At 39.7% G+C, this 108075-nt stretch overlaps 4 protein-coding genes across 4 annotated transcripts; 3 read left to right on the top strand and 1 right to left on the bottom strand.

Moving 5' to 3' along the window:
• Nucleotides 1-1458: 1458 nt before the first annotated feature.
• On the bottom strand, nt 1459-14275 carry rdh12l (retinol dehydrogenase 12, like). The gene is made up of 7 exons (XM_080418111.1): nt 14118-14275; nt 12671-12786; nt 7438-7593; nt 5918-6022; nt 5128-5337; nt 3496-3688; nt 1459-1717 (listed from the first exon to the last, which is right to left on the bottom strand). The coding sequence occupies exons 1-7, from the start codon at nt 14129-14131 to the stop codon at nt 1597-1599; spliced, it is 915 nt and encodes a 304-aa protein (XP_080274237.1). The 5' UTR covers nt 14132-14275; the 3' UTR covers nt 1459-1596.
• A 7458-nt stretch (nt 14276-21733) lies between these two features.
• Nucleotides 21734-48536, top strand: LOC308077586 (patched domain-containing protein 3-like; the record flags this gene model as incomplete). The annotated part of the gene is made up of 6 exons (XM_080418331.1): nt 21734-22420; nt 22960-23087; nt 25636-25781; nt 28192-29816; nt 47082-47619; nt 47746-48536. 6 exons carry the CDS (start codon nt 21734-21736, stop codon nt 48534-48536), a joined length of 3915 nt encoding a protein of 1304 aa, XP_080274457.1.
• A 4703-nt stretch (nt 48537-53239) lies between these two features.
• On the top strand, nt 53240-61991 carry LOC308077585 (patched domain-containing protein 3-like; the record flags this gene model as incomplete). The annotated part of the gene is made up of 5 exons (XM_080418330.1): nt 53240-53581; nt 54049-54176; nt 56096-56241; nt 58714-60209; nt 61905-61991. The coding sequence occupies 5 exons, from the start codon at nt 53240-53242 to the stop codon at nt 61989-61991; spliced, it is 2199 nt and encodes a 732-aa protein (XP_080274456.1).
• Nucleotides 61992-70380: 8389 nt separating this feature from the next.
• On the top strand, nt 70381-81952 carry LOC308077584 (phthioceranic/hydroxyphthioceranic acid synthase-like; the record flags this gene model as incomplete). Its single annotated transcript, XM_080418329.1, has 6 exons — nt 70381-70438; nt 72164-72317; nt 73448-73608; nt 74652-74858; nt 75495-75676; nt 76391-81952. The coding sequence occupies 6 exons, from the start codon at nt 70381-70383 to the stop codon at nt 81950-81952; spliced, it is 6324 nt and encodes a 2107-aa protein (XP_080274455.1).
• Between the last annotated feature and the right edge of the window lie 26123 nt (nt 81953-108075).

The raw sequence follows: 108075 nt of genomic DNA, 5'->3' as shown, positions 1-108075 counted from the left end.
GTGAGCTTGTAGATCTGCTATTTTCAAAAGGTTTTTATACATTTGAAAACTTTTACTTTTAGTACTTCAAGTACATTTTGATGCCAATACTTTTGTACTTTTACAAAAGCACATTTTGAATGCCGGACTTTTACTTGTAACAGACTAGAGTATTTCTATATTGCAGTATTGATACTTTTACTTAAAACATGTGAGTACTTTTTTCCACCACTGAATAATAGACAGTACAGGGATTGTCCAGTCATGTTTTAAACAGTAAAAATATATATTGTGCTTTAATTCATTTGAAAAGACATTAAAAAAAAAAAAACATAGCTATTGTTAGGGTTAGTTGATATCACTTTCAAATCATGTGAAAACGTATTCTATGATAGAAAATATTCTAAAAAATGTGTTACACAACGTTATGAGGTGTTACAGTGGAATTTGACATGGGACAAACCAGGGTTAAATATACTATAAATGTGCTATATAACAAATAAGATATGAAAAGTGCATGATACATGTATAGTTGTAAACCACAGCATACATCAAAAATATTGTTGGAACACATAAAACCACGTACTGGCAGGCTGTGTCTCTGAGATAGATAAATGATGAAATGAAGATACCACAGTAGAACTTGGTCAAGAAGCACTTGTGTTCGGCTGGTAAGAGGTTAACAGGAAGAGTGGGCACTGAGAAAGAGTGGGCACCTCCATGTAGAATTGGCAAAATGTTAAACAATACAATATTTGGGAAATAGTCTTAAGTAATGTAAAGTAAGCATGATTAGAACACAATTTAACATGCGACAATTAAGGCCTAATATTTCTACAATTGCAACAAATTGTTACAACAACCTGTACATCCAATTATTTTGGGGCATATAAAAAAATAAATAAAAAAAAAATATCGTATTAATTTTTTTAATTTAAAAAAATATATATTAAAAATAAATGAAAAAAGTAATCGAAAAAACAGGGCCCCCTCGCGTATTAGGAGGGCAGGGTGAGTCACCAGAACCAACGACGGGTGTTTTTGATTAATCTAACATGTTAAAAATGGAGTTTGAAGTTATAATGGGTTTGCATAGGAAGGGGGCGTGTCTGATAAAATGAATATCAAATATCTAAATAATGAATCAAGCAACTTAAAAACTGTCTGGAGGGCTCACAAACGCCTGAGTAGAAGATAAAATGACCCAACGTTTTTTTTAAAGTGAAATATCCCTTTAAGTCTGATAATCATGCACTGTGCATGTTCAAATCAGGTATACTTTACATTGCTTAAAGGGATAGTTCAGCCCCAACATGACTTTTTTTCTATGGATTAGTCACCCCATGGAGACTTGAATTCATGGATATGTTTTAGTTTTTGTCACATTCCTAAGACAATAATTTGATGACCGGCAGTTCCGGTAGGAGACACGTGGGGTGACTAACGAAAAAAAGGACTACACTTGGGTGAACTATGCCTTTATAAGACCATTTTTCAAATACAGTTTTCGGACAAAATAGCCAATTTTACAACGAGGTGCCCACTCCTCCTTAGTGCCCACTCTTCCTGTATCTGTTAAGAGACTGTGTGAATGTAACCATTCTGCAGTCAGTCTGTTCACTCCTGAGACGGTGTTTCATCCCAGGATATGGAGAGCATCTGACAGCTGAGGTCCCACAGCTTCTGGGCCACGTCATCGTCCATGGCAGCATTGGAGCAGGTGGCCGGGGCACAGTCGCTGTGGGCAAAGAGATATTTATTTATTTATGGTGCTTTGTCCAGCCCGTAGGTTTGATTACATGCAGTGACTGTTATCACCCTCCCCTTGAACACAGGCCAATTGTGTTCGTGTAGACGCTGGATGCACCACGGTGGATTAGAACCCACAACCTCTGTGGTGGTGGCAGTTTTGATTTCGTCGACTAAAACTATGACGAGAAATGTTGGTCGACTACCTTTTTTCACTGACGAAAACTAGATAAAAACTATGCTATGATGACTAAAACTGAGACTAAATATATTGGCAATTTCGTCAACAAATAAAAACTAGACTAACAGGTCAGGGTGGGACTAGTGGAGGAGAGATCCAGTAGAACTAAAAGACAAGTCATTTTATGTATGTTTGTGCTCGGGTGTTGCACTCTGAAAACAGCCGATCTACAAGCTCACAACGTGTCACGCTGCGACGCGTTGTGAGCTTGTAGATCGGCTATTTTCAGCATGCCACCAAGTGTAAAATCTGCCATTACGACACCATCAAAGGCACCGCCAAAATACATTTTAGTAGACTAAATCAACTGTAGATTTAGTCGACTATAATCTTATGATATTTAGTCGACTAAAACTAGACAAAAAATAAAACATTTCAGGTGACTAAAATATGACTAGAACTAAATGGAATTTTATTCAAAAGACTTTGACTAAAACTACATCAAAATGTGCTGTCAAAATCAACACTGGGTGGTGGGCAGGCACTTTAGCACTGCGTCACCCGAGCGCCCCGTGGGCAAAGAGGTATGACCACCATAGTCCTTGTAAACCTGGTGCGCGTAATGATTGAGATTTGCAGATAGTGGTGGATAGACTTCCCGTCTTTGTGTCTGCGCTTGCTTTTCTTAGACTAAAACTACGACGCTGGGAGCGTTGTTTACGTGACCTCCTAAGTCAGGGGTCTTCAACAGGGGGTCCGGGTCCTCAGAGTTACTACAGGGGGTCCGCCAAATCTTTGTGTGATATGATTTCTTTTTTTTACCTTAACCACTTGAACCCTAGCATCCCTTTTTCTGAGGAGAACTTTCATCAAAAATAGCAGATCTACAAGCTCACAACGCCTCGCGTGTGAGCTTGTAGATCGGCTATTTTTGGCAGAGGTTTAGGTGTAGAGGGAAAAAAGAGCAGACCAAGTAAACAAAAAAAGTTGAATCTGAAACACTATTTTATACAATATAGAGGGGGTCCCTGCTTCATCTCTCTCTCAGCTAGGGGGTCCTTGGCCTGAAAATATTGAAGACCCCTGTCCTAAGTTACATCAGTCATAGTTTCATATGATATAAATTTAGATATACCTTATTGTCCCCTTGTCCCTAAGGCTTAGGGACATTAAAGGCATTTTTTCTTGGGCGCAGTGTCGCTACATGAGATGGGACTCAAAGAGTGACCTTACTGAGCAGCCACCCAGTCATCAAATTATTGGCTCAGGAATGAGACAAAAACCCACACTGAGCAAGACCTGGGCTGTTGGTTGTCTAGGACAGTGGTTTTCAACCTTTTTCATGCCGCGGACCTCCATTTGAAAATGTTTTGTGCCAGGGACCCCCAGAAGCAAAGATATCAGTTAATCTTCGCTTTAAAAAATATAGATATTCAAAGATATGCACACTATTTCAGTGCCGCGCTATGAGCTTGTAGATCTGCTATTTTTGAATAGCCAAAGCTAAGTGGTTAAAAATGATGGTGACGCTACGTTAACTAATTTCGCTTAAAATAAATAAGCTTTTGTTACGGTGCCTTGATCACCTGTAGTATCCACCGCTCTCCTTCTCCAGCGTTGGCTCCACGGCGCAGTAGATGTTGGTCTGGGCTCCCTGGACGGGGGTCTTAGTGAAGGGGCTGACCATCCTCATCATGAACTGCTGGGGCCCGTTCAGGTGACGCCACAGTTCGGTCTGAACCACCCCGGGGTGGAGAGAGTACACCGTCACACCGGTGCCTGACAGAGGGATGTAATGTACAGTACAATGAGTACATTATTATAGAGGTGCTTCAATCGATCGGCCACCGATTTAAATCGTCCCGATTTTCACTCCAAATGACTCGATCGGTGATCGGCAATTTTACCCCAACCGGAGAAACGGATCTTTTATGACCAAGTTGCACCATTTAACCCATTTAGACCTGGAAATAATCGGTGTCATTTTTTGATTTCTTTGGCTATTAAATTCCATTTTAATCAAAAATCTTTAAATATATAATATATTTTTTAAGCAAACGTTTGTAAAATATTTTGTTCCAGGGACCCCCAGAGGCAAAGATTTGAGTTACAAATATTCGCTTTAAAAAATATATATATTCAAAGATTTGCACACATTTTCACAATGTTTCAAAAATAGCAGTTATACAAGCTCATAGCGCGGCACTCTGTGCCGTGCTATGAGCTTGTAGATCTGCTATTTTTGAATAGCCAAAGAAATCTAAAATTTCAGAGATGTGTCCCCGGATTGAGTGGGTTAAGTGGTATAAAAGTTAATCAGATATATAGTAAAATATCGCTTTGCATCTTTGTGACAGGCCTAGACATGTCTAAATAATTTGATTAAATATGAGAATGTTCCCCTTACGCACAAGATCTGTATCGGTATCGGCCGATCGTGAGAGATAAAAAAAATCTGTGATCAGGATCGGTCCCAAAAAACCTGATCGGAGCATCTCTAGTATACATTACAGGTAAACATACTCCTTTAGCATGACTGTTTCACTGCAATACAGGACTTCTTTTAAAGCTGTGATTTGAATAATGAACTTACAAGAGGGTTTAATCTGTAGCTATAGCTCTCATGTTATTATTGTATTTTTGATGGCTCTTGGCTCTTAAGGTCCTTACACACCGGGGCGATTTTTTTCATGCGAATAATACGTTTTTTTTTAAAACCTTATAAAGTCAATGCAAGCTTCCACACCAGTTTCGCGGAGCGAAAAAAGCGTCTTTTAATTATTCGGAACGAGTCCGAATTTTGCGTATATTCGCATATTCGCCGGTGTGTAACCGCCTTTACTCTTCATCCTTGACTTTGGGTGAAGCACTTTGTAATTATTGTAAGGTTTTGTTTAGTATGCAAAGAAAGCACTTTTTAATTTCTGAACAAAGGGATTCTACTGTTGCGCCTCAGCCTTAAACGGCCAGTCCGGTGCGTCACAAGGGTAGGGACAATAGATGCGAGTCATCAACTGACTCTGAGGAAGGTCGAAAGACCGAAACGTCAGTCAACTATTACTTGCACTTGAAAAATAAAAGGCTTACATTGTCCGTGTTGCTCCAGCGTTCATCTCTTCATACTTTTTAATTTCTGTTTGTAAAACTGCTTTATAAATCAAGTGTATTATTATAAAAGAGACTTTTTTGAGTTAGGAGGGGGGGATAACGATACAGACCTTGCAGTCTCTTGGCCAGCGAGCGGGTAAACAGGATGTTTGCCAGCTTGCTCTGGCTGTAGGCTGCCTTCTTGTCGTAGGCCTTCTCGCTGTTGATGTCGTCCAGCTTGATGGTCCCCCAGCTGTGGGCCATGGACGACACGTTGACGATCCGGGCCGGAGCTGACCGCTTAATGAGGTCCATCAGCAAATGGGTCAACAGGAAGTGACCTAGGAAATAAGATGGGTGTCATAAGTGTGTTGCTGTAAGGCAGAAACATTGTATCTACATATTTCATCTCTTAGTTGTTTTCATACACCGTGCCCTATTTTATAATTCATTGTAATACAGTATCAAGCAAAAGCTATTTTTGAAAACGTTTGAAGATTTTTCAACTCCTAATTTCCGATACCGATATGAACCGATACCGATATATGGGGTCTTTTTCACCAAAAGTCAACTAATTGTACTGTAACAACATCACATATCAAATACAATAAAATAGCTGTAATATCAATATAATATCTAATAAATCTAATATAATACAATACAATACAGTGATGTTGTTGAAGTGAGTCCTGGGACTCACTGGTGGTCATTTGAATGAGTAATCTTAGATTAGATGTTGGCCTATTTGACAGTGCAGAAGCAGATTATTATTATTTTTTAAACCGATACCGATATTTTCCGATATTACATTTTTATGCTAATATCGGCCGATAAAATCGGACATCCCTTGCAAGGACCATTTCTCTAAAGAAATAGTACATACTTTTTAATGTCACTGTTCCACTACATGTTTTTACTTACCCATGTGATTTACCCCAATCTGCATTTCAAAGCCATCTGCTGTCTTCCCATATGGACAAACCATGACCCCAGCATTGTTGAGGAGGATGTTGAGTTTGGGCTCATCTACGCAAAAGAACATTTGGAAATAAAATTATAATTGTGGCCGACAACACCCATCGAATTCTACGAAGATCAAATGTATTGTGCTTAAGGCATGATCTGTTATTAGTGATTACTCATATATAATGGTAAATGGTGCATTTATATAGCGCTTTTATCCAAAGCGCTTTACATTGATTGTGCCATTCACCCATTTACACACACCGATGGCGGAGGAAACCATCCAAGGCACCAACCTGCTCATCGGGAGCAATTAGGGGTTCAGTGTCTTGCTCAAGGACACTTCGACACTAACTCTGGGGGAGCGCCCCAGCCCGGGATCGAACTGGGAACCTTACGGTTTCCAGTTCACTCTACCCGGCCACTCTACCCCTGAGCCACTGCCACTGCCACCCCTATATAATATCAGTAATATATATATATAATATGCTTATATGCACAAGCTAACATGATTGTTCGTAAGTTCAGCTTCAGTATGTGTTCAGCTTCTGTGAAGTCCACCCTGTTCAGAGCTTTTTGTACACCTACAGTATGTATACTGCCCACTTGTGGCGGCTCTACAGAAAGAGCAGTATGCAGAAACTCGATGCAGCTTATTATGATGGCATGAGACTGCTGCTTAAAGTACCAGTTTGTTAGTATTGATGTACCCACCTGCTCCGCTGTGCTGCGGAACCTCATGTACAAATGTATGTGTAGGGTGTCTATTCTAAAGAACATGTGCTAATGTATGTGTAGGGTGTCTATTCTAAAGAACCTCATGTACACATGTACTGTCTATTCTAAAGAACCTCATGTGCTAATGTATGTGTAGGCTGTCTATTCTAAAGAACCTCATGTGCTAACGTATGTGTAGGCTGTCTGTCCTATAGAACCTCATGTACTGATGTATGTGTAGGCTGTCTATTCTAAAGAACCTCATGTACTGATGTATGTGTAGGCTGTCTATTCTAAAGAACCTCATGTACAAATGTATGTGTAGGCTGTCTGATTCTGCCAACAGCATCATTTTACTTCTGAATAACCCTTTATTGAGTTCAGTCAGGTGTGTCTCTAAACTGTGGAACCATTGGCGTGTAAAGCCTGTATATGAACGTATGATTTTATGTGGACTATGTCCGCCTTTTTGTGTCTGTATTTGTGTGTATTTGTTTTTATGTTGCTATGGACCATGTGTCCTTCATAAAGTTTGATTGATTGATTGATTGATATTTATGTGAAGCAATGGAATGATAATATTGTACAAATAAACAGGCTCATTGTTCAAGCATGGCACATAAACTGGTATGTGACTATTATGTTCTGTATATCTGTGGTTCATACTAGAGGAGTACAGCAATGATACAAACTGACACACGGTCAATGGTAGATTGCTGCTACAATGTGGTATCAGCAGATTGTTCTTGTGAATTCCTCACCCTTGTTGATGGCCTCGGCGAACTCCCTTATTGACTTAGTGTTTGACAAGTCAAGTTTCATGGTGACAACGTTTTGGTTTCCAGAGCCGTCGATCACTTCTTTCAGGGCCGCCTCTGCTCTCTCCATGTCTCTGCAGGCCATGATGATCCTGGCACCTTTAGATCAGAGAAAAGAGAATTAGATCTCATTCCCCCTTTTAACCCATTAAGACCAGGAGAAGCATCTGTGTAATTTTTTGATTTGAGCTAAAAAGCATTATTTTACACTTTTGGCTGTTCAAAAATAGCAGATATACAAGCTTGTAGCGCGGCACCGAGTGCCGCGCTACGAGCTTGTAGATCTGCTATTTTTGAAAAAGTCGAGAAAATGTGTGCAAATCTTTGAATATATATAGTTTTTATAGCGAACGTTTGTAACTCAAATCTTTGCTTCTGGGGAAGATATTTTCAGATGGGGGTCCGCGGCCAAATACATATAATTTTGGGGGTCCTTGACATGAAAAAGTTTGAGCACCACTGATATAGAAACATATGTTTTTTTTGGGATTTAGAAGACATTATTTTGTAGAATCGGCTTCAGGTCTTAAAGGGTTAATTCAATTTAATTAAATTCAAAGGAACTTTATTGGCATGAGAAAACATACGTTTACATTGACAAAGCAAGCTAAGAAATGTATCTACAATTGAAGGGAATACAGTAATGTTTAAACAGAACTGTGTCAAACCACATGTAGGCATGGGCAGCTTTGTGTAAAGCTTTTTTGAAACAAATAGCAGAAATTGTTCAGGATTTTGCAGTCACTTGGAATAAAGAAACCTTTTTGGGACAAATAGCAGCAATTCTTTCCCCCTATCTCTACAGTCCCTCAACCTCACACACAAACACACACCAACTCTATGACACACGCACACTCATGCGCGCCCACACACACACAGAGAGAGAGAGAGAGAGAGAGCGAGACTGCTCCCTGCTGGCAAATAAGGATATAGCCTGCCAAGTCATCATGATGCGTTCAATTATTGTTTTCATCTTTTATCAGCTGATCCTGTTCTCTGTCTGGCAGAATGAGGAATCATGTTTGTTCTCTCTCTCTCCAGTCATTCTCATTCATCATTGTGAAACAGGTCCGAAAATCACACGTTTAGCACATATTCCAAACATTAAAGTGAACTCTGCCAGTATATGTAGTCCTGTTGATTTGGGGAAAGTGAAATGGTTCTATTCATGTTATGTTAATCCTAATCGATTCCCTCTTAACGTCACAGAATGCCAACAGGTCACAGATTCATGGAATAAGGTGAAATAAAAACCTCACGACTGAAACATGTTGTCAGGCAAAATCCTAATATGTGATTTGTGAAGCAGAAAGACAGGATATTGTTCTATAATATTGTTCTAAACCAGGGGTGCCCATTACGTCGATCGCGATCGACCAGTAGACCGCAGAGGCTGCGCAGGTAGACCACCTGCAATGCCCCTGCAATGCCCCTTTTGCAGGCTCTAGGTGGCGCTGTTGCAGAAAACGGTGGCGCGGCGCTAAATGGGGGGGGGCGCCAGGAAAAATATTGAAACAGTCCTAATGCCTTAATGTTGTTATTTAGCCCCCATAGGTAAATGTTTAAGTATTTTCATTAATGGGATAATAATTATTTGTTGGTTGGTAAATAAAATGAATGAATTACATTTTTTTTAATAATAAATCGGTAAAATCAGGCAAAAATAAGAATTAAATAACCTAATCCTGACCCTAACCCTAAAACCGAAATAAAGTAACCAAAAAACGGAAAAGAAACTAACAAAAACCACCATGCCTACCACTCATGCACGCGCGAGTGGTAGATCACCTTGAGCTGGCAATTTCAATAGTAGAACTCAAGTTAAAAAAGTGTGGGCACCCCTGTTCTAAACCCATCTTCCTGCTGTTCTACATAAGAAAACCAGTTGGAAGAAATCACAGATTGAGGCTTTAACCTTCAACATATGAAATATCCGAGGCCATTAGGGTTTAGAGAATCAGTCATGGCGACTGAGAACTTTAATCCATGCAGATTTCGGCAGCTCTTTCAAATTCAAAGGGTCATGTGACAAAGTGGGTGAGAAGTCACCATTTGTTCTTCTTTTTCATGCTCAAAACATATGGTGCAACATCACACCAATGTTTCTGTAAGTAACAGTAACAACTTCACTGACAATTACAAGTTTGTTTGTATTAACTAAGCATTACCGTTTTGACACAGTGTGCATTGTTTAATTTAAAATGCACTATTAACACATTGAATGCCAAAAACGGTCCGGACCGTTTTTGAGGGTCCAAACGAGAAGTGCCGAAAACGGTCCGGACCGTTTTTGACCCAATTCTATTTTTATACATGTGGGCCACGTGGGGCGCTAAAACGAAACTTTGACATCACCCAAGCAGTTTCTGAGAAGAAGAGGCTGGATGAGGCTCCATGTCAAAAATCCTTCCGGTCGGCGTTTTCAATGTTATCTCCTTGATTAAAAGCTTAATATCTCCATTTCTTTTTAATGTGGTGGAAACGAGCCGTTTTCGATCGGCGATCACGCTGCAATGGAGGGTCGCGTTGGAAATATTATTGTTCCAGGCGTTAGTCGGGACCCTCCGCCGTCTCGCACGCACGCTTTGTTTACATGCATTTCCGCGTCGGGGCTTCTCACAGCACGAAATGTATAACGCAAGTGGATGGAAGAAATGCTGGCACTCAACGTATAATATTTTAATAAACCTCTGGCACCCAATGTGTTAAAGTGAAAACACGTAAGCATGTTACATTTACATAATCTTTATTGGTATTCATTCTATTACGTACTGTAATCTCCCAAGATAGAGATGTTTTGTTCTGTTTTTAATCCAAATATGTTATGGGCTGGCTGTTTTCTCCCTTTTTTCCCTATGTGTCTGGTGTGTGCTGTGTGGGCGTGGGGATGGTCTGCCTGGGCGTCACCTTCCAATTCCCTCATCGGGCTGTGGAGCTGCCTGCTCACCTGGGGGTGATCTTCTCATCAAGGCCAGCATATAAAAGCCCTGGCTCTAAACTCCAGTTCCTTGCCAGATTATTCAGTTGTCGACAGGTAAAGACCTGTGCCTCAGCTCCTCAGTTATTCCCTGTTATCGGCATTCTCTAACTCCTTGTCTCCCTGCGTCTCAGATCGCCCAGTACCTCCACGCCTGCCGCCTGCCTGCCTGCCTGCCAGCCTGCCTTACAAACAGCCACGCCATACCTAAGTTTAATATTTTATGATTTTTGAATTCAACGTTGAATAAAGGGACGTTTGCTTGTAAACCTGGTTCTGCTGTTCTGCTTTTGGGTCCTAATTATAACACACCCTAACAAAATAGGTTCCCAGAATGCATACTAATACATTGTCCATACTCACTATGAGGGCAAATGTTTGAGTTCCTCAGGTAAGGCTCTCCTGGTAGTTCCCAAGACTCACCTCATCACCATGGGTGATCACTCAGGCTTTTTCAGCCCGGGCACCCAGGCTCTGGAATGCCCTGCCTGAGGATTTAAGGCTAGCCAAGTCAGTGTCATCTTTTAAATCACTTTTGAAAACGTATTTGTATACCAAGGCCTTTCCTTAGATTTCAGTAGCCTGGCATTGGCCAGACTGATAACGTGGATTCACTCTCCCGTTCCTCACCGGTATCAGTCTGGACTTCAGCCCATATAGGGAGCAAGTATGAGAAATCAGAAAATGATCGGGCCAATCAGTGACTGCGTTTCAACTGCTGTCCGTACAACAGTGAAAAGCATCATAATCTTTTTCTGATTTCTCATACTCGCTCCCTATGGGCCCAAGTCCAGACTGATACCGGGGAGGAACGTGAGAGTGAATCCACGTTATCAGTCTGGCTCAATGCCAGGCTAAGATTTCAGTGCCCTTGCCTTGCACATGTGGTTGTCTCAATTGTGTTACTTTCAATATATGTACACGTGTATGTACGTTTATGTATATGTTTTAGTTTTATGTTGGTTTTATTTTATACGTAAATATACGTGAACCATCCCTATGGATGGTCTTGGCATTGTAAAGTACTTTGTAACACCGTTTTCGAAAAGTGCTTCATAAATAAAGTGTATTATGTTAAATGTACCTGCATATTGTCATGGTATAATCATGGCCTGTAGCACCGAAGTCAAAATGTTAATTCATTCCTATTTGAGGCCCTGTTAACTAATTACAGTTGATTCTCATCAGGTGATATCTGTGCAGTATGCTTTCATTATTAATTAATTTGAATTCATAATTCATTCATTCACCTTTGGGAACTGAAAATGCATTCTGAGTCTTCCAACCTACTATACAGTACCATCTTCCTAATCTACAGGTAATTTGAAATTATTAGAGCCATTTCACTTTACCAAATTACACACAGACATCTATTATTTAGTTTTAGTTATATATTAAAATAATCGACTTGGTTCATGTTTGTTTATGTGCTAAACGTGTGAATTGAAACGTGTGAATGAATGGGCCTACAGTAGCATGTGGTTATGAGATATGACCACAGTTATGCTAGTCATGTACCCGGACCAGAAATACCACATTAGGCATTAGCAACATGAATGGAGGCTGAAAGATTTACGACTGACATACACTTGTTAAAATGAAGTGCCTTAAACTGCCTTTGCATCCAAGCCTACAACACCCGTGTAGGCTGGATTACAATTGTGACTGGACGAGGCAGATGTGGTGCGGGCCACATGCGTGTGCAGAGCAACAACACACTCTCCCAGCCTTTACTATGGCACCATAATACTGTGTTGATAATCGGCATGGTTCCGTGTCAACTTGTGACTTTGTCGCGCACACACGCGCTTTTGTAGCTTAGTAAAAGGTGCGAATGGGGCGGCCAATGTATCTATTGCTGTCAGAGGAGCAGATTTTTTTTCGCCTTCGTCTTTCAGCAGCTAGACTGGGCCAGAGCTCCATTGCCTGGGCCGAGTGGCCCAACAGACGGCTACCTATAAACCAACCAGTGTTGCCAGCAGGTCCGCTCATTATAAGCGACTTTGGGCTTGTTTTTCTGTAAAGTTTCTTGTAAATATTGGTAGTTGTAGGGCTTTTTGTGTTATCCTTTTTAACAATCATTGTAAAAATCGTACCACTGTACTGTTTACAAAGTGTTAATAAAGTATTCAATCAATCAAGCAAACCCATGGTTGCTTATTTCTCTCGCAAACACACTGGTAACGGTGTGAAACCAACCTCTCTTTGCCAGATCCAGTGCCGTCTCTTTGCCAATGCCAGAGTTGGCCCCCGTGATGAGAACTGTCTGGTCATCTAGTCTGGCAGCAGAGGACCAGGGCGCCTTGAAGAGGTTTCTACAGAGACATCAGCAGTGGTGATGAAAAAGTACTCATGTAGTATATTTTAAAATGAGCAGATCTACAAGCTCACAATGCATTGTGAACTTGTAGATCGGCTATTTTCAAAAAGGCCTGAAATGTACATAGGGCTGAAGTGTTTAATGAATGTTTTGTAATAATAAGTAGCTAAAGTTTTCAAATCATTGTAGTGGAGTAAAACGTACAATACTTGCCTCTGAGATGTAGTGGAGTAGAAGTAAAAGGACAGAAATTTGGAAATACTCCAGTATAAGTAAAAAATACCTCAAAACTGTACTTAAGTACAGCACTTGAGTACATGTACTTAGTTACTTAACACCACTGGAAATCAGTTGAACTTGTGCAATCAACATGCAGGCAGGGTGTGGGGAGGAACTCTCAAGATATTGTCCTTTTAAGCAACAGCAATATTTTAAAGTATACTTGTTTAACACGGCCATACAACCAAGTCAATGGTAGCTATTATTATTAGTGTATTTACAGTTAGTTTTAAAACACAAGTAGCCTACTACTGTACAAAGCAGGCGTTTCCCCAGCCATGGATCACAAGACGGTCGTCTGTCACGAGAGTCATGGATGAACTTCAACCTAGTGTGTTTGCACTTTCTCTATTTACAGCCCGTACGTCTACATAAAGGTTCAAATGTCAAATATAAAGTGCTTACCCCATGGCCACGGATGTTACAATTATGTACGGGATCTCAAAAGTACCCGTGTATTACGTATTGTTCAATAAAAATAATTTGAATCCGATCGTTGGCCAATTTCTCATAGAGTTATAGTGTGTCAGGGTGCAGTACATCTCCCAACCGATAGGGTTGCGCGGTTCAAAGCATATGGAGAAAATACAGAGAAAATGTCCACCGATCGGATTAAAATGCTTTTTTATTGAACAATACGGAAGATACGGGTACTTCTGATGGTCCGAACATAATTGTAACATCCATGGCCATGAGGTAAACACTTTATATTTGGAATTTGAACGTTTAAGTAGATGTACGGACCGTAAATGGAGAAAATGCAAACACCAGGTTAAGTTCATCCATGACCAAAGCCCTGAAACATGTCATGTTTCAGGGCTAATTCTAAGTATGCTTGTTTAATGAACATAGCCATACAACTAAGTTAATGATAGCTGATCTAAAGTTCAATTCACCTCAATTAACCAACATAAAACACAATAGGTGCCTATACTGCACAAAGGCAGGCGTTGCCCAAGTTATAACGCAACAATACAAATGTCACCTCCCACATCCCAACATTATTATGTTTTAAACATACATTAAATACATGGATAAATGTCTCACCTTAGACCCTGCATCTCAAGCTAGAATATCAGGAAACTAAATAGACCTTCTCAAATGTCAGGAAATGATGTCTGTGAAGGAAATATGACGCATACCAGAGATTTCTACAAGAAGTGTCAACATTGAGACACTCATGGATTACAGAATAATGGGCTTCTTGCTTCTCCTTCATTGGCTGGACTTTTTACTCAATCGGCTTTTCCTTCAGTGTTGCCAGATCTTGCGAAAGAAATAAGCAACCAGGTCTATGAAAACAAGCCCAAAAGAGGCGACTATTAGGCCACATGAGCACTTTAAACCTATATACGTCGGATATTTGAAAATAAGCAGAAAATAGCAGATCTAAGAGATCACAACGCGTCGCGAGCTTGTAGATCTGCTATTTTCCTAGCCATTGATCCAAGACGGTCATCTGTCATCATAACAGTCATGGATAAACTTCAACATAGTGTTTGCATGTTTTCCCTTTTTGACCCGTACATCTACATTAACATTAATATTTCAAATATAAAGTGTTGACCTTATGGCCATGGATGTTTCAATTATGTACGGGTCCTCAAAAGTACCCGTATCTTCCGTATTGTTCAATAAAAAGCATTTTAAAACGATTTGTGGCCGTTTTCTCATAGAGTTATAATGTATCAGAGTGCAGTACACCTCCCCAACCAATAGGGTCATGTAGTTGAAAGCACATGGAGAAAATACGAAGGACATGGCCACCGATCGGATTAACATGTTTTTTTATTGAACATTACGGAACATACAGGTATTTTTGAGAGCCCATAAATAATTGCAACATCCGTGACCATGAGGTCAGTATTTTATATTTGGCATTTGAACGTTTATGTGGATGTACGGGCCAAAAGGGGAGAAAGTGAAAACACTATGTCGAAGTTCATCCATAACGGTCATATAATATATGACAGTCATGTATCAGGGCTACTATTTTCCAAAAACATATTGAGAAAAAAAGTGAAATATTTTTGAATACAAATCTTGTATTGGGGGTCCCTGCCACAACACATTTTCGCCAGGGGGGGGGGGAGTCGGGGGACCCTTCAGAGGTGCTCTCCCCCACTTCCAAAATTAGCACTACATCACTGCTGATAATAAGTAGACATGGCAACACTACACTGAGCTCAAGTTTCACGCAACCTTGCGTCACACTTTTCCAACCGCGGTCGTTTCTGTTTTACTGCGCAGTGCTCAGATCCGGTTTAGAGCCCGCCTACTGCATTCGGTAATTTTGTATGCAATGTTACATACCATTTCCGTATCCGTTCTAGACCGGATCAGTAAATTGCAAAGTGAATTGACCCCTGAGTGTCTCTGTGGTTATTATGGGTGCGTTCGGTTCCACATGCAGGCGACAGCCGCAACACCGACCGGATTCACATTTTAAGTGTGTAATAAACACAAACGCACATGAACACACACACAACAGAAATACGTTGTAATAAATAAAGTTTATTAAGCAAAGACTTTTTATACTACTATACTATCATATTTATTTAGCTATTTTCAGTGACAATATTCTAACAATAATAACGAAGAAAGAGGTGGTATCAAATGTAGTTAGTCTAACTAGCGAAGTTAGATTTTCTCTAAGTTAAATACTGAATCATAAACACATGTTTAAATTAACGAATTAATAAATAAATAAATAAATAATATTTATAATAATATGATATTATTATTGTTATTCATAATGATTAATAAATGTGTTAACAAGATTAACACATTTAAATTAACATGGTGGTTTATTGGGTTCTTTGTCTTCAAACTTCTCATTCGTTTTCTACTGCCACTTCTGTTCTTACGTCATCCACGCTTTATCACCTGAATAGTTAAATAATAGACCTATCAGATTCTCCAAATGCAGGGCTACCATGTTTGTTTTAGTTCAGAATAGCTAATAAACAAACAAACAAACAAACAAACACACACATACATGAATCCAACTGTGTTGGTTTTGTAGCCCCTAGAGGGAGACAGAGATACAGGGATGTCATGAGTGACACAGGTATTTAAGGCCTTTCTAAACAGGCAGGAAGCAGTTTGCCAATGGACCCTTCGCTAAACCCCACCCCAAAAGCGATTGTCCAATGCCAGCTTAGCAACCGTTGTTAGCCTGGCATAGGTCTGGCAAGCTTTCGTCACCTGCCATAGCTGTCAATGTTATTTCGCCCGCACAGGCGCACACAGACAATCATTTGCAACATAATAGCAAGAATAGGAATATACCACGATAATGCAATGGTGACTATGAACCACCTACCCAAACCCGTTGGAGGCTGCTTTTCCCAAGCTGAAATCTGCACTTAGACCGGGTCCGGCGGGTGTGTTGAACACATACACAGCTTAACGTCAGGAAAGTTACACGACACGACTCACTCGCCCAGGTGGTGTCAATAATAGGCTACTAATCACCGCAATCGTAACAAAATTCATAATCACAGCGCTGCCTGTTTCGGATTCCGCACGTTAAAGTATATGAATTCATTTGTTCGTCTATTTATTAACTACTGCTGCAGTCTTACCCTGTGGTACATGAAAACTCCTGTTACAGTCATGGATAAACTTTAACCTGGTGTTTGCACTTTCTCCATTTACGGTCCGTACATGATACATCTATATAAACGTTCAGATTTCAAATATAAAGTGCTTACCCCATGGCCACGGATGCTAAAATTATGCACGGGACTCTCAAAAGTACCCGTATATTCTGTATTGTTCAATAAAAAGCATTTTAATCCGATCAGCGATCAGTGGCCATTTTCTCACAATGTATCAGAGTGCAATACACCTACAAACCGATAGGGTCGCTCAGTTGAAAGTGCATGGAGAAAATAGCCACCGATCAGATTAAAATGCTTTTTATTGAACAATACGGATGATACGGGTACTTCTGAGAGCCCGTACATAAATGTAACATCCGTGGCCATGGGATAAGCACTTTATATTTGAAATATGAACGTTTATGTAGATGTACGGGCCATAAATGGAGAAAGTGCAAACACCAGGTTGAAGTTCATCCATGACGGTCGTGACAGTCGACCGTCGTGTATCCATGGCTATTACTCCCTCTAACATTTCCCATGTTTTTAGTTTATTGAAATAATGTCATGCATATTTGTCCAGTGCATAGCCTACTGCAGGCCTTGTTGACTAGATTTAGAAGAGATTTTGAAGCTCTTGCTCCTGAAATGATCGATTATTTTTAAGGGGAAAAGCCATCATTTAACATGCAAGTCAATGGGTGAGAAGCGAAGTTTGCCAGGCGCTGCCAGGCGTGGGTGTGACTAACTTCGCACCACCAGTCACAGAGTGGAGTGGGTGGGGCTTAGCGAAGGGTCCATTTGTAGGTCATCACAGCACCATACTGGGTGTGTAGTGAGAGGTTTGAGTAACAACTTGATGAATGGTAAGCATGGTTTTGATTCATTGATTGAATACTTTATTAGAAGTTTGCAGAAAAAAGCACATGAAAGTATACAGTTCAATACAAGGTCAGCTAATAGGAATTAAAAAAAAACAACAAGAAAGACATTGGCTTGTTTCCATTGGGGTCCTTTGTACTCAATTCATAGTGAGTGGTTGGCAGTCATTATTGCTTTAATCTTTGGTGTAAATGATTATACAGTGAAAAATAAATGTTTGTTGTTGTTGTCAGGTGTGTACCGGTGGGTGTTGTCTCTCCAGGGCGTGTGTGTATGTGAACTGCAGAAGGTATGTGACAATTTTTTATTTATATGTGAATGTTAATGAAAAGAGGTTTTTACATGTCTGCAAATGATTTTGTGTGACATTGTGTGTATACCTGTGCATGTTATGTGGTGACATTCATTGTACAGCTGCCTGCAGTTGATGATGGGCGTTGCCATTGTGAGCAGAGTGGTGATCATTGTGTGGTTCCACAGATAGAAAGCCCTTTATTTCCCCCCGTAGAGATTTCTCGCTGTAGCTCGCTCAGTGGTGCCTCTCGTGGCTCCAGTGCGAACAGTCCAAAACTATAATTTATACAAACACCTGCGTCGGTAGGTCAGTATCTCTTGACTAGACCCAATCAATAGTCTGATTAAACGTATAGGTCAGTATCTCACCTACTTAGACCATTCAATCGTCTGACAAAATTTGATAATGTCCCATGCTGTGCATTGACAGCATCCGAAATGGGTGGCACATCTGCACCATCTTCTCAGGAACACCATAGGCCCGGAGACTGTCCGTGAGTTTCCCCCGGTGTATGGTGTCAAATGCGGTTTTGGAAGTCAATGAAGGTGATCACCGCTGAGAGGTTCTGCAGGCTGACACCTTCCAGATCCTCCTCAGAGAGCTGACAGGTTCCGCTTATAGAGTTAAAAATAATAGAGAGGGCAGCGGAAATCCCCGCCCATCCACTTGTATGTGAGTTGCTCACCCAGCGCATAGGCTACTCCCTGTTCACCCCCCGCGTTTTGCGTCACCTCCATGCATTTCAAATTCTGGGACCCCAATTTATATTGTAAAATCAATGTCGATTTAACTCTTGAGAGTGTACAAATGGAACCAAATGGACCCGTTATCCATTTGTACAATCTCTGAGTTACAGACCTGTAAGGGTCCATTTGGTTCCTAACTATCTATCATTTAGCTGGGGACCCCCTGGAACTCCCTCAAGGACCCCTGGGGGTCCCCGGACCCCACTTTGAGAACAACTGCCGTAGGGGATGATCCGGTTATAGATGTCTTGGCGACCAGTGAGCTCAAGCTGATGCCTATAGGTTGTTGTCCGTCTCGGTGAGTTCACTTGACGTTGGTGCCAAAAACAATGTGCTATGGACCATGTGTCCTTAATAAAGTTTGATTGATTGATTGAATGATCATTGTAGTTGTATGCTACGCCACAGCTAGGGTGGGGTAGCTCACCAGACGTGTTTATGCTTGGTTGATAAAGTCCAGCATTTCCGCCATCTATGATCACATGCTTAACAACCTCAGGTGTCACTCCATCCTCCACAGTGCCCACTAGTGTGCCAATTTTAAGTGTGTTATGAACACACACGCACATGAACACACACACACACACACACACACACACACACACACACACACACACACACACACACACACACACACACACACACACACACACACACACACACACACACACACACACACAACAGTAATACGTTATAAATAAAGTTTATTAAGAAAATAACTTTAGCTATTTTCAGTGACAATATTCTAACAATAATGAAGAAAGAGGTGCTATCAAATGTAGTTAGACATATTCTAGATAAATATATATGTTTAAATTTACGTGGTTAACAAGATGATTAACACATTTAAATTAACATGGTAGTTTATTGGGTTCTTTGTCTTCTCATTCGTTTTCTACAGCCACTAGGGGGCGCCATTGTAATTCTGTTCTTTCTGCTATTTTTGAATAGCCAAAGACATCTAAAATGACACAGATGAGTTTCCGGATTGAATGGTTTAAAGTAGGCTACAGTTAACGTCTGACCACATGACTGGTACTCTTACTCAGTGGTTCCCAAACTGGGGGTCGTACTCGGGACCCCAAAATGATTTTGGGGGGGGGGGACAGTACAGGGATTGTCCTCAGATGATTTGCTTAATGTGAAACATTGTTTTCCCACTCAACAGTAAACAAACAACATACTGTACAGTGTAAGTGTATACAGGGTATCTGCACATTTATAGTTACACAATACAATATATAGTTACAATGCCTTCCTAATACGTGAGGGGGCCGTGTTTTTTCGATTACTTTTTTCATTAACTTTATTAATTATTGTTATTGTATTTAAAGGTAGGGTAAGTGATTTACTTTGGTTAAAATAAGTGTTAAATAGCTCTATATTCTGGTAGTACTCATTGATATAGAGCGTTTGTTCAGTAAAAGGAGTCTCCATGTCTCTCCAGCTCTTTATTAAACAGAAAATGCATTTTCAGTAATTGAAAAAACACGGTCTCCTCACGTATTAGAAGGACAATATCAGTCACCAGAACCAAGGACGGGTTTTTCCAAAGTTATAATGGGTTTGTATAGGAAGGGGGAGTGTCTGATAAAATGAATATCAAATATCTAAATACTGAATCAAGCAACTTAAACACTGTCCGGGGTGCTCCCGGGGTGCTCCCAAAAGCCTGAGTAGATAAAATGACCCAATTAAAAAAAAAGTGAAATATCCCTTTAAATTATCAAACTGGAAAGGTGCAGTTCCTTGGAGAAACTGCGTGGGTTCGCTGCTCCAGAGTGTGCCTCCAGGGCCAGGCCCACGACGCTAACATTTCAGAACTGATTCATGTTGAATGAACTAATTTGGTTGCCTGGGAAATAGTATCATTAAACAAATGAACCATCACATGGCCTTTATGTGACATCATAGAGACCATTGATTATGATCATAGTAAAACAAACACATTTTATAACCAAATTATAAGGAAGTACATATAACCCCTGGCATGATAACTTACAATTTATGCATTTAGCAAGGTAATATATCAAATGCATAGAGACAGTGTAGTGCCTCAGTAATGTAGGATCATAGGTCTAAATATTATAATACTAAAAAATATATATATTTGGCTACATTGAAACTATACAAAATAGGGTGCCAGGTCAACACATGAACTGACGAAAACTAAATAAAAATGTAATAAAAAAACTAGGCTATGATGACTAAAACTAAGACTAAATATATTGACAATTTTGTCAACAAATAAAAACTAGACTAAAATGTTAGTGAAGGATCTAGTGGAGAAGAGATCCAGTAGAACTAAAAGACAAGTCATTTTATGTTTGGTTGCGCACAGGTGTTGCACTCTGAAAATAGCAGATCTACAAGCTCACAACGCCGCTTCTGACAAGTTGTGAGCTTGTAGATCGTCTATTTTCAGCATGCAAAAGTGTAAAATCAGCCATTACGACGCCATCAAGGCACCGCCAAAATAAATTTTAGTCGACTAAATCAATTGTAGAGTTAGTCGACTATAATCTTATACAGTCGACTAAAACTAGACAAAAACAAACATTTCAGATGAATAAAATATGACTGAAACTTTATTCAAAAGTGTTATGACTAAAACTAAATAAAAATTAGCTGTCAAAATCAACACGGGTTCAGACAATATTTTTGATGTATGCTGTGGTTTACAACTATACACATGTATCATGCATCTATTTGTTACTGTATATAACACATTTATAGTATATTTAACCCTGGTTGTCCCATGTCAAATTCCATTGTAACACCTCATAACGTACACATTTAAGTTTTGTTTAAAAAAATGTCTTTTCAAATGAATTAAAGCACAATATATATTAATATTTGACTGTATAAAACATGACTGGACAATCCCTGTACTGTCTATTATTAGACTTACATAAATTTATCTTGTTCCTACTTGCCACTGTGCCATAATGAATGACGTTTATTAGTTAATGGTTAACGAGGATTGCACTTAGGGGAAGTCTTTACGTGGATATGTGGATATGTGTGGTGAGAGGGTTGTTATTACCTACTCTGTGACTGTAGCCGGTGCTCATCGGGGGAAACGAGGGATAACACAACTATATTAATGTCCTGCGGAAATAGTTGGATTAGAAAATGGCGGGATGTCAGTGCCACACAGATTGCATTGAAAAACCCTTAACCAGGGCCTTTGAAATTTTCGGAAGATTCGTCGGGAGTCATCCTTGGTGGTTTTTAATCATTCCTTTGGTTATATCCGCGGGGCTCGGCGGGGGTTTTTACTTTCTCAGCGACATGAAGAACCAGGCCAAAGGCATCGAAAACCAGTTTACGCCCGTGAACGGACCGGCCAAAGACGAGAGGCTGGTCGTCAAGACCAACTTTCCGCACGACGAGCTCGAATTCTCCCGTCAGAGGCTGTACACGGAAGGAACCTACGGGTCCCTGATTTTTACGTCTGCTGCGAATATCCTGGCGGTCGAACCTTTTAGCAAGATAATTGACATTAATGACCAGATTTTAGGAATAGAAGTAGATAAGCAGACGTTTAAAAGCCTCTGTGCTGTGGCTGGAGGAAAATGCGTGTCAAATTCCATCTTCGGTGCTGTGAGCAGTTCCAACGGCACGATTAATTGCCCCATGAATAACAATACTTTCCTTGGTTCTGAGATCGGCGGCGTGGAACTTATTGACGGAAAAACACAAATAAAGAGTGCACATGCAATTAGGCTTTTTTATTTTCTAAAGGAGGACAACGTAACAGTGAATAACCTATGGTTGAAGAAATTCATCAGCACAGCATCAGAAATACATGGGAAACAGGTAAGTCAAATCAATGTGACCTATACGTGAATTTAACCCATTCAATCCGCGAACGCATACTGTGTCTTTTTCTATTTTTAGCTATAACCATTATTTATAAAAAATAGCAGATATACAAGCTCATAGCGTGGCACATAGAGTGCCGCACTATGAGCTTGTAGATCTGCTATTTTGTTTTTGAAAAGTTGTGCAAATCTTTGAATATGTTTTTTTTAAAGCCAACATTTTTAATTCAAATCTTTGCTTCTGGGGGATTCTACAAATGTCTTCTAAATCTTAACTTTTTTCATGTCAAGACCCCCAAAATTATAGGTATTTGTCCACGGACAAATACACAAATACACAAATACACTCTGTGCCGCGCTATGAGCTTGTAGATCTGCTTTTTTTTAATAGCCAAAGAAATCTAAAGTGACACAGATGCGTTCCCGGATTGAATGGGTTAATTTCCCTTGAGTTGCATTGAGTTCATTTATTATTGAGAAATTAATTTGAGATTTTTACAAACCTAAGCATAACTAATTGTGTGATGTCTTCAGGTTAATGTGTCCTATTTCACTTCCCTGTCGAGAGAAGAGGAGTTCGAGAGCAATTCTGACTCCATCATTCCACTGTTTTCAATATCTTATGCCCTGGCTATTATTTTCTCAATATTTTCTTGCATGAGGTAAGACAAAGAACTCTTTGTATTAGTCTATTTTGATATGTTTGTCTTTCTTATATTATTTACAATTTGGCCAATGTTTGACCCGTTTTAATTTTTATAGTATAGTTTGTTGATTACTTTTAATGCGGTAATGTTTTATTTTTTGGTATTAAAAAGGTCTTAAAAGTCCTTAAATTGTCACTTTACTATCTGGGGACCCCCCAAAATCATGTGGGGACCCCCCTGACCCACAGGTTGAGAACCACTGTTCTATCATATTTGAATTTTGTTCCACAATCAAACATCCACATGAGCAATGTCTAAAATACAGTATACTAATATATCGTCGCTGTCGGGCAGAAACCAATTATCTCAGTTTTTCAACTTTTTTTATTTTCTTTAATAAATCAGTGCTATTGAACACCCTTTACATCTGTATGTGGGTTATACTATATTGAATGAAAAGTATTAAAAAGCGTTTCTGACTAAACCTCCTAACCCCATTGGATCCTCAAACTGTCGGTCAAACCTCCCAACTCCAACTTAGGTTTTTTTCCCGTCTGACTTGGTCATTCTAATCAATGATGGACAAAACAACTATCGCCTCATCACTGGTCAAAAACCTCCTAACTCCACTTGAGCTGTATTTGGGTAAAGTGATTATAATATAAGGACACATACAAGTATCTGACAATATATAAAGTCACTATACCAACTTTGATGAGGCAGTACTGGGTTGTTCTAAAGCATGTATTTTTTTCAACTATATACATATACAGTGGTGGAAAAAGTACTAAAATTCTTTACTTAAGTAAAAGTACCAATACTGCAATATAGAAATACTCTGTTACAAGTAAAAGTCCAGAATTCAAAATTTACTTGAGTAAAAGTATGAAAGTATTGGCATCAAAATGTACTTAAAGGGTAAGACCACTTTAGTAGAGGTTTGGGTTGTGTAGTTACCTTGCCATGATGTAACTCCAAAGGTGGGCAAGAAATCAAAAATAATTGCTCCATTGATTAGAAATTGATAATTCAAAATATGCTCCTCATTGACTTACATTGTACGGTAAAACTGCTCTCAAAGTCACTCTTTTAGCACAAAAACGAACGCAAACAAAGTTGATTCAGACAATATAGAACATCACCAAACCCAGTACTGTTTCTTTTTTAAATAAAAATGTCAACTTCCTGTTGATTTTGCCATTTTTAATAAGTAGAAAACCCGGACTGGATCGGCGGATCCGGATCCAGATCTTCAAATAGTAAAATCAACAGGAAGTTGACATTTTTATTAAAAAAACAAACAGTACTGGGTTTGGTGATGCTCTATATTGTCTGAATCAGCTATGTTTGGGTTCATTTATGTGCTAAAAGAGTGACTTTGAGAGCTGTTTTACCGCACAATGTAAGTCAATGAGGAGCATATTTTGAATTATCAATTTCTAATCAATGGAGCAATTATTTTTTATTTCTTGCCCACCTTTGGAGTTACATCATGGCAAGGTAACTACACAACCCAAACCTCTACCAAAGTGGTCTTACCCTTTAAAGTACCAAAAGTACAAGTATTAAAATATTTGAAAATAGCAGATCTACAAGCTCACAACGCGTCACATCGCGACGCGTTGTGAGCTTGTAGATCGGCTATTTTCAAATAGCCTATGTATAAAATAGGGCTAAAGTGGTTAATGTATGTTATAAAAAATTATAGCTGAAATGTAATTAGTAACTAAAGTTTTCAAATAATTGTAGTGGAGTAAAAGTACAATATTTGCCTCTGAGATGTAGTGGAGTAGAAGTAAAAGTACTGATAATTGGAAATACTCCAGTAAAGTAAAAGTACCTCAAAATTGTACTTGAGTACAGTACTTGAGTAAATATACTTAGTTATGTGTGTGTGTGTGTGTGTGTGTGTGTGTGTGTGTGTGTGTGTGTGTGTGTGTGTGTGTGTGTGTGTGTGTGTGTGTGTGTGTGTGTGTGTGTGTGTGTGTGTGTGTGTGTATAGTTGATAATTAGTGGTGTAAAGCAAATAAGTACTCAAGTAATCTACTTAAGTGCATTCTTGAGGTGTTTTTTATTTACTGGAGTGTTTCCAATATTCAATACTTTTTACTTCTACTCCACTACATTTCAGAGGCTTTTTACTCCACTTCAATTATTTGAAAACTTTAGTTACTTTGTAGATTATGATTATTATTACAAAACATACATTAACCACTTCAGCCCTATGTATACCTCCTATATTTGAAAATAGCCAATCTACAAACTCAAAACGCGCCGCGTAAGCTTGTAGATCTGCTATTTTCAAAGCATTTTTAAACATTTGGAAACTAGTGAAATGGGACATAATGCATAATGAGTACTTTTACTTTCAGTACTTAAGTATATTTTAAAGTGAATACTTTTGTACTTGTACTAAAGTGAAATTTTAATACTGGACTTGTATTTGTAACAGAGTACTTCTACATTGTGGTATTAGTACTTTTACTTTCGTACAAAATGTGAGTGCTTCTCCCACCACTGTTGGTAATGAGCAAACACGCCATTTCTGTCTCCTTGTCTCTAGGTTTGACTGTGTGAGGAACAAGGTGTGGGTCGTTATGTTTGGTGTCCTGTCCACTGGCCTGGCAGTTTTGTCCAGTTTTGGATTGTTGCTGTGCTGTGAAACGCCTTTCTCCATGACCGTAGCAACGGCTCCTTTCCTGATTCTCGGTACTGAGAACGCTTTTAGATAACTCACTCAGTTATTTTCCAATTCCATCTCATTTACATTCAATAACATCAATACATAGGATGCAAGAAGAGTGCACTAAGGAAGAGTGGACACACACCTCGATGTAAAACTGGCTATTTTGTCCAAAATGTTAAAAAAAAAAAATATTGGAAAAATGTTCTTAAGTAATGTAAAGTATACATGATGTGAACATGCACGGTACATCATTATCAGACCTAAATTTACCCTTCAACTTGTCTATGCCCAAAATGATTGGATAGGCCTATACATGTTTTGTAGCAATTTGTTGCAATTTTAGAAAATATTAGACCTTAATTGTAAAATATTCAAGCATGTTCTACTTTACTTTACTTAAAGGGATACTTCACTTTCACATAAAATAAACATTTAAAAAATATATTAAAAATAAATGAAAAAAGTAATGGAAAAATCACGGCCCCCTCACGCATTAGAGTGTCCTACTAATGTGTGAGGGGGCCTTTATTTTGCCATAACTTCTTTCATTTTTTTTTTATATTTTTTTTTAATGTTTATTTTATGTGAAAGTGAAGTATCCCTTTAAGACCTTTTTCTAAATATTAAATTGAATATTTTGGACAAAATAGCCAATTTAATCAAGGTGCCCACTCTTCCTTTTTGCCCACACAGTTACCAATGCATCAATGTCAATGAGGCATTGTGACTCTAATATCAAAGTTAGCCTATGTCAGAGCTCCATTGTAGCTACAATATGTTTGATAGTCACAAGGTCCATACATATGGTCTGTTGTATAGAGAAGACAGTAGGTTCAGTAGGCAATGCAGTTTTGTCTGACTTAAAGCAGCACTATGTAACTTTCCTCTTCTACCTCGGATTTGAACCCGGTTTCCTGCACAAGTGCTGACATTTGTACCAATGAACTAATGCCCGTGTCTTCTGCTTCCACGCTCCATTCAGGTCAGTAGAATGCTAATAAATTAACGCTCTACCTCACAACCACACGCTTCTCCGTTTAGTGTTTCATTAGCGCGAGTGTGGAAAAAAACAACAGCGCGTAGTGGTGACGCATCTGTACAGCCACGTTCATAGGCTAGGATCATGATACCAAGGATTTGACAGTGATGTCACCATTATGCAACCCGGAAGTAAAGATACCAAGGATTCGTCAGTGATGTCAGTCGGGATGCCAGGTTCGAGTCAGGTTTGCGAAAAACAAGCGGCAGACACAAGCAAGGAGGTTCATCAAAAAACAAAAGCCACAGGGAGCAAGACGTGGATCTATATGGGGTCTGAAGGGGTACTGTTTCGCGCGCCTCACAACACTCCCAGGGGTTCCGCGAGGGGGTCCGCGGACCCCCATGTATTATTTCCCCCCCCCTCTTTTTTTTTAAAATTACTTAATACATACAGACAGAGGGACACGGAGGGACCAACAAACGCAAAGCCCCGCGCAGCGGATGGGGTCGAGGGGGGCGTAGCCCCCCTAGACTCTAGTATAATATATTGAGATAATGATTATTCTGGAATTGGTCGCTTTCATTGCGGTTTCCTCAGCAGAAAACCATCCGTTCCTTTTCTTTATTTCAATGGATTAATTAACAGCCATCTGCCAGCCTGCAGATGGATGGATCATGGATGCTAATATTGATAATTCTTATCACCAAATACCTAGTCTCAGTAGTCTGTACTGTCATATATCTCACGAGAGTAGCAAGTACTGTACTCGACTATTTGCCTAAAATGAAAAAGGTACATACCGCAAACTGTACAGGAAAATAGGGCATGTGAGAACGCCTCTCCTATTGCACAAATGCACAAAAGCTGTCTTTTATATTGTGTTTTTTTATTAACAGTGTCCTGTCACTAACTGCGTGGCATAACATACAGCAAGGCCCACCTATGTACCTTTAACTGTGTGTCATAACATACAGCAAGGCCCCTACGTACCTTTCAAGCAGGCGTGATTCAGCCAGTGGAGACAGTCGGGGGCGGGGTTTGCCAACCGGTCCTGTACGTTCCCAAATCACGCGTCCTTGACATGAAAAAGTTTGATATAGCAATTTTTTTTTCAAAAAACTGTTACGATTTAGAAGACATTTTTTAGACTCAGCCTCAGGTATTATTATTTTGATTTATTTTTGCCTCAGGTCTTAACAAGGTTAAAACAAAAGGTTTCTTTTTAAAAACGTAAAGCTCTATATGCTGATCATTTCTAAGTGTTGTTCAGTAAGAAGAAACAAATCCTGCTCATTTATTTTCATTTCATCACTTCAAATGTCACTTGTTCATAGTGTATGAGTTTCTCTCTCCTGGTTGAATGAAAGACAACCCAACAGGCACAGAATTCAGAATGTGCATATCATTTATATCTCACATTCTACCTCCTCGGCTAATATTTGTCTCAACAGGACTTGGAGTGGATGACATGTTCATCATGATAAACGCCTGGCAGCAGACCCAAGTCAGGGTAAAAAAACCAAAATACAAACCGGTTTGGTATTCAACCTCCGTCGTGCCGACCGTAGAGTGGGAGTCAACCTACAAAGAAGCAGCCGTAGAAGATCGCATGGCAGCCACCTACAAAGAAGCAGCCGTCTCCATCACCATCACCACTCTGACGGATCTCCTCGCCTTCTACATCGGCCTCCTAACTCCGTTCCGTTCTGTGCAGTCGTTCTGCATGTACACCGGCACCGCCGTGATATTCTGCTACCTGTACAACCTCACCTTCTTCGGCGCCTTCTTAGCCCTGAACGGAAGACGAGAAAAGAGCAATAGGCACTGGTTTACTTGTTTGAAAGTTCCAAAGCCAAAACCTCCAGATTTTGAAGTTGATAAAGCTGACATGTGTTGTGTTGGTGGAGCGTATGATCCGGTCACTAATATGGAGAAACGAATGCCGGTCGCAATCTTTCTTGAGAAGTATTACGGGCCATTCCTGACTAACAAGTGGACCAAGATGATTGTGATTTTATTATATGTCGGATATTTGGCCTCAAGTATTTACGGTGGCTTAAACATAAAAGAGGGCATAGAGCTTAAGAATTTTGCCTCTGATGAATCCTACGTGGGTAAATATTACGATAATGAAGATTATTTTTCCGACTTTGGTCCTAGTGTTATGGTTGTAGTGACAGACAGAAAATTCATGTATTGGGATCCGTGTAGCCGTGATCAACTAGACACCTGTCTGCAAACATTTGGAAATTTGACTTTTCAGAATGAATCACGAGTCGATCCAGAACTGACCGTATCCTGGCTTCAGGGATACCTGCGATACTTACAGAACGCAGGCTTAAATCAAAATGACAAAAGCACATTTATTTCAAATTTACCAAAATTTTTCAACGCAGCACCCAGTACATCTCTATTCAGACAAGACGTTAACTTTTCAGTTGCCGAGAACACCGTCTACGCCTCACGAATGTTCATCCAGACGATAAATATCAGAACGCCCCTCGATGAGAAGAACCTGCTAAATAAACTCAGGGAGACAGCTAAGTCTGACGTTTGTCCAGGCTCTCTCGTAGTGTACCACCCGGCTTTCATTTTCTTTGACCAGTATGCCGTTATCGTCACCAATACCATCCAGAATGTTCTCGTGGCCACTATCGCCATGCTGGTGGTCTTGCTGTGTCTAATTCCTAACCCTATTTGTTCTCTGTGGGTAACCTTTGCCGTCGCGTCTATCATAGTGGGCGTGGCCGGCTTCATGGCACTATGGGGCATCAGTTTGGACCCTGTGTCCATGATCGATCTCGTCATATGCATTGGTTCCTCGGTGGCTTTCACTGCTGACATGTCGTACGCTTTTGTCTCGAGCAAAAAGTCCTCGGCGAACGAAAGGGCCACAGAGGCCGTAGTGAGTCTGGGTTATCCTATCATACAAGGCGCCGTGTCTACCATTCTCGGAGTAGTGGTGCTTTCTGCTGCCAAGAGCTACATTTTCAGAACGTTCTTCAAGATCATGTTCCTGGTCATAGTTTTCGGGGCGGTCCACGGCATCGTTTTCTTACCGGTTTTTCTGACCTTAGTTGGAATGTGTTATGAAAAAATTGATACTTTTTTTATACAGTATATCAAAGGATTGGACAAGAAACCCATCTCAAATCAACCATCTAAAACGACACAGATACTTTCCCTGTTTTAATGGGTTATAGTTGGAAGCTAATCTTGGAAAGTCCTACAGTGAGTTTATTGCTCACCTCAGTGTCAGCCTTTGTGTTTCTTGTCAGTCACTTACATTTCATTGATAGTTATTTTTTGAATAGTGCTGTCACATTTCCCAGTGGTTCCCAAACGTTTGAGCTCAAGACCCAAAAGAGAAATTGGATGTTTGCCCGTTACCCAAACTAGTGCAAATAGCAGATTTACAAGCTCACAACGCCTTGCTTTGCCCCGTGTTGTGAGCTTGCAGATCTGCTATTTTCACTACTTCATTAACGTTTTTCTTTTTTTTAATGGAAATTATTTGATTTTTTTCATTTTATTTATGAAATACTTTTGAAAAATATTGGAATTGTTTTTAATTGATGTGATTTATTTCGTTTAAACTTCTTTAAACATTTTTTAAATAATATATATATATATTTGTATTGTGTAGGAAACAAAGGAAAGAATATAATTTACTTATAAAAATTGGTCCGCGACACAAAGATGCGTCCCGACCCACTGTTTGGGAAACAGTGATATAGCCTACTGATCAGAATAAATGGCTTGATGAGCACATGACATTTAAACAAGCTGTTCTAGAAGAAGATGAAAATGAGGACGCCAAGTTGAAAGTTGTTAAAAGTCTGGACATCAGCTCCAGATACGGGTTATCCTTCTAATAAAGGTACTCTACCTGTCTGCAATGTGCAACTGGACATAGACAAGTCTTTCCAAAAGAATTCCCCCCCCACTGTTTTTCTGTAAATATATTTGTACTGCTCCTAGTATTGATGATTTATTGTATAGTATTGTATGTCTTGATTCATTGAATATATAGAAACAAACTCTCAGGGCTTTTTGTTTTATCCTTTTAGCATTATTGTACCTCTGTAGTTATTTTTTACCTCTGTTTATGCAAACTGTTAATAAAGTATTCAATCAATCAATGATCTACTGCTTGCCTTTGATTCTGGTGACCGCTCAATTTGAAACCTCCTCTGTTCTGCTTTTTGACACAGCTGACCTCACTATTTTAATATATCGCCTCCTTGTATTCAGGGCTCAGTTATATCCCCATCTCCAATTGGTGCAAACCTAAGCTGTTGTGTTGATCAGTTCTAAGAAACGTGTCCATATGATATGGCACCCATCCTTGATTCTCTTCACTTGTTTTGCCTGTGAATTTCAGAATTTAATTGAATATTTTACTGATGACTTTTAAAGCCTCCTATTTGAGCTCCTCAGGTACAGAAGGGTCATCTTAGTTGGTCCTTAAACTTGCCTCATTGGGCGATCAGGCTTTTGCATTCCAGCCAACAAGGCTTTAGAAAGGCCTGCAAGGCGAGCTAATCATGTTAAATCACTTCTGAAAATGTACCTTTTAGAATAGTGTTTACTGTTTACTAATATATATATATATATATATATATATATATATAAAAATGTTAAAAAACATTTAACAAATGTTAAAAAAAAGATAAAGGGAAATAAAACAAGAAATGACAAAGTCATAATATACCAGCTTGCGGCAGGCTTTTTTTTGCCCCAATCTGCAGCACAAAATGTAAAAGTGATCTTTAAAATGAAATCTCAGCCATTCCAACGCAACCAAAATGACTCCACAGAGAGGTGTGTGTGTGTGTGTGTGTGTGTGTGTGTGTGTGTGTGTGTGTGTGTGTGTGTGTGTGTGTGTGTGTGTGTGTGTGTGTGTGTGTGTGTGTGTGTGTGTGTGTGTGTGTGTGTGTGTGTGTGTGTGTGTGTGTGTGTGTGTGTGTGTGTGTGTGTGTGTGGGTGGGTGGGTGGGGTGTCTGTCTGGTTGTAAAGTACTCAAATGTTTTATTTAAGTAAACTGCAATGTAGAAGTACTCTGTTACAAGTAAATGTCCGGAATTCAAAATGTACTTGAGTAAAAGTACAAAAGTATTGGTATCAAAATGTACATAAAGTTCCAAAAGTAAGTAGTAAAAATGTTTGAAAATAGCAGATCTACAAGTAAGTATCATACTTGTAGGTATAAAATAGGTAAAGTGGTAAATGTATGTTTTATAATGTAATGTATATCTGCAAAGTAACAAGTAACTAAAGTTTTCAAATAATTGTAGTGGAGTAAAAGTACAATATTTGCCTCTGAGATGTAGTTGAGTACAGTGTTTCACTTAGATCATTTGTATCAACAACAAACATAGTTAGCTTAGCCTACTTATGCTTAGGCTATGAAAGTTAAGTGCAACCCTAATCCTAAGTGAAACCACCTTTCAGGGTGAAAGTCTTTGAAAACGCGCAGCCTCGCTTCTCCATCTAAACGTGCAATACAGTGGAATCCGCAAAAGTGTGATGTTATGTTTCATGTAGGCTGACTAGGCTCTCTTGCATTGGAGAAATAAGCAGTCAGTTCTATGAAAACAAGCCCAAAAGAAGCGACTAGGCTACATGAGCAGTAGCACAGACTAGTACATTGGCTATTTGAAAATAGCAGATCTACATGTTGCATTCGCGACGCTTTGTGAGCTTGTAGATCGACTATTTTCAAAAAGATCTTGAAAATAAAAAGTTAAATAATATTTGGAATATATATATATATATATATATATATACTGTCATTCATTATACTTATATTATAATGAATTGATTACTGCAACAAATGAATTAAACAGCACTATTATTACAACTTGTGCAACTATTATTTCTTAACCACAACAACAATTTAATTATGTGCATGCAAATATGCACTGAAAGGGCAGAGCAGATCACTCACCCCAGACGTTCTTTGCGATCCGGGGCGACCGTGTTTAGGGGCGAGGCAGAACGGCGCTGATCGCTCACCCAAGACCGTTGTGATCAGGAGCGACCGTGTTTAGGGGCGAGGCAGAACGGCGCTGATCGCTCACCCCAGACCGTTGCGATCAGGGGCGAGATAGTGGAACGGCCGCAGAGTTGTAGCTCGTACAGATTTTCGGAGCCTCAAAAAGTACATTTACTCAAGTACTGTACAATGATTGTGAGCGTGTAGAGTGGCTATTTTCAGAGTATTTCAGTATGCTCGTCTGTTAGAGGTGTAAAGTAACTAAGTACATTTACTCAAGTACTGTACAATGATTGTGAGCTTGTAGATCGGCTGTTTTCAGAGTTTTTCAGTATGTGCGTGTGTGAGTAGGTTACTCTGTGTCACGGTGATTGAAACAGACGGCATAGCCGTTTCAGTCATTCAGTCCAACTTGACTGTAGCCTGTAGTAGCCTTTTCATATGTTTCCTTTGTCCTCATCTTGCGCTAATGCACGCAACTGTTGCGCCAGCCGCCAGGTTGTATTTTTGTTGTTTTACATAAGCGTGCATCTGTTCAATCAGAAACACTCTCATCTTAGTAGATAAAGAACCATTTATTGCCACAAATGGAATACAGTTAAGCTTGGCGTTAAAGCTCCGCTCTTGGGAGAATATTCACTGAATTTTGTCGAAGCAGCCTGCTAAGCATATATTCAGAGAATGCTTAAGCAAATCCCCCAAACTAACAAATGCATACTCTCTGGTTTCAGCCAAGCGGCAGCTAGGATACTCAGAGAGTGCATAGCAGAAATCCCCCCAACACACGGAAGCCTAAAAAACGCCTTTATCAGTCATACTATATTATGTGAAGTAGCAAGCCTGCTACAGACTTAAAATAGAATGCGCACACATCCTGAAGTCATTCTACAATTATGTGATAAGAGACTATGTGTCACAGCAAGCTTGCTGTGGACCTCAGCATTTGATTATTAAGCTATACTAAAAGAAGCAAGCATGCATCTTAAAACGAGGTCATCCTACAATTAATGGGATACGTAATATGTGTGTTCAACAGCCATGTTGATCCTGTACTGCAGGAGTGCCTCAAATGCAGCATGCATTTATGTGTTCAACAGCCATGTTGATCCTGTACTTCAGGAGTTCCTCAGCATTTGATTGTTAAGCTAAACTAAACAAATGCAAGCATGCATCTATGTGTTCAACAGGCCTGATGAATGCAGAAACCTGTTGATTCCTGAACTTCAGGAGTCCTAGACGGTGTCCTAAAGCGATGTCCACTGCTGTGCCGCATCACGAGTAGGAGCATATATATATATATGTCACAGGGAAATTGGCATTCCAGGGAAATTGAAAGAGGAGCGCTCGCTTTTAGGCGCGGGGCTTCGGCACGAGGCGGGACTTTTCGAGACAGGGTTTTTTACGCAAGGCTCGCGAGGAGGAGGAGGAGGCGCGAGGCGGGGCTTTGATACGAGGCGGCGCGAGGAGGAGGAGGAGGAGGTGCGAAGCGGGGCTTTGATACGAGGCGGCGCGAGGCGGGGCTTTGATGCGAAGCCGACCTGGCTTTTGTTGTTCCCCCCACATAACAACCAGGAAGCTACGCTAGGGGAACGCTGAACACGCGTTCACACGCACACGTGATAATAGTTATTGTCCATGACGGAGGCGCGCCGACTCAGCAGAGCTTGAGGCCGAGGAGGCGCGAGGGCACTAGTCGAATCAGCGCCGTCCGAGTTGTGAATCGATAGGGACAGAATAGTTATTTTCATGGGTTACAGTCTATGGTTACGATCCAGTGTCCACGACGACACACATGTGTGCGTGTGCATGTGTGCGCATGCACACACACGCGTGCATGCGCACACATGCACACGCACACACGCTTGCATTCATTACCCTCTAGCGTTGGTTATACAGAATTGCCTGGGTGGGTGGTAAAAACAAGCGCTCCTTTTCCAATTTTCCTGGAATGCCAATTTCCCTGTAACATATATATGAGGTCATACTATATTATTCTATAATTATGTGACAAGAGACTATGTGTCACAGCAAGCTTGCTGTGGACCTCAGCATTTAATTATTAAGCTATACTAAAATAATGCAGCATGCATCTTAAAACGAGGTCATCCTACAATTAATGAGATACATACTATGTGTGTGTTCAACAGACATGTTGATCCTGTACTTCAGGAGTGCCTCAAATGTAAGCATGCATTTATGTGTTCAACAGCCATGTTGATCCTGAGCTTCAGGAGTTCCTCAGCATTAGATTGTTAGACCTTTCCTATCCGCACAGATAAGAGGGATGCAAGCATGCATCCGTAAAAGGTCAACTATCTACATCAGAATGAACCCATGCCATTGCCAACCACTTTTGAATGCAGACTCTTATTTAACCGTCTCCTCATACAGTACATGCCACTCATTGCTTTTTGAGCAACTTTCAAAGTTTAAGCCGGGACCATAGCCCCGCCAATGCGGAATGAGTGAGTTATACAGATGCGCAGCAGTCCACATCTTTTGCAGAGGAGACGGAGCCGGGCCGTAAACCATGACTTTGGCTTTCCCTTGTCGGTCAGGAACAACATCCGTCTTGCCTCGCCAGAGGACGTCTTTGCAAGTACTGGATCATGGAGAACAGAGACAAAATATGGTTTCAGTTAGGGTTAGGGTTAGGGTTAGAAATAATGACGTTTGCACCTTTTCCCTCCCCGTCTGATTTACAGTGTTTAAGATGTATAAAGTTCATCCAACAATAGTGTGAAACTATGTGTAGCAGCAGCATGCTGCAGACCGCAGAAATTATTTTATTAAACTAAATTAATGAGTGTAAAATGTAATAACTATATGCAGCAGTAAGCATACTGCGGACCTTACCCATCACGCACAGATAAAGAAATGCAATACAAAAACAGAATCATACTACCCAAATCAGTGCGGTGGAACCCAGCCAACACTTTCAGCAGCATACTTATGCCTGATGTCAATCTCAGATACGTAGATAGCAATCCACGAAAGCTTCAAGTTCCACAAGCATGCAAAACACCACCTAGATGAACTTTTGGAAAGACACACACACAAGAGCAAGCATGCAAGCCTTCTCATCTGGACGCTGTGGAGATCTGCAAGCATACAGCTTGCAGATCTCAATAACTGTTGTAACCCGCAGTATGGGCTAAGTATGACTAAGTCATCTGCATGCATGAAGTGATTAATGATTATCACCAACAATACAACCTTTTTTGCATGAATTTAGCTGTCTTGAGAGGTCATCCATGTATACATTAAATAAAAAAGGGTAAAATTCCACCTTGACGGACCCCAATGCCCACATGAAATGGGGCATTATCCCATTTGATCTGAAAGGTTTGCTGGACTTACCAATATATGAGAATTCTAAATATAATTGTATTTTGTGACACTTCTCGCAAGCAGTTTCATGAATACTTTTTCATGATTGATTCTGTCTGCCTTGGATAAATCATGTTAAATCACTTCTGAAAACGTACCTTTATGTCAAGGCCTTTTAATAATGTTTATAGTTTGTTTTTCTTGCTTCTCTTTTATCCATGCTCATCTCCTTGTATGTGTTTTTAAACATTCTATTTGTTTTATTTATGTTTTACTTATTTCTCTTCCATGTCATATTCCTGTAATTCGTTTGTGAAGCACAATGTAGAGATACATGTATGAAGATACAACTTTTCTGTTGCTCCGACCTTCATCAGGCCTGATGAAGGGATGAGGCGAAGAGTTGGATCTATTTTTAATGTAAGTCAGGGGTCTGCAATGTTTTTCAGGCCAAGGACCCCTTAGCTGAGAGAGAGACAGAGATGAAGCAGGGACCCCCACTCAATATTGTATAAAATTGTGTTGCAGATTAAACTTTTTCATAGATAGCTTCATAGACTTGTTTGACAGCACTATCATCAGTGTTGTGTAAATTCATATTTTTGATTGTTTAATTACACGTTATCTTTTCTATTAATAATGTATTTTCAGACGCTTAACCACTTTGGCTCTGTGCTGCTCTTTTTTCCACTCAACACCAAACGTCTTTGCCCCTTTGTCGAAAATAGCCGATCTGCAAGCTCTGCTAATTTTGGCTAATGATCCCCTCAGAATAGGGATGCTAGGGTTGAAGTTCCTATCACACAAAGATTTAGCGGCCCCCCTTGTAGTAACTCTGACCCCCTAGGGGTCCCGAACCCCCTGTTATATGTGAAGACAGCCTTTTTTTTGCTCTTCTCAAGTTCATTACTCCTACGCAATACGCACCTGTCCATTTCACTAGGTGTGCAAAAAGACTTTTTCTGCTAAGTGAAGCAGAATGTAACCTTATTTCACAAAGCACTATATCAATAAAGTTTATACCATCTACGTTTTTGATCTATAAAATATCATGGCTATGATAGACAACTTACCGGAAGGAACAAGGAAACAACAATCATTAACTACTGGAACAACTGAAAGCAGAATGTAACCTTAAGTAGGTGAGATACTGACCTACCGACGGGAGGTGTTTTGTCGTTATTCTGTGGGTTAATGAAAGTTGGGGCAAACGCTCACCCCAAAACATGATTTACCATTCTGTGCCCATCGGTATATAACACGGACGGTGCTGAGTTGGGTCAGGCGAACTTCGCTCGGTGGTGGCTCAAGTTCGCTTGAGACGCCTCCATCGCGGTCCAAAACTATACTTTATACAAACGACCTACTGAGCCCCGTCGGTAGGTCAGTATCTCACCTACTTAGACCCATAAATAGTCTGATTAAATGTGATAATGTCCCATTCAGTGCATTGACAGCATCCGAAATGGGTGATTAGTCTCCTCTAGTAACAGATTACATGTAGGCCAGAAGCTGTGTAAGGAAGAACATCTTCTTTATACATTTGGGTTCTTAGCATTGTAGAACATAAGGAAGAAATCAAAAACACAAACAATGTCTCTTTATCAAAACTGTAATTTTGTCCAATCTGTATGGTAGAATATGTTAATACAATATAATGTATACAAATGGGGTGGTTGTATTTTATCTCTCTGCTTGAGACATTTAGATCCTGTGTCTTAGGTGAGACATGACATTTAGTCCAGTGGCCAAGCTAGATTTTGGTTCCACCTAAGGTGACCGTAATTGTTTTGTATGTTTGCCTTCCTACATGTCTCTAATTTATATTTTGGTATGATAACCTTGACAATCTAGTGGCTTAATGGCAGTTATAACTCTCTAAACAAATCTACCCACATACGAAACCGTGATGTGTGTGAATCATTTATGACTTCTAGACAATACCTTTTGCACTATATCAAAGCACTATATCAATAAAGCACTATATCAAGCACTATATCAATAAAGTTCACTATCTATCCTAACTGTTTCAACTTAATTAGGGAACATAAACCTGTAAGATTTGTGCAACAACATAGCTATGATATTCTAGACAACTTAAAAGGAACAAGGAAACAACAATCATTAACTATGAACAAAAGAGGATTTCTAAAGAAGTACTGCTTGCCAAAAAAGGTGAGAAATGCAGACTTGCAAAGAAAATAATTCCAAGGCCCTCCGTCTCAAGTGAAAAAAAAATATTTATTTAGAGCAAGAAAAATGAGTATGACCAACGCGTTTCGACCAAGAAGGTCTTCATCAGAAGAATCATTAACTAGTAACAATGAACACATTCAGTCATTTTTGTAATATTATAGACAACTTACAAGGAACAAGGAAACAAGAATCATGAACTAGTATTTAACGACATTCAGTCATTGTTGTAATGATTTTATCTACACAGCCTGACCTTGACCTTTCCTGGCCAAGTGAGAGAAGGATGAAAGTGCGTTCCGTGCAAAGAGCTGGCCTACTTATCAAACTCGTGAGGTAATTCAAAGTCCTATAAAAAGTGGGCATCTTTATCTCTCCATGACTACGATTAAAAACATAGTGGGCCATAAGTATCACCAGTAAGCCAGGTAAGCCATTTATATGACTTCTAGATAATACTTTTTGGAAACCAATGGTCTTATAAACAGTTGAAATTGTGATTTCACCAGTAGAATCCATTTATGCTGAAAACATGTTGGTATTGTGCATATTTAATGAGATCATTTGCATATTTGAACGCATACAATTACAGTTAGATATTTCAAAAAGTGTAAAACATATGTGGGAAAAAAATTATGGAGATACATCTGTGACCTACTGGCACAGATGTATGTCCTGAAAGAACTTCTTAGTTCTTTCAGGACTTTTTTGTGTTATCCTTTTAGCCTTAATGTCTGACTGTACGACGTGCTGTTTACATTTCTGACTAATAAAGTATTCAATCAATCAATTTAGTCATTGTATGGCGATTCTTGGTCTCAGAATCGCCATACAAAATCTAATTTTTATCACAGCAATACAAACAAAGCCAGCTTTAGGATGTAGAGCGCTTTTATGCTTGAATATTCTTCACAATATTGCACCTTTTAAATTACATGAAAACTGTATGCCCTACCTGGCTAAATCACCACACAATTATACATTATACTACATTGTTATTATGGTTGTTTATTATATCTAACTGATTGATCCAGAATTGTACGACAGTTCAGACAAAAGACAGTCCAGTTATGCTTTCCTCAAACAACCGAAAAAGGTCACTACTTGCCTATTGCTTGCTTCTGTCATTTGATGTTGAGATTTGGTATTGTAGATATTGTCTCTGTTGGGTGGAAACCTCATATGTCCAAAACTGTTACTTTTCAGGATTCAAATTAAAAAATATTTGTTTTATTTATATTTTTATTTTCTCTTCCAGGTTATGTTCCTGTAATTCTTATTTTTGTGAAGCACAATGTAACCTTATTTCACAAAGCACTATATTAATAAAGTTCACTATCTATACTAACTGTTTCAACTTAATTATGGAACATAAAACTGTAACATTTGTGCAACAACATGGCTATGATATTATAGACAACTTACAAGGAACAAGGAAACAAGAATCCTTAACTAGTAACAATAAACACATTCAGTCATTTTTGTCTACACAGCCTGACCTTGACCTTTTCTGGCCAAGTGAGAGATGGATGAAAGTGCGTTCCGTGCAAAGAGGTGGACTATTTACCAAACTCGTGAGGTAATTCAAAGTCCTATAAAAAGTGGGCATCTCCATCTCCATGGCTATGATTAAAAACAAAGTGGGCTATAAAGCAGTAAGCCAGGTACACATACAGGTGTAAATGGTAAATGGTGCATTTATATAGCACTTTTATCCAAAGCGCTTTACATTGATTGTGCCATTAACCCATTCACACACACATTCATACACCGATGGCGGAGGAAACCATGCAAGGCACCAACCTGCTCATCGGGAGCAATTATGGGTTCAGCGTCTTGCTCAAGGACACTTCGACACTAACTCTAGGGGAGCGCCCCAGCCCGGAATCGAACTGGGAACCTTGCGGTTTTCCAGTTCACTCTAACCCTGAGCCACTGCCGCCCCACAGGTGTAAATGGTACAGTATGTATCGTACAGTACTGTATGTTTTGAGAGGCATACTCGACTGTAGGCGAATCATATAACACTACATTGATTTTAATTGTTGCTCATGCAGTTTGTCAGATTGGCTGAAGTTATTCAGCATTCAAATACAACAGCATAGCAGAAGCAGCCAGGAGCCCTCTTCTCCACGCAGCCCTTCGGCTGGTGTAGTGCGACCATCCTGAGTTAGATTTTAGTTCCCCTTTTAAACCTTGTCGCTCACATTATAATACAGACGGTTCATGTGGGGTGGGGGTCAGTGATAGCCTCCACCTGTTGACCAAGCTCTTTGATCAGTGCCTCTATCTGATTAGCAGCTGAATGCCAGGAACCCAGACCTGGTGTCTCCAGGTTAAACAATGGAGATGTAGATTGCATTTCACACCAGGGCAGAGTTCTTGAGTAGCAGATGCCAGCCAGGCTGGCTCTGAGTCACATTCATGATTCTTATCACTTTAGTAAAATAACTTAGTATCATTTCTTTATACGTTTTGGCTTGCATACTGTTCAATAACTATAAGCCATAAGGGCTAATATACCACACTATTCCCCCACGAAAGACTTTAACGTCTTTCGCAACCAGTGTATTGAATAAAACGGTATGAAAGAAAAACATAAAAAGATAACATTCTTCAACTCTTACTTACGACCCCCCTAGACCAATGGCCGGAACTCAAGCAGAACAAAAGACATTCAGTAAGAGTAAACACAAACAACATCACATCAGACATAACAACTGTAGATACAGGCATCGAAATTACACAGTAGTCACAAGGTAATTTACATCAAATTTCAGAATAAAAATAGACAGACTGTTTCACAAAATAAGAAAGAATATCGGTATTTAGAAACGTGTCGGCTTAAATCACTGCGTAGTCATGGATCACATGACGCTCGTCTGACGATAACGGCAATACTGGAACTTATTTCCCAATAAAACAAGCTTAAAAATATAAAACAACCTAGAAAATCGTATTCAGAGAAAATACATCAATATGCTCACGTCGCATCAAAATGCATTCCTCTTCCAAATCAGTGTGCAGGCCTCTCTGTTAACCTTAAACTCTAGGATAAAATGTACACAGCAAACCATAAATATTTTGGTATGAACGAATCTCTCCTTTACCTAGAAAGGGATCATAACAAGCGTCCACCCTAATACGATAGAAGCTGAAAGAATACAGTTGAATTTATACACTCACTAAACAATAACACTTCCCCCCACCAATGTCCCCCCACGCCGAGCCACCAAACTTGTATGATAACTACCAACGGAGGTGCCTACATTGATAACAGAAGGAACAGTGTACCCTCAATGAAATAATAAATCACAAAGTAAACTCACAGAGACCAGAAAGTGAAACAACAAAATCCTCACTTAACACTGTACCCACAGCAACAAAAACAACGCTCCGTAGTTTAAATCACTTTATCACCAAAAGTACAACCTCTCGTCCTGCATGTTCAGTGTTCCATCCGACAATGTTGCTTTCGTCGCCTCTATCTCAATGTCCACGCACCTCAGCAGAAAAGCTGAGCGCAGTTCCACGTGATATCTTCATTCCAGCCAAAAAGATAGCCGCTGTTCACACACCACCTCCCCCCACGGATAACTTCGACCAGCAAGTTCTCCGAAGCGCTCCGCTAGCCACCATGAGAAGAGTAGATGCGACGTGTAGCCATCTGAGATCAGGTCACAAGGCGGTCGTGCAGTCAGTCATCACAGCGTCACCGCCGCAAGGTTCCTCATCGTAGGTCGCGCTGACGTCTCCATGGCTTGCTTCGAGGTGGTCCCCCTCGCCGTAGGAAGACAACCACGGATCCGATTCTCCTCACAGGCCCGCACCCACGGCCACCTCAAAATACACGGGTTCTTTAATCGAAGCGCACACCCGGAAAAGTGAGCACAACAATGGAGCTGGCTCGCCATTTATGTCGTGTATTTGAGGCATTAAACTGCGTGTTAGCAAGCTGGTTGTAATGAAGTAGAGAAAGAGAAGAGACGTCAGGTTTCCAGGTTCTGATCATGATTCGATTTATTCAGCGTTCAATAGTTCAATAACTATAAGCCATAAGGGCCAATATACCACACTACACAAATAAAAGACTATCCTTGAGGTTTAGATTATACCAGCGCTGTGATTTGATCATACAATAGGCTCTATGCACAGCAGCCATATTGGCAGAACATTGGGACACTTCTTAGTTCTTTCACAGGTGTAATGATACTAATTAAAGGTGCACTAACTTTGTAACTTTCCTCTTCTATCCCGGATTTGAACCCGGTTTCCTGCAAAAGTGTCCCAATTAAACTGTAGGGCCTAAAATTTGTATACATAAAATTGACTGGCTTCATTGGGAATTGTTGCATGCCTATGTTTTAACTGATATTAATTCATTAGTGTGTTAAATGTTACAATGTGTGTATCAGGCAAAGCTGACAGTTTGTTACCGAAGATATATTTCAATACAATTCAAGATTCCTCACTATATTTCTAAATTGTTCTTACGGCCAAAATGTATGCACAATGTGAGCTGCAGATACATGAGCACATTTTTCTTCATTAAATTAATCCAACTGACAATTAATTTACATGAGCAGTAAATATGTAATGAATGGATAAGATCAGTGGTGGAAAGTACATTGGTACTGTAAGTACTGTAGGTATATTTTGATGCCAATACTTTGATGAACATTTACTCTTTTACTTCTAGGCTACTTGTAACAGAGTATTTTTACATTGTGGTATTGATACTTTTACTGAAGTGGAAAAAAATAAGTACTTTTTCCACCTAAGATGTCCCGTTTACTCCACATGATAAAGACTTTCTGACATGCACAACTCAACAGCTCAACACTTTTAACAGAATATAATAATCCAGCTGTTGAAATATTCATGTTCACATCATGACAGGAATGTATTTATTTATATACTTACCGGTGACCAGGGACAGTGCACATTAATCAACATGGCAGTTTTCACATCCATGTAAATGAGCCAGAGTTAGCCAGAAGCTCATTTTCATCTGTAGTCCCTGAGTTAGCTGTTATAAAGTGGTGATAAAACTATCCATACAAAAACAGACATACAGTATCAATACTGTACAAGACAAGTAAACATAATACAGGAGACAGATGACAATTACAGTAAAATATGAGAAATGACACCAGTGACAAAAAGAGCTGATCATTACCCATTACCCATGATTACACATTTGGTTTGCTTTAAGCCATCTTTTGGCTTAAAGGTTGAATTTGAAGGTCAAATAGTGGGTGGTCTCTCTTACTTCGGTAGGGAGACTCCAGTGATGGGAGTCTAACAGAGACGACTGTTTTACCAAACACACTCCGTCTGAATGGTACATCACAGTCCCCTCTGGTAGTTGCCCTTGTTGCTCTATCACCACAAAACATAAAAAATGAGACAAGCATCTGCAAAATGTTTAAAGCTATCAAAATTAAATAAACTGTACTTTTGAACTATGGCAATGGTGGTCACAATTGGCCTTTCGGCCGAGTGTTTTTAAAGTCTGTTTGTAAAGTGACTCTATAGGTTTCAAAGTTGTCATATTTGTCTGTGACCTGAGGTTGTGAAGCAGTATGTTATGTGTGAGAAGATCATAGCATAATGAAGAGTTTAGCTGTGTCTGTTAGATATGGTCTTATGTGCCTGCAATTAGACAGATTGAATTTGATTGTGTTGGCTATAATCATTATTGTACACAGGAGAGGGGCTTGAACATTTCTGGAATGTTCTTGTGAATGGGAAGAACTGTGTTGCAGCCAATTTGATGTATTTTAATATTTGTATATGAAGGTGCTGTGATATTGTGATGGTGCTGTGGTATACTGAATTGACCTGGGCATAGGCAGCCAATTTCAGGGTACAGCCTATTATTTGGGGATGTCACAGGTGCACAGCATGAGGGATCTGGAATCGCCAGAGGAAAGCCATACAGTTTTTCAACCGTGCGTGCTTTCGTTTATTTTCTGTTTGTTTTGAGTAATTTCGGTTTATTTCTTTATCACAGTTAGTTGTTTAGTTACAGTTAAACACCCGGCTTTTGTTTTGCTGTCATCATATCCTGCAATCCAAATAAACATCTTAAATGCACTCAAGAGAAGACCTGATTTACTGTCAACACCACGCGTCTGGAAAAGCTTCACACCATCCCTCACTGGCAATTATTTGTTGTTCGGTTGCCTCTACATTAAAGTTGAAAAACTTGCTTCGAAAGACGGATGGACACAGGAGGACAGCGCTGTATTCATTGACTTTTCCCGATTTAAATCCACGTTACGCACCCGCAAGAGGAACGGCAACGGACGGACCAAACATCAAAGTCACGGTAGGAGTGGTTATGAATGCATAAAAAGTTGCGGAGGAGAGTGGCCTTCACGCAAAGGGATACAGGCAAATCCCATAAAGTAATTCTAAATAAAGCCTCCGTGGATTGTTAAATAATGGCCATGAGTAACGAGGAAAATCAGGAAATGAACGCAGAAATTAATGCTGCTGTCAATCAAACTGAAACGGAGGAGGGGCTTGTTAAAAGGAAAGCTAAACTCACATATAAAGCAGCGGAAGCAAAAATATTATCAATGCAAAAAGACAGGAATTCTGGGATAAAGCAATTGTGTAAAATGGCAAAGGAATTGGAACAAATGATGATTTCAAATGCAAATGTTTCTGACCTGCAAATCAAACATGAAATGTTGTGGAAACTGTCTGGGGAAATTAAAAGGTTGCATGAGTCATTAAAACCTTTGTTGCCTGAGGATGAAATGTTTAAACAAACGGAATGGTTTTCAAAATCAAATGCACAATGTTAAAGGAGTAATGGAAAAATGGGTCCATGCAAACAGGGAGAAATGTATACAGGTTGTGGATGATGAAATCGATGATGTGTCAATTAATGCAAATGAGGTTGTGGATAACACTGGATCAAATGAAAATTATGTGTCACATGCAAATGAGGAGCTGGATGATATTGGACCGAATGACAGTATTTCCAACATGGGTGACAAAACAACTGTCAGGTGGAAGCTCTGGCCATTCAAGGTCCTCAAGGTCAACAACTTCCTCTGCACGTATCAAGGCAGAGGCTGAAAGGGCTGCACTCCTGGCTTTGGAGGCTGCCCTCAAGGAAAAGCATGAGCTGGAAGCTCAAGCGGCTCAAATTAGGAAAAAAAAGGAATTGCTTGAAGTGCAAAGTCAGATTGCTGCACAGACAGCAAAAGTCACAGTACAGAAACAGAGGGTCTGACATAGGCACAAATGGAATGAATTCATATGTGTCAAAACCCAAGTCTGCTCTCAAACCATCTGCTGTGCCATTTGTTCCACAAACTTCAAGTTGTACCGTCAATCATCCACCAACAGGAGGCAGTAAAACTGCTATGTCAATGAAAGCACAATTATTGGATCCAAACTGTCAATACAATCATCCACCAACAGGAGGCAGTAAAACTGCAAAACCCACTCAATCACATCAAAATCCACTCAATCAGTACAATCTACCAACAGGAGCTGCTAAATCTGCAATGCCATTACAGTCTCAGCAGCTACAGGATCCATATAACCAGTTCAATACTGCAGCTACAATGCCAAGTGGAACAGGGGCACGGCGCAAAGAAACCATTTCACAAGGAACCAGATCAAAAACGTACGCTTCAAATCACAACCCAAGCATGCCTCAAAGGTCTTTGCAGTCATATCCCAGTGCATATACACAACAGCAATGTATCCAAGTTGATGAGGACCAAGGCAGCATGCCTCAAAGATCTCGTCAGTCATATCAACCTACACAGCCATCACAGCAATCAAACCAAAACAGTGAGGAACCGGACCAAGGCAATATTTTCACCATCATGCAAAAGCAAAACGACATCACAGCATTACTAGTGCAACAGCAGTCTTCATTATTATTACCCCCAAGGGACATACCAGTGTTTGATGGAAACCCTCTTGAATACAACTTATTTGTCAGAGCCTTTGAAAATGGAGTGGAAGGAAAAGCTACTAGCAGTGTAGACTGCTTATACTACCTGGAGCAGTACACTCGAGGGCACCCAAGAGAGCTGGTTAAGAGCTGTCAACACATGCCATCTGACAGGGGGTATCAAAGAGCAAGAATGCTTTTAGAAGAACGCTTTGGAAATGAGCAAAAAATAGCTACTGCATATATGGAAAAAGCACTTGGATGGGCACCACTGAAGTCTGACATCAAAGCCTTACAAGCATTTGCATCTGCTGTAATGCTATGGAGGACATAAGCTACATGTCAGAGATGAATATGCCATCAAATATACATGCTATAATCATGAAGTTACCATACAAACTGAGGGAAAAAAGGAGAAACATTGCTTTTGAACATCAGGAGAGACGCCATCGTCAAGCAGGTTTCAGTGACTTGGTCAATTTTATTGAGAGACAAGTGTCTATTGCATCTGACCCACTGTATGGAGACATTCAAGACACAGTTGTCTCATTCTCCAAATTCAAAGTTGGAAATAAAGTGTCACAGGGACGCATAAAGGAGAAAGGAAGCAGTTTAGCTACATCTGTGGCAGCTGTTAACTTTGAAACTCAAACGGAGAAATACTTACCTGATAAGTCAACAAAGGGAACTTGTCTGCTGTGTGAAGAGGGCCACAGATTGGAAGTGTGCCCCAAGATGGAAAAGAAGCAGCATCGGGATAAAATTGATTTCCTAAAAAAGAAAGGTGCTTGTTTTGGATGTCTATCAGTTGGACACATGAGTATTGTCACAGTCGGCTGTCTTGTAAGTTGTGTAACCTAAAACATCCTAGCATTCTCCATATCCATGCAAAGGAATGGAAAGAAATCAAATCAAAGGACACACAGCAAGAAACAACATGGATGAGTCAAGCCACCACTCCCAAGACATGTGGTCATATAGGAGCCGGAGCACAGGATTGCGTCTTGTCAATTGTGCCTGTAAAGATCAAGGCAAAGAAAGGCAGCACAATTCTAAAGACCTATGCATTTCTAGATCCCGGCAGCTCATCTACTTTCTGCTCTGAGCAACTGATGAGGAAGCTAAAGGTGAGAGGAAGGAACACTAAATTCCTGATGAAAACAATTAATAAAGAAAGCTTTGTCAACAGTCACGTCATCTCAGGACTAGAGGTAGCTGCACTCAATGGTAACATCTATATTGAGTTGCCTGATGTGTACACCCAACGCAAGATGCCTGTGACTCGTGATAACATCCCACAACAGGAAGACTTGTATGCTTGGCCATACTTGGACTCTGTAGAAATTCCTGCCATCGATGCTGATGTGGAGCTGTTAATTGGAACTAACTCTCCAGAAGTAATGGAGCCATGGGAAGTGATAAACAGCAGGGGTAAAGGACCTTAAGCTGTTAGAACCCTATTAGGATGGGTTGTCAACGGACCATTGAGAGGAGGCAATGAGAGTGGGAGTAGCTGCCCCACAGTCACAGCCAACCGCATATCCATTGCTCACATAGAGGAACTGCTGGTGAAGCAGTACAACCATGACTTCAATGAGAAATCAGCAGAAGACAAACCAGAAATGTCCATAGAAGATCTTAAGTTCATGCAAATTGCCAACACTTCAGCTAAACTCAACAATGGACATTACTGCTTGAAGTTGCCTCTTAGAGAAGAGGACAATGTTGTCATGCCCAACAACCGCCATCTTGCTGAGCAAAGGGTCCTCTGCCTAAAAAGGAAATTGGAGAGAAATCCAACATTCAAAGAGGAATACACCAACTTTCTCGGTGATGTCATAAACAACGGCTATGCAGAGAGTGTGCCAGAGCATCAGGTGAAAGGAAAAGAAGGAAAGGTGTTGTACATCCCGCATCATGGGGTGTACCATCCTAAAAAGAAAACCCTGAGAGTGGTATTTGACTGTGCGGCAAGCTACAAAGGTGTATTACTCAACACTAAACTACTCCAGGGACCTGACTTGACAAATTCCTTGCTCGGAGTTCTCACAAGGTTTCGCCTAAACTCTATAGCAGTTATGGCTGACATAAAAGCTATGTATCATCAAGTCCAAGTGGCAAAACAGGATGTAGACTTTCTTCGCTTCCTATGGTGGCCAAAAGGTGATCTGACACAGCCGCTCACTGAGTACAGAATGACTGTTCATCTGTTTGGTGCAATATCATCGCCCAGCTGTGCCAGTTTTGCCCTTAGAAAAACGGCTGAAGACAACAAAGCAGACTTCCCAGTTCATGTAACAGACACCATCAAGCAGAACTTTTATGTGGACGATTGCTTGAAGTCCTGAAATTTGCTTCTGCTCTCGTACAGTGAGGACGCTTTTTGCTGCTCGCTCTGCCCTATGCTTACATTCCTCTGCTGATATCCATGTTTTATTTTTATTTTTTCCCCTGAGAAACCACGAATGGATCCTGGATATTTATAAACCCATGGGACTCTATTTCTTCTATAGATAGAAGCTTTTGCCATATTTCAATATACTATTTTTCGACCTATTTGTCGACCTCCAGTGACTGGGTACGTGGCATATAGCCAAAGCTATTAGCATCAGGATGTACCCGAGTGTTTCAACAGAGGACTACCAAAAATTGCTTCAAAGGATTGCAGTGCTGGAAACGGACTTACACTGTTTAAGAGTGAATGTGGAAGTGAATCACATTATGGAATTCCACAGTCTCAGAGCAACGGACAAGACCATGACAAGGCTTTCTCATGGAACACTCTCGGGGCAAAGCCAAAGGTTTTGAAGGGGCGAATAACTGGCAGAACTCGGAGCCCTGTGATTACAGATCTGACCGGCTGGCCTGCGCTACCACCCGCGCGTCACCATCATCGATGCCCCCGGACACAGGGTACCGCGTCTTCCACCCCCCTTCAACAGCGAAAAACTGCCAAAGGGAGATCTACAAACAAATCTCCCAAAACATCGAGTGCTGAGCGTCAACAGTGGAAAACTGCCAAAGGGAGATCTACAAACAAATCTCCCAAAACATCGAGTGCTGAGTGTCCTGTGCAGCTGGGAAATAGATTCACCCCATTGCTTCAGGACCCCAGATGCCCGTCTGATGACAGACCAAACAAATCCTCTTCACCCAGCAGGGTAAGAACCAAGAGTAACTCAGAAGGAAAAAGGCTATATGGTGAGCCTGAATTTCTGATCATAGGGGATGCCGCTATTAAAGATGTTAAAAGCATGATAAGAAGAAAGGCAAAAGTGTTATGCTTCCCCAAGGACAAAGTCTCTGTATTATGAATGCTGCTGCTAGCACTGCAAATGCGGCAAATGGTGCATGGTGCAAAAATGTAGATCACTCCAGAGGAAGCCTAATATCATTCTGCGCAATTAATGAAGAGGAACTCCGTAAAACTATATCACAGATGACATCATCATCTTGCTCACTGGATGCAATACCCACCCTGTTTCTCAAAGAGGTTTTAGACAGTGTTATAGGAGATATCCTAAGAATTGTAAACAGCTCTCTACTTTCAGGCGTCTTTCCAGACTCACTGAAAACGGCTGTAGTCAGGCCGTTACTCAAGAAACACAACCTTGATCCATTGGTGCTGGGTAATTATAGACCAATCTCTAATCTGCCATTTCTGGGCAAGGTCTTAGAAAAAACTGCAAAACATACGGTCCACTGGTAATAAGGTGGAGCTTGTTCTTAACATTGCTGCTGTTTTCATCTGTTTCGAATTGTTAAAACTTCAGTGAAATTGCCATCCAAAACATTTAGGTTGGTTTTGTACAATTGTAATTTGTACGGTAAGTGATGCTGATATTTGGTATGGCAAGGCAAGGCAGTTTTATTTGTAGAGCACATTTCAACAACAAGGCACTTCAATGTGCTTTACACAGAACATCAAGTAAAGGAAACACAATTATAAAATGACATTAGGATGGATAAAACAAAATAAGTACAAATGTATAGATGCAGTTACAGTGCAGAAGAGAAAAGAAAAGAAAAGAAAAGTAACTCAATCAAAGGCAGTGGAAAACAGAAAGGTCTTTAGTTATGTTTTGAAAGAAATAAGAGTGCCTGTAGGACCATACATACAGTGACCATCATGTATACTGTAAGTCCAAAATATTGTCAATCATCTTGGCTGTCGTTTCTGTGATCTGTAATCGAGGAACTGGAAGTACCCATTCCATTCACTCCAAACTATATATTTGTGTACAAGGCCTTTAAAAAAAATATCATTTATGAGCAAAAATTTAGATTTTGAGACATGTTTCATCATGCTATGAGAATGAAATTATTACTTCCAGCCGTGGTGGAAAGTAACTAAATACATGTACTCAGGTACTGTACTGTGCTCATGCCTCCTTCAATGCATAAGAGCCAACTGAGCTTCTTGTCACCTGACGGGAGGAGTTTCCCCGGTAGGACGTAGCGCGCGGAAGGAACACGTTATTCCAACCAGTTCCTTTCCCCTCCATCAGGCCCCGGCCCCGGCTGTCATGGGGGAGGCGGTATAGCGACCATGATTACTACATGTTTTTGTGAGGGTATTAACCACCTTAGGAGACACGGGGAGAACATGCAAACTCCACACAGAGTAGGCCCCCTTTCGCCAACCCCACCTAGTGTATGGGCGCTGATGACGCGGAGGAGAAGACACGCCCCCAGCGCCCACAGCGTCCCCGGCGGGAATCGAACCCAGGACCTTCTAGCTGTGAGGCGACAGCGCTACCGACTGCGCCACCGTGCCCCTAGATCTGCTTTTTACATTTGGAAACTTTGGAAATGGGACATTAAAGAGTATACTTTTACCTTCAGTACTTGAGTATATTTTTATGCCAATATGTTTGTTTTTTTACTTTTACTCAAGTAAATGTTGAATACCGGACTTGTACTATTATTACTAGTATTTCTTCACGTGGTATTGATACTTTTACTTAAGTCCAAGATGTAAGTATTTATTCCACCACGGCCAGCTCCTCATTACAGTATAGATGATACAATATCTGGACTGTGTGTCCAGATAGCAACACAAACCAATGAGCTGCTGAAGTTCAACATTGCAAACAAACTTATTGCACTTGGGAATCTGTTAAAGGGTACTTTCAAAAAAATGTTTTTGTGAGCCCCCCAGACAGTTTTTAAGTTGCTTGATTCAGTATTTAGATATTTGATATTCATTTTTATCAGACACGACCCCTTCCTATACAAACCCATTATAACTTCAGACTCATTTTCAGACTCATTTTTAACATTTTTAACATGTTAGATTCATCAAAAACACCCGTCCTTGGTTCTGGTGACTCATCCTACCCTCCTAATACGTGAGGGGGCCGTGTTTTTACTTACTTTTTTAATTCATTTTATTAATTATTGTTATTGTATTTAAGTTTCTTCATTTTCCCCCCAAAATATAAAAAGAAAATGAAAAAAGTAATTTAAAAAACACGGTCTCCTCACGTATTAGAAGGACAATATCAGTCACCAGAACCAAGGACGGGTGTTTCCAAAGTTATAATGGGTTTGTATGGGAAGGGGGCATGTCTGATAAAATGAATATCAAATATATAAATACTGAATCAAGCAACTTAAAAACTGTCCGGGGTGCTCCCAAAAGCCTGGAAAGGTGCAGTTCCTTGGAGAAACTGCGTGGGTTCGCTGCTCCAGAGGCTACGGTTTGTGTGCCTCCAGGCCCACGACGCTAACATTTCAAAACTGATTCATGAACATGTTGACAGTTTGAATGAACTAATTTGGTTGCCTGGGAAATAGTATCATTAAACAAATGAACCATCACATGGCCTTTATGTGACATCATAGAGACCATTGATTATGACCATAGTAAAACAAACACAACACACACACTTTTTATAACCAAATTATAAGGAAGTAAATATAACCCCTGGCATGATAATTTACAATTTATGCATTTAGCAAGGTAATATATCAAATGCATAGAGACAGTGTAGTGCCTCAGTAATGTAGGATCATAGGTCTAAATATTATAATATAAAAAAAAATATATTTGGCTACATTGAAACTATACAAAATAGGGTGCCAGGTCAACACACGAACTGACAAAAACTAAATAAAAATGTAATAAAAACTAGGCTATGATGACTAAAACTAAGACTAAATAGATTGACAATTTTGTCAACAAATAAAAACGAGACTAAAATGTTAGTGAGGGATCTAGTGGAGAAGAGATCCAGTAGAACTAAAAGACAAGTCATTTTATGTTTGGTTGCACACGGGTGTTGCGCTCTGAAAATAGCAGATCTACAAGCTCACAACGCCGCTTCTGACAAGTTGTGAGCTTGTAGATCGTCTATTTTCAGCATGCAAAAGTGTAAAATCAGCCAAAAATACATTTTAGTCGACTAAAATCAACTGTAGAATTAGTCGACTATAATCTTATATAGTCGACTAAAACTAGACAAAAACTAAAACATTTCAGATGATTAAAGTATGACTGAAACTTTATTCAAAAGCGTTATGAATAAAACTAAATAAAAATTAGCTGTCAAAATCAACACGGGTTCAGACAATATTTTTGATGTATGCTGTGGTTTACAACTATACACATGTATCATGCATCTATTTGTTACTGTATATAACACATTTATAGTATATTTAACCCTGGTTGTCCCATGTCAAATTCCATTGTAACACCTCATAACGTACACATTTAAGTTTTGTTTAAAAAAAAATCTTTTCAAATTAATTAAAGCACAATATATATTAATATTTGACTGTATAAAACATGACTGGACAATCCCTGTACTGTCTATTATTAGACTTACATAAATGTATCTTGTTCCTACTTGCCACTGTGCCATAATGAATGACGTTTAGTAGTTAATGGTTAACGAGGATTGCACTTAGGGGAAGTCTTTATGTGGATATGTGGATATGTGTGGTGAGAGGGTTGTTATTACCTACTCTGTGACTGTAGCCGGTACTCATCGGGGAAAGCAGAAATAACAACTATATTAATGTCTTGCGGAAATAGTTGGATTAGAAAATGGCGGGATGTCAGTGCCACACAAATTGCATTGAAAAACCCCTAACCAGGGCTTTTGAACATTTCGGAAAATTCGTCGGGAGTCATCCTTGGTGGTTTCTAATCATTCCTTTGGTGATATCCGCGGGGCTCGGCGGGGGTTTTTACTTTCTCGGCAACATGGAGAACCAGGCCAAAGGCATCGAAAACCAGTTTACACCCGTGAACGGACCGGCCAAAGTCGAGAGGCTGGTCGTCAAGACCAACTTTCCGCACAACGAGCTCGAATTCTCTCGTCAGAGGCTGTACACGGAAGGAACCTACGGGTCCCTGATTTTTACGTCGAATGGGAAATTCCTTGCGGTCGAGCCTTTTAGCGAGATAATTGAAATTAATGACCGGATTTTAGGAATAGAAGTAGATAAGCAGACGTTTAGAGGCCTCTGTGCTGTGGCTGGAGGAAAATGCGTGTCAAATTCCATCTTCGGTGTTGTGAACAGTTCCAACGGCATAATTCATTACCCCATGAATAACAATACTTTCCTTGGTTCTGAGATCGGTGGTGTGGAACTGATTGGTGGAACAACACAAATAGAGAGTGCATATGCAATTAGGCTTTTTTATTTTCTAAAGGAGGACAACGCAACAGTGAATAACCTATGGTTGAAGAAATTCATCAGCATAGCATCAGAAATACAAGGGAAACAGGTAATGTAAGACTAAGCAATGTGCCCTATGTTTTATTTACCATGTGCAGTTGTTATTAAGAAATACATCGTTATTTTAGAGTTTTACAAAGAAAAGCATAACCAAGTGTGTAATATCTTCAGGTCGATGTGTCCTATTTCACTTCCCTGTCGAGAGAAGAGGAGTTTGAGAGCATTTCTGACTCCATCATTCCACTGTTTTCAGTAACTTATTTCCTGGCTATTAATTTCTCAATTTTCTCTTGCATGAGGTAAGACAGAGAATTCTGACTTTGTTTTAGTCTATTTTGAGCTTCAGCTTATATGTTCTAACACAGCGGTTCTCAACCTTTTCAGGCCGTAACCCGCCAAAATAATCGCATTTGAACTGCGGACCCCCTACTATTGACAAGCACTTGGAATAGGAGTTGGGGCATTCATTTAGTTTGACTCCACAGATACATTTTGTGAAAATAGCAGATCTCCAAGCTTGGAGATTGGCTATTTTCACAATTTTTGTCTCTTTCTTGGCCAATGTTTGACCCGTTTTTATAGTATAGTTTGTTGATTACTTTTAATGCAGTAATGGTCTTTTTCTTTTCTTTTTGAGGTATTAAAAAGGTCTTAAAAGTCCTTAAATTGTCCCTTTACTATCTGGGGACCCCTCAAAATCATGTGAGTATCCCCCTGGGAGTCCTAACCCACAGGTTGAGAACCACTGTTCTATCATATTTGAAGTTTGTTCCACAAGTCTAACAATATTGTCACTGTCGGGCAGAAACCAACTATCTGAGTTTTTCAACTTTTTTATTTTCTTTAATAAATCAGTGCTATTGAACAACCTTTTTGTCTGTGTGTGGGTTTTACAATATTGAACTAATGAAAAGTATTAAAAAGTACTTCTGACTAAACCTCCTAACTCCATTGTATCCTCAAACTGTCAAACTTCCTACGTCCAACTTAGGTTTTTTTTTTCCCACTCCACTTGAGCTGGATTTGGGTGATGATGATATAAGGACACATTCAAGTATCTGACAATGTATAAAGTCACCAACTCTGATGAGGCAAAGTTGTGTTGTTCTAAAAAACATATATATTTTTTCCATTTCCTGAAAAGTTGATTTTGGATATAGTTGGTTTCTGCCCGACAGCAGATATATATATATATATATATATATATATATATATATATATATATATATATATATATATATAACTTTAGTTACTTTGTAGATTATGATTAGTATTACGAAACATACATTAACCACTTCAGCCCTATGTATACGTAGGCTATTTGAAAATAGCCTATCTACAAACTCAAACGATCGTCTGTTTTCAAAGCATTTTTAAACATTTGGAAACTAGTGAAATGGGACATTCTGCATAATGAGTACTCTTACTTTCAGTACTTAAGTATATTTTAAAGTGAATACTTTTGTACTTGTACTCAAGTACATTTTTTATTTTATTAGTACTATTACTTAAAGGGTAAGACCACTTTGGTAGAGGTTTGGGTTGTGTAGTTACCTTGCCATGATGTAACTCCAAAGGTGGACAAGAAATGAAAAATAATTGCTCCATTAATTAGAAATTGATAATTAAAAATATGCTCCCCATTGACTTACATTGTACACTGAAACAGCTCTCAAAGTCACTCTTTTAGCACATAAACGAACACAAACTAAGCTGATTTAGACAATATAGAACATCACCAAACCCAGTACTGTTAATTTTTTTAATAAAAATGTCAACTTCCTGATGATTTTACTATTTGAAGATCCGGATCCGGATCCGCCGATCCAGTCCAGGTTTTCTTTCTAATACAAATAGCTAAATCAACAGTAAGTTAACATTTTTATTTAAAAAAAAAACAGTACTGGGTTTGGTGATGTTCTATATTGTCTGAATCAACTTTGTTTACATTCGTTTACGTGCTAAAAGAGTGACTTTGAGAGCTGTTTTACTGTACAATGTAAGTCAATGGGGAGCATATTTTGAATTATCAATTTCTAATCAATGCAGCAATTATTTTTTATTTCTTGACCACGTTTGGAGTTACATCATGGCGAGGTAACTACACAACCCAAACCTCTACCAAAGTGGTCTTGCCCTTTAAGTACAAAATGTTCGTGCTCCCCTCCACCACTGTTGATAATGAGCAAACAGGGCATTTCTGTCTCCTTGTCTCTAGGTTGGACTGTGTGAGGAACAAGGTGTGGGTCGCCATGTTTGGTGTCCTGTCTACTGGCCTGGCCGTTTTGTCCAGTTTTGGATTGTTGCTGTACTGTGGAATGCCTTTCTCCATGACTGTAGCAACGGCTCCTTTCCTGATTCTTGGTACTGATAACCAATGGTGTAAAGTAACTAAGTACATTTACTCAAGTACTGCACTTAAGTTAAATTTGTAGGTACTTTTACTTTACTGGAGTATTTCAAATTGTCTTCTACTCCACTACATCTCAGAGGCAAATATTGTACTTTTACTCCACTACAATTATTTGAAAACTTTAGTTACTAGTTACTTTGCAGATATAAATTATTACATTATAAAACATACATTAACCACGTTAGCCTTATTTTATACCTAGGCTATTTGAAAATAGCCGATCTACAAGCTCACAACATGTCGCATCGTGACACGTTGTGAGCTTGTAGATCTGCTATTTTCAAAAATGTTTATACTTTTACTTTTGGTACTTTAAGTACATTTGGATACCAATACTGTACTTTTTTGCTCAAGTAAATGTTTAATTACTGAATTTTACTTGTAACAGCGTACATCTACATTGTAGTATTGATACTTTTACTTATGTAAAACATTTGAGTACTTTTTCCACCACTGCTGATAACGCTTTTAGAATGTCTGACTCAGTTATTTTCCAATTCCATCTCATTTTCATTCAATAACATCAATACATAGGATACAAGCAGGCATGCAATGCTCATTTGGTATGTTCTTGCACTCTATTTCAATGACGTGACGCGCACGTCGCTTAACACCTACACTGCAAGTCACACAATGGACAATTGATATGCATCTAGGCTTATTCCTATGTTAATTCGCTAGGTGTGAGTCGGGAGCCTTTGAAAACTTTGTTGAGGTGTGAATTTAAAGTAGTTTTAAATCTCTGCGTGTGCCTGCGTGTGCTCCTGGTCAAATAGGTTCCGGCACGGCGTGCAAGGCCGTCCAGTGAGCATTGCACCCCTGGATACAAGAAGAGTGGGCACTAAGGAAGAGTGGACACGCACCTCGATGTAAAATTGTCTACTTTGTCAAAAATGTTAAAAGATTAAATATTGTAAAAATGGTCTTAAGAATAAGTAATGTAAAGTATACATGATGTGAACATGCACGGTACATCATTATCAGACCTAAATGTACACTTCAACTTATTGTTTAAGCCCAAAATGATTGGATACATGTTGTGTAGCAATTTGTTGCAATTGTAGAAAATATTAGACCTTAAAAATGATTTAAGATTTATTATTACTTTAATTGTAAAATATTCAAGCATGTTCTAATCATGTATACTTTATTTTACTTAAGACCATTTTCTAAATATTCAATTTAACATTTTGGACAAAATAGCCAATTTAATCAAGGTCTCCACTCTTCCTTAGTGCCCACTCTTCCAGTTACCAATGTCAATGAGGCATTGTGACTCTAATATCAAAGCTTAGCCTATGTCAGAGCTCCATTGTAGCTACAATATGTTTGATAGTCAAGGTCCAGAAACATGTGCTGTTGCATAGAGAAGACAGTTTTTAGACTCAGGTCTTAATGGGTTAAAATAAAATGTTTGTTGATAAAAAACGTAAATCTCTATATTCTGATCATTACTAAGTGTTGTTCAGTAACATGGGTCCTCCCATCTCTCCAGCTCATTAATAAACGGAAAATACACTTTCAGATGGGTTGCCAATTTCATCCAATCAAGAGAGAGTACCGATTTCTCAGCTTAAATGTTATAGTGTTCCAATAAAAAAAAAATCCTGCTAATTTATTTTATTTTCATCACTTCAAATGTCACCTGTTTATCCTGTATGAGTTTCTCTCTCCTGGTTGAATGAAAGACAACACAACAGGCACAACATTCAGAATGTGTCATTTTTATCTCTGCTCTGCTAATATTTGTCTCAACAGGAACTGGAGTGGATGACATGTTTATCAGTTCAGTATTAGTTCATTATACTTAGGTTAACTTTTTGAACTTAAATACAAATACATTGGACATAAAAAAGACAATATAATTTTAATACTAGAAATGAAGCTACTAATATACACAAATCCACGGAGCGCTGCACTGTAGGTGGCGCAACCATTGCTGCGGTGTCAATCAGCTGCTGCGGTTCTGTCCGTCTGTTGACCTTAGCAGAGCAGCCATAAACTAGCCTACTGGCACCTGACGTAGGTGGTTCATCCCGATTTTCTCTACATCTTTGTAAAGTTAGTGTTAGTAAAGGTTAGTAAAAAGCAGGTAAAAGAGTGACGTGAGCAGTCGGTGACTGCAGCTGACTGACACCGCAGCAGCAGCTGACTGAGTCTGACACCGCAGCAATGGTTGCGCGCCGGGCAGCGCTCCGTGGATTCGTGTATAGACTGAAGTAATTAAAGCGGGTCATGTTTGCATGTTTGGAATTGTAACAGCTGAAATCAATAATATAATCAGTATTCCGATATTAACCTGCAGGCCGCATTAAGTGAAGGTGGGGGGCCGCATGTGGCCCCCGGGCCGCCAATTGCCCATGTATGGTGTATATCATTTATATCTCACATTCTACCTCCTCGGCTATTATTTGTTTCAACAGGAATTGGAGTGGATGACATGTTCATCATGATAAACGCCTGGCAGCAGACCCCAATCTACCAGAGGGTAGGAGCCACCTACCTGTACGAAGAAGCAGCCGTAGAAGATCGCATGGCAGCCACCTACAAAGAAGCAGCCGTCTCCATCACCATCACCACTCTGACGGATCTCCTCGCCTTCTACATCGGCCTCCTAACCCCGTTCCGTTCTGTGCAGTCGTTCTGTATGTACACCGGCACCGCCGTGATATTCTGCTACCTGTATAACCTCACCTTCTTCGGTGCCTTCTTAGCCTTGAACGGAAGACGAGAACGAGAAAGTGGTGGAGCGTATGATCCGGTCACTAACATGGAGAAACCAATGCCGGTCACAATCTTTCTTAGGAAATATTACGGGCCATTCCTGACAAACAAGTGGACCAAGTTGATTGTGATTGTATTATATGTCGGATATTTGGCCTCAAGTATTTACGGTTGCTTCAACATGAAAGAGGGCATAGAGCTTAAGAATTTGGCATCTGATGAATCCTACGTGGGTAAATATTACGATAATGAAGATTATTTTTCCGACTATGGTCCTAGTGTTATGGTTGTTGTGACAGACAGAAATTTCACGTATTGGGATCCGATAAGCCGTGATCAACTAGACACCTGTCTGCAAACATTTGGAAATTTGACTTTTCAGAATGAATCACGAGTCGATCCAGAACTGACCGTATCCTGGCTTCAGGTATACCTGCGATACTTACAGAATGCGGGCTTAAATCCAAATGACAAAAACATATTTATTTTAAATTTGCCACTATTTTTCAACGCAGCACCCAGTACATCTCTGTTCAGACAAGATGTAAACTTTTCAGTTGCCGAGAACACCGTCTACGCCTCACGAATGTTCATCCAGACGATAAATATCAGAACGCCCCTCGATGAGAAGAACCTGTTGAATAAACTCAGGGAGACGGCTCAGTCGGACGTTTGTCCAGGCTCTCTCGTAGTGTACCACCCGGCTTTCATTTTCTTTGACCAGTATGCCGTTATTGTCACCAATACCATCCAGAATGTTCTCGTAGCCACTCTCGCCATGCTGGTGGTCTCGCTGTGTCTAGTACCTAAGCCCATTTGTTCTCTGTGGGTAACCTTTGCCGTCGCATCTATCATAGTGGGCGTGGCCGGCTTCATGGCACTATGGGCCATCAGTTTGGACTCTGTGTCCATGATCAATCTCGTCATATGTATTGGTTTTTCGGTGGATTTCACCGCTCACATTTCGTACGCTTTCGTCTCGAGCGAAAAACCCTCGGCAAACGAAAAGGCCACAGAGGCCGTGGTGAATCTGGGTTATCCCATCATACAAGGCGCCGTGTCTACCATTCTCGGAGTAGTGGTGCTTTCTGCTGCCAAAAGCTACATTTTCAGAACCTTCTTCAAGATCATGTTCCTGGTCATAGTTTTCGGGGCGGTCCACGGCATCGTTTTCTTACCGGTTTTTCTGACCTTAGTTGGAATGTGTTATGAAAAAATTGATACTTTTTTTATACAGTATATTAAAGGATTGAACAAGAAACCGTGTGTTCCCAATGTTCAATGTGCTACATGGTATATAGATAGCTAAGATCTAAAACGACACAGATACTTTCCCTGTTTTAATGGGTTATAGTTGGAAGCTAATCTTGGAAAGTCCTACAGTGAGTTTATTGCTCACCTCAGTGTCAGCCTTTGTGTTTCTTGTCAGTCACTTACATTTCATTGATAGTTATTTTTTGAACAGTGCTGTCATATAGCCTAGTGGTTCCCAAACGTTTGAGCTCAAGACCCAAAAGAGAAATTGGATGTTTGCCTGTTACCCAAACTAGTGCAAATAGCGGGTCTACAAGCTCACAACGCATCACTTTGCCCCGTGTTGTGAGCTTGCATATCTGCTATTTTCACTACTTCATTAACGTTTTTCTTTTTTGTAATGGAAATTATTTGATTTTTTTCATTTTATTTATGAAATACTTTTGAAAAATGTTGGAATTGTTTTTAATAGATGAAAAGTTGTGATTTATTTTGTTTAAACTTCTTTAAACATTTTTTAAATAATATACTGTATTTGTTTTAATGTAGGAAACGAAGGAAAGAATATATATTTACTTATAAAAATTGGTCTGCGAAACAAAGATGGGTCCCGACCCACTGTTTGGGAAACAGTGATATAGCCTACTGATCCGAATAAATGGCTTGAGCACATGACAGCATAGCACATGACATTTAAACAAACTGTTCTAGTCTGGACATCAGCTCCAGATACAGGTTATCCTTCTAATAAAGGTACTCTACCTGTCTGCAATGTGCAACTGGACCTAGACAAGTCTTCTAGCTTACCAAAAGACATTTCCCCCCACTGTTTTTCTGTAAATATATTTTTTACTGCTCCTAGTATTGATGATTTCTTGTATAGTATTGTATGTCTTGATTCATTGAATATATAGAAACAAGCCCTCAGGGCTTTTTGTTTTATCCTTTTAGCATTATTGTACCTCTGTATTTATTATTGTACCTCTGTGTATGCAAACTGTTAATAAAGTATTCAATCAATCAATGATCTACTGCTTGCCTCTGATTCTGGTGACCGCTCAATTTGAAACCTCCTCTGTTCTGCTTTTTGACACAGCTGACTGTACTATTTTAATATATCGCCTTGTATTCAGGGTGTCAGTTATTATGTCCCATCTCCACAATTGGTGCAAACTTAAGCTGTTGTGTTGATCAGTTCTAAGAAACGTGTCCATATGATGGCACCCATCCTTGATTCTCTTCACTTGTTTTGCCTGTGAATTTCAGAATGTAATTTAACATTTTACTGATAACTGTTAAAGCCTCCTATATTTGAGCTCCTCAGGTACAGAAGGGTCATCTTAGTTGGTCCTTAAACTTGCCTCATTGGGTGATCAGGCTTTTGCAGCCCAGCCAACAAGGCTTTAGAAAGGCCTGCAAGGCGAGCTAATCATGTTCAATCACTTCTGAAAATCTACCTTTATGATAGCCTTTTAATAGTGTTTACTGTCTTTTTTCATGTATGTATGTATGTATGTATGCCTGCATGCGTGTATGCATGTATGCATGTATGCATGTATGTATGTATGTATAAAATAAAATAATAAATCTTTATTTCAGACAGAAATCTAATCATAATGTTGTTTGACACTTCCAGGCGCTGCATAAAATTGTACATGAGTTTAATGAGTTTTCACTTAACAGTGCCTCACAAGCGGGCACACCAACAGAAGTGAACAACTGACTGGCACTGTGCCACCTGGGAACACAAGAAGTAACCTCATGGCATCGTTGTATGCCACTCTAAGCCTTTGCATGCTTTTCACTCTGTAATACAACCATAGATGAGCCGTATATACAGGGGGGTGACATACTGTATGCTCTGAACAGTGCACATTTTACATTTACAGAACACTTAGAATATTTCCTTAAAAGCGTATTGGCCTGAGCCATTGTTTTTGCGACACTGTCGTTGGATGTCACTGTCATCCCTGAGCTCCTCTGAGAGGATGTGTCCAAGATATTTTAATTCCCTTGACAGACCCAGAGCAGCATCTAAGAGAGAGAACACTGGAAAAGGGGATTTTATGCCCTCTCTAGATCTGACAACCGCTACTTTTCTTTGGCATTACATGTAATGTCATGTTCTTCGCCATACTGTGAGGATATCCTCAATAACTGTTGTAACTTCGCAGTATATGGGCTAAGTATGACTAAGTCATCTGCATGAAGTGATTAATGACATTATCACCAACAATACAACCTTTTTTTTGGCATGCATTTAGCTAGCCCTAGAATGTCTGTGATCTTACATACATTTCATGTATTCCAAATACACAGTCATAGATCGCTCTGGCCGACGCGCTGTGTAGTCACGATCTGCACGGCCGTAAAAGTGCTCTAAACTGAGGTTGTACTCACCCAATAATTAATTCCTAAGACTTGGAGTCAGATATTGTCCTCTAGTTTCATATCCATTTGAAAGTTCTGCCAGAAAACGTGTGTTTAGTCAAATATCTCCACTTTTCCACGAGCTGCACACGGACGACTTTCTGTACGGGCGAGGGGCACGACTTGAGTGAAGGACCGAATTTACCCAAACATCCTCTGGTCATCACAAACGTCATAACAAATTGACACAGGGAAGCACAAACAAATGGGGCACACAATTGACAGGTGCTTGTGATTGGTGCGGGGTAATGAGTCACTCCATCTGCCAATTGTGTGTCCCAAACATTTGTGCTTCCCAAAGGAAGTTTAGATATATTCAGTCCTGCACTCATTCCGGGCCCCTCGCCCGTACAGAAAGTCGTCCGTGTGCATCTCGTGGAAAAGATATTGGAGATATTTGACTAAACACACGTTTTCTGGCAGAACTTTCAAATGGATATGAAACTAGAGGACAATATCTGACTCCAAGTCTTAGGAAGTCCAAGTCTTCATAATGACTGATCACTCACCGACTTTTTATTTAGAACAGAATATAGTTGTAAAACATTATAATACTTTATAGATTATTATAATCACAGTTGTAATCTATTATAGTGTGTTATAATTATCATAGTTGTAATAAATTATAATAATTGATATTGTATTATAATCAGTTATAATCCATTAGAGTGTATTATAATATAGTTGTAATACATTATCATTTATATTGTATTATAATCACAGTTATAAGGATCCATTTGGTTCATACCGAACCAAATGGTTAACCCGCACGTGCACAGGTGATTTGCATTTGTATACAGGACAGTTGGCCACTCATTTACATTACATTGTTAGACAAAAAGCAATGACCTCCATCTATGTTTACATTACAAATGAGTGTCAATGGCCGGAGTCAGCTACTCATACCTGTGGATTTGAGAGGATTCGAAAGCAGTTTCATGAATACTTTTTCATGATTGATTCTGACAAATGCCTTGGATAAATCATGTTAAATCATTTCTGAAAACGTACCTTTATGTCAAGGCCTTTTAATAATGTTTACAGTTTTATTTTCTTGCTTCTCTTTTATCCATGCTCATCTCCTTGTATGTGTTTTTAAACATTCTATTTGTTTTATTTATATGTTATTTATCTTCCATGTTATATTCCTGTAATTCTTTTGTGAAGCACAATGTAGAGGAGATACATGAAGATATAACTTTTCTGTTGCTCGGACCTTCATCAGGCCTGATGAAGGGATGAGGCGACCGAAGAGTTGGATCTATTTTTAGTTTTTTAGTCGGGGGTCTTCAATGTTTTTCAGGCCAAGGACCCCTTAGCTGAGAGAGAGACAGAGATGAAGCAGGGACCCCCACTATAAAATTGTGTTGCAGATTAAACTTTTTCATAGATAACTTCATAGACTTGTTTGACAGCACTATCATCAGTGTTGTGTAAATTAATATTTTTGCTTGTTTAATTACACGTTATCTTTTCTATTAATATGTATTTTCAGACGTTTAACCACTTTGGCTCTGCACTGCTCCTTTTTCCACTCAACACCAAACGTCTTTGCTCCTTTGTCGAAAATAGCCGATCTACAAGCCCTCAGAATAGGGATGCTAGGGTTGAAGTTCCTATCACACAAAGATTTAGCGGCCCCCCTTGTAGTAACTCTGAGGACCCCCTAGGGGTCCTGAACCCCCTGTTGAAGACCCCTGCTATAAGTGAAGACAGCCTTTTTTTTTTGCTCTTCTCAAGTTCATTACTCCTACGCAGTACGCACCTGTGCATCACTAGGTGTGCAAAAGGACTTTTTCTACTAAGTGAAGCAGAATGTAACCTTATTTCACAAAGCACTATATCAATAAAGTTTACCATCTACGTTCTTGATCTATAAAACATCATGGCTATGATAGACAACTTACTGGAAAAAACAAGGAAACAACAATCATTAACTATGGGAACAACTGAAAGCAGAATGTAACCTTATTTCACAAAGCACTATATCAATAAAGTTTACCATCTATGTTCTTAATCTATAAAACAACATGGCTATGAAACTAGACAACTTACTGGAAAAAACAAGGAAACAACTATCAATACACTACTGGTGACGCACCGTATAGTACTCCATTTTTTGCATCCATCTTGTTTTGGATGCTGTCAATGTACTGAATGGGACATTATCACGTTTAATCAGACTATTGATTGGTCTAAGTAGGTGAGATACTGACTTACCGACGGGAGGTGTTTTGTCGTTATTCTGTGGGTTGATGAAAGTTGGGGCAAAACATGTACATAACACGGACAGCGCTGATGGTGCCTCTCGTGGCTGAAGTTTGCTTGAGACTCCTCCGTCGTGGTCCAAAACTATACTTTATACAAATGTAGGCCAGAAGCTGTGTAAGGAAGAAGATCTTCTTTATACATTTGGGCTCTTAGCATTGTAGAACATAAGGAAGAAATCAAAAACACAAACAATGTCTCTTTATCAAAACTGTAATTTTGTCCAATCTGTATGGTAGAATATGTTAATACAATATAATGTATACAAATGGGGTGGTTGTATTTTATCTCCCTGCTTGAGACATTTAGATCCTGTGTCTAGGTGAGACATGACATTTAGTACCAAGCTAGATTTTGGTTCCACCTAAGGTGACCGTAATTGTTTTGTATGTTTGCCTTCCTACATTTCTCTAGTTTATATTTTGGTATGATAACCCTGACAATCTAGTGGCTTAATGGCAGTTATCACTCTCTAAACAAATCTACCCACATATGAAACCGTGATGTGTCTGAATCATTTATATGACTTCTAGACAATACCTTTAGGAAACCAATGGTCTTATAAACAGTTGAAATTGTGATTTTACCAGTAGATTCCATTTATGCTGAGAACATGTTGGTATTGTGCATATTTAATTCGATAATTTGTATAATTGAACACATTTTCAAGATGGCGTCCACGATGGCTGCCGGGAGCTTACATTTTAAATTACTATTCAACTTAGAAAGGTGGTTTGGGTGTCTAATCCTAGGGTTTAGGACTCAATGAATGCAACTGAATCTGTGAAATTACCAACAGTTAATTATTTATATCCAAATCCAATGTGGCGTCCCAAGGTGTTGTCCCATTCTACTAAACTACTCAAAAACAACAAATTATCCATTTTTATTTTTATTTTTTTTATTGAAAAGGAACACTATAACTCACATTTAATATAGTCAAGTAAAGGTAAATCTTTTTGGAAGCATATTTCTATTACTTATGAAATTACTTAAATAGCAACAAAGTTGTCAAGTAATCCAGTAAGCCAGTTTAACCAGCCCATTATACAGTTTTCACTTGTGTTATGCAGTCACTATTTATGATCATTCTCTGACTCCTCTGGAAGAAACTATTGTGGAATTGTCACTTTCCTAAAGTTGACACAATCCACAGACAAGTAGCGCAATTCAGAGAAGACCAGCTGATGGCAGTTTTAAAGTGTATGACATTGACCATTTAAAATATATCCTCAGCCATATCAAGTGTTCTCAATGGATTAATCCATGCTGTGACTGGTTGTAAAAGTTGACCCTCCAGTCTAGTGGGCGGTCATAGCTGAATGGGTAGAGAGTTCACCTGGGAAACTTAAGGTCCCAGGTTTGATTCCTGGCCCCAGCTATGTGTTGAGGTGTCCATGAGCAAGACACTTAACCCCTAACTGCTACCCAGCAGCAGTTAGGGTCTGATCCAGAATTCCACGACAGTTCATGGGAAATTAAAACAAAGGAAAACAGTCAAGTTATGCTTTCCTCAAACAACCGAAAAAGGTCAATAATGACCTATTGCTTGCTTCTGTTATTTGATGAAATTTTAATTTAAAATGTTACTGAAAACTTTAAAAGCCTTACAATGCCAGGGTCCTAGTTATATTGGAAAACTCTTATCCAAAACTGTTACTTTTCAGGATTAAAAAAAGAAAATAGCAAAAGTAGCATCTAGTGTCTAAAAAGCTCAACGCCTGTCGCTTCGCGTCACATTTCGAGCTTAATTGTAGACCTGCTATTTTGGATGCTTTTGTGTGACGCTGTAGGATGATCAAGTAGGGCAAATAGTTAAAATCTGGAGTTAAGAGGTTTCTGCCCGACAGCAACGATATGCTTATGAATCAGGGACCCTCACTACATATTGTAAAAACTTGTGTTGCAGATTAAACTTTTTCATACATAGCTTCATAGACTTGTTTGACAGCACTATCATCAGTGTTGTGTAAATTAATATTTTGGATTGTTTAATTACACGTTATCTTTTCTATTAATTTGTATTTTCAGACGTTTAACCACTTTGGCTCTGTACTGCTCTTTTTTTCCCCTCAAACGTCTTCGCCCCTTTGTCGAAAATAGCCGATCTACAAGCTCTGCTATTTTTGACTAATGATCCCCTCGGAATAGGGATGCTAGGGTTGGAGTTCCTATCACACAAAGATTTGGCGAGCCCTTGTAGTAATTCTGGGGACCCCCTAGGGGTCCCGGGTTCCTGTTGAAGACAGCATTTCTTTTTGCTCTTCTCAAGTTCATTACTCCTACGCTCCTGTCCATTTCACTAGGTGTGCAGAACCTTATTTCACAAAGCACTATATCAATAAAGTTTACCATCTACGTTCTTGATTTATAAAACAACATGGCTATGATAGACAACTTACTGGAAAAAACAAGGAAACAACTATCATTAACTACTGGAACAACTGAAAGCAGAATGTAACCTTATTTCACAAAGCACTATATCAATAAAGTTTATCATCTATGTTCTTAATCTATAAAACAACATGGCTATGAAACTAGACAACTTACTGGAAAAAACAAGGAAACATTAACTACTGGTGACGCACCGTATAGGATATTTTTTACATCCTCCATCTTTTATTGGTGCACCGGCTTCGGATGCTGTCAATGTACTGAATGGGACATTATCACGTTTAATCAGACTATTGATTGGTCTAAGTAGGTGAGATACTGACCTACCGACGGGAGGTGTTTTGTCGTTATTCTGTGGGTTGATGAAAGTTGGGGCAAACGCTCACCCCAAAACATGAACCACGATTCTGTGCCCAGCGGTACATAACACGGACGGCGCTTTGCAACGTTCGGCACGGCAACTCGCTCGCTTTAGCTCGCCTCTCGTGGCTCAAGTTCACTTGAGACGCCTCCATTGTGGTCCAAAACTATACTTTATACAAACCACCTACTGAGCCCCGTACTTAGACCCATCAATATTCTGATTAAATGTGATAATGTCCCATTCAGTGCAACTACTGGACAGCATCCGAAATGGGTGATTAGTCTCCTCTAGTAACAGATTACATGTAGGCCAGAAGCTGTGTAAGGAAGAACATCTTCTTTATACATTTGGGTTCTTAGAATTGTAGAACATAAGGAAGAAATCAAAAACACAAACAATGTCTCTTTATCAAAACTGTAATTGTGTCCAATCTGTATGGTAGAGTATCTTAATACAATATAACTTATACAATCTGTATGGTTGGGCATTAACAGAATAATCGAATATTCGACTATCAAACCACTATTCGACCACTGTACATCAAAGTCGATTATTCTATTTTCTTTTTAAAATTTTTTTTTTTTAGATTTTTTTTTTAGATTTTTTTAGATTTTTAGTGGCTCTACTACAGCAGACACGCAGCTGTGAGCTCTGGTGTGACGTCAACTCGCATTCCTTGAGTCGAGTCGTCAATGCCATTAATATTTTTTGTATAATCAAATCGATTAATCGAATATTCGAATACTTATAGGTCGAATAATTCGAATGCTAAAAATCACTATTCGTGAATGCCCTACTGTATGGTAGAGTATGTTAATACAATATAACTTATATTTCTCCCCTGAGCAAGCAGGCAGGCTCTATTAGCTCAAAGGTAAAATTGTGTGCACTTGAGCATGAGTCCCGGGTTCAAATCCGGGGTAGAAGAGGAAAGTTACATAGGGCAGCTTTAATAACTCATATCTTTCAGAATTATCCATAGCATTCAAACATCAGAGACAGCCTTTTCCGGTGCACCAGAGGAAAATCCAGAAATAGCAATTACATTATCAATTAAAAATGGAATTGGTATTTAAGAGGTCAAAGGGGAAGTGCCTTTAATACCCTCATACATGACTGTTAACAAAAAATCATCTACTGATGCACAAACTTGGAGACATCATCAGTGTAAAAAATATACCTGGAGTCACTGGTCTTGGACTTTTTTGTGTTATCCTTTTAGCCTTAATGTCTGACTGTACGACGTGCTGTTTACATTTCTGACTAATAGTATTAAATCAATCAATTTAGTCATTGTATGGCGATTCTTGGTCTCAGAATCGCCAAACAAAGCCAGCTTTAGGATGTACAGCGGTTTTATGCTTGAATATCCTTCACAATATTGCACATTTAAAATTACATTTGTGAAACTATATGCCCTACCTGGCTAAATCACCACACAATTATACATTATACTACATTGTTATTATGGTTGTTTATTATATCTAACTGATTGATCCAGAATTGTACGACAGTTCAGACAAAAGACAGTCCAGTTATGCTTTCCTCAAACAACCGAAAAAGGTCACTAATGACCTATTGCTTCCTTCTGTCATTTGATGTTGAGATTTGGTATTGTAGATATTGTCTCTGTCGGGTGGAAACCTCATACAGTATGTCCAAAACTGTTACTTTTCAGGATTCAAATTCAAAAATAGCAAAATTAGCAGATCTACAAGCCCAAAACGTGTCGCTTCGCGTCACTTTTCGAGCTTGTAGACCTGCTATTTTTGATGCTTTTGTGTGACGCTGTAGTATGATCAAGTACGGCAAATAGTTATAATCTGGAGTTAAGAGGTTTCTGCCCGACAGCAACGATATGCTTATTATGAACCTGAGCAGATCCTCAGGTTCATAAGGGTCATCTTACAGTAGATGGTCCTTAAACTTGCCTTATTGGGCGATCAGGCCAGCCAACAAGGCTTTAGAAAGGCTAATCATGTTAAATCACTTCTGAAAACTTACCTTTATGTCAAGGCCTTCTAATAGTGTTTATAGTTTAGTTATTTTCTTTTTTCTTCTATTTGTTTTATTTATATTTTTACTTATTCATTTTCTCTTCCTAGTTATGTTCCTGTAATTCTTATTTTTGTGAAGCACAATGTAACCTTATTTCACAAAGCACTATATCAATAAAGTTCACTATCTATCCTAACCATTTCAACTTAATTAGGGAACATAAACCTGTAAGATTTGTGCAACAACATGGCTATGATATTATAGACAACTTACAAGGAACAAGGAAACAAGAATCCTTAACTAGTAACAATAAACACATTCAGTCATTTTTGTCTACAGAGCCTGACCTTGACCTTTTCTGGCCAAGTGAGAGATGGATGAAAGTGCGTTCCGTGCAAAGAGGTGGACTATTTACCAAACTCGTGAGGTAATTCAAAGTCCTATAAAAAGTGGGCATCTCCATCTCCATGGCTATGATTAAGAACAAAGTGGGCTATAAGTATCACCAGTAAGCCAGGTACACATACAGGGGTAGATGGTACGTTGTGAGAAGCATACTCGACTGTTAGGCGTATCATATAACACTACATTGATTTTAATCGTTGCTCATCCAGTTTGTCAGACTGGCTAAAGTTGTTCACAGTGATGCTGTGAAGCCATGGAAGAAGTTGAAGATGGAATTGCTGTTGTGGGCATAGGATGCAATTTCCCAGGGGGTAAGTACAGTATTTTACTTTCAAAAGCTATTTTAAGACAAATATTTTAACCATTCTTACTGCACAAATAAAAAACAATATCCTTGAGGTTTAGATTATACCAGCGCTGTGATTTAATCATACAATAGGTTCTATGCACAGCAGCCATAATTATTGGCAGAAAATTGGGCCACTTCTTAGTTATTTCACAGGTGTAATGATACTAATTAAAGGTGCACTATGCAGCTTTCCTCTTCTACCCCGGATTATTTACCCGGTTTCCTGCAAAAGTGTCCCAATTAAACTGTAGGGCCTAAAATTTGTATACCTAAAATTGACTGGCTTCATTGGGAATTGTTGCGTGCCTATGTTTGAACTGATTACAATGTGTGTATCTGGCAAAGCTGACAGTTGGTTACCGAATATATATTTCAATACAATTCAAGATTCCTCACTATATTTCTAAATTGTTCTTACGGCCAAAATGTGTGAACCATGTGAGCTGCAGATACATGAGCAAATTTGTCTTAATTAAATTAATCCAACTGACAATTAATTTACATGAGCAGTAAATATATAATGAATGGATAAGATCAGTGGTGGAAAGTACATTGGTACTGTAAGTACTGTAGGTATATTTTGATGCCAATACTTTGATGAACTTTTACTCTTTTACTTCTAGGCTACTTGTAACAGAGTATTTTTACATTGTGGTATTGATACTTTTACTGTGTAAGTGGAAAAGAATAAGTACTTTTCCCCACCTAATATGTCCTGTTTACTCCACATGATAAAGACTTTCTGACATGCACAACTCAACAGCTCAACACTTTTAACAGAATATAATACTCCAGCAGTTAAAATATTCATGTTCACATCATGACAGGAATGTATTTATTTATTTACTTACCAGGGACAGTGCACATTAATCAACATGTCAGTTTTCACATCCATGTAAATGAGCCAGAGTTAGCCAGAAGCTAATTTTCATCTGTAGTCCCCGAGTTAGCTGTTATAAAGTGGTGATAAAACTATCCATACAAAAACAGACATACAGTATCAATACAGTACAAGACAAGACAAGTAAACATAATACAGGAGACAGATGACAATTAAAGTAAAATATGAGAAATTACACCAGTGACAAAAAGAGCTGATCATTACCCATTACCCATGATTACAAATTTGGTTTGCTTTAAGCCATCTTTTGGCTTAAAGGTTTAATTTGAAGGTCAAATAGTGGGTGGTCTCTCTTACTTCGGTAGGGAGACTATTCCAGTGATGGGAGTCTCTAACAGAGAAGACTGTTTTACCAAACACACTCCGTCTGAATGGTACCTCACAGTCCCCTCTGGTAGTTGCCCTTATCACCACTTTCCCTTCGCTCTATGAACTGTTTCAGTGGAGGAGGTGCAAGCCCATTTAAAACATAAAAAATGAGACAAGCATCTGCAAAATGTTTAAAGCTATCAAAATTAAATAAATTGTACTTTTGAACTATATGGCAATGGTGGTCACAATTGGCCTTTCGGCCAAGTGTTTTTAAAGTCTGTTTGTAAAGTATATGTTTCAAAGTTGTCAGATTTGTCTGTGACCTGAGGTTGTGAAGCAGTATGTTATGTGTGAGAAGATCATAGCATGATGAAGAGTTTAGCTGCGTCTGTTGTTAGATATGGTCTTATGTGCCTGCAATTAGACAGATTGAATTTGATTGTGTTGGCTATAATCATAAATCATTGTACACAGGAGAGGGGCTTGAACATTTCTGGAATGTTCTTGTGACTGGGAAGAACTGTACTGTGCCGATTCCCAAGGAGAGGTTTGACCTGGCGAGCTGGTATGACCCTGATGACAGCAAAGCGGGCAAGTCCCGCACGGCGAAGGCTGCTCTCATTGAAGGGTACAGTTATTCATCTTTTTCTTACTCTAAATATGAATGCATAACTTAATATGAGACACAACTATCAATATATAGTGTTATGACCCTAGGGGTCATGTAAGTATTTTCCTGTGTGTTGCCCTGTGTATGTATTTTTACCTCATTGGTGTATGGGTGATTGAGTGGTGCTGATTGAGTAGCTGGTGTGTGTGGTGTGAGTGGTGTCTGATGTCCCGTCTCCATGTAGACGGAGGAAACAGCATTACGTGTGTCGTTGCCAGATGTTGTGAGAGAAGTAAGCAGCCAGTTCTATGAAAACAAGCCCCAAAGAGGCGATTAGGCTACATTTTAAACCTGTACAATGGCTATTTGAAAATAGCCGATCTACAAGCTCACAGTGAGCTTGTAGATCTGCTATTTTCAAAAAGATCTTGAAAAGAAATAGTGAAATAATATTTGGTATATATATATATATATATGTTTATATATATATATATATATATATATATATATATATATATATATATATATATATATATATATATATATATATATATAATATATTCAAAATATTATTTCACTATTTCTTTTCAAGATCTTTTTGAAACAGATCTTGATGAGGCCGATTTTTGCAAAACCATTTATTGTTATGGTACACCAACAAATTTGGTCCAAACATCACGCAAACCGGTACACATTATCTCTATAGTCAAGTGATCAAGATGGATCTGTCTAATTTTTCATATTCCATCCTGATTGGCGAATTCCAAACATTGCAGTTCCACAATAACCTAACTGACCTGTCCTCCGATGAGCACTTTGTCTAATTTACCCATGTTTTCAACTTTGTTAATAAATCACTGTATTATGGATTTTAAACTGGTGTTGGTGGCTGTGTTTGGGGACTGGGGAGGAGGGAGTCCATTTTATGTTACACCTAGTAACCCCAGGCCGGTCGTAACAATAGGACCATCTGATGGGTATAAGAAATATTTGCTTTAATTGCTTGACATGAATGGAAGAAGCCATTTTATATTTAAAATGTTCAATGTTTTGCTAACTCAACAATGTAACTCATTGTTTTATAAGTAACTTTGTATAAGTCATTAAAATCAACTTCAAAAGGCTGACATGTGAATTTCCCTGTGTAGGTTCAATGAATTTGACCACAGGTTCTTTGGCATCAGTGACGGTGAAGTGGAGCGCATGGACCCCCAGCAGAAGATGGTTCTTCAGTGTGTGTACAGGGCTTTAGAGGATGCTGGCCTGCCCATGGAAAAGGCCAGCGGCACAAACACAGGAGTGTTTCTGGGTACGGTGGTAAAAAATAAGCTACAGTAAAAAATAAATGTTTCTGTAACTCTGAGTGTAACAATGGATAAGGATTTTTAAGTGTAGAAAGTAATATATTTATCAATGGGAATATATAGCCTATAAGGAATATATATTAATAACATATATATTTATGTGTGTATATATATATATATATATATATATATATATATATATATATATATATATATATATATATATATATATATATATATATATATATATATATATATATATATATATATTGAACTATGACAATTAACTTAGTGAAATTTTAAGCTGCACTATGGTAGAGTTAGTGGGGCGGCACGAAAATCTTTAATTTTTGCGATGAAAGATGATTGAGATGAAGATGAGCGAGGAGGCAGGCTCTATTAGCTCAATGGTAAAACGTTAAGCAAACCGGAATCAAATCAAGAGGAAAGTTACATAGTGCAGCTTTAAACTGCTTAAACTTGATCTTAAACTTAAAATTAAACTTAAAGGACAACTTCACCCATTTTCAACCTGTTTTCATATAATTGGTCCTCACTAATGCTCATGATAACATGGTACCATTTGTTCCTACTTGGTCTGTGTCTCAGACGAGGGCTGTGGACAGTTCAGAAACCTGCCTACCAGTGACATCATCGATGGGGAATCCAAGCTAATAGAAACTGCAGGCTTTCTATTCCTGGAAAGTTAGCATGCTACTGTATATAATGGAAGCCACTGTTCTCGTGTTAATAAAATAATAATAAATCTTTTTTGAAAATAAAATCTGTCTAACGATGATGTCACTGGTAGACGGGTTTCTGAAGTGTCCACAGCCCTCCTATGAGACACAGACTGAGTAGAAAGAAATTGTACCATTTTATCATAAACATTAGTGAGGACCATTTATATGAATATAGGTTAAAATGGGTGAAGTCATCCTTTAATAAACTTACTTATTTTATTACCATTTCATTAACTTTTAGATAATACAAATGTAGTAACAACAGCACCCCATAATTGTACCACTAAACTATGTGTATATTGCAGGTTTGATGAACAGAGAGTATGAGCAAACTGCTGCACACCTGCATCCCAGTGTGATCAACCACTGGACTAGCTCTGGGCAGGCTACGAGTATCGCTGCTAACCGAGTCTCCTACGTCTTCAACCTCACCGGACCTTCAATGGTTATAGACACTGCTTGCTCATCATCACTGGTGGCTCTTCATTTGGCCTGTCAAGCCATCAAACAAGGTTGGCAGTTTTGTATGTAGTTGGGGAGACCGGGGACAATTGTAGAAAAGGTTTTGTTACTCAAAAACCTCTATTTTAATCTATTTGGATGCAATTTTTACGCAGGTACTGTAACTTGTAGGCTACTTGTGTTCAACTTGAAAATGTAAAAAAAAAATGTTTAGGGTCGCACTATTGATTGAAATAATCAGTGTAGTGCAGGGGCAATTGTAACAGCATAATGAGTTTATAGGCTGCATGGGTTCAATTTGCTGGGAATTAGGGGGAAAGCCATCGATCTGTTTAAATATAGGGCATAGCAGTGGCGGCCATTTTGTGGTTCCACAGATAAAGAGCCCATTAGCCACTGCTATAGCCCTATAGAGGTGACGGAGGGTGCCGAAAGTGACACATCCGGCTGTTGCCGAAACTGTCGTATTTGGCCAAGCGTAGGATTACAGCACTATTTACATTGTTGTACGTCAATAGCAAAAATAGCCGACCCAGCTATTTTTGCCAGATGTTCGCCTATTTTCACAGATTGGTCATCAATTATGAAATGCCCAGAAGAAGGATGCTAGGGTTCATGTGATTAATCTGGCGTGAACTATTGAAAATAAATGACTGCTTAACCAATCATATATTCTCTCTCATCAGGAGACTGTGAGATGGCTCTGTGTGGGGGAGTCAGCTGCTTGATCGATCCAGCAGTCTTTGTTGCTCTCAGCAAGGCAAAGATGGTCTCACCTGAAGGAACCAGTAAACCTTTCTCCAGCACAGCTGATGGCTACGGCAGAGGAGAGGGCTGTGGGTTTGTTCTGCTGAAACCACTGAGAAAGGTACGCATTGACAAAATGATCATGAAAAATAACCGATTTGGTGGAAATGCAGCATCTATCACTGTGAGACACATTGACTTCTATCAGGAATAGTGCCCATGAACCTGTGACGCACATGGGCATCAGAGGGAGCTCCCATGACCTTGTTCCCCCTAAATTCAGCACAAACATGGGGAATATACCGGCACCAAAATGTGGACTGCCCTACCAACAGCCTAGAAACATCTCGATTCCTCATCCAAATTTAAAACTGACCTAAAAACATGGCTGTCCTCAAATCCTAATTGGACTTAGATCATTTTAGTCCCTGCTTGCCCCCAGAGATGAAAACAACACACTTACTCTAATATTGCTTAGTACTGCAATTTAGTGTTGTTGATGTTATAAAATGATGTATTGTATGTCATGATGATGAATTGAGTACAGTGAACCACAATGGAAACAAGCCCACCGGGGCTTTTTTTGTCATCCTTTTAGCATATATTTTTTTACTGTACTGCCGTACTGTTTTGTAAGTTGTTGTTGTAAGTATTCAGTCAATCATTTGGATTTCAAGTTAACGGTGCATTGCATCATGAACAACAAAAGTGCACTCCTCGGAGCACAGATCCCAGCCAGGCCTGGTTGCCTACCAAGGGATACCCATGACAATAAAATTATAATCTACTCAGTAGATTCTACTGGATATAACATTACAATTGTCTATTATTACAGGCTTTACAAGAACATGACCATATATGGGGTGTCATTACCAAAACGGCAGTCAACCAAGATGGACGCTCAGTCACTCCGATCACCAAACCCTCCATGGTTCAACAAGAGGAGCTGCTGCGCCGCGTCTACTCAGAGTCTGACCTGCAGAACGTCCAGTACATAGAGGCACATGGGACTGGAACACCGGTTGGAGACCCAACAGAGGCTGGGAGCATCTCAAACGTCATCGCCAAAGCCAGGCCTCCAGATTCAGAGACACTCCGCATCGGCTCTGTGAAGAGCAACATTGGACACACAGAGTCTGCAGCTGGGGTGGCAGGGCTCATTAAGGTACTGTTAATGATGAAGCATGAAACCATTGTTCCAACTGTGTTCTACTCAGAACACAGTGCCAGTATAGATGCCAAAGCCCTAAATGTAAAGATTCCTACTGAAGTAGAGATGTGGAATTTCTCTGGTGAAAGAATTGCAGGGGTAAACAATTTTGGTTTTGGAGGAACAAATGCACACGCTATTGTCAAACAACACAAACAGACAAACTTTCCTCAAAAGAGTACATGGAAACAAAATAAGTATTTGGTCATGTCAGCAAATTCTCCTAAATCCCTCATTTCCACAATGGAAGACACCATTAAACAGGTAGATGCAGACAGCGCTGTTGACCTAGACTCGTTGGTTTACACATCAGCTTGTCGAAGAAGCCATCGAAAACACAAATACAGGAAGGCCATCGTGATTTCTTCTCTGGCCGAGCTTAAAAGCCAAGTAAAATCTGCCCTGAGCAAAAATATCACCCCTTCCTTCTCAGATGTGAAGCTGGTGTTTGTCTTCTGTGGGAATGGTGTGACCTACCATGGCATGTGTAAGCAACTATTGAAACAGGAGACTGTATTCAGAGAAAAGGTCAAAGAGATTGAGAAACTCTTCCAAAGATTCAGTAGACTGAGCATTTTGGACAGACTTGAGAGTGAATTTGAGAGTAGTGACTTCTCAAGCCCAGATGTCATCCAACCACTCCTATTTGCTATCCAGGTTGGCATTGCCACCCTCCTCAAGTATTGGGGGGTCAAACCTGATGCCATTCTTGGGCACTCTGTTGGTGAGGTCGCTGCTGCTCACTGTTCTGGCCTCTTGTCTCTTGAGGATGCAGTGAAGGTGATCTACTACCGCAGTACCCTCCAGAGCAAGGTTACAGGAGGCAAGATGCTGGTCATCAGCAACATGGCTGTGTCAGAGGTTCTTAATGTCATCCCTCGTTATTCTAACAAGGTTTGCCTCGCTGCCGTCAACAGTCCCCAGTCCTGCACTCTCTCTGGTGATGCAGATGCTATAGAAAGCCTCTACAGTGAGTTACATGGATCAGACAGTAGTCAGAATCTGTTCCTCCGTGTTCTGAATGTCCCTGCGGCTTACCACAGCCACATGATGGATACAATTCTGTCTGACATAACAGACAGTATCGGCTCCTTACAGGTGAATGATCTAGAGACAGAGCTGATCTCGACAGTGACAGGCAAGGAGGTAGCGCAGCTTGATTTTAGCACAGGCATGTACTGGGCCAGAAACATCAGGGAGCCAGTATTATTTGAGGAGGCAGTGAGAGCAGCATCTAAAGGAAAGAGGAATGCAGTGTTTGTAGAGATTGGCCCAAGGAGAGCCCTCCAAAGGAACATCATGGAAACTCTAGGAAACAACACCCCTGTTCTTGGATCAGTTCTGCCAGAGAAAGATCATGAAACAATGCTGAGCCTTGTGTCTAAGATTTTTGAGCTGGGGGTTCAGGTAGACTGGAGCCAGTTCTACAGAGGATGTGAGACATCCCCATTGCCCTTCCCAAGATACCAGTTTGATTGCTCTAAACGGGATATAATTATTGATGCATCACAGAGAAGCACAACAACTAACCACCCTGTGCTGCATCAAACTGGCAAGGACAGCAACACATTCAGCTGTGATCTTTTGTCTAACTCCTCATCCTACCTGCAAGAGCATAAACACAATGGCATACCCATCGTCCCTGGTGCCTTCTATGTCGAGTTGGGTTTGGCTGCTTTCGTGGCAAATGCCAAACCAAAGATACCCCTCAGCTCTCTTCAACTGAGTGTAGATTTTCATAGTCCATTTGAATTAATGCAGAATACACCAGAAATGAATGTGCAACTAGTGCCAGCGGAGAACGAGTCTACTTTCAAGGTGTTCTCTTCATCTGCCATTTATGCATCAGGCACAATAGCTTGCAAGCAAGAAAGGGTAATTGAAGAGAAGAGTATTGCATTAAACTCCATCTACAAAAGATGCACATCTGTCGTGAGCTCTGAACAGCTCTATTTGTTTCTTTCTCAGGCGGGCTTTCAGTATGGGACTGTTTTCCAGAATAAGGGCGATATACATTATGGGGAGGAATTGATGGAGGCATATTCAGTTGTAACAGTTCCAGAGGACTTACGGCCTCACTTATACGACTACTGCATCCATCCTGTTGTACTTGACTTCCTGATGCAACTTCTCCCGGTTACGGTAGCACATGCATTTGCAGGAAGAAAGGGATTCCCTGCCAAAATTGGAAGTGTGACAGTGTTGGAACCACTTCAACATGAGATGATTATCTATCTTAGATTAATTGATTTAGGTGTTGATCAATTTGAAGTCTGTGGCTTCTTCACAGATAAAGAGGGCAGAGTGCTAGTGGAGGTCAAACATGTGTTGGTCAAGTTCCTTGGAAGTCGCTTTCATGTGGTTGAGGAATACTTCTACCACAATGAATACAATGTTGTCTCTGAAAACATCACATCCCCTGATCTTCCTAAGGCCTTGGTCTTCTGTGACCGTTTAGGCATAGGTAAAGCCATGCAACAACACCTGGACTCAAGATCTCGATTCATTTCCTTAACACATGCAAAGGAAATCTTGAGTCATGGATTCCATACTCTTTTGGTAAACCTCAACATCACAGAAGTAGGGAAACATTTTGATGAGATCTTGTTTTTGTGGGGCAAAGAAGATCTCTCTTCGGTGGCAGCCGATAATGTCCTGCAGAATTTGGTGAGCTGCTGTGAGATATTCCGCCGAATAGTCCTTGAACTGAAGCTAATGAAGTTCCCTAACTCTATCAGAGCAATAACATACCGTGCTGCTGAAAACACAGTAGACCACATAAACCCAGGCTTTGCTCTGTTTGGCATGACAAGATCATTTGCTGCAGAGTTACCAGAGCTTTCTTTTCAACTGATTGACATAAGTTCCATCTCTACTAAGGACATCACTGCACTGTCTCAGATCCTGAGATCATACCCATGCAGTAAGTACCCAGAATTGGTAGTAAAAGACGGGTCCGTTTTGGAACCTTCCATTGTCCGTACCCCTATTCAAAGTGATATTAACAGCTTTGACAGCAACTTCTGCTCCACACTGTCTGATCCCTGCATCCTTCAGACAGCTGATGCATATACAATGACCAACCTGTCCGCTGTTCCTTTCAATCATAATGACCACCAGCCAATTGCAGAGTCATCGGTTGAAATTCAGATCAGTAAGATGTGTGCTCATACTTCTGACTATTATCCTGTCAGTGTTTCTCATATGAAATATGGCCAGACTATCTACTGCAACAAACAAGCATCCCAGAACCATAATCTGCTCGCTCTGGATTTCAGTGGCACGATCACAGCAGTTGGAAAGGATGTTAGAAAGTTTAAAGTTGGAGAACATGTTGTTGCTTGTTACCCTGTTCAGGCAGCAACCACAGTCTCAGTGCCAGTAGATGCATGCTATGGTAGCAAACGATTCCCATTCCTGAGGAGAACACCTTGTGTTTCATACTTTGTCCTAGCATGGGAGATCCTGCACAGAGCTTTGGCCGGAAACAAACAAAACCTGGGAATTATATCTTCAGTCCCCGACTCTGTGCTGATGAAGGTGTTAACTCTCACAGCTCACAAATCAGGATGGAATGTCATAGGTAGTACACAGTGCAATGTATCTTTTGTAGATGGAAAACAAGTGGAGGCCTTTGTCCTCCTGCCCCAGTTTGATGAGTCTATGATTGCTAACCTTTGCAAGGTTCCGGGTGTACGAAATGTCGTCGTACTGTGTGAATCTCAGTCCCAGTGTTTAGTGGCTCAGGACTCATTTCAAAATGTGAGGGAAGGTGTTCATCTGCAGACCATTCTAGTGCCAGTGGTTCTACAGAAGGGCTCCCTGACTGCAAAGAGGTCCCATGTTTACCACTGGCTTAAGTCCATGAACTTGGACAGGAAATCATTTTCCCTTAACAATTATACCTTGCAGAGTGTCAAATCTGAAAGTATTGACAATCACCTATTGGAAAGATCAAAGTCGTACTTCATTTTAAAGACCCTGCCTGTAGTGGCACTGACACAAGATGTACAAAGTGATCTATCTGTTATTCCATTGCTGCCTACAAAGAAACAGCTTTTCCGTAAGCAAGCTGTGTACATTGTGACAGGCGGGTTGACAGGGTTGGGCTTTGAAACGGTCAGGTTCATTTGTCAGAAAGGTGGAGGACATGTTGTCATACTCTCCAGAAGCAGTCCATCAACAGAGATGCAGCAAATGATACACAATGTAGAGAAACAGTTTGGGGCATCCATCATTACCATGCAATGTGATGTATCTGTCTCTCGGAATGTGTGCAAGACTATTGAAACAATTGGCCAGAAATTCCCCACTTGTCCAATCAGAGGAGTGTTCCACAGTGCCGTTGTCTTGCATGACGGGTTGATTGAAACCCTTAACGAATCTCTCTACGAGAAGGTCCTCAAGCCCAAAGTGAATGGTGTTCTGAATCTGCATCATGCAACTCAACATTGTGAGTTAGATTACTTTGTGTGTTACTCCTCCGTCTCTGCCCTCCTAGGAAATGCATCACAAACAAACTATGCAGCAGCCAATTCGTTCCTCGACACATTCTGCCATTATAGACGCACGCTTGGGCTCCCAGGCCAGTCTATCAACTGGGGGGCTTTGAACCTGGGTCTTCTTTTAAACAAGGAACACTTCCAGAGGTTTCTGGAAGCAAAGGGAATCATGGTGCTGGATGTTGGTGACATTCATGCAAGTTTGGAACAATGCCTTGTGATCAACAGACCCCAACAGGCTGTGGTCAGATTTAACTTCAAAAACATCAGGTCCAACGTCCTCTCCCAAAATTCCGCCATGGCAATGCGTTTGGGACCTTTGGTGGAAGAGGCCTTCCACAAGTCCAAACAGTTGAATTCCCAGACAAAAGACGCAGACTCAGTCACACCAAGTGACTATGTCAAATCTCTACTTAGTGAGACCGTTGGCATTGATAAGAGTGAGTTGAGTGAGGAAATGTTGCTCTCCTCTTTAGGCGTTGACTCAATGCAGGCGATGACTCTGCAGAACCTCATCTTTCAGGAGAGAGGTGTGAATGTGCCTCTGGTCAAACTGCTGAACCCCAATGCCACACTGTCAACAGTGATAGCCATCTTAACTGAAGGAACTAGCAGTGAACATATGAACGATGACCAAGACTCCACCTTGATTCAAGAGACAGATTATCTTTCAACAAGTTTTTAGAACTGTCAAACACAGAAACTGTGCATATAGTCAGAGTATCATTTTACGATTGTACAATCTTTTGCTAATGCTTTTTAGCTAATACATTCTCAGTTTTTCTGACACCAACAAGGCGTTCGAAAACTGGCAAGAGTGATCCTGAAGCTGACATGGGTGGATTTTATTTGACACTTATTTGCTCTTGTTCAGTCAAGATAACTTGTTCACAGAAAACTAAATTAAATGTGGGTATAAAAAGAGCAATAGAAACCTTTTTGGCAGTTACAAAACCAGAATCTTAAAATGATAGATAAAAAAATCAAGATCAAAAGAGGAGATACAGATTGACAGAAATGCTGGCACTGGTATACAAAATGAACAATGTGTTGTTATGCCACCAAAACAAAAAAAGACTTTGAGCATGAGTCCAATGACAGTAGTCCACAAGGCTATTTACAGTCACAGACATATTTGACAATGCTGTAACATAACCACATTGTAAAATGAGAATAAAAATAATTGCAGAAAATTGTTTGAATAAAATGATTTTACTTGATAATATAAATGTGTATTTTTCTTTTCAGTTGTTTGAGAAGAGAGACATATATTGTGCCATGAATTATTCATTCCACAAAAATTATACTTTTACTCCACTACAATTATTTGAAAACTAGTAACTAGTTATGTAGATTTTGATTATTATTACAAAACATACATTAACCACTTCAGCCCTATACATTTTTGCCATTTGAGCATTGTGAGCTTGTAGATCTGCTATTTTCAAACGATTTTTATACATTTGAAAACTTGTGAAATGGGACATTCTGCATAATGAGTACTTTCTACTTTTGGTACTTCAATTACATTTTTATACCAATACTTCTGTACTTTTACTCTTCTTACTAAATGTTTCATTCCAGATCTTTACTTGTAATAGATTATTTCTACATTGCAGTTACAACATTGCTTTTACTTAAGTAAAACATTTGAGTACTTTTTCCACCAGTGGTGTTCTACTTGTAATGGCTGCTATATAGCAACAGAAAGAAGAACACACAACTTGCTAAAGATTTGAACGAACATATATTCCTCCATTAGGAACGCCTGGAGATGTGAGGCTAGTGTTTTGGCGAGTGTATAACTTTGCAGGGCGAGTTGAACTTTGTTTGCATGTCGTGTTGCTAACGTTTGGGCTGAAAGCCACAAGGATTCGTCAGTGAAGACACCCGAACGATGCTGCATGAATTAGCCAGCATTTCCGTCCTTGGAATTTCGACATTGATTTAGAAATAACGATATGAAGGTTAAAAATACAGGATACCAGTCATGTGGTTAATGAGCTGTTAAGACGTTTTGTTTTGTTTTGTTTGTTTATTTATGTTCTAGTAGCCTATAGGCCAGTAGTTCTCAAAGAAACCAAATGGACCCTTAAAAGGTCTACAACTCCGAGGGTGTATACTGTAGTATAACCATAGATTGTATAAAAGAAAGAGTATAATCTCAGTTTGGTATGCATTAGACCACACTGGTCTTTAGGCTATTCTGTTTTTTAAGCGCAGTATTTTGCGAAAATTGTTGTAACAGTGGGCAACATTTTTATTGTGTTGCATCAAGTTTCTATAAAATTGACAGCTGACTGAAAGGTGTCCATGGGGGGTGATTAGAGGAGTGGCTAGGGATTGAATAAATTACCCATTGTTCACGCCCATTACCAGGAGCTGAGGGGTGCTAAAGTGCAAATTCTTTAGAAGGGATTTTCTCAGTTTGGACTATTATAGTTTAACAAGATTCAAATGAGTATTTCAATGAATGACACGTCATTTGAAAGCTTACATTCTGCACTCTGTAAACAAAATGACAAATGACAAATAGGCCTATGAAGATTTTTAAAAAATATAAATCTACAAGCTCATGCTATTTTGAACAGCCAATCTAAAATGACACAGATGAGTTCCTTGATTGAATGGGTTAAAGTAGGCTACAGTTAACGCCGGTAGGCTACTATTACAGTGGTTCCCAAACTGGAGGTCGTACTCGGGACCCCAAATGATTTGGGGGGTCCCGAGTGATGATTTGTTTACTGTCCCACTCAACAGTAAACAAACTAACATACAGTATAAGTGTATACAGGGTATCTGCACATTTATAAAGTTAAAATGGACTTTTTGATACTTCAAAAAAGGAAATGAATAAGACCATTACTACGTCAAAAGTAACGTAATTTCTTTGAAAATAGCCAATCTACAAGCTCACAACGCCTCACATTGCAAGGCATTGTGATCTTGTAGATCGGCTATTTTCACAATATTTACCTGTGGAACAGAGTCAGACTAAATTTAACACGCACATGATTGTTTTAACACACACACACACACACACACACACACACACACACACACACACACACACACACACACACACACACACACACACACACACACACACACACACACACACACACACACACATGAACACACACACAACAGAAATACGTTATAGGCCTAATAAATAAAGTTTTTATAGGACCTTCATATTTAGCTATTTTCAGTGACAATAATCTAACAATAATAACGAAGAAAGAGGTGGTATCAAATGTAGTTAGACATATTTTATCTAAGTTAAATACTGCATTATAAACATGTTTAAATTAACGTGGTTAACAAGATGAACACATTTAAATTAACATGGTGGTTTATTGTGTTCTTGTCTTCTACTTCTCATTCGTTTTCTACTGCCACTAGGGGGCGCCAGTGTAATTATGTTCTTACATCATCCACTCTTATCATCACCACTAATAGACCTTATATCTGATCTGAACAAACAAACAAACAAACAAACAAACAAACAAATGATTCCAACTTGGGTTGTGTAGCCCCCTGAGGTATTTTTACTTTACTGGAGTATTTCCAATTTTCAATACTTTTACTTCTACTTCAATACATCTCAAAGGCAAATATTGTATTTTTACTCCACCACAATTATTTGAAAAATGTAGTTACTAGTTACTTTGTAGATTTTGATTATTGTTACAAAACATACATTAACCACTTCAGCCTGAATAGATTTTGGCCATTTGAAAATAGCAGATCTACAAGCTCGGCTATTTTCAAAAGATTTTAATACATTAGAAAACTTGTGAAATGGGATATTCTGCGGAATGAGTACTTTCTACTTTTGGTACTTTAAGTACATTTTGATACCTATCCTTTTGTCTCAATTTTGAATTCCAGACTTTTACTTGTAACAGAGCATTCATTGCAGTATTGATACTTTTACTTGAGTAAAAAAATTGTTTAGTTAACTAAAAAAGCCTAAATATATAGAATCAGAATCAACTTTATTGTCACTTCACATGGTTTACAGGTGTAAAACCAGTACTTTTTCCACCACTGTCAACTGTGTTGGTTGTGTAGCCCCTAGAGGGAGACAGAGTTAAGTGATGAGTGACACAGGTATTTAAGGCCTTTCTATACAGGCAGGAAGCAGTTTGCTAATTTTTGGGTCCTCACGGCACCATAAGTGTGTAGATAGAGGTTTGAGTTACAACTTTATGAATGGTAAGTCCAGTGGTGGAAAAAGTACTCAAATGTCTTGCTAAAGTAAAAGTATTGTTACTGCAATGTAGAAGTACTCTGTGTGTTAAGTAAAAGTCCGGAATTCAAAATTTACTTAGGTAAAAATACAAAAGTATTGGTATCAAAATGTACTTAAAGTACCAAAAGTAAAAGTACCAAAACGTTTGAAAATAGCAGATCTACAAGCTCACAGTGAGCTGGTAGATCTGCTATTTTCAAATAGCCTAGGTATAAAATAGGGCTAAAGTGGTTAATGTATGTTTTATAATGTAATAATTTATATATGCAAATTAACTAGTAACTAACTTTTCAAATAATTGTAGTGGAGTAAAAGTACAATATTTGCCTCTGAGATGTAGTGGAGTAAGTAGTGAAAATGTGTGTTGTTATTGTTGTCAGGTGTGTACCAGTCCCTGTTGGTGTTGTCTCTCAAGGGTGTGTGTATGTGAACTGGAGAAGGTATGTGACTACTTTTTATGTAGGTCTATATTATGTGAATGTGAATGAAAAGAGGTTTTTAGATTTCTGCATTTGATTTTGTGTAACATTGTGAGTAATATGCCTGTGCATGTGGTGACATTCATTGTACAGCTGCCTGCAGTTGATGATGGGCGTGGCCATTGTGAGCAGAATGTCTGGGTATTTTTTTTACCCCTTTTTCTGCCCAATTTTGTCGTTATGCCAATTATTTCCTCCCCACACACATTTCTGTGTTGTCACTGCTGTTGCATCCTACTTGAGGAGCCCCCACCGGGAGGACGTGTAGCCTATTCGTCCTACTCCTCCCGCCCAACACTCCCTGCTGACAGGCTCCGCCCCCAGCCCGTAGCAATACGTGCAATGACCAATAATATCACCCTTCCCTATAGTTCCCTCCCCAGAACACGGGCCAAATGTGTTTGAGTAGATGCTCGACAAATGCATATACACTCTTAGAGAGCCACCTGGTAACGTACAGTAGCTTGTTATCTATGCTTTTAGTATTGCACTGTTCATTTTGATAACTTTGAGGTGCACTATATTTGAGCCGTGCTCTGTGTTTGTAGGGTCGGGTTGAGTGAGCATAGTAGCTGCAGACATACTTGTGGGGGGCAATGTTAAGTCAACCTGTTTTATACCCCTCAAAGATGTCTGCGCTACCAAATTACACTTGTTGACGCCTCCTTCAGGATTTTTTGGTACTATGCACTATAGCAATGAGTACTATAACAATATAGAGCTATTTAACACTGTTACTGAACAAACACTCTATAGCAATGAGTACTAACACAATATAGAGCTATTTAACACTTATTTTAAGTAAATCACTTACCCTACCTTTTAATTGTAGTTTGAGTACATGGGACAAATCAGCTGGCCGGCTACCGCAAGCGAGCATTGTTTTGCTCCTGGATTTAGACTTATGGTGATAAGTAGAGTGTGGAGCTGGTTAGCTGGTTTGACCATATTTCTATTTGTTTATTTGTTGGTTGGTTTGACAAACCATCTTGCCCATTGCAGCTAAAATGGGTAACCCAGCTGTCCTTAAACTCCCTTGTGTGGGGCTGCCATAGAGGTGAGGGACTTTGTACGCTATTTGGACTGCTGTGTGCAAATGGGGCATTGGGCCTCTTCGTTTGTAGTACGAAGAATCAACTAGGGACCACTTGTTGTGTTGGGTGGGGATTAGCCCTAGAATGTCTGTGATCTTACATACATTTCAAGTATTCCAAATACACAGTCATAGATCTCTCTCGGTCCCCCACTGTGTAGTGCCCATCTGCGCGGCCATAAAAGTGCTCTAAACTCCGTCTGTACTCACCCAATAATTAATTCCTAAGACGTGGAGTCATATTTTGTCCTCTAGTTTCATATCCATGTGAAAGTTCTGCCAGAAAACGTGTGTTTAGTCAAATATCTCCACTTTTTCACGAGCTGCACACGGACGAGTTCTGTGCGACGCGAGGGGCCAGGAATGATTGCAGCACTGAATATACGTAACTTCCATAAGGACACACAAATGTTTGGGACACACAATTGACAGGTGCTTGTGATTGGTGCGGGGTAATGAATCATCACCTGCCAATTGTGTGTCCCAAACATTTGTGCGTCCTTATGGAAGTTACGTATATTCAGTGCTGCAATCATTCCTGGCCCCTCGCGTCGCACAGAACTCGTCCGTGTGCAGCTCGTGAATAAGTGGAGATATTTGACTAAACACACGTTTTCTGGCAGAACTTTCACATGGATATGAAACTAGAGGACAAAATATGACTCCACGTCTTAGGAATTAATTATTGGGTGAGTACAGACGGAGTTTAGAGCACTTTTATGGCCGCGCAGATGGGCACTACACAGTGGGGGACCGAGAGAGATCTATGACTGTGTATTTGGAATACTTGAAATGTATGTAAGATCACAGACATTCTAGGGCTAGGTGGGGATATGAGCTAAGATTACTGCTTTGGTAACACTTGCTGTGCATCCCATGTCTGTACATCCCACTGTTTCTCAACCAATGGTCGACGAGACTACTAGTGGTCCATGGCATAATAAGGCCTGCAGGTGATCCATGGGAAAAAAATAATAAATGTAAATACACAAATAAAATACATTTTTGTTAAATGTATTAAAATATGTTTCAATAATATTTTATAAGTCCATTAAATGTAAGAAAATATTTGAATGAAGTGGTGTGGGAGAAAAAGCTTGAAAACGCTAATTTGTTGCACAATATTACGTAAAACAAATCAAATTATATCAAGCAGAGGCATTATTTAACAGAAATATGTGAGTGGTCAAAAAAAGGTTGAGAACCACTGATCTATTTCTATCCCCTGGTTACCCTTATTCTGTTCTCTTACTTACTACCAACATTCCATTAAACTCATGTTACTGCTATACTGATTTGTATCTTATGTATGAGTGAGCAGACACATGTGATTATAATATTAGGCACATTTCCAAATAATGATGACTCAATCAGGCAATCCGGGAAAACATCCCCTTCTTGAGATTCTAACTCCCTTTTCTGTGGAAGTTCTTGACCCCGACTTCCCAGTAACTGACATCACTGACGCGTCATCATAGGTCACCAGTTCATTAGTACACTAGTTCTGTGGAATAAAAAAATATATCCTGCATTACTAAATGCATGGTCAGTGACCATATGCAATACCTTCACGGACCACCAGTGGTCCACGGACCACCTGTTGAAAACCCCTGCTGTAGAGCAGTGGTTCTCAAACTTTTTCATGTCAAGGACCCCCAAATTGACACTTATTAGCCCGTGGACCCCCATTTGAAAAGATATTCCAGGGACCCCTAGCCTGCTATTAACCCCCCCCCCCCTCCGGAAATCTCATTTGTAAATACAAATAACATTTCCGGAGGGGGGGGGGGGGGGGGGGTTACCAGGCTAAGGGACCCCCCATAAGAGAAGATTTTTTACGGCAGTAAATCAGCAGTGATTCTCAACCATTTTAATTCAAGGACCCCCAGTTTGACACACATTAGGCTACGGACCCCCATTTAACAGCATTTCTATTTCTGGGACCCCAGTTTATATTGTAAAATCAATGTTAATTTAACTCTTACAGTGTACAAATGGAACCAATTTGGTTCCATTTGTACACTCAGTTACAGTAAGGTCCATTTGATTCCTAACATTTAGCTGGGGATCCCCTGAAACTCCCTCAAGGACCCCTGGGGATCCCCGGACCCCACTTTGAGAACCACTGGCGTAGAGGATCATCCGGTTAGCTGTCTTGGCGACCAGTGAGCTCAAACTGATGTCTATAGGTTGTTGTCTGTCTTGGTGAGCTCTCTTGACGTTGGTGCCGAAACAATGATCATTGTAGTTGTACGCCTCAGCTCGGGTGGGGTAGCTCACCAGACGTGTATATGCTTGGTTGATAAAGTCCAGTGCTTCCTCCATCTATGAGCACATACTTTACAACCTCAGGTGTCACTCCATCCTCCCCACAGCTCTTAAGCTCACTTGATGGTAGCCTTGACCCTCTAGTGGTACCCATCCATGAACTTTCAAACTCTTTCCACCAGGGGGCATCCCATACCTATTTATAACCACACAAAATGTACCCATAGCTAGGCTGCTATTATGGTTATTGATTGATTGATTGATTGAATACTTTATTAGCAGTTTCCAAAAAAACAAAAGCACAGGAAAGTACAGTTCAATACAAGGTCTTTTAAGAGGATTTTAAACCCAAGAAAGCACTATGGCTTGTTTCCATTGTGGTCCTTTGTACTCAATTCATCGAAACATTAAATGACAGACAAATATACAATACTATGCAAAACATCATACAAACAGTTTGAAAACAAAAAACTAAAATATGTACAGTAAACAGTTGGAGGGGAGGGGAGGGGGCTAGGCTTTGACTTTTACAGGGGCCAGTTTCGAATTGCAAGGCATGCGGGCATTCAAAAAGTCCAGAGAGAAAGAAGGAATGAAGTTAATTATTGTGTCATGTTCAGTGGTGGAAAAAGTACTCTAATGTTTTACTTAAGTACAAATATAAATACTGCAATGTAGAAGTACTCTGTTACAAGTAAAAGTAAGGTTTTCAACATTTACATGAGTAAAAGTACAAAAGTATTGTTATCGAAATGTACTTAAAGTACTCATTATGCAGAAATCTTCCATTTCATGTTTTAAAAGGTATAAAATCATTTGAAAATAGCAGATCTACAAGCTCACAACGCGTCGCATCGCGATGCGCTGTGAGCTTGTAGATCGGCTATTTTCAAATAGCCAAAGTCCATAGGGCTGAAGTGGGTAATCTACAAAGTAACTAGTTACTAAAGTTTTCAAATAATTGTAGTGGAGTAAAAGTACAATATTTGAAGCCTCGCAGTAATACTCTAGTAAAGGAAAAGTACCTCAAAATTGTACTTAAATATAGAGTAAATTTACTCAGTTACTTTGCACCACCGGTCATGTCCATGTCCTTCTCTGCAGTAGTACAGTCACACTCACAGTGTCATAGGAGCAGGAAACGTGGTGCTCTGTCATCAGCTGATTGTGTGTAGGCCTAAGCAAACATCCCCCCCCCCCACACACACACACACAACAGTCATAGTAAGCGCGCACACACACACACACCAGTGTTGCCATTTCTGCTTATTATAAGCGACTTTGGGCTTGACATTTTCATGTCAAGGACCCTTAAATCAATATGTATTTGGCTGCAGACCCCCCTCATCCAAAAATATGTTTGTGCCAGGGACCCCCATACAAGATGTGTAGAATGTTTCACAAATATTCCAATTTATTTGACTTTTTAAAAATGTTGTTTTGAAAATAGCCAATCTACTAGCTCGTTGTGAACTTGTAGATCTGATATTTCCAAATAGCCGATATATGTATGCAGGTTCAAAGTGCTCATGTGGCCTATCGTCGCTTCTTTGTTTTCATAGGCATAGGTTGCTTATTTCTCTCGCTAAATCTGGCAACAGTGGCACACATGTATGTGTCTGCGTGTGTGCGTGCGTGCGTGCGTGTGTGTGTGTGTGTGTGTGTGTGTGTGCATGAGGTTAGAAGGAAACAAGCAAGAGGCAGATGGAGAGAGAAAGGTCTTTTTACGTGTTGTGGACAGGACATAATTAGTAGCGTTTTTATTTGGCCTGATTAGGAATCAACAGGATATCCCATCGGGGACAGAGTTAAATGAAGTTTGTGTGCTTCCATCCGCATTGTATTGTTTGCTGTCCCTAGCCCCCCCGCCCTGCTTCCTCTTCCATGATTAATTCAAGCAAAGTGGGGTCAAGTGCTTTGCTACTGTACGCTTGTTAATATATAATGTACCTTTGAAGCCTCGCAGTAAATTCACTTATTCATAGGCCTTCCATGGGGCTGGGGTTGTAGGAGACAAAAAGAAGATAAGGGACCGTTTTGCTAGTCTCAGTGAAAGGTGGATATTTTACTTTACAGTAAAATACAGTTAACTAAAAAAGCCTAAATATATAGAATCAGAATCAACTTTATTGCCACTTCACATGGTTTACAGGTGTAAAACCAGTGGTGGAAAAACTACTCGAATGTTTTACTTACGTAAAAGTATCAATACTGCAATGTAGAAATACCTACTCTTGTTACAAGTAAAAGTTCGGAATTCACTATTTACTTGAGTGAAAGTACAAAAGTATTGGTATCAAAATGTACTTAAAGTACCAAAAGTAGAAAGTACCCATTATGCAGAATGTCCCATTTCAAGAAAATGTATACAAATCTTTTGGAAAATAGCAGATCTACAAGCTCACAATGCGTCGCGTCGCGACGCATTGTGAGCTTGTAGATCGGCTATTTTCAAATGGCCGAAATGTCTTGGTGGTTACTGTATGTTTTGTAATAATAATCTAAATCTACAAAGTAACTAGTAACTAAAGTTTTCAAATAACTGTAGTGGAGTTAAAGTATAATATTTGCCCCTGAGATGTAGTGGAGTAGAATTAAAAGTACTGACATTTGGAAATGCTCAAGTAAAGTAAGAAATACCTCAAAACTGTACTTAAGTACAGCACTTGAGTAAATGTACTTAATCACTTTACACCACTGGTTATCTGTATATATGTGTGTATTTATTAGCATTTCATCTTTTATATTGACCATTGTAAAGGGCCATTGTAGACAGTATGCCGTGTTTGTCACTGGTAAAACCATCAGTCATAACAGTTTACTTTTAATCTGTTGCTGGCGCCACGTGTTGCTTCCTACCGTCTAGAGACAATAGCCAGGAGACGGGATGCATGGAGCAGATCCTCACATCTGAATGCAGCTGCATTCTGCAGAGAAATAAGCAACCAGATCTATGAAAATGAGGCCAAAAGAAGCCACTAACACTTGAAGCAGTTTAAACCTATATATACTGTACATCAGCTATTTGGAAATAGCAGATCTACAAGCTCACAGCGCGTCGCGATATACCCCTGACGTGAAAATGTTTCAGAACCACTGGTTTAAACAAACATTAGGAAACGAGCCCAAATAAGCAGCTGCACTTTAGAAACAAGCCCCCGAAAAACTGCAACCCATAACTACCAATATTTACAAGCCTAATAAGCGGACATGGCCACTGTTTTTGTGTGTTGATAATGATTGTACCTTTTCATCTATGGCAGATGGAAATGTTTATTCTTACACAGAATGAACAAACTATAGAACAGTATCATGTGTAAAGACATTTATTAACTGTCCTATTATTTATTAAATAATCTGTTTGCAACTGGTGTATTTGTGTTGGAACGCTGAAGGTTCTTTTGAAGGGACAGTTCTTGTATTTATCCTGTACTTGAACTTGAGTCTGATTCTCTTGTGTTATAACATTATTACTAACAGGCCATAATCAAATTTTGTGATTTTGAAAAAATATATATTTGAATAAGTTGATCTCAAGATGAAAAAACAAACATATTTGTTTTGCCAGATTTCTTTATTTTTTTTTTGCTGTAACACGACTATTTTAAATATATTTCCTTTTTGTTTTCTGAGTGTGATGTCTGAATCAGGAAGAACTCAAAAGTCTGTGTGTAATTTCAATACAGTTGGCTTAGAAGTATCTCTGATTACTGAGCTTATCTAAGTTTATTACTTCTTATCCTGTTGATGTCTACCTCCAGGGCAACATATTACAGTTTCAATGTTACTAATCAACTCAATCCCACAAAATCATAATTTGCATTAAGCTTATAACACATTCTCAGCATTCTCCCAATGCTGTACATTCTTATTACGCATTCAACTAAGTACTCCTCCTATTATATCGTTTTCTTGAGGTGAATTGGCAAAGTTGCAACACAACTCACCTTTGTGGCAGAGAATAAACAAAACACAAGAATAAACAAACCAAAACAATCAGCAATGCTGTTTATCAGTGGTGGAAAGTAACTAAGTAACCAGTACTGTACTTAAGTACAATTTTGAGGTATTTGTACTTTACTTGAGAATTTCCAATACTTTTAGTTCTACTCCACTACATCTCAGAGGCAAATTTTGTACTTTTACTCCACTAAAATGATTTGAAAACTTTAGTTACTAGTTACTTTGTATATTTTGATTATTATTACAAAACATACATTTAACCACTTCAGCCCTATATACATTTCGGCCATTTGAAAATAGCCGATCTACAAGCCCACATTGTGAGCTAGTTACTTTGTAGATTTTGATTATTATAACAAAACATACATTAACCACTTCAGCCCTATACATTTCGGCCATTTGAAAAACGCATTGTGAGCTTGTAGATCGACTATTTTGAAAAGATGTGTATACTTTTGAAAACTTGAAATGGGACATTTTGCATAATGAGTACTTCTACTTTTGACACTTTAAGTACATGTTGATGCCAATACTTTTATACTTTTACTCAAGTACATTTTGAATTCCGGACTTTTTCTTGGAACAGAGTATTTTTTACTTGTATTGGTACTTTTACTTAAGTAAAAAATTACTGAAGACTGCCTATTATATAATTTTCTAGAGGTGAATTGGCATAGTTGCAACACAACTCACCTTTGTGTGAACAGAGAGCAAACACAAGAATAAACAGACAAAAAAAAAAGTGCAATGCTGTTTTTATGGGACTATGGCCAGGTGAAGGAACGAGACATTATGTTGTCCTTTAACAGTAAAGCTGGCAGAACGAGCGACTTGTGAATGTTTACATTATAAGGGTTTTTGCCGCAAGGTCACAAAGCCCAAACAACAGGGCCTATAATCCTATTTGTACTGCAAAGAATGCAAGCTGCTGTGTGGGCCGTGACAAAATACAACCTCCTGGTAACCAACACCGAACGCCCTTCATCTCTCAAGAGAACGTTTTAAAATGGTTCATCTTTCTCTCAATGTTGCTCAAAATGTTTAGTCTATATTCAGTATTATCTTTAAGTTTGCACCCTTTCCCCCCCTCCCTCCTCCCACCCCACCCCACCCCATATAGCCTATCTGTATTTACACTCCCCCCACCTCCCTCCCCCCCTCACCTCATGTTGTGAGTGGTTATGTAATATGTAATCAGTGGTGGAAAAAAGTATACTCACATTTTCTACTTAAGTAAAAGTATCATTACTGCAATGTAGAAACACTCCGTTACAAGTAAAAGGCCCGAGTTCAAAATGTTACTTGAGTAAAAGTACAAAAGTATTGGCATCAAAATATACTTAAAGTACCAAAAGTAAAAGTACTAAAAATGTTTGAAAATAGCAGATCTACAAGCTTGCAACGCGTCACGATGCGACGCATTGTGAGCTTGTAGATCTGCTATTTTCCAATAGCCTAAATATAAAACAGGGCTAAAGTGGTTAATGTATGTTTTATAATATAATAATTTATATCTGCAAAGTAACTAGTATTAAACTAAAGTTTTCAAATAATTCTAGTGGAATAAAAGTACAATATTTGCCTCTGAGATGTAGTGGAGTAGAAGTAAAAGTATTGAACGTTGGAAATACTCCAGTAAAGTAAAACTGTACTTACTGTAAGTACAGTACTTGAGTAAATGTACCTAGTTACTTTACACCACTGCATGTAATTTGTCCTGGTGGCTGAGAGACCATTCAACAACCTCTCTTTAACCGATTTCAATCTCTCTAAACGCTTTAAAGGCTTCTTCCTTCAAACTGCTGCAGCGTTTCCCTTCATAGATGCCAATCTATACTTCCATAATTGCCCTTTTATTTATTTTCCCTCCACAATGAGCTTGTTAGACTCAAGATGACAGAACGGCCCTTCATGTCGGTAGGGCACCGTTGACTGATGCACATTGTAGTTCTTATAACCCAGTAAGAGCGGGAAAACATCTGTGTCATTTTTAGATTGATTTGGCTATTCAAAAATAGCAGATATACAAGCTCATAGCGCGGCACCGAGTGCACTATGAGCTTGTAGATCTGCTATATATTTTTTTTAATCGTGAATATTCGTGCAAATCTTTAACATTTTTTAAAGCGAACATTTGTAACTCAAATCTTTGCTTCTGGGCATTCTACAAATGTCTTCTAAATCCTAACAGTTTTAGTTTCCCACTTAAATAGGAATATAGGATCCACGGTTATAGTCTGCATGGCCCCTTTTTTTTAAACTTATGTTGCTATAATATCAGTGGTTCTCAAGGACCCCCAAAATGATATGTATTTGGCCGCGGACCCCCATCTCAAAATATGTTGTTCCAGGAACCCCCCAGAAACACAGATCGGAGTTGAAAATGTTCGCATACATTCAAAGATTTGCACACATTTTCACGATTTTCTTTAAAAAAATAGCAGATCTACAAGCTCTTAGCTTGTATATCTGCTATTTTCTGAAAAGCCAAAGAAATCTCAAAATGACACAGATGTGTTCCCGCTCTTAATGGGTTAACTACCCCACATGTGCTCGCCCTGATAGCGGAACCGTGAGGCCCCCCCTTTTATCAACCATTTTTGCCAGGGGGTCCCTTAGATGTGATGCTGGTTGACTGACTGCAGAGTCAACACGCTGGCTTCTCTCAAAGGATGTATACGGAGCCGCTATAGGCTACCCCTACTAAAAGAAAAACTGTTAAGGTCACCAAAAGGTTATTGTTCTGTTGTCGTCGTAGGGCCACGGCTAATCTTGGAAGGGGCGGAAAAACGCTCCCAAACTATCTCAATCATATAATTTTGTTTGGAAAAAGAAAATGGCTGGGTTGGGTTATATAATACCACCCTCCTTTGTCCCCCGTGGCTCCTGAATGTACACTGTGGGTTACCGTTGGTTAGGCCTTATCTTCTCTTTCTTCACAAACACATCCAGGCAATAACCCAGATCTCTCCTGTGTGAAGTAGAAGACATTCTCAAATACAGTATTTCTAGTTAGATCCCTACCCCGGATAACCCACTCTGCATTGGATTCTTCTCTTAGGGTATACCCCTTGTCCTATTGGTTCTACCTTTATATATAAGGATTTCATTTTCTTTGATGTATGGTTGTTTTTACAGTTTGTTGTGTGTTGTTCCATGTCTCAAGGTACACCACAATGAAAACAAGTTTAGGATTTTTTGTGTATAATCCATGTTGCATTTTCTAAATGGTGACACTGGTGTGATTTATTTTTTAACTGCCAATAAAGTTTTCTATTCTATTCTATTCTATTCTATGCATCTGCATTGCTTAATCCATTGGTTCTCAAAGTGGGGTCCAGGGACCCCCAGGGGTCTTTGGGGGAGGGGGTACCAGGGGGTCCCCAGCTAAATCAGTTAATATAGCGTCACAATCATTTTAACCACTTAAACCATATGATCTCTAATGCCTGATCTATGCTCCATTGTACAGCGATGTTGTGCACTGACAAGCTACATGCTTAAAATGTGACGCATTGTGGGCTTTATACTTCGCATGACGAAGTATAAATCCGTGCACTAGACTAATGAGACACTAATGAGACAAACTGTATACCAGTTTGTCAGCCAGGGTGCGCACCGTGGCCCCTGGTGTGACTATTGTCATGGCAGGCCGCAGACCTCTGAACAGTGTTTGTGCAAAGTTTGTTGTGGATTGGAACAACGCTGTGCCTCTCAAGTTCAGATGTTTTTGTGACGTCCAGATTCTCAGTGGAAGATACTTTTTCAGACACTCATGCATTTCTACTATGACCCGACTTTCAAGCTCTTCCTAAGTTTCTCTTTTGCAGGCATTTCAGGCTTTTCGTGACTGCAAGTGCTCCTTTTTTTGTGATTTTTGTTATGCATGTTGCGTGATTGCTCTACTTTTGAAGGGACAGACACCATATAGAGCAGGGGTCTTCAACGTTTTCAGGCCAAGGACCCCCTAGCTGAGAGAGAGATGAATCAGGGACCCCCCTTTATATTGTATGAAATTGTGTTTTAGATTAAACTTTTTTTGTTTACTTAGTCTTCACTTTTTTTCCCCTTTACACCTATACCTCTTTGCCAAAAATAGCCGATCTACAAGCTCACAACGCCTCGCAGCGCGAGGCGTTGTGAGCTTGTAGATCTGCTATTTTTGGCTAAAGTATTCCTCATAAAAAAGGAATGCTAGGGTTCAAGTGGTTAAGGTAAAAAGAATAATCCTATCACACAAAGATTTGGGGGACCCCCTGTAGTAACTCTGAGGACCCCCTAGGGGTCCCGCACCCCCTGTTGAAGACCCCTGATATAGAGTGTATTGTGTTTGTCTGCATGTCTATATAATAGACATACAGACAACCCCTGTTCTATATGGCCTGGCCTACAGCCTATGGTCATAAACAAATAAAATACCTCCTTCATGTCTCCTATTTGTTGACTGTTGTCTAGAACGTCCCACTTAAATAGGAATATAGGATCCACGGGTATAGTCTGCATGGCCTCTATATGTCTTGTACTCCTTTCTATTTATTGCTTGTAAATGTGTCCCTCTGCAGTGGGAATTGAATATTCCTTTTCCACAGTTGTGTAGCCCTAGTCGTAATAAGAGCCTCGGCTTAACGACTAAAATGTCAAATGTAGAAATATGATAAAGACTCAGGATGTGCAGGAACGCGGATTGGACAGAAAGAACGTCACAGAGGAAATGACTGATCATACTGTATCTCGTTCCTTCTTTCCTGTACAGTAGTCCTGTTTAGTTTGTGAAGCTATTTGAATATCACTCCATTCACTGAAGACTGCCAGCAGTATCAGCTGGACCCAACCATCAACTGGTTGAGTTGTAACAGCTTCCATTCACAGTGACCATGTTGTTCTTTGCTATTTGACATTTCTAGTATGTTGAATGAATATATGAATAATATATGTATTAATGATTGTATGTGTGTTCAAGAGACCGGATGGGTGTGCACACACACACACACACACACACACACACACACACACACACACACACACACACACACACACACACACACACACACACACACACACACACACACACACACACACACACACACACCAATCAACATCTGTCTGCTACAAATATGTCCCAGATCTTTAAAGGGGCCACACCATGAATTTCATTTTTGGGGGGGGGGGGGGGGGGGGTATTTTTTGGGCTCCCCAGTGTCTCTTGTACCCCCAAAAATATTTTTTTTTAACATTCAGTCATTCATTCTCATTTCAGAGATTTTCAGAATGGGCAGGCCATTTCAGAATGGCAAGGCAAGTGCATCACTTGGCTAGCCATTGCATTGATGATGGCCAGACAGAATTGCTCAGTAGCCCCCCCCTGCCCAAAAGGACGTTTTGGTATTGCAGCTGAAAGTGCTGTATAAGCCAGAGACAATTGACATGGGATGAGTATATCTGAGTGATGATTTAGGCTCAAACCTTTTGAAAAAGGTTTGAGGGACATACACCATAATGATATTAAATATCAAATATTTTTTTTAAATTCATGGTGTAGATCCTTTAAAAAGTTGAAATATAATCTATAGGCTAATCTAGGCCAAACATTATCTATAAATCTAATCTGTCTTCCATACGTAATGTAACTCTCCCAAACCCTTGCTTCTTCATACACACCTGGTCCTTCATTGTTTAATATGGGAGGAGGCAAGCAATATGTTGTTGATGGAACATTGATATAATTACGTATGAAGACTTAAATGCATCTGTACAGCTGAAAAATAATAATATGAGAATTGAATTTTGGAGATTGGAAAACAAACAAAAGATGAATCATGTTGAGGCTGTTTCAGAACTGAAGCAAATTCAGTAACACATGTTCTGTTCTGTCCATCACAGAGGTCATTCTTAAATGATCTCACTGATGTGTGACTCTGGTGATGCCCGGCTGTGGGCGTGTTGAAGGAAAGCAGACAGTCATTAGGGCCCTGCCGTGAATGAGCCTGGCATTCACTGCTATATATAGATATTGCTCATATATGAGTCCATATTGCAGTGGTGTAAAGTACCTAAGTACATTTAGGCTACTCGAGTACTGTACTTGAGAACATTTTTGAGGATTATTTTACTTTACTTACTTAACTTGACTAATCTTCAATAATTTTACTTCTAGTCCACTATATCTCAAAATCAAATATTGTTCTTTTACTCCACTATAATTATTTGAAAACTTTAGCTAGAGTTTCTTTTTAGATTTTGATTATTATTACAAAACCCCTTCAGGCCTATAATTTGGCAATTTGAAAATAGCAGATCTACAAGCTCACATCTACAAGCTTGTGGGCTTGTAGATCTGCTATTTTCAAAGGATGTTTATACATTTTATGCATTTGAAAACTTGTGAAATGGGACCTTCTGCATAATAAGTACATTTGGTACTTATCATGTATATTTTGATGCCAATGCTTTTGTACTTTTACTCAAGTAAATTTTGAATACAAGACTTCTACATAGGGTATTGATATTGATACTTACTTTACTTAAGTAAAAGAAAATTGAGTACTTCTTCCATCACTGCTATATTGTAGGGCAGTGTGCAGTACCACTGCAGTCCTCTGGGGTCCTCAGCGTGGCAGCCTGGAGCGTTAGCTGCTGTGTGTCATTGTAGCTGCCTGGGACACACCATCTTAGACTTATTTCAATGTGACAGTGTGAAACTGGAAGATAACCTCTTAAGCCCTACTTCAGAAAGAGCAAAAATAGCCTACTGTATCTACAAAGCTCAACACGTCGTGATGCAATGCGTATGCGTCGCAGAAATACAGCGTATGCATTGCAGATGTACACGCTTTGAGCTTATCATTAGACCAATTAGTGAGAAGAAAAAAATCACTTTGTGAAAAAAATTGAAAATGATAATATAATATTTCTGCCTTTAATGACATGCCCATTGCCCATTATAGGGACGTCAGGCTGAAAGTAGTTAAAGACACAAGATACCATGGTGGGATTTGACATGATGTGTATAAGGCTATCCTATGTTTTCATTGTGTAGTTCTGTATTTTTGTAATTTTTGTATTATGTACTGTTGAATCTCATGAGTCACTTTTTTCGGTTGACTAACCTTTCAGGTAGACTGAGACAACGAGCCCAATCGATGGTCTTGAAGGGCGGATCCAAACCCAGCCGCCCGGATTCGTGCGGGGCTTCCTATTGCTTCACCAATCGGATGGTGAACCGCGAGGTTCCCAGTTCGATCCCGGATTCCCCCAGAGTTAGTGTCGAAGTGTCCTTGGGCAAGACACTGAACCCTAAATTCTCTCCAATGAGTCGGTCGGCGCTAGCTTGCCACCATTGGTGTGTGAATGTGGGAAAAGTGAGGACGCTGGCGTTGACTGTTTGTCGCTTCACCTCCCAATGTCATTGCCCCCCCTCTTCCCCCCCCCGTGTGTGAATGAATGAACCATTGTAAAGCGCTTTGAGCACTTGGGAAAGCGCTATTAAAATGCAATTCATCAATTCATTGACACAGCGCTGAGGGAGACCTGTTAGGTTGACACGCGTCCCTTGCTCTGTCCGTAGAGAGGTAAATAAAATACCGTCACCTTGCTAAATTAATGGCCTAAGTAATTTTTTTTACGTTTTTCAGAAATAAATTTAAACTGATCCAAAACTATATGATATGTCTTAATCATTTCACCCAAAACGTTGATAACACATTATGACTGATAAATAACACTGTCTGTCACACTAGGGAGTGTGACACTAGGGAGTCACACTAGGGAGTTAGGCCATTATACAAGAGGGGAGGGAACAGCACGATCCTCTTCAATTAGGAGATAGGCGATTTTACCAGAGGTGGCCAGTGTCATGAGGAGCTGACTCAGGCAAAAATATCCTTTTCCTCAAAAAATTACTTAGGCCATTAGTTTAGCAAGGTGACGATTATGTGAAAAGGACATTTACTGTGTGCTGGCTGTTTTCTCACTCTCATAACCTCTGTACTGAGTTGGAAGTGCCTGGATCGTGGGGCTCGTTGCAAAGGAACTGGCCGAAGGAAGTTTTTCATTCCTAACGAGTAGACTTAATATCCGGCTTAGAAGGCCCTGTGGTGCCACGTCAGGTTGCCTCACGGTATCATTGTGTGTTGGGACCGAAAAGATTATTTTCCTGGCTCTGTTTATTTTTCTGTGGTTGCATCACCACTGTTATCTTTCCACCCCATCTAGCCCGTATTCTGCCCCCCGTGAATATACTATGAGATCAGTCGAATGTACACAGGCATGGGAGGGGGCCACGACCTTATCCTTCAGCATAATAAACATTGGACTCTGGGGCTAGGATCGTCTTTAAGCCATTCAATCCGGGAACGCATCTGTGTAGCCACTTTAACCATTATTTCATATTTCACTTTGGCTATTCAAAAATAGCAGATATACAAGCTCCGAGTGCCACGCTATGAGCTTGTAGATCTGCTACTTTTGAAAAATCGTGAAAATGTGTGCAAATATTTCAATATATATATATATTACTCCGATATCTGCTTCTGGGGGTCCCTGGAACAACATATCTTGAGATGGGGGTCCTTGACATGGAAAAGTTGGAGCACCACTGAAATAGCAACATACTGTTTGGATTTAGAAAACATTTTTAGATATGTATTTGGCCGTGGACCCCCATCTCAAAATGTTTTGTTCCAACTTCCAGGGACCCCCCAGAAGCAAAGATTTGAGTCACAAATGTTCGCCTTAAAAAATATACATCCAAAGATTTACACCAATTTTCACGATTTCTCAAAAAAATAGCAGATCTACAAGCTCATAGCGAGGCACTCGGTGCCGCGCTATGAGCTTGTAGATCTGCTATTTTTGAATAGCCAAAGCAATCTTAAAATGACACAGATGTATTCCCAGATTGAATGGGAATCGACTCGTACAGAGCGTCCCCAGCTCTAATGAAGAAGAAAGCCCCCACCATGACTGTACTCTGACTGGAGATCCTGTGTCACTCACTCTGTAACGTAGCGCTTCCTCTTGATGCAAATAGATCAGATATGAGTAAGTTTAGCTAATGATGACTGGCACATAGCTGGGGAGGCAGAAGTCAGCCATCATATTCGGTCTGTCAACGAGCGGGCAACTGGTATTTGCCTACCCCCCCCCCCCCCCCACACCCCCCGTGGTGTGTTCTAGGTTTTTTCGGAGGGCATACGATATGCTTGACATGCGAGTGGTCAATGGATGAAATGGTTAGTAGAGGGCTAGGCTACGCATTTTTTTAAAATAAATCTGCACGTCATACTACATACAGTATATAGTGTTACACGGTAAACACACCACTGCCCCACCCCGTCCCCCCGTCTGTCTGTCTGTCTGTCTGTCTGTCTGTCTGTCTGTCTGTCTGTCTGTCTGGGTGGGACTCACTCCCAATCGAGTCTTCCGCCGTAATCTGAAGACTCACCTCTTCAGACTCCACCTCAGCCCCTAGCACTTGTCCTAGCTTTGACAACCTTTCAGGCTTATGCAAAGGCTAAAATGTCATTTAGAATAGAATAGCATGTTATGTAGACAGATGCCAGATTCATGTGTAGACCTGGCATCCTATAGTGTGTATAGTTTCAATGTACATATAATATTATTACTATTTCTATGCATTTGATGTATTACTGATTGATTGATTAAATATTTTATTAGACAGAAATGTAAAAACAGCACGAGTACAGTCAAACAGTCTAAAAGGATAACCTTGTGTTGAGAACTTTGTGATTACCTCGTGATTACCTCGTGTTTTCCTCGTGTTTTCCTTGCTTACTGTAAATCGCTCTGGAGCGTCTGCTAAATGCCTAAATTGTTGTCTGTCTGTCTGGCTCTGTATGTCTGTCTGTCAGCAAGAGAACTGAAGAACAGCAGTGGTGGAAAAAGTACTAACATGTTTTACTTAAGTAAAAGTGTCAATACTGCAATGTAAAAAATACTCTGTTACAAGTAAAAGTCCGGACTTCACAATTTACTTGAGTAAAAGTACAAAAGTATTGGCATCAAAATGTACTTAAAGTGCCAAAGGTAGAAAGTACTCATTGTGCAGAATGTCCCATTTCACAAGTTTTCAAATGTATACAAATCTTTTGAAAATAGCAGATCTACAAGCTCACAATGCGACGCATTGTGAGCTTGTAGATCGGCTATTTTCAAATGGCCAAAATGTACAGGGCTGAAGTGGTTAATGTATGTTTTGTAATAATAATCAAAATCTACAAAGTAACTAGTAACTATTAGTTACGTTTTCAAATAATTGTAATGGAGTAAAAGTACAATATTTGCCTCTGAGATGTAGTGGAGTAGAAGTAAAAGTACTGAAAATTGGAAATACCCCAGTAAAGTAAAAAATACCTCAACATTTTACTTGAGTACTGTACTTGAGTAAATGTACTTGTAGTTACTAGTTACTTACTACTACACCACTGAAGAACAGATAGGTGGACTTTCATTAAACTTGGTGGGAATGATCAGCAGGCTGCTCTGAAGAGATGATTAACGAGTTGAAAATGTCAAAGGTCATGTTGTAGAACAGGAGATCTTTGTCTTACAGTAGATATGGTTTCCGCTCCCATGTGAACACCCTGCTGTAAAGAGAGATCTTTACAACAGTATTAAGTTCATATAACTATTTACACTTTTATGATGCTTGAGAGATTGTTCATGTAATATATCGGCTAATAAAAGTGTGGTTCCTAGCCTGAACTAGTTGCACATTAACTATGGTTAAATGAATTACATAATCATCTTCATACAGCGCAAGGCAGATGCAACACATACTGTGTACAGTATGTCTGTTTTCCAGACGGTATGTGTTCCTTGTAGCAGTGGTGGAAGAAGTACTCACATTCTTTACTTAAAAGTATCAATACTGCAATGTAGAAACACTCTGTTACAAGTCAAAGTCCGGAATTCAAAATGTACTTGAGTGAAAGTACAAAAGTAATGGCATCAAAATGTACTTAAAGTACCAAAAGTAAAAGTACAAAAAATATTGAAAATAGCTGATCTACAAGCTCACAACACAACGCGTTGTGAGCTTGTAGATCGGCTATTTTCAAATAGCCTAGGTATAAGAACAGGGCTAAAGTGGTTAATGCATGTCTTATAATGTAATAATTTATCTCTGCAAAGTAACTATCTAAAGTTTTCAAATAATTGTTGTGGAGTAAAAGTAAAATATTTACCTCTGAGATGTAGTGGAGTAGAAGTAAAAGTATTGACAATTGGAAATACTCCAGTAAAGTAAAAGCACCTCGAAATTGTATTTAAGTCCTTTACACCACTGCCTTGTAGTTTGGAAATCATGCAGTGTTCTAAAACAGTGGTTCTCAAACGTTTTTTTTTGTCTCAGGTCATCCCTGTAAGTAACATTTGTATCCACGGCACCCCTGAATTACATTGTTACTTTATAGCACCTTACATTTATGCCATCTTACGCTACGTAAATATGCAAATCTTTTCCCCTAAGACACAGTATGTCACGAGGAAAGCATGAGAGAATAGTTTCCATTAGGGCAGATTGAAAATAACGTTTTACTTGATGTTTAACAACTAGAGCCCCAGCATCCCTATTCTGGGGGGGAACATTCATCGACATTCTCTCTCGCCAAAAACGCTGTGACGCGTTTTAAGCTTTGTAGATCTGCTATTTTTTGGCGAAGAGAATTGGTGTAGATCGAAAAAAGAACGCACCAAGTACAGTGCAACTGTACGTTTTATTAAGTATGGAGGGTCTAAGTGCTTAAACTGTTTCACTTTGAGAAACCCTGTTCTATAATAAAAACAATAAAAACTCACTGTTCCTAATATCCCAATGAATGCCACTAGGATGCAGCTTTGATCTTCAGCTGTGTCCTCCTTTACAGATTACGATGATGTAATGCCTGGCATTAATCCTGCCTTGTATTTAAATGAGATTTCATCACTGATCGAAAGGGCTTAGCAGCGCTTTCAAAGGAGCTCCTTGCAAGGCTTTGGTCAGCGGCATAGGCCATTGTTTACCCTTTGTAGTCATTAATTCAATTTGTGTCCCTTAATCAACACCTAATTGGAATCACATGTTGAGGGGCCCTCTATAGAGCACAGTACACCTCCAAAATCGCTTTCACTTCTGCCCATAGTGGACGCACACAAATGTGAAAAGGTTGAACTGTATGACGTAGAAACACTATACACTATTTCCCTTCGCTGCTTCCTGGGATCCTGGCGGCAGTAACCAACCACTTAACATATCCCTGGGTAGGGCCACCGGGCCAGGTGGAGATACCTTTCTAGTTGGAGCAACTTTATGTGCAGATATAGTATGGAAAATTTACTCTCTGTGCAATCATGTTGCTTGCTGTTTTATCCATTATACGTAAATCGTTTCTGTCGGGTGGAAACCTCATTATGTCCAAAACTGTGTGACTTTTCCAGGATTAAAATAAAAAAATATATCAAAACTAGCAGATCTACAAGCTCAAAACGTGCCGCTTCGCGCCGCGTTTCGAGCTTGTAGATCTGCTACTTTTGATGCTTTTCTGTGACACTGTAGTATGATCAATTAGGGCATTAATTGACGGGGGAAAAAAAACGCATAATTAGGAGGGACAGCGAGTGCATTTTCCGGCAGCGGCTGCTGCCGCGGAGCTGCCGGCGGCGCCAGCTTTGCGAGTGTGCTGTGTAGTCCCCACCAATATTATTGGTGGGGACTATCGGTACATAACTCGGACGGCGCTTAGTCGACTAGTAGACCATCGGCCGGTCGTCGCGGGCACTCGCGCCTGGAGGCGCTCGGGCGCGACTCCTTGGCCTCAAGGTCTACTGAGTCGGCGCGCCTCCGTCATGGTCCAAAACTATACTTTATCGGCGGAAAAAAGAAGTTGACTGCCGCTCCTCCACCGGCAGTTCCGCGGCAGTTCCGCTGCTGCCGCTCCTCCACCGGCAGTTCCGCGGCAGTTCCACTGCTCCGCCGGCAGCTGCCGCTCCACCGCCGGCAGTTCCGCGGCAGTTCCGCGGCAGCAGCCGCTGCCGGAAAATGCACTCGCTCCCTCTGATAATTAGGGCATTAATTGACGGAAAAAAAAACGCAAACAGTTTGAATATGGAGATAGGAGATTTCTGCCGGACAACATCAAATTGAGTTTGTGTCGGCAAGCGACAGACAGTGATATATAGAGTATATAAATGACTGACTTCCTCCCATTTCCTAGAGAGAGTGAATGACAAGGAGAAGGAACCTTTAAGAAGTAGATCTGGGAATGTTGCCATGTTCCTTTCACTGCACTGAGAGCAGGAACCCCACAGATGCTATAGCAAGAGGGTCAAAATGTGGAGGTGGAATGTTGAACACTGCACACCGCATACCAAACAAGATGCAGGATATAGATGTAGGCTACTACAGCACACTATGTGCACACATGCACACACAAAGTACTTTCTCTCTTTCTCTCACTCTGTGTCCCTCTCTCTTTCATGTCATTAAAATACACTTTCTAGTGGTACTTACACTATATCGGTATTTAAATGTCTCTCTCTAAATTCATATGCAAATGCTTTCTCCTCCCCACGTCTTTGTCATTATACCAGAAGGAGATGATGTAATGTGCTGCTGCTATAGAAGTGCCAGGTCCTTTTTAATATTCATATCACACATTCACACAAAAGGTGGTCTGGAGAGAGAGAGAGGGAGAGAGAGACACACGCACACGCACACGCACACGCACACGCACACGCACACGCACACACACACACACGCACACGCACACGCACAGACAGACAAAGAGATGGAGAGACAAAGGAAAAACAGGCCTCTAGTCTGTTATGTGTCAGAAATGGACTCAGAGCACAAGGCCGAAAAGAGCGGGAAAAACAGAGAAAGAGAGTGAATGAGAGAGAGACACTATATTGTTGGTGTCGGGCAAAAACCTTTTATCTCCATATCTTTACTTGTGTTTTTTCGTAAATTAACGCCCCTATTCTTGATCATACTACAGCTTCACACAAAAGCATCAAAAATAGCTGATCTACAAGCTCGAAACACGGCGCGAAACGCGGCACGAAACACGTGTTTTGAGATTGTAGATTTGTAGATTTGTAGATATTTTGCTATTTGTGAATTTGAATCCTGAAAAGTAACAGTTTTGGACATATGAGGTTTCCACCCGACAGAGGCCATAATGCATCTTAAATGAAAGAGCGACAACATGGCAGCCGTGATCTGTGGAACAAAACCGTTCAGCCATGAATGAACTATTGACAGATCCATTCATGTCCAAGAGTGTGGTTGCACTCCGGAGACGTCTGTGTCCTTGACTAAGGGGTCCCGCATGGGCTTATTTATGCTAGGTCCGCTCCCTTTTCCCCTATAATCTCTTCCCAAAAATGGCCGACGTTTGTGCCGAATCTGGGGGGAACGAGATCAGTGGAGCTCCCTCTGGTGTTGTGCCCGAGGGCGTTACTCACTCTTTTGAAGTAGTCTGACAGATACATGGACACTGGTCCATTAGGTGTCTTGAAAACCAGGCCCATTGCAAGTTGCTGTACTCTGTGACAGAGTACAGCATTAATTAATACAGTTAAGGCATACATTTTCAAGTTAAAACATGGAGAAAGGAGTTTTTTTGCCCGACACCAACGTCATAGTGTCTTTCTCTCATTCACTCTCTCTCTTTTCTGTTTTTCCGCTCTTCTCGGCCTTGTGCTCCAAGTCAGTTTCTGACACATAACAGACTAGAGGTCTGGTTGTT

The sequence above is a fragment of the Gymnoscopelus braueri genome (genome assembly GCF_963280865.1).
Source record: "Gymnoscopelus braueri genome assembly, chromosome: 21".
NCBI classification, from domain to species: domain Eukaryota; kingdom Metazoa; phylum Chordata; class Actinopteri; order Myctophiformes; family Myctophidae; genus Gymnoscopelus; species Gymnoscopelus braueri.
This window is presented reverse-complemented; position numbering and strand designations above follow the sequence as displayed.

Coding starts and splice junctions, on each gene's coding strand:
- rdh12l (XM_080418111.1), bottom strand. Junction 5,338..5,917: donor GATTGGGGTAAATCACATGG/GTAAGTAAAAAC, acceptor CTTATTTCCTAG/GTCACTTCCTGTTGACCCAT. Junction 1,718..3,495: donor GAGAGCGGTGGATACTACAG/GTGATCAAGGCA, acceptor CTTTGCCCACAG/CGACTGTGCCCCGGCCACCT.